This window comes from Brienomyrus brachyistius, unplaced genomic scaffold (genome assembly GCF_023856365.1).
Source record: "Brienomyrus brachyistius isolate T26 unplaced genomic scaffold, BBRACH_0.4 scaffold27, whole genome shotgun sequence".
NCBI classification, from domain to species: Eukaryota; Metazoa; Chordata; class Actinopteri; order Osteoglossiformes; family Mormyridae; genus Brienomyrus; species Brienomyrus brachyistius.
In genome coordinates, this window is record NW_026042306.1 from 5,242,742 (window position 1) to 5,360,717 (window position 117,976).

The 117,976-nt window shown below is 43.0% G+C and overlaps 8 protein-coding genes and 2 long non-coding RNA genes across 12 annotated transcripts; 6 read left to right on the forward strand and 4 right to left on the reverse strand.

The window, feature by feature from the left end:
* Window positions 1-2,358: 2,358 nt before the first annotated feature.
* On the reverse strand, window positions 2,359-5,843 carry LOC125720985 (basic proline-rich protein-like). The gene is made up of 3 exons (XM_048996912.1): window positions 5,318-5,843; window positions 4,657-4,761; window positions 2,359-3,549 (listed from the first exon to the last, which is right to left on the reverse strand). The coding sequence occupies exons 1-3, from the start codon at window positions 5,355-5,357 to the stop codon at window positions 3,122-3,124; spliced, it is 573 nt and encodes a 190-aa protein (XP_048852869.1). The 5' UTR covers window positions 5,358-5,843; the 3' UTR covers window positions 2,359-3,121.
* A 4,988-nt stretch (window positions 5,844-10,831) lies between these two features.
* On the forward strand, window positions 10,832-13,701 carry LOC125720844 (kelch-like protein 10). Its single transcript, XM_048996706.1, has 5 exons — window positions 10,832-10,938; window positions 11,313-11,924; window positions 12,529-12,615; window positions 13,297-13,461; window positions 13,672-13,701. The coding sequence occupies exons 2-5, from the start codon at window positions 11,319-11,321 to the stop codon at window positions 13,699-13,701; spliced, it is 888 nt and encodes a 295-aa protein (XP_048852663.1). The 5' UTR covers window positions 10,832-10,938; window positions 11,313-11,318.
* Window positions 13,702-17,175: 3,474 nt separating this feature from the next.
* On the forward strand, window positions 17,176-19,330 carry LOC125720995 (uncharacterized). Its single transcript, XR_007385638.1, has 4 exons — window positions 17,176-17,219; window positions 17,738-17,887; window positions 18,523-18,883; window positions 18,971-19,330. It is a non-coding gene; the product is annotated as an uncharacterized LOC125720995 (long non-coding RNA).
* A 483-nt stretch (window positions 19,331-19,813) lies between these two features.
* On the reverse strand, window positions 19,814-21,699 carry LOC125720845 (general transcription factor II-I repeat domain-containing protein 2-like). The gene is made up of 3 exons (XM_048996707.1): window positions 20,765-21,699; window positions 19,972-20,263; window positions 19,814-19,835 (listed from the first exon to the last, which is right to left on the reverse strand). The coding sequence occupies exons 1-3, from the start codon at window positions 21,648-21,650 to the stop codon at window positions 19,814-19,816; spliced, it is 1,200 nt and encodes a 399-aa protein (XP_048852664.1). The 5' UTR covers window positions 21,651-21,699.
* A 5,145-nt stretch (window positions 21,700-26,844) lies between these two features.
* Window positions 26,845-28,049, reverse strand: LOC125721003 (uncharacterized). The gene is made up of 2 exons (XR_007385646.1): window positions 27,890-28,049; window positions 26,845-26,907 (listed from the first exon to the last, which is right to left on the reverse strand). It is a non-coding gene; the product is annotated as an uncharacterized LOC125721003 (long non-coding RNA).
* A 5,264-nt stretch (window positions 28,050-33,313) lies between these two features.
* Window positions 33,314-37,403, forward strand: LOC125720971 (kelch-like protein 10). 2 transcript variants are annotated; one of them, XR_007385632.1, is made up of 6 exons: window positions 33,314-33,476; window positions 34,005-34,494; window positions 34,874-35,485; window positions 36,006-36,155; window positions 36,792-37,152; window positions 37,240-37,403. XR_007385632.1 is itself a non-coding variant. In XM_048996890.1 (5 exons), exons 1-5 carry the CDS (start codon window positions 33,316-33,318, stop codon window positions 37,095-37,097), a joined length of 1,719 nt encoding a protein of 572 aa, XP_048852847.1. In that variant the 5' UTR covers window positions 33,314-33,315; the 3' UTR covers window positions 37,098-37,403. The 2 variants fall into 2 exon arrangements, 1 of the variants encoding a protein (XP_048852847.1); XM_048996890.1 differs by having other exon boundaries at window positions 36,792-37,403.
* Window positions 37,404-43,296: 5,893 nt separating this feature from the next.
* On the forward strand, window positions 43,297-59,125 carry LOC125720846 (kelch-like protein 10). Its single transcript, XM_048996708.1, has 7 exons — window positions 43,297-43,332; window positions 43,415-43,624; window positions 52,567-53,178; window positions 53,783-53,869; window positions 54,551-54,715; window positions 58,015-58,473; window positions 59,105-59,125. Exons 1-7 carry the CDS (start codon window positions 43,297-43,299, stop codon window positions 59,123-59,125), a joined length of 1,590 nt encoding a protein of 529 aa, XP_048852665.1.
* A 584-nt stretch (window positions 59,126-59,709) lies between these two features.
* Window positions 59,710-113,988, reverse strand: LOC125720847 (general transcription factor II-I repeat domain-containing protein 2-like). Its single transcript, XM_048996710.1, has 2 exons — window positions 113,782-113,988; window positions 59,710-61,707 (listed from the first exon to the last, which is right to left on the reverse strand). The coding sequence occupies exon 2, from the start codon at window positions 60,871-60,873 to the stop codon at window positions 59,710-59,712; it is 1,164 nt and encodes a 387-aa protein (XP_048852667.1). The 5' UTR covers window positions 60,874-61,707; window positions 113,782-113,988.
* On the forward strand, window positions 72,126-110,240 carry LOC125720973 (kelch-like protein 10). 2 transcript variants are annotated; one of them, XM_048996891.1, is made up of 6 exons: window positions 72,126-72,338; window positions 72,855-73,344; window positions 107,518-108,129; window positions 108,648-108,797; window positions 109,433-109,532; window positions 109,881-110,240. In XM_048996891.1, the coding sequence occupies exons 1-6, from the start codon at window positions 72,178-72,180 to the stop codon at window positions 109,967-109,969; spliced, it is 1,602 nt and encodes a 533-aa protein (XP_048852848.1). In that variant the 5' UTR covers window positions 72,126-72,177; the 3' UTR covers window positions 109,970-110,240. The 2 variants fall into 2 exon arrangements, with proteins under 2 accessions (XP_048852848.1, XP_048852849.1); XM_048996892.1 differs by lacking the exon at window positions 109,433-109,532.
* On the forward strand, window positions 95,978-97,332 carry LOC125720987 (kelch-like protein 10). Its single transcript, XM_048996914.1, has 2 exons — window positions 95,978-96,366; window positions 96,984-97,332. The coding sequence occupies exons 1-2, from the start codon at window positions 96,310-96,312 to the stop codon at window positions 97,317-97,319; spliced, it is 393 nt and encodes a 130-aa protein (XP_048852871.1). The 5' UTR covers window positions 95,978-96,309; the 3' UTR covers window positions 97,320-97,332.
* Window positions 113,989-117,976: the final 3,988 nt, after the last annotated feature.

Genomic DNA, 117,976 nt, shown 5'->3' on the forward strand with positions numbered 1-117,976 from the left:
GGCCGTGGGCACCTTGTAGGATGTCTTTATTAAAATAACTAAGACCTTATTCTTTAAAGTTTTTAATGTGTATTTGCAGCATGGTGCTAAATGCAGCTTACTGGTTCCTATTAAATATAATTAAATAATCATGTACACCTTCTTTAAATATAATTAAATAATCATGTACACCTTCTTTAAAATAACAAGACTATATCCTAAATTCTTACACCCCTGCCTGATTCCACAGTTCCTACCCCACACTTATGTGCCCCCCCCTCCCACCCTTCCATGACTTGTGAGATAAGAAAAGCAGACTTCTGCCTGCCTGGTCGGTCATTTCTAGCTGCTATTTAGGTTCTTCCTCAAATCCTGTTGCGTAAATGACTTATATTCCACTCATATTAATTTAAATCAAAACAATCCTTATACATTTTAATAAAAAACGTGAACTATATATGTTTGGTGTTTTTTGATTGAGCAAACTCTTTTGTGTTTTTGTGTGCGTGTCCGATACAACTGTAGTTTGTATCAACTTTTTTTTAGTTTGACCTCCGGGGTGTGTGTTTGTCCGCATGCGCGTGAATAAACATTTACTGAAAAACGTATTTATTAAAATAACTAAGACTTTATTCTGTCAAAGTTTTAAAAAATGTGTTTTGATGCATGTCACTAAATGCTGCTTAATAGTACCTAACCGGGGCTGCTCCCCCAGAGACAGTTGCTAGTCCATTTATTCTTTTAAAGACTACTGATTCCAATTTGGTGCCATATGCTTTTATCTTGTAGGCCGTAGGATAGCTCCGTTTCTACCAGCTATAGGCCATGGTACGTCTGGGCTATTATGCTTAAATTCTTTATTAATTAGCGTTGGCTATGTGCTTTATAACACTGCTGATTCAGGTCTCTTGTAGATTTTCTCTTGACCGGTCAGCGCAGTCTCTCTCTCTTGTACATAGAAAAAACAGAGAATACCTATTATTAGAATGTTATTTTTAATTTAATTTAATTTAATTTAATTAATTAGCATTTTTATCACGCGAATAAAAGAAATAATATACTCACCGGGTAAGGCCTGGATGAACCTCTTTGGCTGGCAGGAAGGGTAAGACCTCGAAGATACTTGTGCCTCTGCCCTAGGAGGAATAGGCCCCCCCCCCCCGCTCGCCGCAATACAATTTAATTATCTCTGTCACCCCATATCTGCACGGTCATGTATGACAAACAAAACTATAAACAGAATTTACTGGCGGGGAAATTGTCAGACTTGATGTATGACCAGGTGGTACGGCCTTGATGATGCTACTCGTGCCTGTGTAAGAAAATTATCTGTAATTTGGGACGTATGTGAAAACAAAACTTTAAACAGAATTTACTGGAGGGCAAAAGTGTCAGACTCGATGTATGGCCCGCGTGGCCGGGTAGGGGGGCGCCTCGATGGCCAGGTGGCACGGCCCTGCAGAATTTACTAGCGGACAAATTGACAGACTCGATGTATGTCTCGACTTATGACCTTTACAAATTGGCGCCATACGCCGATGTGATACAAACGCTCGCGTGAGGAAAAAACACACGGTCAAAACTAGCGCCGAGCGTTTTTATTGGACGATAGACCCTGCACCTCCTCCTCTCATTCTTTGCTCCAACTTTACCATTTTATCCCACAGTCTCTCACAGTTTCTCTCAGACTCGCGCAGCAGCACGCCTCTCAGCTCTCCCGCATCGCTCTCTCCGAGGATTATCCAAAGCCGTGCGGACCTTTCCGCGCTACCGCACCAGTATGTGAATAAGTCCTTTGCTGATTCTCCGAACCCCGGGGACCTTACCACGCTACCGCACACCGTACGCTCGCGCTCCATCAGGTAACCCAGCCACGCTCACTCCCGCCCGCGCCCCACAAAATAATAATAATAATAACTTATTCAAATAACACACGCTCATAAGCACTCTCATCAATATCATTTTTAAAATAATACACACTCATAAGCACTCTCCTCAATATCATTTTAAAATAATAAACATTTAAAATAAGCATTTAAAATAATAAATAATTAAATCCAAATACCATTGCAGCACTAACACAACCAACCCAGGCCCCCTAAGCCACAATCATTTAAAATAATAAATAAATAATTAAATACAAATACCATTGCAGCAGTTACACAACCAACCCCCGGGGAAGAAGAAGACAAAAAAAAATATTTAAATAAATAATTAAATCCACATGCTATTGCGTCAGTTACACAACCAAGCTCAACCCACTACAACATAAGCTCCGCCCACTGAACTTTTGAACGTGACCTTTGACCCGACCTGTCATTTTGACGAAAGCGGTATTGCATCTCTCTCTTATGTTCTCATTGACTTGTGTATATAACAATAGAATGCTCATTGAGTGAAGTCCTTATTACTGTAGCTAGAGACTGAACCTCCATTTCCATGTCCCATAAGTCTACAACCAAGGCTTCCAGGTATTACACCTGGGAGGAGAGTGTAACAAATAATGGAAAACAAAACACTGAAATGTCTTACATGAAATAAGTGTTAGCTGACACATCTGAGACTTTCTATGTAAATGGCTTCAGCTAATGTACCTTTAATGTTAGGAATTGCTCATCTCCAGAGATTCACAGAAAGCACTAAGGAACCCATGGGAATTCTCTCATTTTTGTTTCCTGTGTAGATTCGTATGGCTCGTATGGATCCGGAGTACTTTATGAAGATCGTCAAAGCCAACGATCTAGTGAAGGCCAATGCGGCGTGCAGGCCAATTATCACTGATGTATTGAAGATCATACATGATCTCGACGATAAAAGTCCACGATCTGACTTTGAAAGGTCACTGATCTGGCCGTCTGGTCGGGGTCTGGGCTGGTGCGCTTCTCGGCTGCTGCGGGGTCCAGGGTGGTCTTCCGGTTTCCTCGGCAGAGGAAAAAAATGGGGTCCACAGAGAGTATATACGGGGAGTGAGAGTGTGTGTACAGCGTTCATTTCTGTGTGTCTCTATGTTGGGTGAATGTGTAAATATTTGTTTATGTGTGCATGAGGGTGGGAACGTATGCTTGTATATGTGTGTGCCTGTTTGTCTATATGCATGTGTCAGGTTGGGTTCTAGACTCCACCTGAAATAACATCTCGGGCTCTATTCCCCCCCGCCACACTCCCTGCTGGTGGATGGGGCACCTGGCCACTGGTGCGTTGGTGGTTCTCGATGTCCAGGGCTGGGTGCTCGGGTGGGTGCTGGCTCGCCCGCGGCGATTGCCTGGCGGGATCTGGCCCTCCTGGCTCTGTCGGGCCCTTGCTGGGGGGTGGGGGGGCCCTTGGATCTCTGGGCCCAGGGCCTGGTCTGCCGTGGTGGGGCCGGCCGCCGGTGGAGCCTGCACGGTGGCTGCCGGATGGCCTCCCTCCGGAGCTCTCCTCTGCCCTTTTCTGGGTGAGGGGCTGCTATTCTCCCTGCGGTGGTCCTCCGGGGGCTCCCACGCCCTGGGGGGCCTCTGACTGTCTGGGGTCCGGGCCTCCTCCGTGTCTGCTTCATGTCCTGAGGGATGGGGCTGTGGCTCCCCACACACACTAAAAGAAAAAGAAAGGCCACTGATCCGCCCACGCCTGCCCGCTGACATCTTATTGGCCATTGGTGGCTAGAATTTCCGCAAAACCAATTGGATTGAAGCCTATGACACCCGGGCCGACCACTGGCAGTGTGTACTTAAATGGCTTTGGGTATTGTTTTGGGGGTTTTGATGGCCACAATTTCACCAACACTACGCAGATTTGACCCCGTCGCACGGACATGGTAGCACATGGCACCGATGCACTGGTGCCACTGAAATGTTAGCGTGGCCGTAATTAATGGTTCCATCTATGTAATGGGTGGCCATTTACGCTTCTCGCCTCTAATCATAATCGAGTGATATGACCAAGAAGCCAACGAATGGACTATTATCCAGCCCATGCATGAGGAGCGACAGGATGCCAGTGCCACCACCCTGAATGGAAAGGTAGGTTAATAGGAGGGCGTCTGACTGTGGTTACCCTCATTTTCCCCTTGAAATTGATTATGTTACATACTCAGTAGCTCGCTTTGTCTTCAAATGCTTGATTTCAATCCATAATTTAATATAAGTTCAGTAAACGTCAGTGTTTAGATAAAACATAAATGACCTTGCATTGTCGCTCTGCATTAGTGGCACATTGGGCAGTGCTGTGGTGTCCAGCTCTGTGTTTTTGCAATTTTTCCCACAGCCCAAGACTTGTGAGATACAATAACTGGTGTTAACGTAGGAGCTTTACCCAATTCCAGTCCTGGAGGGTCAGAATCCTAAACAATTTGCAGATTTCCCTATTCAAACAAACCTAGTGAACTTAATAATTATCTGATTAAGCTGCGGTTCACAAGGGAAATGATCACAACTAACTGTAAATTCCCTACCAATGCCCATGTGCTTCCTGTGGTAGGTTCCAGGTTCACCACCACCCTGTACCAAATAAACTTTTATGGAAGATGGATGGATTAAACATGCATTAGCTAAATGTACATTTATGCTTTCTAGATCTCCATCTCCAATCATATACAGCATAACACACATCACTTGTGAACCATCTTTCCTAGATATACATTTGTGGGGGTAACAATGGAGCTCAGACCACTTCCACTGCGGAGTGCTATGATCCACTCACGTGCGAATGGACCTTGATCGCTCCCATGCGCACTCGCTGACGTGGCCTCGGAGTAGCTGCATATCAGGGAAACATCTATGCGGTGAGTGATTCCTTTCTTGTACTCTGAAACAAAGGAGTCAAATCTCAAGATTTATCTGAGACTCATTTTTTGTCACTGCTGCTGTGTCACAGATTGTAATGCGCTTAAATCAAACAAAAGAATTCAGTGGATGAAATGACCTGCTGGGAAGGCCCATCTAAATACACATATGCTCCCTGCATATCTGGGTTATAAACGAATACGCTTAGTAAAGCTTAGATTTTTAATTATAGTTATATTCTGTAGTTCCAGACATAATTGCTCTGTTTGTTGTTTTTTTCAGTGTCTGACTACAAGTATTATTTTTAGTACTAATAAAAATAATAATAAAAGTAAAATATATGAACATAAGAAGTATTTCACTGAATTGTACAGGTTTTCTGTTGCCCAAATCCACTTTTTTCACTGCAGTTATGTTGACATGTATGTTGAACACAAACTAGTAATAAGCTTGTGTCCTATATACACAATGGGAGGTTCTGTGCAGTCTGCTATTATAGGGCGATAATTCCTTAAGAGTTCCTGACTTCCAGAAAGCTGATATTTACTTATCCGTTTGGTACCCGAGTGATCACTTACCATTGGTGTCTCCCAGGTAGGCGGTACCAACGGGGCTCATCCAGTGCGGAGTATGGAGGTTTATGACCCTGCAATTAATCAGTGGCACGCTGCACCTCCCATGAAACAACAAAGGAGCTATTTCGGCATCGCAGTGGTGGACGGCTTGCTGTTTGCAATGGGAGGCTCCGATGGCTTCAAAGTCACTGCAAAGGTGGAATGCTACAATGCAGAGAAAGGCAGCTGGTTCCGTACGCAGGACATGATTACGCCCAAGAGGAACTTCAGCTGCTGCACAGTGCCCCCCTGCATCATACAGTACGCTGCACCTCGCCCACCTGCCCCCATCTGCCTGCCTGGTGGGTAACCAGGTTACGCATCTACCGGTGTGGCTAGCATCACTGGACTTAATCAACAGAAACAGTGGACACTAACAAGAATCAGAAACATTCACCAAAATAAGGAAAATGACTCTTGAATAATGGACTGAGGGAACAGAACTTAGACCTTACAGTGGAGTCAGAGCATAGAGGTTAAGGCACTAGAACAGCTATCAAAATGCAATTATGGCAAGACAACTGCTTTCCTTTGTTATCGGATGCTGTAATGGTTTGCTCCTGTTGTGTAACATGCCACTTGTTTGCATGCATTTGTTAATTGCCTTGTTCTCTCCAACCATTTCTCTGTCTTAGAGCATCTGACAAATGAATAATACACAGAGCACAACTATAGCAGAGCTCAGCTGGGACCTCCTGCATGCTTTTACAGCAAGCAATGAGTGTGCTCTTCTAGAACAGATTTAATATCTGGCTACGGTTGTTGGGGACACATGTGTTAGATATGTGAAATGCTTTATTCATACAACTAAAGCCCTTATATTTGTATATTGTATTATATTTGTATATTTGTATAATTTGTATTATAACCAAGATGCAGCCAAAGCCCCAAAAATAAATTCTGAATATCAATCAATTAACAAAAACAATACAGAACAATGTTCTTCAACCTGATCCACAGGAACCCCCAGTCCATCCACGTTTTTGCTCCTTGCCAGACAGCTGGTGCTGGGAGAGAGCAAAAACATGGACTGCTGAGGGTCCACAAGAAACACTGATAAAACATAATATATATGCAGACCGAATGTCTATGGCACCCCCTAAAGGAGCATCATATGCGTAAAGAACTGCTTAAGGTTTCATGCCACAGCACCCTCCAGAGCATGAAAGCCAGCTTCTGCTTCTGGTTCCAACACTTAGCCAATCTACTGACCCTTCATCACCGATTGCTGAGTTGGAAACATTCAGGTGGATCAGCTGACCTGCATGCTTGCATCCAATCAGAAGCAGCAAATTTCCCTCCATTTTCCCCTTCTTTTTCTCTTATCAGCTTACAGTTATATTTCCTGTTGCTCATCTCAGTTTGTCCTAGTCAATTAATATTCTCTCATTTGTTAAGTGCTACTATTTATTGTCTTTCTGTGAGTTAAACTGAAGGTTACTTTCCCCTATAGACCGTCTCTTCCTGCTATCAGGCAATCATAGGCCAGTGGGACAGGAGGGAGGGTTCTACCCTTTTTCACTCAGGGTGACTGGAATTTTCCAAACAAACGGGCAGTTTCAGAATCCCCCATTTGTTGCGGTCTCCAGAAAAGTGTTACATATGAACCATGTGGTACAGTCTGATTAGACGAAAGCATCCCATAGAGCTGTTTCTGATCTAAATGAACAAATTCTGAATTATGACTCTTGAGCTTTGTTGATTTTAGAGTTTTCTGCCATCTGGAGTAGAAAAAAACACACATTGACTTATTGCAGACTGGTGCAGCTGCATTTCTGACTTATTAAGTCGAAATTCTGATTTTTTTTCCCTCACAATTCTTACTTTATTTCTCATTATTCTGAGTACTTCTCTAACAACCAGCAATTAGTCGGAGACATCACTTCTGCTCCAGCTTTAATGGTTCAGTGAGATTTGCATACAGCAGCAGACAGGAGCGAAGGCTACAATGGCTGTATCTGCTCTGTCCAGGCATTTTATTATTTCCAGTTGTGTGTGTGAATGGCAGCCTACATCAGAACTTGCAATTAATTATCCTGTAAATGTTAAGCTGGTTTGCAATGAAAATGGGCAATAGAACTTCTCTCTTGCCTAATAAGATGTGGTACAAGCATATCTAACATTAATGCTTCGTGCATTAGACCAGGGGCGCTGTAAAGGGGGGGTAAACGATGACGATTCTCGGGGCCCATGACTGAGAGGGGGCCCAGAGAAGCCCCCAATAAACTGTGTGGGGGGCCCTGTCAAGATTCCTTTCATGGGACCCAAAATCCTTAGCAGCGCCCCTGCATTAGACATATATAATATGATGTCTACTGTTAATGTAATAACTGCCAATAATGTGCTAATTTTCCCCCTTAATATAATAAAGGCTGATACAGTAATAACTTACCAATATCATACTAACATATTTGAATCAAAAACGTATCACATTATTACATTATAGGCTTTATTACACAAAAAAACGGGAAAATTGTTATGTTATTAGCAGTTATATTAACAGTAGTTTATAGTAGCTGCTATTAACAGCAGTGATTAGCTGCTACAGACCCTAACAATCACACAATTTCTTTTGACTGCTTATGATTTTTTGCACACTACTGTACACACACACACACACATATATGTACATATTCATATGGTTGATTGCCCACAAAACTCAACTGTGATTAATCAGCCTGTTCTCCAGACCAAAGAACAGTGAAAACCATTCTAACTTAACCTACAAGAAGCAATTCCAGAACACAAAGAAGAAGATGTGCTAGATGTCTTTATGGGGACTCTGCATTCATGTCTATGGGCAAAACCCTAATCCCAACTATGAAAACGTTATCCCCTACCCAGCCCCAACCCACAGTCGTTGCTGTTGTAGTTCTCTCCTACCATTTATATTGTCACAATGAACTATATCCTAAGATGTACAAGTAAAAAGTTTGTATATAGTATAGCATGAAAAATAATAATAAGAAGAAAACTCAGCCAGAGTGGAATTGTTTTATATAAACACTCGTGCGCTCTTGCGTTGTGTACACCCAAAATGGCGATTCCACAATAAACTGCGGCTATATCGAGTGTGATGTTAGCTGCAAAAGACGCAAGCAGATCCCAACTTCACTTTGCTACACGTGCATTGTAAAAGCAGGGCCACAAACAAAACAACACCTACGTCTCTGTACTCGATTCAAACGGAAAATGTCGCCAAATCCATTCACCATTTCACTATGTGCTAGCTAGTCATGGCGCGAGCATTAGCTGCGGACGCGAACAGCTTCAGCTTATCTTCCCACAATTCAGCTCGACTGTTTAAACTTCAGCCAAAGACAACATTCTGTGTTAAGTGAGAATTCTAACGATAAATAATAATTACTTACATCGTTCAATGGGCGCCCTCGGAATATCTGTCCTGCCGCTACTCCCATCCACTTCTAGCTTAACTCGTCCATCTGTGTGGGTGCGCAAGAACGATGGGTGCCGTGAAGCTGCAGGAAAACAAACTTAAAAACCTGCACGAAAATATATTAAACGTGGAGGAGTTAGTCGGCAGAAGTGAGGAATTACAAAAAAATAAAATAAAAAACGATTTCTCAAGAAAAGATCATAAAACAGGAAAATGGTCAATAGCTCATGGAGTGATATTGCACACTGTACCTTGATTAACATAACTGCTCTATAATACATAATCGATTATATTCAATAGTGTTCAGGATTTGGGTGAAGTGTACACAGCACAATAATCATTGGGATAATTCCACACTTGCTGCAATTTGTTTTCATGACCGTATTGGGGATATATGCGGTCCGATAAATACGTCCGCCTTGTGCTAAATGTTGACCAAAACAGACGGACCGCCCAGCCCAATTTTCAAGGACTATTCTTGTTCCAAATAATTGCCACAACGGGCCGACCAGATTTACCCCATAAAATAATGTCTTGTGGACATTTGTTGCTCAATGGCTTATGTCTAAAGTGGAAACTAGGGAATAAGATGCGAATTTAAACCTCGTTCCTGACAGACATGTAAAGGACCTTTTTTGTTTTTCATTTTTAGAAACGTAGCGGAGGAGAAAAAATATGAAAACATTTATTTATTTATTTATTTTATTTCGGGAATTCGTGATTTGACTATTCTCACATAATACAAAACTTAAATTCTAAGATAAGCACGGTATACATTTTCCAAAAGTGATGTTAAAAACATTTCACTTGTTCTTCTTGTACAGCTGATTGTGCGTAGAATACACCCCCCCCCCCCAATCCATTTCGAGTCTCAAATATAGATTTAAAAATAAACATTATGGTATCTTAGGAAACTGTGATGCAAAGTGCGGTTTTTGCGTCTTAGAATGTATGTACACGTCATTTCGAGTGATATAAAAAGGAGAGAGAGACGAGATATCCACATTTTTGAATTATGATGGCACACGACATGGAGCGAGTACTGATGTCCCCGGCGTTCGAAGTGTTTAACAAGCTTCGGCTGGCAGGACAGCTTTGTGACGTGGTCCTCATCACCGACGGTGTTCAATTCAACGCCCATAGAGTAATTCTGTGTGGCTGTAGCTCCTACTTCCAGTAAGTAGCTGTGACCCATATATGAAGATGCGAAAACAGCAAGGAGTCAGTTTTTATCTCTCGTTAGCAATGACTTCTCCTTGGCAATAAGGCTCTAGGATGACAGAAAGTTTATATTAATATACATTATATTAAATTATATTAATGTAGGTCAGTGCTGATCAGAAATATTTCTGATAAGTGTACCACCTTAACTTTTACTATATAATAATAATAATAATAATGGTATAAATATATAAAAAGGGGACCATGTCAAACAGGCAAAACAAAGTATTCCGGGGGACTTGCCCACCAGCCCAAGTAAAATATATTAAAGGGGGAGCTACTGTTGGAAAAATAAGAATTAAAGCCACCGGTTCCTAGTTCTTAGATGCCTATGAGATCATCTGTAGCAGGGGGTCCTTATCTCTGCTTAATTTCCATTTGGGGGTCCCTGGTTCAGAAGATTTAGAAAACCCCTTATTTAACTTTGCCTGCAAAACCGATATTTATTAGATGAGTCACTTCTGGATTGTGTTTCAGGGCTCTGTTCGCCAGTGACTGGAGTGATTCAGGAAAGCGGGAGTACCAACTCCCAGGCATTTCCCCAGAAACACTGAGGCAGGTCATAGAGTATGCCTACACATACTCTGTGGTCATCACAGCTGAAAATGTGGAGAACCTCCTGGCAGCTGCTGATTATCTCAGTGTCTTGGGCATCGTGCAGCGCTGCTGTGATTTCCTGCATGAGCAGCTCTGCCTCAACAACTGCATTGGCCTTCTTAAAATCGCCGATGTCTACTGCGTAAACGAGCTGCACCAGTCTGCATTCAACTTAATCTTGAAAAACTTTAAGGAGGTTGCCATCAGCTCAAATGAGTTCCCAGAACTAAGTCTTGAACAACTTTCTGACATCATCGAGCAGGATGAGCTTAATGTCAGAGAAGAGGATGTAGTGTTTGAGGCCATCCTCCGGTGGATCGAGCACGAGCCTGCCACCCGAGAGGCCCACATTTCAGTCCTATTGGCCAAGGTGAGTATAGTTATACTATGTTCTCATTGACTTGTGTATATAACAATAGAATGCTCATTGAGTGAAGTCCTTATTACTGTAGCTAGAGACTGAACCTCCATTTCCATGTCCCATAAGTCTACAACCAAGGCTTCCAGGTATTACACCTGGGAGGAGAGTGTAACAAATAATGGAAAACAAAACACTCAGATGTCTTACATTAAACAAGTGTTAGCTGACACATCTGAGACTTTCAAAGTAAATGGCTTCAGCTAAAGAAATAAAAATTTGCACTTACTGCTGTATCCTTAATGTTAGGAATTGCTCATCTCCAGAGATTCACAGAAAGCACTAAGGAACTCATGGGAATTCTCTCATTCTTGTTTCATGTGTAGATTCGGATGGCTCGTATGGATCCGGAATACTTCATGAAAATCGTCAAAGCCAACGATCTAGTGAAGGCCAATGTGGCGTGCAGGCCAATCATCACTGATGTACTGAAGGTCATCTATGATCTTCATGATGAACGTCCACGATCTGATTTTGAGAACCCACTGATCCGCCCGCGCTTGCCCTCTGACATTTTGCTGGCTGTTGGTGGATGGAACATGCGCACGACAAACTGGATTGAAGCCTATGACACCCGGGCCGACCGCTGGGTGGATATAACACAGGGGCAGGAGACTCGCCAGTCCGGCCATGGCAGTGTGTGTTTAAATGGCTTCATGTATTGTTTTGGGGGTTATGATGGCCATAATTTCACCGATGCTGTGCTCAGATTTGACCCCGTCGCACGGACATGGCAGCACATGGCCCCTATGCACTGGCGCCGCTGTTGTGTCAGTGTGGCCGTAAGTAACGGCTTCATCTATGTGATGGGTGGCCGTTTAGACGTGTCGCCTCTGAATATCGTAGAGCGATATGACCCAAATGCCAATGAGTGGACCATCATCCAGCCCATGAACGAGGAGCGACAGGATGCCAGTGCCACCACCCTGAATGGAAAGGTAGGTTAATAGGAGGGCGTCTGCCTGTGGTTACCCTCATTTTCCCCTTGAAATTGATTATGTTACATACTCAGTAGCTCGCTTTGTCTTCAAATGGTTGATTTCAATCCATAATTGTTTATTCAGTAAACGTCAGTGTTTAGATAAAACATAAATGACCTTGCATTGTCGCTCTGCATTAGTGGCACATTGGGCAGTGCTGTGGTGTCCAGCTCTGTGTTTTTGCAATTTTGCCCACAGCCCAAGACTTGTGAGATACAATAACTGGTGTTAACGTAGGAGCTTTACCCAATTCCAGTCCTGGAGGGTCAGAATCCTAAACAATTTGCAGATTTCCCTATTCAAACAAACCTAGTGAACTTAATTAGCTGATTAAGCTGCGGTTCACAAGGGAAATGATCACAACTAACTGTAAATTCCCTACCAATGCCCATGTGCTTCCTGTGGTAGGCTCCAGGTTCACCACCACCCTGTACTGAATAGACTTTTATGGAAGGTGGATGGATTAAACATCCATTAGCTAAATGTACATTTACGCTTTCTAGATCTCCATCTCCAATCATGTACAGCATAACACACATCACTTGTGAACCATCTTTCCTAGATATACATTTGTGGGGGTAGCAATGGAGCTCAGACCACTTCCACTGCGGAGTGCTATGATCCACTCACGGGCGAATGGACCTTGATCGCTCCCATGCGCACTCGCCGACGTGGCCTTGGAGTAGCGGCATATCAGGGAAACATCTATGCGGTGAGTGATTCCTTTCTTGTACTCTGAAACAAAGGAGTCAAATCTCAAGATTTATCTGAGACTCATATTTTTTGTCACTGCTGCTGTGTCACAGATTGTAATGCGCTTAAAACAAACAAAAGAATTCAGTGGATGAAATGACCTGCTGGGAAGGCCCATCTCAATACACATATGCTCCCTGCATATCTGGGTTATAAACGAATACGCTTAGTAAAGCTTAGATTTTTGATTACAGTTATATTCTGTAGTTCCAGACGTAATTGCTCTGTTTGTTTTTTTTTTCAGTGTCTGACTACAAGTATTATTTTTAGTACTAATAAAAATAATAATAAAAGCAAAATATATGATCATAAGAAGTATTTTTTTGATGGTTGACAGTTTTCGCTGAATTGTACAGGTTTTCTGTTGCCCAAATTCCCTTTTTTTCACTGCAGTTATGTTGACATGTATGTTGAACACAAATTAGTTATAAGCTTGTGTCCTATATAGACAATGGGAGGTTCTGTGCAGCCTGCTATTATAGGGCGATAATTCCTTAAGAGTTCCTGACTTCGAGAAAGCTGATATTTACTTATCTGTTTGGTACCCGAGTGATCACTTACCATTGGTGTCTCGCAGGTGGGCGGTACCAACGGGGCTCATCCAGTGCGGACTATGGAGGTCTATGACCCTGCAATTAACCAGTGGCACGCTGGGCCTCCCATGAGACAACAAAGAAGCTATTTCGGCATCGCAGTGGTGGACGGCTTGCTGTTTGCGATGGGAGGCTCCGATGGCTTCAAAGTAACTGCAAAAGTGGAATGTTTCAATGCAGTGAAAGGCAGCTGGTGCCGTGCGCAGGAAATGATTGCACCTAAGAGGAGCTTCAGCTGCTGCACAGTGCCTGCGCACCCCCGCTTCGTACAGTACGCTGCACCTCGCCCACCTGCCCCCATCTGCCTGCCTGGTGGGTAACCAGCTCATCATGTCTAACGTTAATGCTTCGTACATTAGACCTATATAACATGTGCCCTTGAGAGGTAAAGTGGGCTATCCCACAAAAACAAAGTTTTGAGAAAATGAGCTCCAAAGTTGAATTAAAAAAAAAAAAAATCAGTGTGTCTATACCCTACAATTGATATGTATCATAGGTAGCACAGATCTCAGTATATTTAAAAGATAGATAGACCCTCAATAATTAATATTGGACAGTCATTTTTGACTGACATGTGGGATAGCCCACTTTACCTCTCAAGGGCACATATGATACCTACCGTTAATGTAATAACTGCCAATAATGTGCTAATTTTCCCCCTTAATGTAATAAAGGCTGATACAATAATATCTTGCCAATACCATACTAACATATTTGAATCAAAAACACACCACATTACTACATTATATACTTTATTACACAAAAAACGGGAAAATTGTTATGTTATTAGCAGTTATAGTAACAGTAGTTTAGCTGCTACAGACAGCAGCTATTAGCTGCTATTAACAGCAGTGATTAGCTGCTACAAACCGTAACAATCGTGACATCACACAATTTCTTTTGACTGCTTATGATTTTTTGCACACTACTGTACACACACACACACACATATATATGTACATATGTATATGGTTGATTGTCCACAAAAATCAACTGTGATTAATCAGCCTGATCTCCAGACCAAAGAACTGTGAAAACCATTCTAACTTAACCTACAAGAAGCAATTCCTGAACACAAAGAAGAAGATGTGCTACGGCCCTGCTACACACACACACACACACACACATATAAGGTATCTGTATCTTTGTGGGGACTCCATACTGAGTTCCAACCCACAACACAATTAATCAGTGAGGAAATTCACAGTATTATCTCTTGTTATGTTATTTTTTTAAATTATTTATAATGTATTTAAAAGCCTATGGCAAACAGTAAGTTAATGAATTGAAATTACAGGTAACCACGTGCTCAACAAGTGGCTGGCAGGGAACAAGGGAAACGCTACAGACTGACAACAGGGGAGGACAAGAAAGACTGACAACACGTGGGACGAGATGACCAATGACACCTACTGGCCAAACAGGGAAGGGACACAGAATGGGACAGTTAAATAACACTGGGATTCCCTGAAGGGTTTGGCATTCCCTGAAGCCAAGCTGTTAATTATTGTACTCCACGCCACCTCTGGTGATTGAATTGCAATGTAATGATTATGTTGTTCTATAATCTTATTGAATAAGTGTTATAAGTTGTTAGAAGTTATTTTTGTATTCTTTTATACTTCATTTTTAACAGTGTGATTGTTGACCTGACAGCTTTGTTTGGCAGTAAAAAGCTTTAAGGGGGCAGTTTAATGGCTCTATACACAGCAATATGTATAATGGCCAAAGTGTTCTTGTTGAACATGCTTAATTTATTTTTGTATACAACGTTTAAATAAATGTCTTATTTGGAGAACAAAGGCTGGAAAAAATGTTATTTGTTGTCTGAAAACCAAAATAATTTTGAGAGCTTTGTACAATTTGTTAGCAGAATTACCTTATAGACCTAATACACTTTTGAATGCAATATAATTCTCCATGGCAGTAACCCAGCTGACTGGTGGAGCAAGTTCATTTTGTCTCTGCAAGACCTCAAAGTGAATTTGAAGATCATTGTCTCCACAAAGACTACGAAGATTTTCAGGAGATACATGGAATCCACAGTTTCTTCCATTAAACCTAGAGTGCAATCCAACAAAATGTTTCAATAATAAAATTTACATTTCAAAAAGTGGCTTCTGGTTTGTCAGATGGGCAGTGTGCATTCCATACCTACTTGTAGTCATCTAGTTCTTTTTGCAGGACACCCAGAAAGCTGAATACTGTAGCAGCAAACATTTCTGTTGGTAACAGCCATTAAAGAGATTCCTTCGTCCAAAATTGCCCCCTAGTGGTGGAATATTGCAACGCAAATAATGGAGATTTCACTTCACTGTATTTTACAGCTAACGAAAATGTAATGTGTGTGTGTATACATTTTTTGTTTCATACATTTAAATGTACATTTTTTATATAACAAACAACATTACTTTATAGTTGTTTAAAAGGCAGAAACTTCAATGTACACGAAGTCACCAATAAATTACATCTATTTATCCAACATGTTATATAATATACATACTGTGTTTGAAAACTTTTCAGTTTTACGATTTCAGGACAGATCAGCCACTCTATTAGGAACATTACGCTTTTTGGTTGCGGCTGATTATCTCAGTGTCTTGGGCATCGTGCAGCGCTGCTATGATTTCCTGCATGAGCAGCTCTGCCTCAACAACTGCATTGGCCTTCTTAAAATCGCCGATGTCTACTGCGTAAACGAGCTGCACCAGTCTGCATTCAACTTCATCTTGAAAAACTTTAAGGAGGTTGCCATCAGCTCAAACGAGTTCCCAGAACTAAGTCTTGAACAACTTTCTGACATCATACAGCAGGATGAGCTGAATGTCAGAGAAGAGGATGTGGTGTTTGACGCCATCCTCCGGTGGATCGAGCACAAGCCTGCCACCCGAGAGGCCCACATTTCAGCTCTGTTGCCCAAGGTGAGTATAGTTATACTATGTTCTCATTGACTTGTGTATATAACAATAGAATGCTCATTGAGTGAAGTCCTTATTACTGTAGCTAGAGACTGAACCTCCATTTCCATGTCCCATAAGTCTACAACCAAGGCTTCCAGGTATTACACCTGGGAGGAGAGTGTAACAAATAATGGAAAACAAAACACTCAAATGTCTTACATGAAATAAGTGTTAGCTGACACATCTGAGACTTTCAAAGTAAATGGCTTCAGCTAAAGAAATTAAAATTTGCACTTACTGCTGTATCCTTAATGTTAGGAATTGCTCATCTCCAGAGATTCACAGAAAGCACTAAGGAACTCATGGGAATTCTCTCATTCTTGTTTCATGTGTAGATTCGGATGGCTCGTATGGATCCGGAGTACTTTATGAAGATCGTCAAAGCCAACGATCTGGTGAAGGCCAATGCGGCGTGCAGGCCAATTATCACTGATGTCATGAAGGTCATCTATGATCTTCATGATGAAAGTCCACTCTCTGATTTTGAGAACCCACTGATCCGCCCGCGCTTGCCCTCTGACATTTTGCTGGCTGTTGGTGGATGGAACATGCACACGACAAACTGCATCGACGCATATGACACACGGGCCGACCGCTGGGTGGATATCACGCAGGAGGAGCAGAGCAACCTAGCTGGTCATGGCACGGTGTACCATGATGGGTTTGTGTACTGCATTGGGGGGTTTGATGGGCAAAACTTTATCGATACCGTGCGCAGATACGACCCGATCACACGAGCATGGCAGCAGATGGCCCCAATACACTGGCAGCGCTGTAATGTTAGTGTGATCGTGCTCGATGGGCTCATCTATGCCATGGGTGGCCATATTGGTTTCTGGCCCCTCGACATCGTAGAGTGCTACAACCCAAAAACCAATGAATGGACCCAGATCGAGTCCATGAATGAGAGGAGAAACGATGCCAGCGCCACCACCCTGAATGGCAAGGTAGGGTAATGGGAGGGCGTCTGACTGTTTACCCTCATTTTCCCCTTGAAATGGAGTATTTTACACAGTCATGAGTTCTCTTTCTCTTCAGATTGCTGATTTTAATCCACAATTACTATGTTCAATACATTTAAGTATTTGGATAAATGCATTATTGGTCTCCATTAGTGGCACATTGGGTAGTGCTGTGGTGTCAACTCCAAGACTTGTGAGATAGATGAAATGGTGTTCCCATGTCAGGTTTCCTTTATTCTGTTCCTGGGGGAGCAGAATCCAAAACTCTTTGCAGATTTCCCTTTTCAAACAGCCATACTAAACCTGAAAATTAGCTGATCATGGTGTGTTTGAGAAGGGAAATCTGCAAACTGTGTTCCTCCAGGAACGGGACTGGGGAACCCTGTCATACACTATGCATAGCATATACTTTTATTTTTGAGTCACAATGAACTTTATCTGTAACCTCCAAACCCCAGTCATATACAGTATAACGGTCTTCACAGTTAAATTGGTTTTCATAGATATACATCTGTGGGGGCCACAATGGAACAGAGAGCCTATCTACAGTGGAGTGCTTTGACCCCCTCACTAACGAATGGAGCTTGATCACTCCAATGAGCACTCCCCGTCACAGCCTTGGAGTCACGGCGTATAAAGGGAAGATATATGCGGTGAGTGATTCCTTTCTGTGTCAAATCTCACATTTTACCTGTAAGACTCATGGTTTTTTTGTCTTTGCTGCTGTGTCTTTCATTGTGATACATTTAAACCAAACAAAACAGTTAAATGCCAGAAATACCTGCTGCAAAGGCTTATCTTAATACACATAAAAAACATACATGCTACCCTCTTTAGCCTCCCTGCATTCATTTCTGGGTTATAAATGGATCTGCTGGGGGGTCTCTGCTACTAGCTCGGGTTGTAAAGTTTAGATTTTTAATTAATTATTTTCCCTAGTTCCAGATATAATTAGTCAGATTGTTGTTTTTTTCAGTGTCTGATTAGCTTCAAGTGTTCGTTTTAAGTAATAACAATAAAAAAGCAAAATATATTAGCATAAGGAGTCTTTTTTGAAGGCTCACAGTTTTCACCGAATCATACAAGTTTTCTGTTGCCCAAATCCATGTTTTCATTGCATATAGGTTGACTTCTGTATATAAGCTTGTGTCATCTATAGACAATGGGAGGTTCTAAGGCGCCTGCTTTCATAGGGTGAAAATTGCTTAAGAGTTCATGACTTTGGGAAAGTTGATGTTTGCCCATCCTTTTGGCAAGCAAGTGATAATGAATCTTTGGCATCTCTCAGGTGGGCGGTATCAACAGGCCTGATCACCTGCAGACCATGGAGGTCTATGACCCTACCACAAACCGCTGGCATGCTGTGGCCCCCATGTCCACACCGCGCAGTGAGTTTGGCATCGCAGTGGTGGACGACCTCCTATTTGTGATGGGCGGCCACGATGGGTTTGGGGTAACTAACAAGGTGGAGTGCTATGATGCGGGGACAGGCAGCTGGTATCGTGCGCAGGACATGAGCCGAGCCAGACAGCATTTCAGCTGCTGCGTAGTGCCTGCGCACCCCCGCATCATAGAATACGCTTCACCTCGTTAGTCCCTAATGGCCGCCAAGGAGGAGAGAAACCCATCTGCCCACAACAGCATGCCCAGTACGTAACCTCATTTACACCCCCCACCCCGAATTCTTTCCCTATAACATACATTGAGTTTATATAGACACCTCTTTTTTTCCCCAGACTCTGCTTCCTCATTGGAAGGTGTGTTGGTGGGATCGAGGTCTTTGAAGACAAAGCTGTCCGGAAGTAATTTTCCATGGCCTCGCTAAACTCCTCCCACACCTGAGTTTTTACCTCGACGACCGCCGAAGCCGCATTCCAACATTTCATCAACGCTGTCCACCAGCGGGTTGGGGGATTGCTGCCACAACAGGCCACAGCTCCAGTCAGCCGCCTCCACAATGGAGGCATGGAACAAGGCCCATTCGTACTAGTCAGTCCCCTGCGTCCTCCAGGACATGGGAGAAGCTCTGCTGGAGATGGGAGCTGAATCTTCTCCTGACATTGCATACTTAAAATAAAGTTTTCTTTTTCATATTATCTAGTTTGTGAAAGCGTCATAAATTTCCCATTTTGGATAAACGTTGTTCTCGTTTGACGGTTCTCTTCAGAAATTCCGCTGCAACCATCGGTGATTACTAATTAAGCACTAAGGCAGGGGTGCCCAAACATTTTCCCTTAGTGGGCCAAAATGAAAATCTATCAGAGGACCGCGGGCCAAATGTAATATTTTACACAAAATACAAACACTAATAGTAAAGTAAAGTAGTTTTATTTATCAAACAGTTATCTAACCTTCCTTTCTGTGTAAATAACATAAACAAAATATGACAAATAAGTCATATATAGGCATTTAGAACACGTCTAAACTTTTGTAATCACATATAGTGCAAAATGTCAAAGAGTGCATGTCCAACAGCAACACAACAACAACAGTAGGAACAATATAATTGCACCACTAGTGAGAAACATGAAGCTGTTCTTTGGCGTTTATCAGCCTATCAATATTAGGTTGCAGCTGACTCACTGAGAGGGTGAGGATGTCCTGTAGGTGTGGGTCAGTCAGAGTGCTTCTGAGCCTGGACTTGTTAAGGTTCATTACACTAAAAGTCTGTTCACAGATGTAAGTGCTGCCAAACAAAGCTAACATGACCTGTGCATGTTTCCTAATGTCTGGGTACCTTTCAGATGAGACATGTGTGTAGAAGTCTTTCAAGTGTAGTGACATGAATTTATTCTTTAGCTCAGAATCACACTGAAACTCAATTAGCTGCATCTGAATGTGATCAGGCACTGAGTCCACACTTATGGTGAAGGGTTGAGAAAACAGCTCCATGTCACCTCTACTTTCCCTAAAGTCCTCAAAGCGCAACGCAAAGTCCTGGTCCAAGTGTCTGAGAAGTGCTGCATATTCAGGCAGTCTCTGCTTCACCAGGTTGACCTCTCTCAGACTAGGGAAGTGTGCAAGGTTTCCTGGGAAGAAGTGAAAGAGCTGCTAAGTCGTCAAATAATAATAAATATTGCAACATAAATGTTGTTTTATGTACTTTGAAAGAGTTAGCCTTACAATTTTATTACAATACTTTTTAACAATACTTTTTAACTGCACAACAGTGGAATATGGATATGTTAGTAAATGCACTTACTAACATATTCCACATAATATCAATCCCAGTAACTGCACTTTTATCATGTGAGGTGCAGGTACATGCTGCCACCTTTCCTCTCCATTATCACTTGATTAAATCATAAGCATTTTTACAATCACAAAAAATATGCAAGCTCCAAAAGACAAACAAAGCGCATGTCTGCCTGTCAATCAAGTTTAAGAACCATGGACAGCGCTGTCCCTCCGCAACACAGTTAACAAGGCCGGGACTTATTTACGGCATAAAATACAGTATGATAGACATTATCACCATTAAAACTGAATGTGTATGTGTGTCTCTGTGTGTGTACAATATATTAACCAACCTGCTGACAGATGTCGACAGAGTAGCTGCAGCTTCGACCTGAAGGCCGTTATGTGGTCAAACAGCTCAGTGATGATCTGATCCTTCCCTTGAAGCTGAATATTCAGGGTGTTGAGCAGGTCAGTGATGTCCACCATAAAAGCCACGTCACAAAACCATTTTTCATCTGTGGGGACTTGAGTGTCACTGTTCTTGCTTGTCAGAAACTCCGCGATGACATGGCGCAGCTCAAAAAATCTTTTGAGGACTTTCCCGCGGCTCAGCCACCTCACCTCTTGGTGGTAAAGCACATCCTTGTATTGTGAATCAACCTCCTCTAGAAGAGCTCTGAACTGGCGGTGTGAGAGCGCTTTTGATCGTATGCAGTTTATGATTTTAATCACGTCACGCACCACGTCTCCCATACCAACTGATCTGGCACATAGTTGCTCTTGGTGCAGGATGCAGTGGTATTTTGCCACCTTACCTCCACATTGGGAAACCTTCTGGGAAATTAGTGTGGCAAGGCCTGTTTTCCTCCCAGCCATGGCAGGTGCTCCATCAGTTGTTATCCCAACCAATTTTTCCCAGCTCAGCCCGTTCGTATCCAACACTCGCTCAACGGCTGCAAACAAATCCTCACTTTTTGTTGTGCTGCGCAGTGTCTCAAATCCAGCCAGCTCCTGAGTTATTTCCATGTTTTCATTTACTCGCCGTATGAAAACCAAAAGTTGTGCAGAGTCCGAAATGTCCGTGCTTTCATCACACGCCAAAGAAAAGGCGACAAATCCAGCAGCCTTTGCTTTAAATTGCTCCTTAATGTCTAGAGACATTTCTTCAATACGACGTGTCACAGTATTTCGTGAGAGGCTGATCTGGGAGAAAGTTTTTGCCTGTGACGGGCACATGATTGTCGCAGCTATGGACAGACACTCCTTAACAAAGTCACCCGTTGAAAATGATCTCCCAGTCCGGGCAATTAGCGCAGTAATCTCAAAGCTGGCCCGCGTCGCGCTGTCCTGGGCTGTCGAGGGCCGTGTAAGAGTCCCTTGTTGCCTGTGAAGTTTAGCCAGCAGCTCCCTGGTCTTGTTCTTTCGCGCATCACCTTTGAATTGCGAAAATGCTGCGTGCTTCGTCTCATAATGACGACGAATGTTATACTAGTACAGCAACAGACTGGTTACAAATAAGGCAGACCGCTTTAGCATTTATGTCAGTGAAAAAATATTCTTCCTCCCAGCATTTTTTAAAATGTCTTTTGTCTGTGTGCCACTGACGATGCCGCTCCATGTTGATAGTGGCTTAAGCTAGCAGCCTGGTGGTGACCCGCCACAAACTGGTTTGATCCCGTATGGCGGCAACAAAGACTCATGGGACTTTTTGCAAATTGTTAAAATATGACTATTTATGAAGTGTGGAAATGTACATATGTGCACAGATATTGTCATGCCCGGCTCGTCCGCTCCTCCTGTGTGCCACGCCCCCTGATTACCCACGTGTTTTCTCCCGATTGTACCCAGCTGTATCTAGTTCATTTGCTCAGTCCTGTGTATTTCAGTCCGTGTCTTACCTGAGTCCTTCGTCCGTCATTGATGTCAGTCAGTGTCCGATGTTCCCTGTTCCCCGAAAACCTTTGATTAAATCCCCGTTTGCCCCGAATCCTGCCTGCCTGCTTCCTGATTCCCCGCTTGCCCTCACGATCGCCGCTCTGCCCGCGGTCGCCCGTGACAGATATACTCTACATTACCCTTATAGTTGCTTGTGTTTCAATTTTAGTCTTAGATATTTCAAATGTAATCAAAGCACCATGAGTGAGGACTGTATAATATATATTAGTTAGGTCAACGTACACTAAAAATAAACGCACTGATAGCTACACTGGGATTCGTGCTTTAAGAGTTTTTTAAACAAATTTTAGTACAGTAATAATTTAAATTTTTAGATATCCATTGGCGGGCCAATCTAAATAGTACGGCGGGCCAACCTTGGCCCGCGGGCCCCACTTTGGGCACCCCTGCACTAAGGTTTTTCGTAATCCATTGAAATACTGGTTTAGTGCAACCCCTTCCCCTGGGACCTACAGTAATCATAGCCGGCAACTTGAATTTGGAGAAGTGATGTTACCTCTGGACTGATTACAGTATGTACTGTACACGATATTATTATATTGTGGGTGTCAGAGTTTGCGGGTGCGGACGGGCAGGCTGGCAGGAAGGAGGCAGGGAAGGACGAAGCAGGGAGGTAGAATACGGGGAAAACTGGTGTTTTATTAGGGGAAAGACGGCTATGGGCAGAACGGGACATAACAGCACTAACATCAATGACGGACATCGGACAGGGCAAGATGTGGACTGATATAGACAAAAGACATGGTGAAACAACAAGATACAGCTGGGCATGATTGGGGAAGCACACGTGGATAATCAGGGGGCGTGGCACACACGACGATCGTACGAGCCGGGCATGACAGTGGGCCTGCGTTCATAGTGGGGTACCGTAGGGTTAAATTTTAGGACCACTACTGTTCCTAATTTACATTAATAATATTGACACCAATACATACAGTAAACTGGTTACATTTGCAGACGACACCAGGGTGGGTGGTGTAGCAGGTACTGATCTAGCAGCGGAGAGGCTACAACGGGATCTGGATTTAATTAGCGACTGGGTGGATACCTGGCAGATGGAATTTAACATAGATAAATGTAAGGTAATCCATACAGGGAGCAGAAATATAAAAGTACAGATATATTATGGGTTCCACTGAAATAAAGGTAGCTGGTTATTAGAAAGATCTCGGTGTGTATGTTGATGCTTCCATGTCAGTGTGGGGAAGCAATAAAAAAGGCCAATAGGATGTTAGGTTACAACTCTAGGTGTGTGGAGTTTAAGACAAGGGAAGAGATGCTACAATTATACATTGTTCAAAAAAAATTAAGGAACACTTTTTAATTAGAGTATAGCATCAAGTCTATTAAACATCTGAGATATTGATCTGGTCAGTTAAGTAGCGGAGGGGGTGGTTAATCAGTTTCAGCTGCTTTAATGAAATTATGAACAGGTGAACTAGAGGGGCAACAATGGGACGACCCCCAAAACAGGAATGGTTTAACAGGTGGAGGCCACTGGCATTTTCCCCTCCTCATCGTTTCTGACGGTTTTTTCACTAGTTTTGCATTTGGTGACGGTCAGTGTCACTACTAATAGCATGAGGCGATACCTGGACCCTACAGAGGTTGCACAGGTAGTCCAACTCCTCCAGGATGGCGCATCAATATGTGCCATTGCCAGAAGATTTGCTGTGTCTCCCAGCACAGTCTCAAGGGCATGGAGGACATTCCAGGAGACAGGAAGATACTTAAGGAGAGCTGGACAGGGCCGTAGAAGGTGCTAAACCCTTCAGCAGAACCGGTATTGGCTCCTTTGTGCAAGGAGGAACAGGATGAACACTGCTGAAGCCCTAGAAAATGACCTCCATCAGGCCACTGGTGTGAATGTTTCTGATTGTTTGGTCAGAGACAGACTTCATGAGGGTGGCTTGAGGGCCCAACGTCCTCTAGTGGGCCCTGTGCTCACTGCCCAGCACCATAGAGCTCGATTGGCATTTGCCATAGAATACCAGAATTTGCAGGTCTGCCACTGGCACCCTGAGCTTTTCACAGATGAGAGCAGGTTCATCCTGAGCACATACAAGGGCTGGACGCACAGGTCATGACAATTATTGTGTTATATTAGTATACTACGGGGTTAGCAAAAATATTTCTGAGCTACAGTTATTAAAGGTACCACCTTAACTTTTGGCATATAATAGCTGTGTAAAAATATTACAAAAAGTGGACCACGTCAATCAGTGGCAAAAATAATATTCCGGGGGACCTGCCCTCTAGTCTAAGTGAAAAATATTTTTAGGGAGCCACTGCTGGAAAGATAAGATTAAAGCCCTTCCTGACCCTACTTCTTAAGTACCTATGTGATCATCTGTGGCAGGGGGTCCTTAGCTCTGGTCGATATTCATTTGGGGGTCCCTGGATCAGAAGAGTTAGGAAACCCAAAATTATTAAATGAGTCCCGTTGTGGTCCTGTTTTTTATTTTTTGTATGTCTCCTGTTTAAGTTCACTGAGAGTGACAACAAACTGGAGACAAATTCCTTGTGTGATCAGCCAAAAAGCTGATTCTGACTCACATCTGGATTGTTTTCAGGGCTCTGTTCACCGGTGACTGGAAGGATTCGGGAAAGCGGGAGTACCAGTTCCCAGGCATTTCCCCAGATACGATGCAGCAGATCATGGAATACATCTACACGTACTCTGTGCTCGTCACGGCTGAGAATGTGGAGAACCTCCTGGCAGCTGCTGATCGGCTGAGTCTACTGCCTCAATGAGCTGCGCCAGTCTGCATTCGACTTCATCCTGAAAAACTTCCAGGAGGTTGCCATCACCTCAAACGAGTTCCCAGAACTCACCCTGGAACAACTTTCTGACATCATAGAGCAGGATGAGCTGAATGTCAGACAAGAGGATGCGGTGTTTGACGGCATCATCCGGTGGATCGAGCACGAGCCTGCCACCCGAGAGGCCCACATTTCAGCTCTGTTGCCCAAGGTGAGTATAGTTATACTATGTTCTCATTGACTTGTGTATATAACAATAGAATGCTCATTGAGTGAAGTCCTTATTACTGTAGCTAGAGACTGAACCCCCATTTCCATGTCCCATAAGTCTACAACCAAGGCTTCCAGGTATTACACCTGGGAGGAGAGTGTAACAAATAATGGAAAACAAAACACCGAAATGTCTTACATGAAATAAGTGTTAGCTGACACATCTGAGACTTTCTATGTAAATAGCTACAACTAATGTACCTTTAATGTTAGGAATTGCTCATCCCCCGAGATTCACAGAAAGCACTAAGGAACTCATGGGAATTCTCTCATTTTTGTTTCCTGTGTAGATTCGCATGGCTCGTATGGATCCGGAGTACTTTATGAAGATCGTCAAAGCCAACGATCTAGTGAAGGCCAATGCGGCGTGCAGGCCAATTATCACTGATGTATTGAAGATCATACATGATCTCGACGATAAAAGTCCACGATCTGACTTTGAAAGGTCACTGATCTGGCCGTCTGGTCGGGGTCTGGGCTGGTGCGCTTCTCGGCTGCTGAGGGGTCCAGGGTGGTCTTCCGGTTTCCTCGCCAGAGGAAAAAAATGGGGTCCACAGAGAGTATATACGGGGAGTGAGAGTGTGTGTACAGCGTTCATTTCTGTGTGTCTCTATGTTGGGTGAATGTGTAAATATTTGTTTATGTGTGCATGAGGGTGGGAACGTATGCTTGTATATGTGTGTGCCTGTTTGTCTATATGCATGTGTCAGGTTGGGTTCTAGACTCCACCTGAAATAACATCTCGGGCTCTATTCCCCCCCCGCCACACTCCCTGCTGGTGGATGGGGCCCCTGGCCACTGGTGCGTTGGTGGTTCTCGATGTCCAGGGCTGGGTGCTCGGGTGGGTGCTGGCTCGCCCTCGTCGGTTGCCTGGCGGGATCTGGCCCTCCTGGCTCTGTCGGGCCCTTGCTGGGGGGGCCCTTGGATCTCTGGGCCCAGGGCCTGGTCTGCCCTGGTGGGGCTGGCCGCCGGTGGAGCCTGCGGGCTCGCCGCCACGGCCCCCTGGGGCTCCTGCACTGTGGCTGCCGGATGGCCTCCCTCCGGAGCTCTCCTCTGCCCTTTTCTGGGTGAGGGGCTGCTATTCTCCCTGCGGTGGTCCTCCGGGGGCTCCCATGCCCTGGGGGGCCTCTGGCTGTCTGGGGTCCGGGCCTCCTCCGTGTCTGCTTCATGTCCTGAGGGATGGGGCTGTGGCTCCCCACACACACTACTAGACATTTACATGGAGAAACCTTTTGAACACCAGCGCGCTCACATACACAGGTGTGCACACAGGGGTACAAACAGGTACTCACAGACACACACTGTCTTGTTTGGCTGTTGCTCCTTAACATGCTCATTGTGACTCGTACAGATGTTGGTTGTTGTTTTCTCTCATCAGCAGGTATTGAAGCAGATTATCTGTGGTTTTCTTTCTTCTTTTTTTTTCTCTTTTCCCTCGCTCTCTCTCTATTTCCCTTCTTCTCCGTTTTCGTCCTTCTGTCCCCCTCTCTCTCCCTCTCCCTCTCTTGAGGAAATAAATAAAAATAAATAAATAAATAGAAATAAAGTAGTCCACCGCAGAGGGGGGGTGGTGGAGGGAATATATATAAAAAAAAGAAAGGCCACTGATCCGCCCACGCCTGCCCGCTGACATCTTATTGGCCATTGGTGGCTGGAATTTCCGCAAAACCAATTGGATTGAAGCCTATGACACCCGGGCCGACCACTGGGTCGATGTAACGCAGGGGCAGGAGACTCGCCAGTCCGGCCATGGCAGTGTGTACTTAAATGGCTTTGGGTATTGTTTTGGGGGGTTTGATGGCCACAATTTCACCAACACTACGCAGATTTGACCCCGTCGCACGGACATGGTAGCACATGGCACCGATGCACTGGTGCCACTGAAATGTTAGCGTGGCCGTAATTAATGGTTCCATCTATGTAACGGGTGGCCATTTACGCTTCTCGCCTCTAATCATAATCGAGTGATATGACCAAGAAGCCAACGAATGGACCATCATCCAGCCCATGCATGAGGAGCGACAGGATGCCAGTGCCACCACCCTGAATGGAAAGGTAGGTTAATAGGAGGGCGTCTGCCTGTGGTTACCCTCATTTTCCCCTTGAAATTGATTATGTTACATACTCAGTAGCTCGCTTTGTCTTCAAATGCTTGATTTCAATCCATAATTTAATATAAGTTCAGTAAACGTCAGTGTTTAGATAAAACATAAATGACCTTGCATTGTCGCTCTGCATTAGTGGCACATTGGGCAGTGCTGTGGTGTCCAGCTCTGTGTTTTTGCAATTTTGCCCACAGCCCAAGACTTGTGAGATACAATAACTGGTGTTAACGTAGGAGCTTTACCCAATTCCAGTCCTGGAGGGTCAGAATCCTAAACAATTTGCAGATTTCCCTATTCAAACAAACCTAGTGAACTTAATAATTATCTGATTAAGCTGCGGTTCACAAGGGAAATGATCACAACTAACTGTAAATTCCCTACCTTTGCCCATGTGCTTCCTGTGGTAGGTTCCAGGTTCACCACCACCCTGTACCGAATAAACTTTTATGGAAGATGGATGGATTAAACATGCATTAGCTAAATGTACATTTATGCTTTCTAGATCTCCATCTCCAATCATATACAGCATAACACACATCACTTGTGAACCATCTTTCCTAGATATACATTTGTGGGGGTAACAATGGAGCTCAGACCACTTCCACTGCGGAGTGCTATGATCCACTCACGGGCGAATGGACCTTGATCACTCCCATGCGCACTCGCTGACGTGGCCTCGGAGTAGCTGCATATCAGGGAAACATCTATGCGGTGAGTGATTCCTTTCTTGTACTCTGAAACAAAGGAGTCAAATCTCAAGATTTATCTGAGACTCATATTTTTTGTCACTGCTGCTGTGTCACAGATTGTAATGCGCTTAAATCAAACAAAAGAATTCAGTGGATGAAATGACCTGCTGGGAAGGCCCATCTCAATACACATATGCTCCCTGCATATCTGGGTTTTAAACGAATACGCTTAGTAAAACTTAGTAAAGCTTAGATTTTTGATTATAGTTATATTCTGTAGTTCCAGACACAATTGCTCTGTTTGTTGTTTTTTTCAGTGTCTGACTACGAGTATTATTTTTAGTACTAATAAAAATAATAATAAAAGCAAAACATATGAACATAAGAAGTATTTCACTGAATTGTACAGGTTTTCTGTTGCCCAAATCCACTTTTTTCACTGCAGTTATGTTGACATGTATGTTGAACACAAATTAGTTATAAGCTTGTGTCCTATATAGACAATGGGAGGTTCTGTGCAGCCTGCTATTATAGGGCGATAATTCCTTAAGATTTCCGGACTTCGAGAAAGCTGATATTTACTTATCCGTTTGGTATCTGAGTGATCACTTACCATTGGTGTCTCGCAGGTGGGTGGTACCAACGGGGCTCATCCAGTGCGGAGTATGGAGGTTTATGACCCTGCAATTAACCAGTGGCACGCTGGGCCTCCCATGAAACAACAAAGGAGCTATTTCGGCATCGCAGTGGTGGACGGCTTGCTGTTTGCAATGGGAGGCTCCGATGGCTTCAAAGTCACTGCAAAGGTGGAATGCTACAATGCAGAGAAAGGCAGCTGGTTCCGTACGCAGGACATGATTACACCCAAGAGGAACTTTAGCTGCTGCACAGTGCCCCCCTGCATCATACAGTACGCTGCACCTCGCCCACCTGCCCCCATCTGCCTGCCTGGTGGGTAACCAGGTTACGCATCTACCGGTGTGGCTAGCATCACTGGACTTAATCAACAGAAACAGTGGACACTAACAAGAATCAGAAACATTCACCAAAATAAGGAAAATGCCTCTTGAATAATGGACTGAGGGAACAGAACTTAGACCTTACAGTGGAGTCAGAGCATAGAGGTTAAGGCACTAGAACAGCTATCAAAATGCAATTATGGCAAGACAACTGCTTTCCTTTGTTATCGGATGCTGTAATGGTTTGCTCCTGTTGTGTAACATGCCACTTGTTTGCATGCATTTGTTAATTGCCTTGTTCTCTCCAACCATTTCTCTGTCTTAGAGCATCTGCCAAATGAATAATACACAGAGCACAACTATAGCAGAGCTCAGCTGGGACCTCCTGCATGCTTTTACAGCAAGCAATGAGTGTGCTCTTCTAGAACAGATTTAATATCTGGCTACGGTTGTTGGGGACACATGTGTTAGATATGTGAAATGCTTTATTCATACAAATAAAGCCCTTATATTTGTATTTTTATCACATGTGTTATCACATTAAATTTATGAGTAGTATCTTTATAGAATTTGTGCCGTGTGTGTGGTGTTCTCCATATTAATTCATATCTCAATTAAACATTATAACCAAGATGCAGCCAAAGCCCCAAAAATAAATTCTGAATATCAATCAATTAACAAAAACAATACAGAACAATGTTCTTCAACCTGATCCACAGGAACCCCCAGTCCATCCACGTTTTTGCTCCTTGCCAGACAGCTGGTGCTGGGAGAGAGCAAAAACATGAACTGCTGAGGGTCCACAAGAAACACTGATAAAACATAATATATATGCAGACCGAATGTCTATGGCACCCCCTAAAGGAGCATCATATGCGTAAAGAACTGCTTAAGGTTTCATGCCACAGGACCCTCCAGAGCATGAAAGCCAGCTTCTGCTTCTGGTTCCAGCACTTAGCCAATCTACTGACCCTTCATCACCGATTGCTGAGTTGGAAACATTCAGGTGGATCAGCTGACCTGCATGCTTGCATCCAATCAGAAGCAGCAAATTTCCCTCCATTTTCCCCTTCTTTTTCTCTTATCAGCTTACAGTTATATTTCCTGTTGCTCATCTCAGTTTGTCCTAGTCAATTAATATTCTCTCATTTGTTAAGTGCTACTATTTATTGTCTTTCTGTGAGTTAAACTGAAGGTTACTTTCCCCTATAGACCGTCTCTTCCTGCTATCAGGCAATCATAGGCCAGTGGGACAGGAGGGAGGGTTCTACCCTTTTTCACTCAGGGTGACTGGAATTTTCCAAACAAACGGGCAGTTTCAGAATCCCCCATTTGTTGCGGTCTCCAGAAAAGTGTTACATATGAACCATGTGGTACAGTCTGATTAGACGAAAGCATCCCATAGAGCTGTTTCTGATCTAAATGAACAAATTCTGAATTATGACTCTTGAGCTTTGTTGATTTTAGAGTTTTCTGCCATCTGGAGTAGAAAAAAAAACACACATTTATCTCAGAATTCTGACTTATTAAGTCGAAATTCTGATTTTTTTTCCCTCACAATTCTTACTTTATTTCTCATTATTCTGAGTACTTCTCTAACAACCAGCAATTAGTCGGAGACATCACTTCTGCTCCAGCTTTAATGGTTCAGTGAGATTTGCATACAGCAGCAGACAGGAGCGAAGTCTACAATGGCTGTATCTGCTCTGTCCAGGCATTTTATTATTTCCAGTTGTGTGTGTGAATGGCAGCCTACATCGGAACTTGCAATTAATTATCCTGTAAATGTTAAGCTGGTTTGCAATGAAAATGGGCAATAGAACTTCTCTCTTGCCTAATAAGTTGTGGTACAAGCATATCTAACGTTAATGCTTCGTGCATTAGACCAGGGGCGCTGTAAAGGGGGGGTAAACGATGACGATTCTCGGGGCCCATGACTGAGAGGGGGCCCAGAGAAGCCCCCAATAAACTGTGTGGGGGGCCCTGTCAAGATTCCTTTCATGGGACCCAAAATCCTTAGCAGCGCCCCTGCATTAGACATATATAATATGATGTCTACCGTTAATGTAATAACTGCCAATAATGTGCTAATTTTCCCCCTTAATATAATAAAGGCTGATACAGTAATAACTTACCAATATCATACTAACATATTTGAATCAAAAACGTATCACATTATTACATTATAGGCTTTATTACACAAAAAAAAAAACGGGAAAATTGTTATGTTATTAGCAGTTATATTAACAGTAGTTTATAGTAGCTGCTATTAACAGCAGTGATTAGCTGCTACAGACCCTAACAATCACACAATTTCTTTTGACTGCTTATGATTTTTTGCACACTACTGTACACACACACACACACACATATATGTACATATTCATATGGTTGATTGCCCACAAAACTCAACTGTGATTAATCAGCCTGTTCTCCAGACCAAAGAACAGTGAAAACCATTCTAACTTAACCTACAAGAAGCAATTCCAGAACACAAAGAAGAAGATGTGCTAGATGTCTTTATGGGGACTCTGCATTCATGTCTATGGGCAAAACCCTAATCCCAACTATGAAAACGTTATCCCCTACCCAGCCCCAACCCACAGTCGTTGCTGTTGTAGTTCTCTCCTACCATTTATATTGTCACAATGAACTATATCCTAAGATGTACAAGTAAAAAGTTTGTATATAGTATAGCATGAAAAATAATAATAAGAAGAAAACTCAGCCAGAGTGGAATTGTTTTATATAAACACTCGTGCGCTCTTGCGTTGTGTACACCAAAAATGGCGATTCCACAATAAACTGCGGCTATATCGAGTGTGATGTTAGCTGCAAAAGACGCAAGCAGATCCCAACTTCACTTTGCTACACGTGCATTGTAAAAGCAGGGCCACAAACAAAACAACACCTACGTCTCTGTACTCGATTCAAACGGAAAATGTCGCCAAATCCATTCACCATTTCACTATGTGCTAGCTAGTCATGGCGCGAGCATTAGCTGCGGACGCGAACAGCTTCAGCTTATCTTGCCACAATTCAGCTCGACTGTTTAAACTTCAGCCAAAGACAACATTCTGTGTTAAGTGAGAATTCTAACGATAAATAATAATTACTTACATCGTTCAATGGGCGCCCTCGGAATATCTGTCCTGCCGCTACTCCCATCCACTTCTAGCTTAACTCGTCCATCTGTGTGGGTGCGCAAGAACGATGGGTGCCGTGAAGCTGCAGGAAAACAAACTTAAAAACCTGCACGAAAATATATTAAACGTGGAGGAGTTAGTCGGCAGAAGTGAGGAATTACAAAAAATAAAATAAAAAACGATTTCTCAAGAAAAGATCATAAAACAGGAAAATGGTCAATAGCTCATGGAGTGATATTGCACACTGTACCTTGATTAACATAACTGCTCTATAATACATAATCGATTATATTCAATAGCGTTCAGGATTTGGGTGAAGTGTACACAGCACAATAATCATTGGGATAATTCCACACTTGCTGCAATTTGTTTTCATGACCGTATTGGGGATATATGCGGTCCGATAAATACGTCCGCCTTGTGCTAAATGTTGACCAAAACAGACGGACCGCCCAGCCCAATTTTCAAGGACTATTCTTGTTCCAAATAATTGCCACAACGGGCCGACCAGATTTACCCCATAAAATAATGTCTTGTGGACATTTGTTGCTCAATGCCTTATGTCTAAAGTGGAAACTAGGGAATAAGATGCGAACTTAAACCTCGTTCCTGACAGACATGTAAAGGACCTTTTTTGTTTTTCATTTTTAGAAACGTAGCGGAGGAGAAAAAATATGAAAACATTTATTTATTTATTTATTTTATTTCGGGAATTCGTGATTTGACTATTCTTACATAATACAAAACTTAAATTCTAAGATAAGCACGGTATACATTTTCCAAAAGTGATGTTAAAAACATTTCACTTGTTCTTCTTGTACAGCTGATTGTGCGTAGAATATACCCCCCCCCCCAATCCATTTCGAGTCTCAAATATAGATTTAAAAATAAACATTATGGTATCTTAGGAAACTGTGATGCAAAGTGCGGTTTTTGCGTCTTAGAACGTATGTATACGTCATTTCGAGTGATATAAAAAGGAGAGAGAGACGAGATATCCACATTCTTGAATTATGATGGCACACGACATGGAGCGAGTACTGATGTCCCCGGCGTTCGAAGTGTTTAACAAGCTTCGGCTGGCAGGACAGCTTTGTGACGTGGTCCTCATCACCGACGGTGTTCAATTCAACGCCCATAGAGTAATTCTGTGTGGCTGTAGCTCCTACTTCCAGTAAGTAGCTGTGACCCATATATGAAGATGCGAAAACAGCAAGGAGTCAGTTTTTATCTCTCGTTAGCAATGACTTCTCCTTGGCAATAAGGCTCTAGGATGACAGAAAGTTTATATTAATATACATTATATTAAATTATATTAATGTAGGTCAGTGCTGATCAGAAATATTTCTGATAAGTGTACCACCTTAACTTTTACTATATAATAATAATAATAATAATAATAATGGTATAAATATATAAAAAGGGGACCATGTCAAACAGGCAAAACAAAGTATTCCGGGGGACTTGCCCACCAGCCCAAGTAAAATATATTAAAGGGGGAGCTACTGTTGGAAAAATAAGAATTAAAGCCCCTGGCCCCTAGTTCTTAGATGCCTATGAGATCATCTGTAGCAGGGGGTCCTTATCTCTGCTTAATTTCCATTTGGGGGTCCCTGGTTCAGAAGATTTAGAAAACCCCTTATTTAACTTTGCCTGCAAAACCGATATTTATTAGATGAGTCACTTCTGGATTGTGTTTCAGGGCTCTGTTCGCCAGTGACTGGAATGATTCAGGAAAGCGGGAGTACCAACTCCCAGGCATTTCCCCAGAAACACTGAGGCAGGTCATAGAGTATGCCTACACGTACTCTGTGGTTATCACAGCTGAGAATGTGGAGAACCTCCTGGCAGCTGCTGATTATCTCAGTGTCTTGGGCATCGTGCAGCGCTGCTGTGATTTCCTGCATGAGCAGCTCTGCCTCAACAACTGCATTGGCCTTCTTAAAATCGCCGATGTCTACTGCGTAAACGAGCTGCACCAGTCTGCATTCAACTTTATCTTGAAAAACTTCAAGGAGGTTGCCATCAGCTCAAACGAGTTCCCAGAACTAAGTCTTGAACAACTTTCTGACATCATCGAGCAAGATGAGCTTAATGTCAGAGAAGAGGATGTGGTGTTTGACGCCATCCTCCGGTGGATCAAACACGAGCCTGCCACCCGAGAGGCCCACATTTCAGTCCTATTGCCCAAGGTGAGTATAGTTATACTATGTTCTCATTGACTTGTGTATATAACAATAGAATGCTCATTGAGTGAAGTCCTTATTACTGTAGCTAGAGACTGAACCTCCATTTCCATGTCCCATAAGTCTACAACCAAGGCTTCCAGGTATTACACCTGGGAGGAGAGTGTAACAAATAATGGAAAACAAAACACTCAGATGTCTTACATTAAACAAGTGTTAGCTGACACATCTGAGACTTTCAAAGTAAATGGCTTCAGCTAAAGAAATTAAAATTTGCACTTACTGCTGTATCCTTAATGTTAGGAATTGCTCATCTCCAGAGATTCACAGAAAGCACTAAGGAACTCATGGGAATTCTCTCATTCTCTCATTGTTTCCTGTGTAGATTCGGATGGCTCGTATGGATCCGGAATACTTCATGAAAATCGTCAAAGCCAACGATCTAGTGAAGGCCAATGTGGCGTGCAGGCCAATTATCACTGATGTACTGAAGGTCATCTATGATCTTCATGATGAAAGTCCACTCTCTGATTTTGAGAACCCACTGATCCGCCCGCGCTTGCCCTCTGACATTTTGCTGGCTGTTGGTGGATGGAACATGCGCACGACAAACTGCATTGATGCATATGACACACGGGCTGACCGCTGGGTGGATATCACGCAGGAGGAGCAGAGCAACCTAGCTGGTCATGGCACGGTGTACCATGATGGGTTTGTGTACTGCATTGGGGGGTTTGATGGGCAAAATTTCATCAATACCGTGCGCAGATACGACCCGATCACACGAGCATGGCAGCAGATGGCCCCCATGCACTGGCATCGATGTAATGTTAGTGTGGTCGTGCTCGATGGGCTCATCTACGCCATGGGTGGCCATATTGGTTTCAGGCCCCTCAACATCGTAGAGTGCTACAACCCAATAACCAATGAATGGACCCAGATCGAGCACATGAATGAGAGGAGAAACGATGCCAGCGCCACCACTCTGAATGGCAAGGTAGAGTAATGGGAGGGCGTCTGACTGTGTTTACCCTCATTTTCCCCTTGAAATTGAGTATTTTACACAGTCATGAGTTCTCTTTCTCTTCAGATTGCTGATTTTAATCCACAATTACTATGTTCAATACATTTAAGTATTTGGATAAATGCATTATTGGGCTCCATTAGTGGCACATTGGGTAGTGCTGTGGTGTCAACTCCAAGACTTGTGAGATAGATGAAATGGTGTTCCCATGTCAGGTTTCCTTTATTCTGTTACTGGGGGAGCAGAATCCAAAACTCTTTGCAGATTTCCCTTTTCAAACAGCCATACTAAACCTGAAAATTAGCTGATTATGGTGTGTTTGAGAAGGGAAATTTGCAAACTGTGTTCCTCCAGGAACGGGACTGGGGAACCCTGTCATACACTATGCATAGCACATACTTTTATTTTTGAGTCACAATGAACTTTATCTGTAACCTCCAAACCCCAGTCATATACAGTATAACGGTCTTCACAGTTAAATTGGTTTTCATAGATATACATCTGTGGGGGCCACAATGGAACAGAGAGCCTATCTACAGTGGAGTGCTTTGACCCACTCTCTAACGAATGGAGCTTGATCACTCCAATGAGCATTCCCCGTCACAGCCTTGGAGTCACGGCGTATAAAGGGAAGATATATGCGGTGAGTGATTCCTTTCTGTGTCAAATCTCACATTTTACCTGTAAGACTCATGGTTTTTTTGTCTTTGCTGCTGTGTCTTTCATTGTGATACATTTAAACCAAACAAAACAGTTAAATGCCAGAAATACCTGCTGCAAAGGCTTATCTTTATACACATAAAAAACATATATGCTACCCTCTTTAGCCTCCCTGCATTCATTTCTGGGTTATAAATGGATCTGCTGGGGGGGTCTCTGCTACTAGCTCGGGTTGTAAAGTTTAGATTTTTTATTAATTATTTTCCCTAGTTCCAGATATAATTAGTCAGATTGTTGTTTTTTTCAGTGTCTGATTAGCTTCAAGTGTTCGTTTTAAGTAATAACAATAAAAAAGCAAAATATATTAGCATAAGGAATCTTTTTTGAAGGCTCACAGTTTTCACCGAATCATAAAAGTTTTCTGTTGCCCAAATCCATGTTTTCATTGCATATAGGTTGACTTCTGTATATAAGCTTGTGTCATCTATAGACAATGGGAGGTTCTAAGGCGCCTGCTTTCATAGGGTGAAAATTGCTTAAGAGTTCATGACTTTGGGAAAGTTGATGTTTGCCCATCCTTTTGGCAAGCAAGTGATAATGAATCTTTGGCATCTCTCAGGTGGGCGGTATCAACAGGCCTGATCGCCTGCAGACCATGGAGGTCTATGACCCTACCACAAACCGCTGGCATGCTGTGGCCCCCATGTCCACACCGCGCAGTGATTTTGGCATCGCAGTGGTGGACGACCTCCTATTTGTGATGGGCGGCCACGATGGGTTTGGGGTAACTAACAAGGTGGAGTGCTATGATGCGGGGACAGGCAGCTGGTATCGTGCGCAGGACATGAGCAGAGCCAGAAACCATTTCAGCTGCTGCGTAGTGCCTGCGCACCCCCGCATCATAGAATATGCTTCACCTCGTTAGTCCCTAATGGCCGCCAAGGAGGAGAGAAACCCATCTGCCCACAACAGCATGCCCAGTACGTAACCTCATTTACACCCCCCACCCCGAATTCTTTCCCTATAACATACATTGAGTTTATATAGACACCTCTTTTTTTCCCCAGACTCTGCTTCCTCATTGGAAGGTGTGTTGGTGGGATCGAGGTCTTTGAAGACGAAGCTGTCCGGAAGTAATTTTCCATGGCCTCGCTAAACTCCTCCCACACCTGAGTTTTTACCTCGACGACCGCCGAAGCCGCATTCCAACATTTCATCAACGCTGTCCACCAGCGGGTTGGGGGATTGCTGCCACAACAGGCCACAGCTCCAGTCAGCCGCTTCCACAATGGAGGCATGGAACAAGGCCCATTCGTACTAGTCAGTCCCCTGCGTCCTCCAGGACATGGGAGAAGCTCTGCTGGAGATGGGAGCTGAATCTTCTCCTGACATTGCATACTTAAAATAAAGTTTTCTTTTTCATATTATCTAGTTTGTGAAAGCGTCATAAATTTCCCATTTTGGATAAACGTTGTTCTCGTTTGACGGTTCTCTTCAGAAATTCCGCTGCAACCATCGGTGATTACTAATTAAGCACTAAGGCAGGGGTGCCCAAACATTTTCCCTTAGTGGGCCAAAATGAAAATCTATCGGAGGACCGCGGGCCAAATGTAATATTTTACACAAAATACAAACACTAATAGTAAAGTAAAGTAGTTTTATTTATCAAACAGTTATCTAACCTTCCTTTCTGTGTAAATAACATAAACAAAATATGACAAATAAGTCATATATAGGCATTTAGAACACGTCTAAACTTTTGTAATCACATATAGTGCAAAATGTCAAAGAGTGCATGTCCAACAGCAACACAACAACAACAGTAGGAACAATATAATTGCACCACTAGTGAGAAACATGAAGCTGTTCTTTGGCGTTTATCAGCCTATCAATATTAGGTTGCAGCTGACTCACTGAGAGGGTGAGGATGTCCTGTAGGTGTGGGTCAGTCAGAGTGCTTCTGAGCCTGGACTTGTTAAGGTTCATTACACTAACAGTCTGTTCACAGATGTAAGTGCTGCCAAACAAAGCTAACATGACCTGTGCATGTTTCCTAATGTCTGGGTACCTTTCAGATGAGACATGTGTGTAGAAGTCTTTCAGGTGTAGTGACATGAATGTATTCTTTAGCTCAGAATCACACTGAAACTCAATTAGCTGCATCTGAATGTGATCAGGCACTGAGTCCACACTTATGGTGAAGGGTTGAGAAAACAGCTCCATGTCACCTCTACTTTCCCTAAAGTCCTCAAAGCGCAACGCAAAGTCCTGGTCCAAGTGTCTGAGAAGTGCTGCATATTCAGGCAGTCTCTGCTTCACCAGGTTGACCTCTCTCAGACTAGGGAAGTGTGCAAGGTTTCCTGGGAAGAAGTGAAAGAGCTGCTAAGTCGTCAAATAATAATAAATATTGCAACATAAATGTTGTTTTATGTACTTTGAAAGAGTTAGCCTTACAATTTTATTACAATACTTTTTAACAATACTTTTTAACTGCACAACAGTGGAATATGGATATGTTAGTAAATGCACTTACTAACATATTCCACATAATATCAATCCCAGTAACTGCACTTTTATCATGTGAGGTGCAGGTACATGCTGCCACCTTTCCTCTCCATTATCACTTGATTAAATCATAAGCATTTTTACAATCACAAAAAATATGCAAGCTCCAAAAGACAAACAAAGCGCATGTCTGCCTGTCAATCAAGTTTAAGAACCATGGACAGCGCTGTCCCTCCGCAACACAGTTAACAAGGCCGGGACTTATTTACGGCATAAAATACAGTATGATAGACATTATCACCATTAAAACTGAATGTGTATGTGTGTCTCTGTGTGTGTACAATGTATTAACCAACCTGCTGACAGATGTCGACAGAGTAGCTGCAGCTTCGACCTGAAGGCCATTATGTGGTCAAACAGCTCAGTGATGATCTGATCCTTCCCTTGAAGCTGAATATTCAGGGTGTTGAGCAGGTCAGTGATGTCCACCATAAAAGCCACGTCACAAAACCATTTTTCATCTGTGGGGACTTGAGTGTCACTGTTCTTGCTTGTCAGAAACTCCGCGATGACATGGCGCAGCTCAAAAAATCTTTTGAGGACTTTCCCGCGGCTCAGCCACCTCACCTCTTGGTGGTAAAGCACATCCTTGTATTGTGAATCAACCTCCTCTAGAAGAGCTCTGAACTGGCGGTGTGAGAGCGCTTTTGATCGTATGCAGTTTATGATTTTAATCACGTCACGCACCACGTCTCCCATACCAACTGATCTGGCACATAGTTGCTCTTGGTGCAGGATGCAGTGGTATTTTGCCACCTTACCTCCACATTGGGAAACCTTCTGGGAAATTAGTGTGGCAAGGCCTGTTGTCCTCCCAACCATGGCAGGTGCTGCATCAGTTGTTATCCCAACCAATTTTTCCCAGCTCAGCCCGTTCGTATCCAACACTCGCTCAACGGCTGCAAACAAATCCTCACTTTTTGTTGTGCTGCGCAGTGTCTCAAATCCAGCCAGCTCCTGAGTTATTTCCATGTTTTCATTTACTCCCCGTATGAAAACCAAAAGTTGTGCAGAGTCCGAAATGTCCGTGCTTTCATCACACGCCAAAGAAAAGGCGACAAATCCAGCAGCCTTTGCTTTAAATTGCTCCTTAATGTCTCGAGACATTTCTTCAATACGACGTGTCACAGTATTTCGTGAGAGGCTGATCTGGGAGAAAGTTTTTGCCTGTGACGGGCACATGATTGTCGCAGCTATGGACAGACACTCCTTAACAAAGTCACCCGTTGAAAATGATCTCCCTGTCCGGGCAATTAGCGCAGTAATCTCAAAGCTGGCCCGTGTCGCGCTGTCCTGGGCTGTCGAGGGCCGTGTAAGAGTCCCTTGTTGCCTGTGAAGTTTAGCCAGCAGCTCCCTGGTCTTGTTCTTTCGCGCATCACCTTTGAATTGCGAAAATGCTGCGTGCTTCGTCTCATAATGACGACGAATGTTATACTCCTTTAGTATAGCAACAGACTGGTTACAAATAAGGCAGACCGCTTTAGCATTTATGTCAGTGAAAAAATATTCTTCCTCCCAGCATTTTTTAAAATGTCTTTTGTCTGTGTGCCACTGACGATGCCGCTCCATGTTGATAGTGGCTTAAGCTAGCAGCCTGGTGGTGACCCGCCACAAACTGGTTTGATCCCGTATGGCGGCAACAAAGACTCATGGGACTTTTTGCAAATTGTTAAAATATGACTATTTATGAAGTGTGGAAATGTACATATGTGCACAGATATTGTCATGCCCGGCTCGTCCGCTCCTCCTGTGTGCCACGCCCCCTGATTACCCACGTGTTTTCTCCCGATTGTACCCAGCTGTATCTAGTTCATTTGCTCAGTCCTGTGTATTTCAGTCCGTGTCTTACCTGAGTCCTTCGTCCGTCATTGATGTCAGTCAGTGTCCGATGTTCCCTGTTCCCCGAAAACCTTTGATTAAATCCCCGTTTGCCCCGAATCCTGCCTGCCTGCTTCCTGATTCCCCGCTTGCCCTCACGATCGCCGCTCTGCCCGCGGTCGCCCGTGACAGATATACTCTACATTACCCTTATAGTTGCTTGTATTTCAATTTTAGTCTTAGATATTTCAAATGTAATCAAAGCACCATGAGTGAGGACTGTATAATATATATTAGTTAGGTCAACGTACACTAAAAATAAACGCACTGATAGCTACACTGGGATTCGTGCTTTAAGAGTTTTTGAAACAAATTTTAGTACAGTAATAATTAAAAATTTTAGATATCCATTGGCGGGCCAATCTAAATAGTACGGCGGGCCAACCTTGGCCCGCGGGCCCCACTTTGGGCACCCCTGCACTAAGGTTTTTCGTAATCCATTGAAATACTGGTTTAGTGCAACCCCTTCCCCTGGGACCTACAGTAAACATAGCCGGCAACTTGAATTTGGAGAAGTGATGTTACCTCTGGACTGATTACAGTATGTACTGTACACGATATTATTATATTGTGGGTGTCAGAGTTTGCGGGTGCGGACGGGCAGGCTGGCAGGAAGGAGGCAGGGAAGGACGAAGCAGGGAGGTAGAATACGGGGAAAACTGGGGTTTTATTAGGGGAAAGACGGCTATGGGCAGAACAGGACATAACAGCACTAACATCAATGACGGACATCGGACAGGGCAAGATGTGGACTGATATAGACAAAAGACATGGTGAAACAACAAGATACAGCTGGGCATGATTGGGGAAGCACACGTGGATAATCAGGGGGCGTGGCACACACGACGATCGTACGAGCCGGGCATGACAGTGGGCCTGCGTTCATAGTGGGGTACCGTAGGGTTAAATTTTAGGACCACTACTGTTCCTAATTTACATTAATGATATTGACACCAATACATACTGTAAACTGGTTACATTTGCAGACGACACCAGGGTGGGTGGTGTAGCAGGTACTGATCTAGCAGCGGAGAGGCTACAACGGGATCTGGATTTAATTAGCGACTGGGTGGATACCTGGCAGATGGAATTTAACATAGATAAATGTAAGGTAATCCATACAGGGAGCAGAAATATAAAAGTACAGATATATTATGGGTTCCATTGAAATAAAGGTAGCTGGTTATTAGAAAGATCTCGGTGTGTATGTTGATTCTTCCATGTCAGTGTGGGGAAGCAATAAAAAAGGCCAATAGGATGTTAGGTTACAACTCTAGGTGTGTGGAGTTTAAGACAAGGGAAGAGATGCTACAATTATACATTGTTCGAAAAAATTTAAGGAACACTTTTTAATTAGAGTATAGCATCAAGTCTATTAAACATCTGAGATATTGATCTGGTCAGTTAAGTAGCGGAGGGGGTGGTTAATCAGTTTCAGCTGCTTTGGTGTTAATGAAATTATGAACAGGTGAACTAGAGGGGCAACAATGGGACGACCCCCAAAACAGGAATGGTTTAACAGGTGGAGGCCACTGGCATTTTCCCCTCCTCATCGTTTCTGACGGTTTTTTCACTAGTTTTGCATTTGGTGACGGTCAGTGTCACTACTAATAGCATGAGGCGATACCTGGACCCTACAGAGGTTGCACAGGTAGTCCAACTCCTCCAGGATGGCGCATAAATATGTGCCATTGCCAGAAGATTTGCTGTGTCTCCCAGCACAGTCTCAAGGGCATGGAGGACATTCCAGGAGACAGGAAGATACTTAAGGAGAGCTGGACAGGGCCGTAGAAGGTGCTAAACCCTTCAGCAGAACCGGTATTGGCTCCTTTGTGCAAGGAGGAACAGGATGAACACTGCTGAAGCCCTAGAAAATGACCTCCATCAGGCCACTGGTGTGAATGTTTCTGATTGTTTGGTCAGAGACAGACTTCATGAGGGTGGCTTGAGGGCCCAACGTCCTCTAGTGGGCCCTGTGCTCACTGCCCAGCACCATAGAGCTCGATTGGCATTTGCCATAGAATACCAGAATTTGCAGGTCTGCCACTGGCACCCTGAGCTTTTCACAGATGAGAGCAGGTTCATCCTGAGCACATACAAGGGCTGGACGCACAGGTCATGACAATTATTGTGTTATATTAGTATACTACGGGGTTAGCAAAAATATTTCTGAGCTACAGTTATTAAAGGTACCACCTTAACTTTTGGCATATAATAGCTGTGTAAAAATATTACAAAAAGTGGACCACATCAATCAGTGGCAAAAATAATATTCCGGGGGACCTGCCCTCTAGTCTAAGTGAAAAATATTTTTAGGGAGCCACTGCTGGAAAGATAAGATTAAAGCCCTTCCTGACCCTACTTCTTAAGTACCTATGTGATCATCTGTGGCAGGGGGTCCTTAGCTCTGGTCGATATTCATTTGGGGGTCCCTGGATCAGAAGAGTTAGGAAACCCAAAATTATTAAATGAGTCCCGTTGTGGTCCTGTTTTTTATTTTTTGTATGTCTCCTGTTTAAGTTCACTGAGAGTGACAACAAACTGGAGACAAATTCCTTGTGTGATCAGCCAAAAAGCTGATTCTGACTGACATCTGGATTGTTTTCAGGGCTCTGTTCACCGGTGACTGGAAGGATTCGGGAAAGCGGGAGTACCAGTTCCCAGGCATTTCCCCAGATACGATGCAGCAGATAATGGAATACACCTACACGTACTCTGTGCTCGTCATGGCTGAGAATGTGGAGAACCTCCTGGCAGCTGCTGATCGGCTGAGTCTACTGCCTCAATGAGCTGCGCCAGTCTGCATTCGACTTCATCCTGAAAAACTTCCAGGAGGTTGCCATCACCTCAAACGAGTTCCCAGAACTCACCCTGGAACAACTTTCTGACATCATAGAGCAGGATGAGCTGAATGTCAGACAAGAGGATGCGGTGTTTGACGGCATCATCCGGTGGATCGAGCACGAGCCTGCCACCCGAGAGGCCCACATTTCAGTCCTATTGCCCAAGGTGAGTATAGTTATACTATGTTCTCATTGACTTGTGTATATAACAACAGAATGCTCATTGAGTGAAGTCCTTATTACTGTAGCTAGAGACTGAACCTCCATTTCCATGTCCCATAAGTCTACAACCAAGGCTTCCAGGTATTACACCTGGGAGGAGAGTGTAACAAATAATGGAAAACAAAACACTGAAATGTCTTACATGAAATAAGTGTTAGCTGACACATCTGAGACTTTCTATGTAAATGGCTTCAGCTAATGTACCTTTAATGTTAGGAATTGCTCATCTCCAGAGATTCACAGAAAGCACTAAGGAACTCATGGGAATTCTCTCATTTTTGTTTCCTGTGTAGATTCGCATGGCTCGTATGGATCCGGAGTACTTTATGAAGATCGTCAAAGCCAACGATCTAGTGAAGGCCAATGCGGCGTGCAGGCCAATTATCACTGATGTATTGAAGATCATACATGATCTCGACGATAAAAGTCCACGATCTGACTTTGAAAGGTCACTGATCTGGCCGTCTGGTCGGGGTCTGGGCTGGTGCGCTTCTCGGCTGCTGAGGGGTCCAGGGTGGTCTTCCGGTTTCCTCGCCAGAGGAAAAAAATGGGGTCCACAGAGAGTATATACGGGGAGTGAGAGTGTGTGTACAGCGTTCATTTCTGTGTGTCTCTATGTTGGGTGAATGTGTAAATATTTGTTTATGTGTGCATGAGGGTGGGAACGTATGCTTGTATATGTGTGTGCCTGTTTGTCTATATGCATGTGTCAGGTTGGGTTCTAGACTCCACCTGAAATAACATCTCGGGCTCTATTCCCCCCCGCCACACTCCCTGCTGGTGGATGGGGCACCTGGCCACTGGTGCGTTGGTGGTTCTCGATGTCCAGGGCTGGGTGCTCGGGTGGGTGCTGGCTCACCCGCGGCGATTGCCTGGCGGGATCTGGCCCTCCTGGCTCTGTCGGGCCCTTGCTGGGGGGTGGGGGGGCCCTTGGATCTCTGGGCCCAGGGCCTGGTCTGCCGTGGTGGGACCGGCCGCCGGTGGAGCCTGCACGGTGGCTGCCGGATGGCCTCCCTCCGGAGCTCTCCTCTGCCCTTTTCTGGGTGAGGGGCTGCTATTCTCCCTGCGGTGGTCCTCCGGGGGCTCCCACGCCCTGGGGGGCCTCTGACTGTCTGGGGTCCGGGCCTCCTCCGTGTCTGCTTCATGTCCTGAGGGATGGGGCTGTGGCTCCCCACACACACTAAAAGAAAAAGAAAGGCCACTGATCCGCCCACGCCTGCCCGCTGACATCTTATTGGCCATTGGTGGCTAGAATTTCCGCAAAACCAATTGGATTGAAGCCTATGACACCCGGGCCGACCACTGGCAGTGTGTACTTAAATGGCTTTGGGTATTGTTTTGGGGGTTTTGATGGCTACAATTTCACCAACACTACGCAGATTTGACCCCGTCGCACAGACATGGTAGCACATGGCACCGATGCACTGGTGCCACTGAAATGTTAGCGTGGCCGTAATTAATGGTTCCATCTATGTAATGGGTGGCCATTTACGCTTCTCGCCTCTAATCATAATCGAGTGATATGACCAAGAAGCCAACGAATGGACTATTATCCAGCCCATGCATGAGGAGCGACAGGATGCCAGTGCCACCACCCTGAATGGAAAGGTAGGTTAATAGGAGGGCGTCCGACTGTGGTTACCCTCATTTTCCCCTTGAAATTGATTATGTTACATACTCAGTAGCTCGCTTTGTCTTCAAATGCTTGATTTCAATCCATAATTTAATATAAGTTCAGTAAACGTCAGTGTTTAGATAAAACATAAATGACCTTGCATTGTCGCTCTGCATTAGTGGCACATTGGGCAGTGCTGTGGTGTCCAGCTCTGTGTTTTTGCAATTTTTCCCACAGCCCAAGACTTGTGAGATACAATAACTGGTGTTAACGTAGGAGCTTTACCCAATTCCAGTCCTGGAGGGTCAGAATCCTAAACAATTTGCAGATTTCCCTATTCAAACAAACCTAGTGAACTTAATAATTATCTGATTAAGCTGCGGTTCACAAGGGAAATGATCACAACTAACTGTAAATTCCCTACCAATGCCCATGTGCTTCCTGTGGTAGGTTCCAGGTTCACCACCACCCTGTACCAAATAAACTTTTATGGAAGATGGATGGATTAAACATGCATTAGCTAAATGTACATTTATGCTTTCTAGATCTCCATCTCCAATCATATACAGCATAACACACATCACTTGTGAACCATCTTTCCTAGATATACATTTGTGGGGGTAACAATGGAGCTCAGACCACTTCCACTGCGGAGTGCTATGATCCACTCACGTGCGAATGGACCTTGATCGCTCCCATGCGCACTCGCTGACGTGGCCTCGGAGTAGCTGCATATCAGGGAAACATCTATGCGGTGAGTGATTCCTTTCTTGTACTCTGAAACAAAGGAGTCAAATCTCAAGATTTATCTGAGACTCATTTTTTGTCACTGCTGCTGTGTCACAGATTGTAATGCGCTTAAATCAAACAAAAGAATTCAGTGGATGAAATGACCTGCTGGGAAGGCCCATCTCAATACACATATGCTCCCTGCATATCTGGGTTATAAACGAATACGCTTAGTAAAGCTTAGTAAAGCTTAGATTTTTAATTATAGTTATATTCTGTAGTTCCAGACATAATTGCTCTGTTTGTTGTTTTTTTCAGTGTCTGACTACAAGTATTATTTTTAGTACTAATAAAAATAATAATAAAAGTAAAATATATGAACATAAGAAGTATTTCACTGAATTGTACAGGTTTTCTGTTGCCCAAATCCACTTTTTTCACTGCAGTTATGTTGACATGTATGTTGAACACAAATTAGTAATAAGCTTGTGTCCTATATACACAATGGGAGGTTCTGTGCAGTCTGCTATTATAGGGCGATAATTCCTTAAGAGTTCCTGACTTCCAGAAAGCTGATATTTACTTATCCGTTTGGTACCCGAGTGATCACTTACCATTGGTGTCTCCCAGGTGGGCGGTACCAACGGGGCTCATCCAGTGCGGAGTATGGAGGTTTATGACCCTGCAATTAATCAGTGGCACGCTGCACCTCCCATGAAACAACAAAGGAGCTATTTCGGCATCGCAGTGGTGGACGGCTTGCTGTTTGCAATGGGAGGCTCCGATGGCTTCAAAGTCACTGCAAAGGTGGAATGCTACAATGCAGAGAAAGGCAGCTGGTTCCGTACGCAGGACATGATTACGCCCAAGAGGAACTTCAGCTGCTGCACAGTGCCCCCCTGCATCATACAGTACGCTGCACCTCGCCCACCTGCCCCCATCTGCCTGCCTGGTGGGTAACCAGGTTACGCATCTACCGGTGTGGCTAGCATCACTGGACTTAATCAACAGAAACAGTGGACACTAACAAGAATCAGAAACATTCACCAAAATAAGGAAAATGCCTCTTGAATAATGGACTGAGGGAACAGAACTTAGACCTTACAGTGGAGTCAGAGCATAGAGGTTAAGGCACTAGAACAGCTATCAAAATGCAATTATGGCAAGACAACTGCTTTCCTTTGTTATCGGATGCTGTAATGGTTTGCTCCTGTTGTGTAACATGCCACTTGTTTGCATGCATTTGTTAATTGCCTTGTTCTCTCCAACCATTTCTCTGTCTTAGAGCATCTGACAAATGAATAATACACAGAGCACAACTATAGCAGAGCTCAGCTGGGACCTCCTGCATGCTTTTACAGCAAGCAATGAGTGTGCTCTTCTAGAACAGATTTAATATCTGGCTACGGTTGTTGGGGACACATGTGTTAGATATGTGAAATGCTTTATTCATACAACTAAAGCCCTTATATTTGTATATTGTATTATATTTGTATATTTGTATAATTTGTATTATAACCAAGATGCAGCCAAAGCCCCAAAAATAAATTCTGAATATCAATCAATTAACAAAAACAATACAGAACAATGTTCTTCAACCTGATCCACAGGAACCCCCAGTCCATCCACGTTTTTGCTCCTTGCCAGACAGCTGGTGCTGGGAGAGAGCAAAAACATGGACTGCTGAGGGTCCACAAGAAACACTGATAAAACATAATATATATGCAGACCGAATGTCTATGGCACCCCCTAAAGGAGCATCATATGCGTAAAGAACTGCTTAAGGTTTCATGCCACAGCACCCTCCAGAGCATGAAAGCCAGCTTCTGCTTCTGGTTCCAACACTTAGCCAATCTACTGACCCTTCATCACCGATTGCTGAGTTGGAAACATTCAGGTGGATCAGCTGACCTGCATGCTTGCATCCAATCAGAAGCAGCAAATTTCCCTCCATTTTCCCCTTCTTTTTCTCTTATCAGCTTACAGTTATATTTCCTGTTGCTCATCTCAGTTTGTCCTAGTCAATTAATATTCTCTCATTTGTTAAGTGCTACTATTTATTGTCTTTCTGTGAGTTAAACTGAAGGTTACTTTCCCCTATAGACCGTCTCTTCCTGCTATCAGGCAATCATAGGCCAGTGGGACAGGAGGGAGGGTTCTACCCTTTTTCACTCAGGGTGACTGGAATTTTCCAAACAAACGGGCAGTTTCAGAATCCCCCATTTGTTGCGGTCTCCAGAAAAGTGTTACATATGAACCATGTGGTACAGTCTGATTAGACGAAAGCATCCCATAGAGCTGTTTCTGATCTAAATGAACAAATTCTGAATTATGACTCTTGAGCTTTGTTGATTTTAGAGTTTTCTGCCATCTGGAGTAGAAAAAAACACACATTGACTTATTGCAGACTGGTGCAGCTGCATTTCTGACTTATTAAGTCGAAATTCTGATTTTTTTTCCCTCACAATTCTTACTTTATTTCTCATTATTCTGAGTACTTCTCTAACAACCAGCAATTAGTCGGAGACATCACTTCTGCTCCAGCTTTAATGGTTCAGTGAGATTTGCATACAGCAGCAGACAGGAGCGAAGGCTACAATGGCTGTATCTGCTCTGTCCAGGCATTTTATTATTTCCAGTTGTGTGTGTGAATGGCAGCCTACATCGGAACTTGCAATTAATTATCCTGTAAATGTTAAGCTGGTTTGCAATGAAAATGGGCAATAGAACTTCTCTCTTGCCTAATAAGTTGTGGTACAAGCATATCTAACGTTAATGCTTCGTGCATTAGACCAGGGGCGCTGTAAAGGGGGGGTAAACGATGACGATTCTCGGGGCCCATGACTGAGAGGGGGCCCAGAGAAGCCCCCAATAAACTGTGTGGGGGGCCCTGTCAAGATTCCTTTCATGGGACCCAAAATCCTTAGCAGCGCCCCTGCATTAGACATATATAATATGATGTCTACCGTTAATGTAATAACTGCCAATAATGTGCTAATTTTCCCCCTTAATGTAATAAAGGCTGATACAGTAATAACTTACCAATATCATACTAACATATTTGAATCAAAAACGTATCACATTATTACATTATAGGCTTTATTACACAAAAAAACGGGAAAATTGTTATGTTATTAGCAGTTATATTAACAGTAGTTTATAGTAGCTGCTATTAACAGCAGTGATTAGCTGCTACAGACCCTAACAATCACACAATTTCTTTTGACTGCTTATGATTTTTTGCACACTACTGTACACACACACACACACACATATATGTACATATTCATATGGTTGATTGCCCACAAAACTCAACTGTGATTAATCAGCCTGTTCTCCAGACCAAAGAACAGTGAAAACCATTCTAACTTAACCTACAAGAAGCAATTCCAGAACACAAAGAAGAAGATGTGCTAGATGTCTTTATGGGGACTCTGCATTCATGTCTATGGGCAAAACCCTAATCCCAACTATGAAAACGTTATCCCCTACCCAGCCCCAACCCACAGTCGTTGCTGTTGTAGTTCTCTCCTACCATTTATATTGTCACAATGAACTATATCCTAAGATGTACAAGTAAAAAGTTTGTATATAGTATAGCATGAAAAATAATAATAAGAAGAAAACTCAGCCAGAGTGGAATTGTTTTATATAAACACTCGTGCGCTCTTGCGTTGTGTACACCCAAAATGGCGATTCCACAATAAACTGCGGCTATATCGAGTGTGATGTTAGCTGCAAAAGACGCAAGCAGATCCCAACTTCACTTTGCTACACGTGCATTGTAAAAGCAGGGCCACAAACAAAACAACACCTACGTCTCTGTACTCGATTCAAACGGAAAATGTCGCCAAATCCATTCACCATTTCACTATGTGCTAGCTAGTCATGGCGCGAGCATTAGCTGCGGACGCGAACAGCTTCAGCTTATCTTGCCACAATTCAGCTCGACTGTTTAAACTTCAGCCAAAGACAACATTCTGTGTTAAGTGAGAATTCTAACGATAAATAATAATTACTTACATCGTTCAATGGGCGCCCTCGGAATATCTGTCCTGCCGCTACTCCCATCCACTTCTAGCTTAACTCGTCCATCTGTGTGGGTGCGCAAGAACGATGGGTGCCGTGAAGCTGCAGGAAAACAAACTTAAAAACCTGCACGAAAATATATTAAACGTGGAGGAGTTAGTCGGCAGAAGTGAGGAATTACAAAAAAATAAAATAAAAAACGATTTCTCAAGAAAAGATCATAAAACAGGAAAATGGTCAATAGCTCATGGAGTGATATTGCACACTGTACCTTGATTAACATAACTGCTCTATAATACATAATCGATTATATTCAATAGCGTTCAGGATTTGGGTGAAGTGTACACAGCACAATAATCATTGGGATAATTCCACACTTGCTGCAATTTGTTTTCATGACCGTATTGGGGACATATGCGGTCCGATAAATACGTCCGCCTTGTGCTAAATGTTGACCAAAACAGACGGACCGCCCAGCCCAATTTTCAAGGACTATTCTTGTTCCAAATAATTGCCACAACGGGCCGACCAGATTTACCCCATAAAATAATGTCTTGTGGACATTTGTTGCTCAATGCCTTATGTCTAAAGTGGAAACTAGGGAATAAGATGCGAACTTAAACCTCGTTCCTGACAGACATGTAAAGGACCTTTTTTGTTTTTCATTTTTAGAAACGTAGCGGAGGAGAAAAAATATGAAAACATTTATTTATTTATTTATTTTATTTCGGGAATTCATGATTTGACTATTCTTACATAATACAAAACTTAAATTCTAAGATAAGCACGGTATACATTTTCCAAAAGTGATGTTAAAAACATTTCACTTGTTCTTCTTGTACAGCTGATTGTGCGTAGAATATACCCCCCCCCCCCAATCCATTTCGAGTCTCAAATATAGATTTAAAAATAAACATTATGGTATCTTAGGAAACTGTGATGCAAAGTGCGGTTTTTGCATCTTAGAATGTATGTACACGTCATTTCGAGTGATATAAAAAGGAGAGAGAGACGAGATATCCACATTTTTGAATTATGATGGCACACGACATGGAGCGAGTACTGATGTCCCCGGCGTTCGAAGTGTTTAACAAGCTTCGGCTGGCAGGACAGCTTTGTGACGTGGTCCTCATCACCGACGGTGTTCAATTCAACGCCCATAGAGTAATTCTGTGTGGCTGTAGCTCCTACTTCCAGTAAGTAGCTGTGACCCATATATGAAGATGCGAAAACAGCAAGGAGTCAGTTTTTATCTCTCGTTAGCAATGACTTCTCCTTGGCAATAAGGCTCTAGGATGACAGAAAGTTTATATTAATATACATTATATTAAATTATATTAATGTAGGTCAGTGCTGATCAGAAATATTTCTGATAAGTGTACCACCTTAACTTTTACTATATAATAATAATAATAATAATGGTATAAATATATAAAAAGGGGACCATGTCAAACAGGCAAAACAAAGTATTCCGGGGGACTTGCCCACCAGCCCAAGTAAAATATATTAAAGGGGGAGCTACTGTTGGAAAAATAAGAATTAAAACCACCGGTCCCTAGTTCAGAAGATTTAGAAAACCCCTTATTTAACTTTGCCTGCAAAACCGATATTTATTAGATGAGTCACTTCTGGATTGTGTTTCAGGGCTCTGTTCGCCAGTGACTGGAGTGATTCAGGAAAGCGGGAGTACCAACTCCCAGGCATTTCCCCAGAAACACTGAGGCAGGTCATAGAGTATGCCTACACATACTCTGTGGTCATCACAGCTGAAAATGTGGAGAACCTCCTGGCAGCTGCTGATTATCTCAGTGTCTTGGGCATCGTGCAGCGCTGCTGTGATTTCCTGCATGAGCAGCTCTGCCTCAACAACTGCATTGGCCTTCTTAAAATCGCCGATGTCTACTGCGTAAACGAGCTGCACCAGTCTGCATTCAACTTAATCTTGAAAAACTTCAAGGAGGTTGCCATCAGCTCAAATGAGTTCCCAGAACTAAGTCTTGAACAACTTTCTGACATCATCGAGCAGGATGAGCTTAATGTCAGAGAAGAGGATGTAGTGTTTGAGGCCATCCTCCGGTGGATCGAGCACGAGCCTGCCACCCGAGAGGCCCACATTTCAGTCCTATTGGCCAAGGTGAGTATAGTTATACTATGTTCTCATTGACTTGTGTATATAACAATAGAATGCTCATTGAGTGAAGTCCTTATTACTGTAGCTAGAGACTGAACCTCCATTTCCATGTCCCATAAGTCTACAACCAAGGCTTCCAGGTATTACACCTGGGAGGAGAGTGTAACAAATAATGGAAAACAAAACACTCAGATGTCTTACATTAAACAAGTGTTAGCTGACACATCTGAGACTTTCAAAGTAAATGGCTTCAGCTAAAGAAATAAAAATTTGCACTTACTGCTGTATCCTTAATGTTAGGAATTGCTCATCTCCAGAGATTCACAGAAAGCACTAAGGAACTCATGGGAATTCTCTCATTCTCTCATTGTTTCCTGTGTAGATTCGGATGGCTCGTATGGATCCGGAATACTTCATGAAAATCGTCAAAGCCAACGATCTAGTGAAGGCCAATGTGGCGTGCAGGCCAATCATCACTGATGTACTGAAGGTCATCTATGATCTTCATGATGAACGTCCACGATCTGATTTTGAGAACCCACTGATCCGCCCGCGCTTGCCCTCTGACATTTTGCTGGCTGTTGGTGGATGGAACATGCGCACGACAAACTGGATTGAAGCCTATGACACCCGGGCCGACCGCTGGGTGGATATAACACAGGGGCAGGAGACTCGCCAGTCCGGCCATGGCAGTGTGTGTTTAAATGGCTTCATGTATTGTTTTGGGGGTTATGATGGCCATAATTTCACCGATGCTGTGCTCAGATTTGACCCCGTCGCACGGACATGGCAGCACATGGCCCCTATGCACTGGCGCCGCTGTTGTGTCAGTGTGGCCGTAAGTAACGGCTTCATCTATGTGATGGGTGGCCGTTTAGACGTGTCGCCTCTGAATATCGTAGAGCGATATGACCCAAATGCCAATGAGTGGACCATCATCCAGCCCATGAACGAGGAGCGACAGGATGCCAGTGCCACCACCCTGAATGGAAAGGTAGGTTAATAGGAGGGCGTCTGCCTGTGGTTACCCTCATTTTCCCCTTGAAATTGATTATGTTACATACTCAGTAGCTCGCTTTGTCTTCAAATGGTTGATTTCAATCCATAATTGTTTATTCAGTAAACGTCAGTGTTTAGATAAAACATAAATGACCTTGCATTGTCGCTCTGCATTAGTGGCACATTGGGCAGTGCTGTGGTGTCCAGCTCTGTGTTTTTGCAATTTTGCCCACAGCCCAAGACTTGTGAGATACAATAACTGGTGTTAACGTAGGAGCTTTACCCAATTCCAGTCCTGGAGGGTCAGAATCCTAAACAATTTGCAGATTTCCCTATTCAAACAAACCTAGTGAACTTAATTAGCTGATTAAGCTGCGGTTCACAAGGGAAATGATCACAACTAACTGTAAATTCCCTACCAATGCCCATGTGCTTCCTGTGGTAGGCTCCAGGTTCACCACCACCCTGTACTGAATAGACTTTTATGGAAGGTGGATGGATTAAACATCCATTAGCTAAATGTACATTTACGCTTTCTAGATCTCCATCTCCAATCATGTACAGCATAACACACATCACTTGTGAACCATCTTTCCTAGATATACATTTGTGGGGGTAGCAATGGAGCTCAGACCACTTCCACTGCGGAGTGCTATGATCCACTCACGGGCGAATGGACCTTGATCGCTCCCATGCGCACTCGCCGACGTGGCCTTGGAGTAGCGGCATATCAGGGAAACATCTATGCGGTGAGTGATTCCTTTCTTGTACTCTGAAACAAAGGAGTCAAATCTCAAGATTTATCTGAGACTCATATTTTTTGTCACTGCTGCTGTGTCACAGATTGTAATGCGCTTAAAACAAACAAAAGAATTCAGTGGATGAAATGACCTGCTGGGAAGGCCCATCTCAATACACATATGCTCCCTGCATATCTGGGTTATAAACGAATACGCTTAGTAAAGCTTAGATTTTTGATTACAGTTATATTCTGTAGTTCCAGACGTAATTGCTCTGTTTGTTTTTTTTTTCAGTGTCTGACTACAAGTATTATTTTTAGTACTAATAAAAATAATAATAAAAGCAAAATATATGATCATAAGAAGTATTTTTTTGATGGTTGACAGTTTTCGCTGAATTGTACAGGTTTTCTGTTGCCCAAATTCCCTTTTTTTCACTGCAGTTATGTTGACATGTATGTTGAACACAAATTAGTTATAAGCTTGTGTCCTATATAGACAATGGGAGGTTCTGTGCAGCCTGCTATTATAGGGCGATAATTCCTTAAGAGTTCCTGACTTCGAGAAAGCTGATATTTACTTATCTGTTTGGTACCCGAGTGATCACTTACCATTGGTGTCTCGCAGGTGGGCGGTACCAACGGGGCTCATCCAGTGCGGACTATGGAGGTCTATGACCCTGCAATTAACCAGTGGCACGCTGGGCCTCCCATGAGACAACAAAGAAGCTATTTCGGCATCGCAGTGGTGGACGGCTTGCTGTTTGCGATGGGAGGCTCCGATGGCTTCAAAGTAACTGCAAAAGTGGAATGTTTCAATGCAGTGAAAGGCAGCTGGTGCCGTGCGCAGGAAATGATTGCACCTAAGAGGAGCTTCAGCTGCTGCACAGTGCCTGCGCACCCCCGCTTCGTACAGTACGCTGCACCTCGCCCACCTGCCCCCATCTGCCTGCCTGGTGGGTAACCAGCTTATCATGTCTAACGTTAATGCTTCGTACATTAGACCTATATAACATGTGCCCTTGAGAGGTAAAGTGGGCTATCCCACAAAAACAAAGTTTTGAGAAAATGAGCTCCAAAGTTGAATTAAAAAAAAAAAAAATCAGTGTGTCTATACCCTACAATTGATATGTATCATAGGTAGCACAGATCTCAGTATATTTAAAAGATAGATAGACCCTCAATAATTAATATTGGACAGTCATTTTTGACTGACATGTGGGATAGCCCACTTTACCTCTCAAGGGCACATATGATACCTACCGTTAATGTAATAACTGCCAATAATGTGCTAATTTTCCCCCTTAATGTAATAAAGGCTGATACAATAATATCTTGCCAATACCATACTAACATATTTGAATCAAAAACACACCACATTACTACATTATATACTTTATTACACAAAAAACGGGAAAATTGTTATGTTATTAGCAGTTATAGTAACAGTAGTTTAGCTGCTACAGACAGCAGCTATTAGCTGCTATTAACAGCAGTGATTAGCTGCTACAAACCGTAACAATCGTGACATCACACAATTTCTTTTGACTGCTTATGATTTTTTGCACACTACTGTACACACACACACACACATATATATGTACATATGTATATGGTTGATTGTCCACAAAAATCAACTGTGATTAATCAGCCTGATCTCCAGACCAAAGAACTGTGAAAACCATTCTAACTTAACCTACAAGAAGCAATTCCTGAACACAAAGAAGAAGATGTGCTACGGCCCTGCTACACACACACACACACACACACATATAAGGTATCTGTATCTTTGTGGGGACTCCATACTGAGTTCCAACCCACAACACAATTAATCAGTGAGGAAATTCATAGTATTATCTCTTGTTATGTTATTTTTTTAAATTATTTATAATGTATTTAAAAGCCTATGGCAAACAGTAAGTTAATGAATTGAAATTACAGGTAACCACGTGCTCAACAAGTGGCTGGCAGGGAACAAGGGAAACGCTACAGACTGACAACAGGGGAGGACAAGAAAGACTGACAACACGTGGGACGAGATGACCAATGACACCTACTGGCCAAACAGGGAAGGGACACAGAATGGGACAGTTAAATAACACTGGGATTCCCTGAAGGGTTTGGCATTCCCTGAAGCCAAGCTGTTAATTATTGTACTCCACGCCACCTCTGGTGATTGAATTGCAATGTAATGATTATGTTGTTCTATAATCTTATTGAATAAGTGTTATAAGTTGTTAGAAGTTATTTTTGTATTCTTTTATACTTCATTTTTAACAGTGTGATTTTTGACCTGACAGCTTTGTTTGGCAGTAAAAAGCTTTAAGGGGGCAGTTTAATGGCTCTATACACAGCAATATGTATAATGGCCAAAGTGTTCTTGTTGAACATGCTTAATTTATTTTTGTATACAACGTTTAAATAAATGTCTTATTTGGAGAACAAAGGCTGGAAAAAATGTTATTTGTTGTCTGAAAACCAAAATAATTTTGAGAGCTTTGTACAATTTGTTAGCAGAATTACCTTATAGACCTAATACACTTTTGAATGCAATATAATTCTCCATGGCAGTAACCCAGCTGACTGGTGGAGCAAGTTCATTTTGTCTCTGCAAGACCTCAAAGTGAATTTGAAGATCATTGTCTCCACAAAGACTACGAAGATTTTCAGGAGATACATGGAATCCACAGTTTCTTCCATTAAACCTAGAGTGCAATCCAACAAAATGTTTCAATAATAAAATTTACATTTCAAAAAGTGGCTTCTGGTTTGTCAGATGGGCAGTGTGCATTCCATACCTACTTGTAGTCATCTAGTTCTTTTTGCAGGACACCCAGAAAGCTGAATACTGTAGCAGCAAACATTTCTGTTGGTAACAGCCATTAAAGAGATTCCTTCGTCCAAAATTGCCCCCTAGTGGTGGAATATTGCAACGCAAATAATGGAGATTTCACTTCACTGTATTTTACAGCTAACGAAAATGTAATGTGTGTGTGTATACATTTTTTGTTTCATACATTTAAATGTACATTTTTTATATAACAAACAACATTACTTTATAGTTGTTTAAAAGGCAGAAACTTCAATGTACACGAAGTCACCAATAAATTACATCTATTTATCCAACATATTATATAATATACATACTGTGTTTGAAAACTTTTCAGTTTTACGATTTCAGGACAGATCAGCCACTCTATTAGGAACATTACGCTTTTTGGTTGCGGCTGATTATCTCAGTGTCTTGGGCATCGTGCAGCGCTGCTATGATTTCCTGCATGAGCAGCTCTGCCTCAACAACTGCATTGGCCTTCTTAAAATCGCCGATGTCTACTGCGTAAATGAGCTGCACCAGTCTGCATTCAACTTCATCTTGAAAAACTTTAAGGAGGTTGCCATCAGCTCAAACGAGTTCCCAGAACTAAGTCTTGAACAACTTTCTGACATCATACAGCAGGATGAGCTGAATGTCAGAGAAGAGGATGTGGTGTTTGACGCCATCCTCCGGTGGATCGAGCACGAGCCTGCCACCCGAGAGGCCCACATTTCAGCTCTGTTGCCCAAGGTGAGTATCGTTATACTATGTTCTCATTGACTTGTGTATATAACAATAGAATGCTCATTGAGTGAAGTCCTTATTACTGTAGCTAGAGACTGAACCTCCATTTCCATGTCCCATAAGTCTACAACCAAGGCTTCCAGGTATTACACCTGGGAGGAGAGTGTAACAAATAATGGAAAACAAAACACTCAAATGTCTTACATGAAATAAGTGTTAGCTGACACATCTGAGACTTTCAAAGTAAATGGCTTCAGCTAAAGAAATTAAAATTTGCACTTACTGCTGTATCCTTAATGTTAGGAATTGCTCATCTCCAGAGATTCACAGAAAGCACTAAGGAACTCATGGGAATTCTCTCATTCTTGTTTCATGTGTAGATTCGGATGGCTCGTATGGATCCGGAGTACTTTATGAAGATCGTCAAAGCCAACGATCTGGTGAAGGCCAATGCGGCGTGCAGGCCAATTATCACTGATGTCATGAAGGTCATCTATGATCTTCATGATGAAAGTCCACTCTCTGATTTTGAGAACCCACTGATCCGCCCGCGCTTGCCCTCTGACATTTTGCTGTCTGTTGGTGGATGGAACATGCACACGACAAACTGCATCGACGCATATGACACACGGGCCGACCGCTGGGTGGATATCACGCAGGAGGAGCAGAGCAACCTAGCTGGTCATGGCACGGTGTACCATGATGGGTTTGTGTACTGCATTGGGGGGTTTGATGGGCAAAACTTTATCGATACCGTGCGCAGATACGACCCGATCACACGAGCATGGCAGCAGATGGCCCCAATACACTGGCAGCGCTGTAATGTTAGTGTGGTCATGCTCGATGGGCTCATCTATGCCATGGGTGGCCATATTGGTTTCTGGCCCCTCGACATCGTAGAGTGCTACAACCCAAAAACCAATGAATGGACCCAGATCGAGTCCATGAATGAGAGGAGAAACGATGCCAGCGCCACCACCCTGAATGGCAAGGTAGGGTAATGGGAGGGCGTCTGACTGTTTACCCTCATTTTCCCCTTGAAATGGAGTATTTTACACAGTCATGAGTTCTCTTTCTCTTCAGATTGCTGATTTTAATCCACAATTACTATGTTCAATACATTTAAGTATTTGGATAAATGCATTATTGGTCTCCATTAGTGGCACATTGGGTAGTGCTGTGGTGTCAACTCCAAGACTTGTGAGATAGATGAAATGGTGTTCCCATGTCAGGTTTCCTTTATTCTGTTCCTGGGGGAGCAGAATCCAAAACTCTTTGCAGATTTCCCTTTTCAAACAGCCATACTAAACCTGAAAATTAGCTGATCATGGTGTGTTTGAGAAGGGAAATCTGCAAACTGTGTTCCTCCAGGAACGGGACTGGGGAACCCTGTCATACACAATGCATAGCATATACTATTATTTTTGAGTCACAATGAACTTTATCTGTAACCTCCAAACCCCAGTCATATACAGTATAACGGTCTTCACAGTTAAATTGGTTTTCATAGATATACATCTGTGGGGGCCACAATGGAACAGAGAGCCTATCTACAGTGGAGTGCTTTGACCCCCTCACTAACGAATGGAGCTTGATCACTCCAATGAGCATTCCCCGTCACAGCCTTGGAGTCACGGCGTATAAAGGGAAGATATATGCGGTGAGTGATTCCTTTCTGTGTCAAATCTCACATTTTACCTGTAAGACTCATGGTTTTTTTGTCTTTGCTGCTGTGTCTTTCATTGTGATACATTTAAACCAAACAAAACAGTTAAATGCCAGAAATACCTGCTGCAAAGGCTTATCTTAATACACATAAAAAACATACATGCTACCCTCTTTAGCCTCCCTGCATTCATTTCTGGGTTATAAATGGATCTGCTTATCACTTGATTAAATCATAAGCATTTTTACAATCACAAAAAATATGCAAGCTCCAAAAGACAAACAAAGCGCATGTCTGCCTGTCAATCAAGTTTAAGAACCATGGACAGCGCTGTCCCTCCGCAACACAGTTAACAAGGCCGGGACTTATTTACGGCATAAAATACAGTATGATAGACATTATCACCATTAAAACTGAATGTGTATGTGTGTCTCTGTGTGTGTACAATGTATTAACCAACCTGCTGACAGATGTCGACAGAGTAGCTGCAGCTTCGACCTGAAGGCCGTTATGTGGTCAAACAGCTCAGTGATGATCTGATCCTTCCCTTGAAGCTGAATATTCAGGGTGTTGAGCAGGTCAGTGATGTCCACCATAAAAGCCACGTCACAAAACCATCTGTGGGGACTTGAGTGTCACTGTTCTTGCTTGTCAGAAACTCCGCGATGACATGGCGCAGCTCAAAAAATCTTTTGAGGACTTTCCCGCGGCTCAGCCACCTCACCTCTTGGTGGTAAAGCACATCCTTGTATTGTGAATCAACCTCCTCTAGAAGAGCTCTGAACTGGCGGTGTGAGAGCGCTTTTGATCGTATGCAGTTTATGATTTTAATCACGTCACGCACCACGTCTCCCATACCAACTGATCTGGCACATAGTTGCTCTTGGTGCAGGATGCAGTGGTATTTTGCCACCTTACCTCCACATTGGGAAACCTTCTGGGAAATTAGTGTGGCAAGGCCTGTTTTCCTCCCAGCCATGGCAGGTGCTCCATCAGTTGTTATCCCAACCAATTTTTCCCAGCTCAGCCCGTTCGTATCCAACACTCGCTCAACGGCTGCAAACAAATCCTCACTTTTTGTTGTGCTGCGCAGTGTCTCAAATCCAGCCAGCTCCTGAGTTATTTCCATGTTTTCATTTACTCGCCGTATGAAAACCAAAAGTTGTGCAGAGTCCGAAATGTCCGTGCTTTCATCACACGCCAAAGAAAAGGCGACAAATCCAGCAGCCTTTGCTTTAAATTGCTCCTTAATGTCTAGAGACATTTCTTCAATACGACGTGTCACAGTATTTCGTGAGAGGCTGATCTGGGAGAAAGTTTTTGCCTGTGACGGGCACATGATTGTCGCAGCTATGGACAGACACTCCTTAACAAAGTCACCCGTTGAAAATGATCTCCCAGTCCGGGCAATTAGCGCAGTAATCTCAAAGCTGGCCCGTGTCGCGCTGTCCTGGGCTGTCGAGGGCCGTGTAAGAGTCCCTTGTTGCCTGTGAAGTTTAGCCAGCAGCTCCCTGGTCTTGTTCTTTCGCGCATCACCTTTGAATTGCGAAAATGCTGCGTGCTTCGTCTCATAATGACGACGAATGTTATACTCCTTTAGTACAGCAACAGACTGATTACAAATAAGGCAGACCGCTTTAGCATTTATGTCAGTGAAAAAATATTCTTCCTCCCAGCATTTTTTAAAATGTCTTTTGTCTGTGTGCCACTGACGATGCCGCTCCATGTTGATAGTGGCTTAAGCTAGCAGCCTGGTGGTGACCCGCCACAAACTGGTTTGATCCCGTATGGCGGCAACAAAGACTCATGGGACTTTTTGCAAATTGTTAAAATATGACTATTTATGAAGTGTGGAAATGTACATATGTGCACAGATATTGTCATGCCCGGCTCGTCCGCTCCTCCTGTGTGCCACGCCCCCTGATTACCCACGTGTTTTCTCCCGATTGTACCCAGCTGTATCTAGTTCATTTGCTCAGTCCTGTGTATTTCAGTCCGTGTCTTACCTGAGTCCTTCGTCCGTCATTCATGTCAGTCAGTGTCCGATGTTCCCTGTTCCCCGAAAACCTTTGATTAAATCCCCGTTTGCCCCGAATCCTGCCTGCCTGCTTCCTGATTCCCCGCTTGCCCTCACGATCGCCGCTCTGCCCGCGGTCGCCCGTGACAGATATACTCTACATTACCCTTATAGTTGCTTGTATTTCAATTTTAGTCTTAGATATTTCAAATGTAATCAAAGCACCATGAGTGAGGACTGTATAATATATATTAGTTAGGTCAACGTACACTAAAAATAAACGCACTGATAGCTACACTGGGATTCGTGCTTTAAGAGTTTTTTAAACAAATTTTAGTACAGTAATAATTTAAATTTTTAGATATCCATTGGCGGGCCAATCTAAATAGTACGGCGGGCCAACCTTGGCCCGCGGGCCCCACTTTGGGCACCCCTGCACTAAGGTTTTTCGTAATCCATTGAAATACTGGTTTAGTGCAACCCCTTCCCCTGGGACCTACAGTAATCATAGCCGGCAACTTGAATTTGGAGAAGTGATGTTACCTCTGGACTGATTACAGTATGTACTGTACACGATATTATTATATTGTGGGTGTCAGAGTTTGCGGGTGCGGACGGGCAGGCTGGCAGGAAGGAGGCAGGGAAGGACGAAGCAGGGAGGTAGAATACGGGGAAAACTGGGGTTTTATTAGGGGAAAGACGGCTATGGGCAGAACAGGACATAACAGCACTAACATCAATGACGGACATCGGACAGGGCAAGATGTGGACTGATATAGACAAAAGACATGGTGAAACAACAAGATACAGCTGGGCATGATTGGGGAAGCACACGTGGATAATCAGGGGGCGTGGCACACACGACGATCGTACGAGCCGGGCATGACAGTGGGCCTGCGTTCATAGTGGGGTACCGTAGGGTTAAATTTTAGGACCACTACTGTTCCTAATTTACATTAATGATATTGACACCAATACATACAGTAAACTGGTTACATTTGCAGACGACACCAGGGTGGGTGGTGTAGCAGGTACTGATCTAGCAGCGGAGAGGCTACAACGGGATCTGGATTTAATTAGCGACTGGGTGGATACCTGGCAGATGGAATTTAACATAGATAAATGTAAGGTAATCCATACAGGGAGCAGAAATATAAAAGTGCAGATATATTATGGGTTCCACTGAAATAAAGGTAGCTGGTTATTAGAAAGATCTCGGTGTGTATGTTGATGCTTCCATGTCAGTGTGGGGAAGCAATAAAAAAGGCCAATAGGATGTTAGGTTACAACTCTAGGTGTGTGGAGTTTAAGACAAGGGAAGAGATGCTACAATTATACATTGTTCAAAAAAAATTAAGGAACACTTTTTAATTAGAGTATAGCATCAAGTCTATTAAACATCTGAGATATTGATCTGGTCAGTTAAGTAGCGGAGGGGGTGGTTAATCAGTTTCAGCTGCTTTGGTGTTAATGAAATTATGAACAGGTGAACTAGAGGGGCAACAATGGGACGACCCCCAAAACAGGAATGGTTTAACAGGTGGAGGCCACTGGCATTTTCCCCTCCTCATCTTTTCTGACGGTTTTTTCACTAGTTTTGCATTTGGTGACGGTCAGTGTCACTACTAGTAGCATGAGGCGATACCTGGACCCTACAGAGGTTGCACAGGTAGTCCAACTCCTCCAGGATGGCGCATCAATATGTGCCATTGCCAGAAGATTTGCTGTGTCTCCCAGCACAGTCTCAAGGGCATGGAGGACATTCCAGGAGACAGGAAGATACTTAAGGAGAGCTGGACAGGGCCGTAGAAGGTGCTAAACCCTTCAGCAGAACCGGTATTGGCTCCTTTGTGCAAGGAGGAACAGGATGAACACTGCTGAAGCCCTAGAAAATTACCTCCATCAGGCCACTGGTGTGAATGTTTCTGATTGTTTGGTCAGAGACAGACTTCATGAGGGTGGCTTGAGGGCCCAACGTCCTCTAGTGGGCCCTGTGCTCACTGCCCAGCACCATAGAGCTCGATTGGCATTTGCCATAGAATACCAGAATTTGCAGGTCTGCCACTGGCACCCTGAGCTTTTCACAGATGAGAGCAGGTTCATCCTGAGCACATACAAGGGCTGGACGCACAGGTCATGACAATTATTGTGTTATATTAGTATACTACGGGGTTAGCAAAAATATTTCTGAGCTACAGTTATTAAAGGTACCACCTTAACTTTTGGCATATAATAGCTGTGTAAAAATATTACAAAAAGTGGACCACGTCAATCAGTGGCAAAAATAATATTCCGGGGGACCTGCCCTCTAGTCTAAGTGAAAAATATTTTTAGGGAGCCACTGCTGGAAAGATAAGATTAAAGCCCTTCCTGACCCTACTTCTTAAGTACCTATGTGATCATCTGTGGCAGGGGGTCCTTAGCTCTGGTCGATATTCATTTGGGGGTCCCTGGATCAGAAGAGTTAGGAAACCCAAAATTATTAAATGAGTCCCGTTGTGGTCCTGTTTTTTATTTTTTGTATGTCTCCTGTTTAAGTTCACTGAGAGTGACAACAAACTGGAGACAAATTCCTTGTGTGATCAGCCAAAAAGCTGATTCTGACTCACATCTGGATTGTTTTCAGGGCTCTGTTCACCGGTGACTGGAAGGATTCGGGAAAGCGGGAGTACCAGTTCCCAGGCATTTCCGCAGATACGATGCAGCAGATCATGGAATACACCTACACGTACTCTGTGCTCGTCACGGCTGAGAATGTGGAGAACCTCCTGGCAGCTGCTGATCGGCTGAGTCTACTGCCTCAATGAGCTGCGCCAGTCTGCATTCGACTTCATCCTGAAAAACTTCCAGGAGGTTGCCATCACCTCAAACGAGTTCCCAGAACTCACCCTGGAACAACTTTCTTACATCATAGAGCAGGATGAGCTGAATGTCAGACAAGAGGATGCGGTGTTTGACGGCATCATCCGGTGGATCGAGCACGAGCCTGCCACCCGAGAGGCCCACATTTCAGCTCTGTTGCCCAAGGTGAGTATAGTTATACTATGTTCTCATTGACTTGTGTATATAACAATAGAATGCTCATTGAGTGAAGTCCTTATTACTGTAGCTAGAGACTGAACCCCCATTTCCATGTCCCATAAGTCTACAACCAAGGCTTCCAGGTATTACACCTGGGAGGAGAGTGTAACAAATAATGGAAAACAAAACACCGAAATGTCTTACATGAAATAAGTGTTAGCTGACACATCTGAGACTTTCTATGTAAATGGCTTCAGCTAATGTACCTTTAATGTTAGGAATTGCTCATCTCCAGAGATTCACAGAAAGCACTAAGGAACTCATGGGAATTCTCTCATTTTTGTTTCCTGTGTAGATTCGCATGGCTCGTATGGATCCGGAGTACTTTATGAAGATCGTCAAAGCCAACGATCTAGTGAAGGCCAATGCGGCGTGCAGGCCAATTATCACTGATGTGTTGAAGATCATACATGATCTCGACGATAAAAGTCCACGATCTGACTTTGAAAGGTCACTGATCTGGCCGTCTGGTCGGGGTCTGGGCTGGTGCGCTTCTCGGCTGCTGCGGGGTCCAGGGTGGTCTTCCGGTTTCCTCGCCAGAGGAAAAAAATGGGGTCCACAGAGAGTATATACGGGGAGTGAGAGTGTGTGTACAGCGTTCATTTCTGTGTGTCTCTATGTTGGGTGAATGTGTAAATATTTGTTTATGTGTGCATGAGGGTGGGAACGTATGCTTGTATATGTGTGTGCCTGTTTGTCTATATGCATGTGTCAGGTTGGGTTCTAGACTCCACCTGAAATAACATCTCGGGCTCTATTCCCCCCCCCGCCACACTCCCTGCTGGTGGATGGGGCCCCTGGCCACTGGTGCGTTGGTGGTTCTCGATGTCCAGGGCTGGGTGCTCGGGTGGGTGCTGGCTCGCCCTCGGCGGTTGCCTGGCGAGATCTGGCCCTCCTGGCTCTGTCGGGCCCTTGCTGGGGGGGCCCTTGGATCTCTGGGCCCAGGGCCTGGTCTGCCCTGGTGGGGCTGGCCGCCGGTGGAGCCTGCGGGCTCGCCGCCACGGCCCCCTGGGGCTCCTGCACTGTGGCTGCCGGATGGCCTCCCTCCGGAGCTCTCCTCTGCCCTTTTCTGGGTGAGGGGCTGCTATTCTCCCTGCGGTGGTCCTCCGGGGGCTCCCATGCCCTGGGGGGCCTCTGGCTGTCTGGGGTCCGGGCCTCCTCCGTGTCTGCTTCATGTCCTGAGGGATGGGGCTGTGGCTCCCCACACACACTACTAGACATTTACATGGAGAAACCTTTTGAACACCAGCGCGCTCACATACACAGGTGTGCACACAGGGGTACAAACAGGTACTCACAGACACACACTGTCTTGTTTGGCTGTTGCTCCTTAACATGCTCATTGTGACTCGTACAGATGTTGGTTGTTGTTTTCTCTCATCAGCAGGTATTGAAGCAGATTATCTGTGGTTTTCTTTCTTCTTTTTTTTTCTCTTTTCCCTCGCTCTCTCTCTATTTCCCTTCTTCTCCGTTTTCGTCCTTCTGTCCCCCTCTCTCTCCCTCTCCCTCTCTTGAGGAAATAAATAAAAATAAATAAATAAATAAATAGAAATAAAGTAGTCCTCCGCAGAGGGGGGGTGGTGGAGGGAATATATATATAAAAAAAGAAAGGCCACTGATCCGCCCACGCCTGCCCGCTGACATCTTATTGGCCATTGGTGGCTGGAATTTCCGCAAAACCAATTGGATTGAAGCCTATGACACCCGGGCCGACCACTGGGTCGATGTAATGCAGGGGCAGGAGACTCGCCAGTCCGGCCATGGCAGTGTGTACTTAAATGGCTTTGGGTATTGTTTTGGGGGGTTTGATGGCCACAATTTCACCAACACTACGCAGATTTGACCCCGTCGCACGGACATGGTAGCACATGGCACCGATGCACTGGTGCCACTGAAATGTTAGCGTGGCCGTAATTAATGGTTCCATCTATGTAACGGGTGGCCATTTACGCTTCTCGCCTCTAATCATAATCGAGTGATATGACCAAGAAGCCAACGAATGGACCATCATCCAGCCCATGCATGAGGAGCGACAGGATGCCAGTGCCACCACCCTGAATGGAAAGGTAGGTTAATAGGAGGGCGTCTGACTGTGGTTACCCTCATTTTCCCCTTGAAATTGATTATGTTACATACTCAGTAGCTCGCTTTGTCTTCAAATGGTTGATTTCAATCCATAATTTAATATAAGTTCAGTAAACGTCAGTGTTTAGATAAAACATAAATGACCTTGCATTGTTGCTCTGCATTAGTGGCACATTGGGCAGTGCTGTGGTGTCCAGCTCTGTGTTTTTGCAATTTTGCCCACAGCCCAAGACTTGTGAGATACAATAACTGGTGTTAACGTAGGAGCTTTACCCAATTCCAGTCCTGGAGGGTCAGAATCCTAAACAATTTGCAGATTTCCCTATTCAAACAAACCTAGTGAACTTAATAATTATCTGATTAAGCTGCGGTTCACAAGGGAAATGATCACAACTAACTGTAAATTCCCTACCTTTGCCCATGTGCTTCCTGTGGTAGGTTCCAGGTTCACCACCACCCTGTACCGAATAAACTTTTATGGAAGATGGATGGATTAAACATGCATTAGCTAAATGTACATTTACGCTTTCTAGATCTCCATCTCCAATCATATACAGCATAACACACATCACTTGTGAACCATCTTTCCTAGATATACATTTGTGGGGGTAACAATGGAGCTCAGACCACTTCCACTGCGGAGTGCTATGATCCACTCACGGGCGAATGGACCTTGATCACTCCCATGCGCACTCGCTGACGTGGCCTCGGAGTAGCTGCATATCAGGGAAACATCTATGCGGTGAGTGATTCCTTTCTTGTACTCTGAAACAAAGGAGTCAAATCTCAAGATTTATCTGAGACTCATTTTTTGTCACTGCTGCTGTGTCACAGATTGTAATGCGCTTAAATCAAACAAAAGAATTCAGTGGATGAAATGACCTGCTGGGAAGGCCCATCTCAATACACATATGCTCCCTGCATATCTGGGTTTTAAACGAATACGCTTAGTAAAACTTAGTAAAGCTTAGATTTTTGATTATAGTTATATTCTGTAGTTCCAGACACAATTGCTCTGTTTGTTGTTTTTTTCAGTGTCTGAATACAAGTATTATTTTTAGTACTAATAAAAATAATAATAAAAGCAAAACATATGAACATAAGAAGTATTTCACTGAATTGTACAGGTTTTCTGTTGCCCAAATCCACTTTTTTCACTGCAGTTATGTTGACATGTATGTTGAACACAAATTAGTTATAAGCTTGTGTCCTATATAGACAATGGGAGGTTCTGTGCAGCCTGCTATTATAGGGCGATAATTCCTTAAGATTTCCGGACTTCGAGAAAGCTGATATTTACTTATCCGTTTGGTATCCGAGTGATCACTTACCATTGGTGTCTCGCAGGTGGGTGGTACCAACGGGGCTCATCCAGTGCGGAGTATGGAGGTTTATGACCCTGCAATTAACCAGTGGCACGCTGGGCCTCCCATGAAACAACAAAGGAGCTATTTCGGCATCGCAGTGGTGGACGGCTTGCTGTTTGCAATGGGAGGCTCCGATGGCTTCAAAGTCACTGCAAAGGTGGAATGCTACAATGCAGAGAAAGGCAGCTGGTTCCGTACGCAGGACATGATTACACCCAAGAGGAACTTCAGCTGCTGCACAGTGCCCCCCTGCATCATACAGTACGCTGCACCTCGCCCACCTGCCCCCATCTGCCTGCCTGGTGGGTAACCAGGTTACGCATCTACCGGTGTGGCTAGCATCACTGGACTTAATCAACAGAAACAGTGGACACTAACAAGAATCAGAAACATTCACCAAAATAAGGAAAATGCCTCTTGAATAATGGACTGAGGGAACAGAACTTAGACCTTACAGTGGAGTCAGAGCATAGAGGTTAAGGCACTAGAACAGCTATCAAAATGCAATTATGGCAAGACAACTGCTTTCCTTTGTTATCGGATGCTGTAATGGTTTGCTCCTGTTGTGTAACATGCCACTTGTTTGCATGCATTTGTTAATTGCCTTGTTCTCTCCAACCATTTCTCTGTCTTAGAGCATCTGCCAAATGAATAATACACAGAGCACAACTATAGCAGAGCTCAGCTGGGACCTCCTGCATGCTTTTACAGCAAGCAATGAGTGTGCTCTTCTAGAACAGATTTAATATCTGGCTACGGTTGTTGGGGACACATGTGTTAGATATGTGAAATGCTTTATTCATACAAATAAAGCCCTTATATTTGTATTTTTATCACATGTGTTATCACATTAAATTTATGAGTAGTATCTTTATAGAATTTGTGCCGTGTGTGTGGTGTTCTCCATATTAATTCATATCTCAATTAAACATTATAACCAAGATGCAGCCAAAGCCCCAAAAATAAATTCTGAATATCAATCAATTAACAAAAACAATACAGAACAATGTTCTTCAACCTGATCCACAGGAACCCCCAGTCCATCCACGTTTTTGCTCCTTGCCAGACAGCTGGTGCTGGGAGAGAGCAAAAACATGGACTGCTGAGGGTCCACAAGAAACACTGATAAAACATAATATATATGCAGACCGAATGTCTATGGCACCCCCTAAAGGAGCATCATATGCGTAAAGAACTGCTTAAGGTTTCATGCCACAGGACCCTCCAGAGCATGAAAGCCAGCTTCTGCTTCTGGTTCCAGCACTTAGCCAATCTACTGACCCTTCATCACCGATTGCTGAGTTGGAAACATTCAGGTGGATCAGCTGACCTGCATGCTTGCATCCAATCAGAAGCAGCAAATTTCCCTCCATTTTCCCCTTCTTTTTCTCTTATCAGCTTACAGTTATATTTCCTGTTGCTCATCTCAGTTTGTCCTAGTCAATTAATATTCTCTCATTTGTTAAGTGCTACTATTTATTGTCTTTCTGTGAGTTAAACTGAAGGTTACTTTCCCCTATAGACCGTCTCTTCCTGCTATCAGGCAATCATAGGCCAGTGGGACAGGAGGGAGGGTTCTACCCTTTTTCACTCAGGGTGACTGGAATTTTCCAAACAAACGGGCAGTTTCAGAATCCCCCATTTGTTGCGGTCTCCAGAAAAGTGTTACATATGAACCATGTGGTACAGTCTGATTAGACGAAAGCATCCCATAGAGCTGTTTCTGATCTAAATGAACAAATTCTGAATTATGACTCTTGAGCTTTGTTGATTTTAGAGTTTTCTGCCATCTGGAGTAGAAAAAAAAACACACATTTATCTCAGAATTCTGACTTATTAAGTCGAAATTCTGTTTTTTTTTCCCTCACAATTCTTACTTTATTTCTCATTATTCTGAGTACTTCTCTAACAACCAGCAATTAGTCGGAGACATCACTTCTGCTCCAGCTTTAATGGTTCAGTGAGATTTGCATACAGCAGCAGACAGGAGCGAAGGCTACAATGGCTGTATCTGCTCTGTCCAGGCATTTTATTATTTCCAGTTGTGTGTGTGAATGGCAGCCTACATCGGAACTTGCAATTAATTATCCTGTAAATGTTAAGCTGGTTTGCAATGAAAATGGGCAATAGAACTTCTCTCTTGCCTAATAAGTTGTAGTACAAGCATATCTAACGTTAATGCTTCGTGCATTAGACCAGGGGCGCTGTAAAGGGGGGGTAAACGATGACGATTCTCGGGGCCCATGACTGAGAGGGGGCCCAGAGAAGCCCCCAATAAACTGTGTGGGGGGCCCTGTCAAGATTCCTTTCATGGGACCCAAAATCCTTAGCAGCGCCCCTGCATTAGACATATATAATATGATGTCTACCGTTAATGTAATAACTGCCAATAATGTGCTAATTTTCCCCCTTAATATAATAAAGGCTGATACAGTAATAACTTACCAATATCATATTAACATATTTGAATCAAAAACGTATCACATTATTACATTATAGGCTTTATTACACAAAAAATGGGAAAATTGTTATGTTATTAGCAGTTATATTAACAGTAGTTTATAGTAGCTGCTATTAACAGCAGTGATTAGCTGCTACAGACCCTAACAATCACACAATTTCTTTTGACTGCTTATGATTTTTTGCACACTACTGTACACACACACACACACACATATATGTACATATTCATATGGTTGATTGCCCACAAAACTCAACTGTGATTAATCAGCCTGTTCTCCAGACCAAAGAACAGTGAAAACCATTCTAACTTAACCTACAAGAAGCAATTCCAGAACACAAAGAAGAAGATGTGCTAGATGTCTTTATGGGGACTCTGCATTCATGTCTATGGGCAAAACCCTAATCCCAACTATGAAAACGTTATCCCGTACCCAGCCCCAACCCACAGTCGTTGCTGTTGTAGTTCTCTCCTACCATTTATATTGTCACAATGAACTATATCCTAAGATGTACAAGTAAAAAGTTTGTATATAGTATAGCATGAAAAATAATAATAATAAGAAAACTCAGCCAGAGTGGAATTGTTTTATATAAACACTCGTGCGCTCTTGCGTTGTGTACACCCAAAATGGCGATTCCACAATAAACTGCGGCTATATCGAGTGTGATGTTAGCTGCAAAAAACGCAAGCAGATCCCAACTTCACTTTGCTACACGTGCATTGTAAAAGCAGGGCCACAAACAAAACAACACCTACGTCTCTGTACTCGATTCAAACGGAAAATGTCGCCAAATCCATTCACCATTTCACTATGTGCTAGCTAGTCATGGCGCGAGCATTAGCTGCGGACGCGAACAGCTTCAGCTTATCTTCCCACAATTCAGCTCGACTGTTTAAACTTCAGCCAAAGACAACATTCTGTGTTAAGTGAGAATTCTAACGATAAATAATAATTACTTACATCGTTCAATGGACGCCCTCGGAATATCTGTCCTGCCACTACTCCCATCCACTTCTAGCTTAACTCGTCCATCTGTGTGGGTGCGCAAGAACGATGGGTGCCGTGAAGCTGCAGGAAAACAAACTTAAAAACCTGCACGAAAATATATTAAACGTGGAGGAGTTAGTCGGCAGAAGTGAGGAATTACAAAAAATAAAATAAAAAACGATTTCTCAAGAAAAGATCATAAAACAGGAAAATGGTCAATAGCTCATGGAGTGATATTGCACACTGTACCTTGATTAACATAACTGCTCTATAATACATAATCGATTATATTCAATAGCGTTCAGGATTTGGGTGAAGTGTACACAGCACAATAATCATTGTGATAATTCCACACTTGCTGCAATTTGTTTTCATGACCGTATTGGGGATATATGCGGTCCGATAAATACGTCCGCCTTGTGCTAAATGTTGACCAAAACAGACGGACCGCCCAGCCCAATTTTCAAGGACTATTCTTGTTCCAAATAATTGCCACAACGGGCCGACCAGATTTAGCCCATAAAATAATGTCCTGTGGACATTTGTTGCTCAATGACTTATGTCTAAAGTGGAAACTAGGGAATAAGATGCGAACTTAAACCTCGTTCCTGACAGACATGTAAAGGACCTTTTTTGTTTTTCATTTTTAGAAACGTAGCGGAGGAGAAAAAATATGAAAACATTTATTTATTTATTTATTTATTTATTTATTTAATTTCGGGAATTCGTGCTTTGACTATTCTTACATAATACAAAACTTAAATTCTATGATAAGCACGGTATACATTTTCCAAAAGTGATGTTAAAAACATTTCACTTGTTCTTCTTGTACAGCTGATTGTGCGTAGAATATACCCCCCCCCCCCCCCAATCCATTTCGAGTCTCAAATATAGATTTAAAAATAAACATTACGGTATCTTAGGAAACTGTGATGCAAAGTGCGGTTTTTGCGTCTTAGAACGTATGTATACGTCATTTCGAGTGATATAAAAAAGAGAGAGAGACGAGATATCCACATTCTTGAATTATGATGGCACACGACATGGAGCGAGTACTGATGTCCCCGGCGTTCGAAGTGTTTAACAAGCTTCGGCTGGCAGGACAGCTTTGTGACGTGGTCCTCATCACCGACGGTGTTCAATTCAACGCCCATACAGTAATTCTGTGTGGCTGTAGCTCCTACTTCCAGTAAGTAGCTGTGACCCATATATGAAGATGCGAAAACAGCAAGGAGTCAGTTTTTATCTCTCGTTAGCAATGACTTCTCCTTGGCAATAAGGCTCTAGGATGACAGAAAGTTTATATTAATATACATTATATTAAATTATATTAATGTAGGTCAGAGCTGATCAGAAATATTTCTGATAAGTGTACCACCTTAACTTTTACTATATAATAATAATAATGGTATAAATATATAAAAAGGGGACCATGTCAAACAGGCAAAACAAAGTATTCCGGGGGACTTGCCCACCAGCCCAAGTAAAATATATTAAAGGGGGAGCTACTGTTGGAAAAATAAGAATTAAAGCCACCGGTCCCTAGTTCTTAGATGCCTATGAGATCATCTGTAGCAGGGGGTCCTTATCTCTGCTTAATTTCCATTTGGGGGTCCCTGGTTCAGAAGATTTAGAAAACCCCTTATTTAACTTTGCCTGCAAAACCGATATTTATTAGATGAGTCACTTCTGGATTGTGTTTCAGGGCTCTGTTCGCCAGTGACTGGAATGATTCAGGAAAGCGGGAGTACCAACTCCCAGGCATTTCCCCAGAAACACTGAGGCAGGTCATAGAGTATGCCTACACGTACTCTGTGGTCATCACAGCTGACAATGTGGAGAACCTCCTGGCAGCTGCTGATTATCTCAGTGTCTTGGGCATCGTGCAGCGCTGCTGTGATTTCCTGCATGAGCAGCTCTGCCTCAACAACTGCATTGGCCTTCTTAAAATCGCCGATGTCTACTGCGTAAACGAGCTGCACCATTCTGCATTCAACTTTATCTTGAAAAACTTCAAGGAGGTTGCCATCAGCTCAAACGAGTTCCCAGAACTAAGTCTTGAACAACTTTCTGACATCATCGAGCAGGATGAGCTTAATGTCAGAGAAGAGGATGTGGTGTTTGAGGCCATCCTCCGGTGGATCGAGCACAAGCCTGCCACCCGAGAGGCCCACATTTCAGTCCTATTGGCCAAGGTGAGTATAGTTATACTATGTTCTCATTGACTTGTGTATATAACAATAGAATGCTCATTGAGTGAAGTCCTTATTACTGTAGCTAGAGACTGAACCTCCATTTCCATGTCCCATAAGTCTACAACCAAGGCTTCCAGGTATTCCACCTGGGAGGAGAGTGTAACAAATAATGGAAAACAAAACACTCAGATGTCTTACATTAAACAAGTGTTAGCTGACACATCTGAGACTTTCAAAGTAAATGGCTTCAGCTAAAGAAATTAAAATTTGCACTTACTGCTGTATCCTTAATGTTAGGAATTGCTCATCTCCAGAGATTCACAGAAAGCACTAAGGAACTCATGGGAATTCTCTCATTCTCTCATTGTTTCCTGTGTAGATTCGGATGGCTCGTATGGATCCGGAGTACTTTATGAAGATCGTCAAAGCCAACGATCTAGTGAAGGCCAATGCGGCGTGCAGGCCAATTATCAGTGATGTATTGAAGATCATACATGATCTCGACGATAAAAGTCCACGATCTGACTTTGAAAGGTCACTGATCTGGCCGTCTGGTCGGGGTCTGGGCTGGTGCGCTTCTCGGCTGCTGCGGGGTCCAGGGTGGTCTTCCGGTTTCCTCGCCAGAGGAAAAAAATGGGGTCCACAGAGAGTATATACGGGGAGTGAGAGCGTGTGTACAGCGTTCATTTCTGTGTGTCTCTATGTTGGGTGAATGTGTAAATATTTGTTTATGTGTGCATGAGGGTGGGAACGTATGCTTGTATATGTGTGTGCCTGTTTGTCTATACGCATGTGTCAGGTTGGGTTCTAGACTCCACCTGAAATAACATCTCGGGCTCTATTCCCCCCCGCCACACTCCCCGCTGGTGGATGGGGCCCCTGGCCGCTGGTGCGTTGGTGGTTCTCGATGCCCAGGACTGGGTGCTCGGGTGGGTGCTGGCTCACCCTCAGCGGTTGCCTGGCGGGATCTGGCCCTCCTGGCTCTGTCGGGCCCTTGCTCCTTAACATGCTCATTGTGACTCGTACAGATGTTGGTTGTTGTTTTCTCTCATCAGCAGGTATTGAAGCAGATTATCTGTGGTTTTCTTTCTTCTTTTTTTTTTCTCTTTTCCCTCGCTCTCTCTCTATTTCCCTTCTTCTCCGTTTTCGTCCTTCTGTCCCCCTCTCTCTCCCTCTCCCTCTCTTGAGGAAATAAATAAAAATAAATAAATAAATAGAAATAAAGTAGTCCTTCGCAGAGGGGGGGTGGTGGAGGGAATATATATATAAAAAAAAAAGAAAGGCCACTGATCCGCCCACGCCTGCCCGCTGACATCTTATTGGCCATTGGTGGCTGGAATTTCCGCAAAACCAATTGGATTGAAGCCTATGACACCCGGGCCGACCACTGGGTCGATGTAACGCAGGGGCAGGAGACTCGCCAGTCCGGCCATGGCAGTGTGTATTTAAATGGCTTTGGGTATTGTTTTGGGGGGTTTGATGGCCACAATTTCACCAACACTACGCAGATTTGACCCCGTCGCACGGACATGGTAGCACATGGCACCGATGCACTGGTGCCACTGAAATGTTAGCGTGGCCGTAATTAATGGTTCCATCTATGTAACGGGTGGCCATTTACGCTTCTCGCCTCTAATCATAATCGAGTGATATGACCAAGAAGCCAACGAATGGACCATCATCCAGCCCATGCATGAGGAGCGACAGGATGCCAATGCCAGGTTGATTTCAATCCATAATTTAATATAAGTTCAGTAAACGTCAGTGTTTAGATAAAACATAAATGACCTTGCATTGTTGCTCTGCATTAGTGGCACATTGGGCAGTGCTGTGGTGTCCAGCTCTGTGTTTTTGCAATTTTGCCCACAGCCCAAGACTTGTGAGATACAATAACTGGTGTTAACGTAGGAGCTTTACCCAATTCCAGTCCTGGAGGGTCAGAATCCTAAACAATTTGCAGATTTCCCTATTCAAACAAACCTAGTGAACTTAATAATTATCTGATTAAGCTGCGGTTCACAAGGGAAATGATCACAACTAACTGTAAATTCCCTACCAATGCCCATGTGCTTCCTGTGGTAGGCTCCAGGTTCACCACCACCCTGTACCGAATAAACTTTTATGGAAGATGGATGGATTAAACATGCATTAGCTAAATGTACATTTATGCTTTCTAGATCTCCATCTCCAATCATATACAGCATAACACACATCACTTGTGAACCATCTTTCCTAGATATACATTTGTGGGGGTAACAATGGAGCTCAGACCACTTCCACTGCGGAGTGCTATGATCCACTCACGGGCGAATGGACCTTGATCGCTCCCATGCGCACTCGCCGACGTGGCCTCGGAGTAGCTGCATATCAGGGAAACATCTATGCGGTGAGTGATTCCTTTCTTGTACTCTGAAACAAAGGAGTCAAATCTCAAGATTTATCTGAGACTCATATTTTTTGTCACTGCTGCTGTGTCACAGATTGTAATGCGCTTAAATCAAACAAAAGAATTCAGTGGATGAAATGACCTGCTGGGAAGGCCCATCTCAATACACATATGCTCCCTGCATATCTGGGTTATAAACGAATACGCTTAGTAAAGCTTAGATTTTTGATTATAGTTATATTCTGTAGTTCCAGACATAATTGCTCTGTTTGTTGTTTTTTTCAGTGTCTGACTACAAGTATTATTTTTAGTACTAATAAAAATAATAATAAAAGCAAAATATATGAACAAAAGAAGTATTTCACTGAATTGTACAGGTTTTCTGTTGCCCAAATCCACTTTTTTCACTGCAGTTATGTTGACATGTATGTTGAACACAAATTAGTTATAAGCTTGTGTCCTATATAGACAATGGGAGGTTCTGTGCAGTCTGCTATTATAGGGCGATAATTCCTTAAGAGTTCCTGAATTTGAGAAAGCTGATATTTACTTATCCGTTTGACACCCGAGTGATCACTTACCATTGGTGTCTCCCAGGTGGGCGGTACCAACGGGGCTCATCCAGTGCGGAGTATGGAGGTTTATGACCCTGCAATTAACCAGTGGCACGCTGCGCCTCCCATGAAACAACAAAGGAGCTATTTCGGCATCACAGTGGTGGACGGCTTGCTGTTTGCAATGGGAGGCTCCGATGGCTTCAAAGTCACTGCAAAGGTGGAATGCTACAATGCAGAGAAAGGCAGCTGGTTCCGTACGCAGGACATGATTACACCCAAGAGGAACTTCAGCTGCTGCACAGTGCCCCCCTGCATCATACAGTACGCTGCACCTCGCCCACCTGCCCCCATCTGCCTGCCTGGTGGGTAACCAGGTTACGCATCTACCGGTGTGGCTAGCATCACTGGACTTAATTAACAGAAACAGTGGACACTAACAAGAATCAGAAACATTCACCAAAATAAGGAAAATGCCTCTTGAATAATGGACTGAGGGAACAGAACTTAGACCTTACAGTGGAGTCAGAGCATAGAGGTTAAGGCACTAGAACAGCTATCAAAATGCAATTATGGCAAGACAACTGCTTTCCTTTGTTATCGGATGCTGTAATGGTTTGCTCCTATTGTGTAACATGCCACTTGTTTGCATGCATTTGTTAATTGCCTTGTTCTCTCCAACCATTTCTCTGTCTTAGAGCATCTGACAAATGAATAATACACAGAGCACAACTATAGCAGAGCTCAGCTGGGACCTCCTGCATGCTTTTACAGCAAGCAATGAGTGTGCTCTTCTAGAACAGATTTAATATCTGGCTACGGTTGTTGGGGACACATGTGTTAGATATGTGAAATGCTTTATTCATACAAATAATGCCCTTATATTTGTATTTTTATCACATGTGTTATCACATTAAATTTATGAGTAGTATCTTCATAGAATTTGTGCCGTGTGTGTGGTGTTCTCCATATTAATTCATATCTCAATTAAACATTATAACCAAGATGCAGCCAAAGCCCCAAAAATAAATTCTGAATATCAATCAATTAACAAAAACAATACAGAACAATGTTCTTCAACCTGATCCACAGGAACCCCTAGTCCATCCAAGTTTTTGCTCCTTGCCAGACAGCTGGTGCTGGGAGAGAGCAAAATCATGGACTGTCTGAGTGTCCACAAGAAACACTGATAAAACATAATATATATGCAGACCGAATGTCTATGGCACCCCCTAAAGGAGCATCATATGCGTAAAGAACTGCTTAAGGTTTCATGCCACAGGACCCTCCAGAGCATGAAAGCCAGCTTCTGCTTCTGGTTCCAACACTTAGCCAATCTACTGACCCTTCATCACCGATTGCTGAGTTGGAAACATTCAGGTGGATCAGCTGACCTGCATGCTTGCATCCAATCAGAAGCAGCAAATTTCCCTCCATTTTCCCCTTCTTTTTCTCTTATCAGCTTACAGTTATATTTCCTGTTGCTCATCTCAGTTTGTCCTAGTCAATTAATATTCTCTCATTTGTTAAGTGCTACTATTTATTGTCTTTCTGTGAGTTAAACTGAAGGTTACTTTCCCCTATAGACCGTCTCTTCCTGCTATCAGGCAATCATAGGCCAGTGGGACAGGAGGGAGGGTTCTACCCTTTTTCACTCAGGGTGACTGGAATTTTCCAAACAAACGGGCAGTTTCAGAATCCCCCATTTGTTGCGGTCTCCAGAAAAGTGTTACATATGAACCATGTGGTACAGTCTGATTAGACGAAAGCATCCCATAGAGCTGTTTCTGATCTAAATGAACAAATTCTGAATTATGACTCTTGAGCTTTGTTGATTTTAGAGTTTTCTGCCATCTGGAGTAGAAAAAAAAACACACATTTATCTCAGAATTCTGACTTATTAAGTCGAAATTCTGTTTTTTTTTCCCTCACAATTCTTACTTTATTTCTCATTATTCTGAGTACTTCTCTAACAACCAGCAATTAGTCGGAGACATCACTTCTGCTCCAGCTTTAATGGTTCAGTGAGATTTGCATACAGCAGCAGACAGGAGCGAAGGCTACAATGGCTGTATCTGCTCTGTCCAGGCATTTTATTATTTCCAGTTGTGTGTGTGAATGGCAGCCTACATCGGAACTTGCAATTAATTATCCTGTAAATGTTAAGCTGGTTTGCAATGAAAATGGGCAATAGAACTTCTCTCTTGCCTAATAAGTTGTGGTACAAGCATATCTAACGTTAATGCTTCGTGCATTAGACCAGGGGCGCTGTAAAGGGGGGGTAAACGATGACGATTCTCGGGGCCCATGACTGAGAGGGGGCCCAGAGAAGCCCCCAATAAACTGTGTGGGGGGCCCTGTCAAGATTCCTTTCATGGGACCCAAAATCCTTAGCAGCGCCCCTGCATTAGACATATATAATATGATGTCTACCGTTAATGTAATAACTGCCAATAATGTGCTAATTTTCCCCCTTAATGTAATAAAGGCTGATACAGTAATAACTTACCAATATCATACTAACATATTTGAATCAAAAACGTATCACATTATTACATTATAGGCTTTATTACACAAAAAAACGGGAAAATTGTTATGTTATTAGCAGTTATATTAACAGTAGTTTATAGTAGCTGCTATTAACAGCAGTGATTAGCTGCTACAGACCCTAACAATCACACAATTTCTTTTGACTGCTTATGATTTTTTGCACACTACTGTACACACACACACACACATATATGTACATATTCATATGGTTGATTGCCCACAAAACTCAACTGTGATTAATCAGCCTGTTCTCCAGACCAAAGAACAGTGAAAACCATTCTAACTTAACCTACAAGAAGCAATTCCAGAACACAAAGAAGAAGATGTGCTAGATGTCTTTATGGGGACTCTGCATTCATGTCTATGGGCAAAACCCTAATCCCAACTATGAAAACGTTATCCCCTACCCAGCCCCAACCCACAGTCGTTGCTGTTGTAGTTCTCTCCTACCATTTATATTGTCACAATGAACTATATCCTAAGATGTACAAGTAAAAAGTTTGTATATAGTATAGCATGAAAAATAATAAGAAGAAAACTCAGCCAGAGTGGAATTGTTTTATATAAACACTCGTGCGCTCTTGCGTTGTGTACACCCAAAATGGCGATTCCACAATAAACTGCGGCTATATCGAGTGTGATGTTAGCTGCAAAAGACGCAAGCAGATCCCAACTTCACTTTGCTACACGTGCCAGAGTGGAATTGTTTTATATAAACACTCGTGCGCTCTTGCGTTGTGTACACCCAAAATGGCGATTCCACAATAAACTGCGGCTATATCGAGTGTGATGTTAGCTGCAAAAGACGCAAGCAGATCCCAACTTCACTTTGCTACACGTGCATTGTAAAAGCAGGGCCACAAACAAAACAACGCCTACGTCTCTGTGTTCAATTCAAACGGAAAATGTCGCCAAATCCATTCACCATTTCACTATATGCTAGCTAGTCATGGCGCGAGCATTAGCTGCGGACGCGAACAGCTTCAGCTTATCTTCCCACAATTCAGCTCGACTGTTTAAACTTCAGCCAAAGACAACATTCTGTGTTAAGTGAGAGTTCTAACGATAAATAATAATTACTTACATCGTTCAATGGGCGCCCTCGGAATATCTGTCCTGCCACTACTCCCATCCACTTCTAGCTTAACTCGTCCATCTGTGTGGGTGCGCAAGAACGATGGGTGCCGTGAAGCTGCAGGAAAATAAACTTAAAAACCTGCACGAAAATATATTAAACGTGGAGGAGTTAGTCGGCAGAAGTGAGGAATTACAAAAAATAAAATAAAAAACGATTTCTCAAGAAAAGATCATAAAACAGGAAAATGGTCAATAGCTCATGGAGTGATATTGCACACTGTACCTTGATTAACATAACTGCTCTATAATACATAATCGATTATATTCAATATCGTTCAGGATTTGGGTAAATTGTACACAGCACAATAATCATTGTGATAATTCCACACTTGCTGCAATTTGTTTTCATGACCGTATTGGGGATATATGCGGTCCGATAAATACGTCCGCCTTGTGCTAAATGTTGACCAAAACAGACGGACCGCCCAGCCCAATTTTCAAGGACTATTCTTGTTCCAAATAATTGCCACAACGGGCCGACCAGATTTAGCCCATAAAATAATGTCCTGTGGACATTTGTTGCTCAATGACTTATGTCTAAAGTGGAAACTAGGGAATAAGATGCGAACTTAAACCTCGTTCCTGACAGACATGTAAAGGACCTTTTTTGTTTTTCATTTTTAGAAACGTAGCGGAGGAGAAAAAATATGAAAACATTTATTTATTTATTTATTTTATTTCGGGAATTTGTGATTTGACTATTCTTACATAATACAAAACTTAAATTCTAAGATAAGCACGGTATACATTTTCCAAAAGTGATGTTAAAAACATTTCACTTGTTCTTCTTGTACAGCTGATTGTGCGTAGAATATACCCCCCCCCCCCCCCCCCGCCATTTCGAGTCTCAAATATAGATTTAAAAATAAACATTACGGTATCTTAGGAAACTGTGACGCAAAGTGCGGTTTTTGCGTCTTAGAACGTATGTACACGTCATTTCGAGTGATATAAAAAGGAGAGAGAGACGAGATATCCACATTTTTGAATTATGATGGCACACGACATGGAGCGAGTACTGATGTCCCCGGCATTCGAAGTGTTTAACAAGCTTCGGCTGGCAGGACAGCTTTGTGACGTGGTCCTCATCACCGACGGTGTTCAATTCAACGCCCATAGAGTAATTCTGTGTGGCTGTAGCTCCTACTTCCAGTAAGTAACTGTGACCCATATATGAAGATGCGAAAACAGCAAGGAGTCAGTTTTTATCTCTCGTTAGCAATGACTTCTCCTTGGCAATAAGGCTCTAGGATGACAGAAAGTTTATATTAATATACATTATATTAAATTATATTAATGTAGGTCAGTGCTGATCATGAAATATTTCTGATAAGTGTACCACCTTAACTTTTACTATATAATAATAATAATAATAATAATGGTATAAATATATAAAAAGGGGACCATGTCAAACAGGCAAAACAAAGTATTCCGGGGGACTTGCCCACCAGCCCAAGTAAAATATATTAAAGGGGGAGCTACTGTTGGAAAAATAAGAATTAAAGCCCCAGGCCCCTAGTTCTTAAATGCCTATGAGATCATCTGTAGCAGGGGGTCCTTATCTCTGCTTAATTTCCATTCGGGGGTCCCTGGTTCAGAAGATTTAGAAAACCCCTTATTTAACTTTGCCTGCAAAACCGATATTTATTAGATGAGTCACTTCTGGATTGTGTTTCAGGGCTCTGTTCACCAGTGACTGGAGTGATTCAGGAAAGCGGGAGTACCAACTCCCAGGCATTTCCCCAGAAACACTGAGGCAGGTCATAGAGTATGCCTACACATACTCTGTGGTCATCACAGCTGAGAATGTGGAGAACCTCCTGGCAGCTGCTGATTATCTCAGTGTCTTGGGCATCGTGCAGCGCTGCTGTGATTTCCTGCATGAGCAGCTCTGCCTCAACAACTGCATTGGCCTTCTTAAAATCGCCGATGTCTACTGCGTAAACGAGCTGCACCAGTCTGCATTCAACTTAATCTTGAAAAACTTCAAGGAGGTTGCCATCAGCTCAAATGAGTTCCCAGAACTAAGTCTTGAACAACTTTCTGACATCATCGAGCAGGATGAGCTTAATGTCAGAGAAGAGGATGTAGTGTTTGAGGCCATCCTCCGGTGGATCAAACACGAGCCTGCCACCCGAGAGGCCCACATTTCAGTCCTATTGGCCAAGGTGAGTATAGTTATACTATGTTTTCATTGACTTGTGTATATAACAATAGAATGCTCATTGAGTGAAGTCCTTATTACTGTAGCTAAAGACTGAACCTCCATTTCCATGTCCCATAAGTGTACAACCAAGGCTTCCAGGTATTACACCTAGGAGGAGAGTGTAACAAATAATGGAAAACAAAACACTCAGATGTCTTACATTAAACAAGTGTTAGCTGACACATCTGAGACTTTCAAAGTAAATGGCTTCAGCTAAAGAAAAAAAAATTTGCACTTACTGCTGTATCCTTAATGTTAGGAATTGCTCATCTCCAGAGATTCACAGAAAGCACTAAGGAACTCATGGGAATTCTCTCATTCTCTCATTGTTTCCTGTGTAGATTCGGATGGCTCGTATGGATCCGGAATACTTCATGAAAATCGTCAAAGCCAACGATCTAGTGAAGGCCAATGTGGCGTGCAGGCCAATCATCACTGATGTACTGAAGGTCATCTATGATCTTCATGATGAAAGTCCACTCTCTGATTTTGAGAACCCACTGATCCGCCCGCGCTTGCCCTCTGACATTTTGCTGGCTGTTGGTGGATGGAACATGCACACGACAAACTGCATCGATGCATATGACACACGGGCCGACCGCTGGGTGGATATAACACAGGGGCAGGAGACTCGCCAGTCCGGCCATGGCAGTGTGTGTTTAAATGGCTTCATGTATTGTTTTGGGGGTTATGATGGCCATAATTTCACCGATGCTGTGCTCAGATTTGACCCCGTCGCACGGACATGGCAGCACATGGCCCCTATGCACTGGCGCCGCTGTTGTGTCAGTGTGGCCGTAAGTAACGGCTTCATCTATGTGATGGGTGGCCGTTTAGACGTGTCGCCTCTGAATATCGTAGAGCGATATGACCCAAATGCCAATGAGTGGACCATCATCCAGCCCATGAACGAGGAGCGACAGGGTGCCAGTGCCACCACCCTGAATGGAAAGGTAGGTTAATAGGAGGGCGTCTGCCTGTGGTTACCCTCATTTTCCCCTTGAAATTGATTATGTTACATACTCAGTAGCTCGCTTTGTCTTCAAATGGTTGATTTCAATCCATAATTGTTTATTCAGTAAACGTCAGTGTTTAGATAAAACATAAATGACCTTGCATTGTCGCTCTGCATTAGTGGCACATTGGGCAGTGCTGTGGTGTCCAGCTCTGTGTTTTTGCAATTTTGCCCACAGCCCAAGACTTGTGAGATACAATAACTGGTGTTAACGTAGGAGCTTTACCCAATTCCAGTCCTGGAGGGTCAGAATCCTAAACAATTTGCAGATTTCCCTATTCAAACAAACCTAGTGAACTTAATTAGCTGATTAAGCTGCGGTTCACAAGGGAAATGATCACAACTAACTGTAAATTCCCTACCAATGCCCATGTGCTTCCTGTGGTAGGTTCCAGGTTCACCACCACCCTGTACTGAATAGACTTTTATGGAAGGTGGATGGATTAAACATCCATTAGCTAAATGTACATTTACGCTTTCTAGATCTCCATCTCCAAACATGTACAGCATAACACACATCACTTGTGAACCATCTTTCCTACATATACATTTGTGGGGGTAGCAATGGAGCTCAGACCACTTCCACTGCGGAGTGCTATGATCCACTCACGGGCGAATGGACCTTGATCGCTCCCATGCGCACTCGCCAACGTGGCCTTGGAGTAGCGGCATATCAGGGAAACATCTATGCGGTGAGTGATTCCTTTCTTGTACTCTGAAACAAAGGAGTCAAATCTCAAGATTTATCTGAGACTCATTTTTTGTCACTGCTGCTGTGTCACAGATTGTAATGCGCTTAAATCAAACAAAAGAATTCAGTGGATGAAATGACCTGCTGGGAAGGCCCATCTCAATACACATATGCTCCCTGCATATCTGGGTTATAAACGAATACACTTAGTAAAGCTTAGATTTTTGATTACAGTTATATTCTGTAGTTCCAGACGTAATTGCTCTGTTTGTTTTTTTTTTCAGTGTCTGACTACAAGTATTATTTTTAGTACTAATAAAAATAATAATAAAAGCAAAATATATGATCATAAGAAGTATTTTTTTGATGGTTGACAGTTTTCGCTGAATTGTACAGGTTTTCTGTTGCCCAAATTCCCTTTTTTTCCACTGCAGTTATGTTGACATGTATGTTGAACACAAATTAGTTATAAGCTTGTGTCCTATATAGACAATGGGAGGTTCTGTGCAGCCTGCTATTATAGGGCGATAATTCCTTAAGAGTTCCTGACTTCGAGAAAGCTGATATTTACTTATCCGTTTGGTACCCGAGTGATCACTTACCATTGGTGTCTCGCAGGTGGGCGGTACCAACGGGGCTCATCCAGTGCGGACTATGGAGGTCTATGACCCTGCAATTAACCAGTGGCACGCTGGGCCTCCCATGAGACAACAAAGAAGCTATTTCGGCATCGCAGTGGTGGACGGCTTGCTGTTTGCGATGGGAGGCTCCGATGGCTTCAAAGTAACTGCAAAAGTGGAATGTTTCAATGCAGTGAAAGGCAGCTGGTGCCGTGCGCAGGAAATGATTGCACCTAAGAGGAGCTTCAGCTGCTGCACAGTGCCTGCGCACCCCCGCTTCGTACAGTACGCTGCACCTCGCCCACCTGCCCCCATCTGCCTGCCTGGTGGGTAACCAGCTTATCATGTCTAACGTTAATGCTTCGTACATTAGACCTATATAACATGTGCCCTTGAGAGGTAAAGTGGGCTATCCCACAAAAACAAAGTTTTGAGAAAATGAGCTCCAAAGTTGAATTAAAAAAAAAAAAAATCAGTGTGTCTATACCCTACAATTGATATGTATCATAGGTAGCACAGATCTCAGTATATTTAAAAGATAGATAGACCCTCAATAATTAATATTGGACAGTCATTTTTGACTGACATGTGGGATAGCCCACTTTACCTCTCAAGGGCACATATGATACCTACCGTTAATGTAATAACTGCCAATAATGTGCTAATTTTCCCCCTTAATGTAATAAAGGCTGATACAATAATATCTTGCCAATACCATACTAACATATTTGAATCAAAAACACACCACATTACTACATTATATACTTTATTACACAAAAAACGGGAAAATTGTTATGTTATTAGCAGTTATATTAACAGTAGTTTAGCTGCTACAGACAGCAGCTATTAGCTGCTATTAACAGCAGTGATTAGCTGCTACAAACCGTAACAATCGTGACATCACACAATTTCTTTTGACTGCTTATGATTTTTTGCACACTACTGTACACACACACACACATATATATGTACATATGTATATGGTTGATTGTCCACAAAAATCAACTGTGATTAATCAGCCTGATCTCCAGACCAAAGAACTGTGAAAACCATTCTAACTTAACCTACAAGAAGCAATTCCTGAACACAAAGAAGAAGATGTGCTACGGCCCTGCTACACACACACACACACACACACATATAAGGTATCTGTATCTTTGTGGGGACTCCATACTGAGTTCCAACCCACAACACAATTAATCAGTGAGGAAATTCATAGTATTATCTCTTGTTATGTTATTTTTTTAAATTATTTATAATGTATTTAAAAACCTATGGCAAACAGTAAGTTAATGAATTGAAATTACAGGTAACCACGTGCTCAACAAGTGGTTGGCAGGGAACAAGGGAAACGCTACAGACTGACAACAGGGGAGGACAAGAAAGACTGACAACACGTGGGACGAGATGACCAATGACACCTACTGGCCAAACAGGGAAGGGACACAGAATGGGACAGTTAAATAACACTGGGATTCCCTGAAGGGTTTGGCATTCCCTGAAGCCAAGCTGTTAATTATTGTACTCCACGCCACCTCTGGTGATTGAATTGCAATGCAATGATTATGTTGTTCTATAATCTTATTGAATAAGTGTTATAAGTTGTTAGAAGTTATTTTTGTATTCTTTTATACTTCATTTTTAACAGTGTGATTTTTGACCTGACAGCTTTGTTTGGCAGTAAAAAGCTTTAAGGGGGCAGTTTAATGGCTCTATACACAGCAATATGTATAATGGCCAAAGTGTTCTTATTGAACATGCTTAATTTATTTTTGTATACAACGTTTAAATAAATGTCTTATTTGGAGAACAAAGGCTGGAAAAATGTTATTTGTTGTCTGAAAACCAAAATAATTTTGAGAGCTTTGTACAATTTGTTAGCAGAATTACCTTATAGACCTAATACACTTTTGAATGCAATATAATTCTCCATGGCAGTAACCCAGCTGACTGGTGGAGCAAGTTCATTTTGTCTCTGCAAGACCTCAAAGTGAATTTGAAGATCATTGTCTCCACAAAGACTATGAAGATTTTCAGGAGATACATGGAATCCACAGTTTCTTCCATTAAACCTAGAGTGCAATCCAACAAAATGTTTCAATAATAAAATTTACATTTCAAAAAGTGGCTTCTGGTTTGTCAGATGGGCAGTGTGCATTCCATACCTACTTGTAGTCATCTAGTTCTTTTTGCAGGACACCCAGAAAGCTGAATACTGTAGCAGCAAACATTTCTGTTGGTAACAGCCATTAAAGAGATTCCTTCGTCCAAAATTGCCCCCTAGTGGTGGAATATTGCAACGCAAATAATGGAGATTTCACTTCACTGTATTTTACAGCTAACGAAAATGTAATGTGTGTGTGTATACATTTTTTGTTTCATACATTTAAATGTACATTTTTTATATAACAAACAACATTACTTTATAGTTGTTTAAAAGGCAGAAACTTCAATGTACACGAAGTCACCAATAAATTACATCTATTTATCCAACATGTTATATAATATACATACTGTGTTTGAAAACTTTTCAGTTTTACGATTTCAGGACAGATCAGCCACTCTATTAGGAACATTACGCTTTTTGGTTGCGGGTGTTAGCTTTGCTGCTGCTATTACAGTTTTTACCCATTGCTTGAACACTATAGACACATGCTTAAACCAAAGTAACGTAACTTGAAGTTGTTGTTACTATACCTTAAACAAAGTGCAACCATACCTTAAATAAAAGTTCTGGTTAGCACTTTAGTTGCAATTCTGCAACACACTCACTCCTTTCTACAACACACTTACTCCTGCACACTACACACTATGTCATACATAAGACACTTCATTCAAAAATGAAATCTCAGGGTACCAGTGGGAAAACACATCTATTCAAAATACAAAACACATTGGGCAATTGAAAATACTTAGACACACACCTGAAAATGCTTACTTACAAAATGGAACACCAATCAGCCAGCTACAAATACACCTCACTTAAGCCATTTTGAGAAGTTTGCAAGCATGGAAGCAGGGAGAGCTAGAGGCAGAGGTAGAGGAAGAGGAAGACAGGCAGAGAGAGAGAGGAGGAAGTGGTCGAAGAGGCTATGCAAGGACCATTATTTCTGATGACATAAGAGCAACTTTGGTGGACCATGTAATAAACCATGGCCTGACTATGAGGGAAGCTGGGCAGAGAGTCCACCCTAATCTAAGCCGTTTCACAGTTTCATCCATAATAAGGACATTCCGACTGGAAAACAGGTATGTCTTCAACTCTCTACTCTACTCAGACTGTATCTAGAGTATTTACAATACTGTACCATATCACATTGCCGTATCACATGTACTGTATTTCAGGGTGACTAATGCTCCTTTTTGAAGAAAAGTAGTAGTTTTGTGAAACATACGATGATAACGTGTTGAGATGTTTCAGTACTGTGTATGGTATACACAGTAAAGTACAGTATATACAGTACTGTAAAAAAGAAGCAAACCAATAACAATTTGTGGTTGCATTTTTCTACAGAATGGCTAGAAGACCTACTGGGGGTGGACGGCAGCGCCTGTTCACACAACAGCAGGAACTTGCCATTGTGAACCTAGTGAGAGCAAACAATGCAATCCGTCTCCACCAGCTACAGCAACAAATACTTGAAGATAGGCAGGTATTCAACAACATAAATCGAGTAAGCATTACCACTATCAGACGCATCCTGGTAAAGCACAACATGACCATGAAGCAACTGTACAGGGTCCCAATTGAGAGGAACAGTGTCAGGGTCAAAGGACTTCGACATGAATATGTACAGGTAAGTGTAACAGTCCTTTACATTTACAATACAGAATGGGTGCAGTCCAGTAACAGCTGAATATGTACCATTTGATCAGTACCACATAGATATATTCGGAAAGCTACACAGGTACCTGTGTGGTGGGGTGGGGCGGTTCTGTATGTGTAGTAGTGTAGTTGTGTGTTTTGAGTAATGCCATCTACAATATGTATTTTTTGTTGCAGAGAATCTTGGACGTGGATGGAGCTGCTCAGCCTCATGAATTTATTTACGTTGACGAGGCTGGATTCAACCTTAGCAAAAGTAGACGACGGGGACATAATATACTTGGCCAAAGGACGATTGTGCACGTCCCGGGGCAGTGCGGGGGAAATATCACATTGTGTGCCGCCATAAGCCTCCGAGGGCTACTGTACCATCATTCCAAACTGGGTCCATATAATGCGCAACACATAATCACATTTCTAGATGCACTTCATGATGCAGTTGTACAGGACAGACCAGAGCAGCCCAGGTTTGTTGTTGTCTGGGATAATGTCAGTTTCCATCGGGCTGCTATCGTCCAGAACTGGTTCACCAACCATGATCAATTTGAAGTTGTGTATTTGCCCCCTTACTCGCCATTTCTCAACCCTATAGAAGAGTTTTTTTCTGCTTGGAGATGGCGCGTATATGACCGCCAACCACATGCCCGCATGCCTCTTCTGCAGGCAATGGAACAGGCCTGCGGAGATATTGAGGTAAGGTCAATCCATGGATGGATTCGGCACACAAGGGGATATTTTCCCCGATGCTTAGCAAGAGCAGACATTGCTTGTGATGTTGATGAGATTCTGTGGCCAGACCCCAACAGACGGCAGGATCCATAAGTGCAAATGTGGAATGCTACAATGCAGAGAAAGGCAGCTGGTTCCGTACGCAGGACATGATTACACCCAAGAGGAACTTCAGCTGCTGCACAGTGCCCCCCTGCATCATACAGTACGCTGCACCTCGCCCACCTGCCCCCATCTGCCTGCCTGGTGGGTAACCAGGTTACGCATCTACCGGTGTGGCTAGCATCACTGGACTTAATCAACAGAAACAGTGGACACTAACAAGAATCAGAAACATTCACCAAAATAAGGAAAATGCCTCTTGAATAATGGACTGAGGGAACAGAACTTAGACCTTACAGTGGAGTCAGAGCATAGAGGTTAAGGCACTAGAACAGCTATCAAAATGCAATTATGGCAAGACAACTGCTTTCCTTTGTTATCGGATGCTGTAATGGTTTGCTCCTGTTGTGTAACATGCCACTTGTTTGCATGCATTTGTTAATTGCCTTGTTCTCTCCAACCATTTCTCTGTCTTAGAGCATCTGCCAAATGAATAATACACAGAGCACAACTATAGCAGAGCTCAGCTGGGACCTCCTGCATGCTTTTACAGCAAGCAATGAGTGTGCTCTTCTAGAACAGATTTAATATCTGGCTACGGTTGTTGGGGACACATGTGTTAGATATGTGAAATGCTTTATTCATACAAATAAAGCCCTTATATTTGTATTTTTATCACATGTGTTATCACATTAAATTTATGAGTAGTATCTTCATAGAATTTGTGCCGTGCGTGTGGTGTTCTCCATATTAATTCATATCTCAATTAAACATTATAACCAGGATGCAGCCAAAGCCCCAAAAATAAATTCTGAATATCAGTCATTTAACAAAAACAATACAGAACAATGTTTTTCAACCTGATCCACAGGAACCCCCAGTCCATCCACGTTTTTGCTCCTTGCCAGACAGCTGGTGCTGGGAGAGAGCAAAAACATGGACTGCTGAGGGTCCACAAGAAACACTGATAAAACATAATATATATGCAGACCGAATGTCTATGGCACCCCCTAAAGGAGCATCATATGCGTAAAGAACTGCTTAAGGTTTCATGCCACAGGACCCTCCAGAGCATGAAAGCCAGCTTCTGCTTCTGGTTCCAGCACTTAGCCAATCTACTGACCCTTCATCACCGATTGCTGAGTTGGAAACATTCAGGTGGATCAGCTGACCTGCATGCTTGCATCCAATCAGAAGCAGCAAATTTCCCTCCATTTTCCCCTTCTTTTTCTCTTATCAGCTTACAGTTATATTTCCTGTTGCTCATCTCAGTTTGTCCTAGTCAATTAATATTCTCTCATTTGTTAAGTGCTACTATTTATTGTCTTTCTGTGAGTTAAACTGAAGGGTATTTTCCCTTATAGACCGTCTCTTCCTGCTATCAGGCAATCATAGGCCAGTGGGACAGGAGGGAGGGTTCTACCCTTTTTCACTCAGGGTGACTGGAATTTTCCAAACAAACGGGCAGTTTCAGAATCCCCCATTTGTTGCGGTCTCCAGAAAAGTGTTACATATGAACCATGTGGTACAGTCTGATTAGACGAAAGCATCCCATAGAGCTGTTTCTGATCTAAATGAACAAATTCTGAATTATGACTCTTGAGCTTTGTTGATTTTAGAGTTTTCTGCCATCTGGAGTAGAAAAAAAAACACACATTTATCTCAGAATTCTGACTTATTAAGTCGAAATTCTGATTTTTTTTCCCTCACAATTCTTACTTTATTTCTCATTATTCTGAGTACTTCTCTAACAACCAGCAATTAGTCGGAGACATCACTTCTGCTCCAGCTTTAATGGTTCAGTGAGATTTGCATACAGCAGCAGACAGGAGCGAAGGCTACAATGGCTGTATCTGCTCTGTCCAGGCATTTTATTATTTCCAGTTGTGTGTGTGAATGGCAGCCTACATCGGAACTTGCAATTAATTATCCTGTAAATGTTAAGCTGGTTTGCAATGAAAATGGGCAATAGAACTTCTCTCTTGCCTAATAAGTTGTGGTACAAGCATATCTAACGTTAATGCTTCGTGCATTAGACCAGGGGCGCTGTAAAGGGGGGGTAAACGATGACGATTCTCGGGGCCCATGACTGAGAGGGGGCCCAGAGAAGCCCCCAATAAACTGTGTGGGGGGCCCTGTCAAGATTCCTTTCATGGGACCCAAAATCCTTAGCAGCGCCCCTGCATTAGACATATATAATATGATGTCTACCGTTAATGTAATAACTGCCAATAATGTGCTAATTTTCCCCCTTAATGTAATAAAGGCTGATACAGTAATAACTTACCAATATCATACTAACATATTTGAATCAAAAACGTATCACATTATTACATTATAGGCTTTATTACACAAAAAAACGGGAAAATTGTTATGTTATTAGCAGTTATATTAACAGTAGTTTATAGTAGCTGCTATTAACAGCAGTGATTAGCTGCTACAGACCCTAACAATCACACAATTTCTTTTGACTGCTTATGATTTTTTGCACACTACTGTACACACACACACACACATATATGTACATATTCATATGGTTGATTGCCCACAAAACTCAACTGTGATTAATCAGCCTGTTCTCCAGACCAAAGAACAGTGAAAACCATTCTAACTTAACCTACAAGAAGCAATTCCAGAACACAAAGAAGAAGATGTGCTAGATGTCTTTATGGGGACTCTGCATTCATGTCTATGGGCAAAACCCTAATCCCAACTATGAAAACGTTATCCCCTACCCAGCCCCAACCCACAGTCGTTGCTGTTGTAGTTCTCTCCTACCATTTATATTGTCACAATGAACTATATCCTAAGATGTACAAGTAAAAAGTTTGTATATAGTATAGCATGAAAAATAATAAGAAGAAAACTCAGCCAGAGTGGAATTGTTTTATATAAACACTCGTGCGCTCTTGCGTTGTGTACACCCAAAATGGCGATTCCACAATAAACTGCGGCTATATCGAGTGTGATGTTAGCTGCAAAAGACGCAAGCAGATCCCAACTTCACTTTGCTACACGTGCATTGTAAAAGCAGGGCCACAAACAAAACAACACCTACGTCTCTGTACTCAATTCCAACGGAAAATGTCGCCAAATCCATTCACCATTTCACTATGTGCTAGCTAGTCATGGCGCGAGCATTAGCTGCGGACGCGAACAGCTTCAGCTTATCTTCCCACAATTCAGCTCGACTGTTTAAACTTCAGCCAAAGACAACATTCTGTGTTAAGTGAGAATTCTAACGATAAATAATAATTACTTACATCGTTTAATGGGTGCCCTCGGAATATCTGTCCTGCCACTACTCCCATCCACTTCTAGCTTAACTCGTCCATCTGTGTGGGTGCGCAAGAACGATGGGTGCCGTGAAGCTGCAGGAAAACAAACTTAAAAACCTGCACGAAAATATATTAAACGTGGAGGAGTTAGTCGGCAGAAGTGAGGAATTACAAAAAATAAAATAAAAAACGATTTCTCAAGAAAAGATCATAAAACAGGAAAATGGTCAATAGCTCATGGAGTGATATTGCACACTGTACCTTGATTAACATAACTGCTCTATAATACATAATCGATTATATTCAATAGCGTTCAGGATTTGGGTGAAGTGTACACAGCACAATAATCATTGTGATAATTCCACACTTGCTGCAATTTGTTTTCATGACCGTATTGGGGATATATGCGGTCCGATAAATACGTCCGCCTTGTGCTAAATGTTGACCAAAACAGACGGACCGCCCAGCCCAATTTTCAAGGACTATTCTTGTTCCAAATAATTGCCACAACGGGCCGACCAGATTTAGCCCATAAAATAATGTCTTGTGGACATTTGTTGCTCAATGGCTTATGTCTAAAGTGGAAACTAGGGAATAAGATGCGAACTTAAACCTCGTTCCTGACAGACATGTAAAGGACCTTTTTTGTTTTTCATTTTTAGAAACGTAGCGGAGGAGAAAAAATATGAAAACATTTATTTATTTATTTTATTTCGGGAATTCGTGATTTGACTATTCTTACATAATACAAAACTTAAATTCTAAGATAAGCACGGTATACATTTTCCAAAAGTGATGTTAAAAACATTTCACTTGTTCTTCTTGTACAGCTGATTGTGCGTAGAATATACCCCCCCCCCCCCCAATCCATTTCGAGTCTCAAATATACATTTAAAAATAAACATTACGGTATCTTAGGAAACTGTGACGCAAAGTGCGGTTTTTGCGTCTTAGAACGTATGTACACGTCATTTCGAGTGATATAAAAAGGAGAGAGAGACGAGATATCCACATTTTTGAATTATGATGGCACACGACATGGAGCGAGTACTGATGTCCCCGGCGTTCGAAGTGTTTAACAAGCTTCGGCTGGCAGGACAGCTTTGTGACGTGGTCCTCATCACCGACGGTGTTCAATTCAACGCCCATAGAGTAATTCTGTGTGGCTGTAGCTCCTACTTCCAGTAAGTAGCGGTGACCCATATATGAAGATGCGAAAACAGCAAGGAGTCAGTTTTTATCTCTCGTTAGCAATGACTTCTCCTTGGCAATAAGGCTCTAGGATGACAGAAAGTTTATATTAATATACATTATATTAAATTATATTAATGTAGGTCAGTGCTGATCAGAAATATTTCTGATAAGTGTACCACCTTAACTTTTACTATATAATAATAATAATAATAATAATAATAATAATGGTATAAATATATAAAAAGGGGACCATGTCAAACAGGCAAAACAAAGTATTCCGGGGGACTTGCCCACCAGCCCAAGTAAAATATATTAAAGGGGGAGCTACTGTTGGAAAAATAAGAATTAAAGCCACCGGTCCCTAGTTCTTAGATGCCTATGAGATCATCTGTAGCAGGGGGTCCTTATCTCTGCTTAATTTCCATTTGGGGGTCCCTGGTTCAGAAGATTTAGAAAACCCCTTATTTAACTTTGCCTGCAAAACCGATATTTATTAGATGAGTCACTTCTGGATTGTGTTTCAGGGCTCTGTTCGCCAGTGACTGGAATGATTCAGGAAAGCGGGAGTACCAACTCCCAGGCATTTCCCCAGAAACACTGAGGCAGGTCATAGAGTATGCCTACACGTACTCTGTGGTCATCACAGCTGACAATGTGGAGAACCTCCTGGCAGCTGCTGATTATCTCAGTGTCTTGGGCATCGTACAGCGCTGCTATGATTTCCTGCATGAGCAGCTCTGCCTCAACAACTGCATTGGCCTTCTTAAAATCGCCGATGTCTACTGCGTAAACGAGCTGCACCAGTCTGCATTCAACTTCATCTTGAAAAACTTTAAGGAGGTTGCCATCAGCTCAAATGAGTTCCCAGAACTAAGTCTTGAACAACTTTCTGACATCATCGAGCAGGATGAGCTTAATGTCAGAGAAGAGGATGTAGTGTTTGAGGCCATCCTCCGGTGGATCGAGCACGAGCCTGCCACCCGAGAGGCCCACATTTCAGTCCTATTGGCCAAGGTGAGTATAGTTATACTATGTTCTCATTGACTTGTGTATATAACAATAGAATGCTCATTGAGTGAAGTCCTTATTACTGTAGCTAGAGACTGAACCTCCATTTCCATGTCCCATAAGTCTACAACCAAGGCTTCCAGGTATTACACCTGGGAGGAGAGTGTAACAAATAATGGAAAACAAAACACCGAAATGTCTTACATGAAATAAGTGTTAGCTGACATATCTGAGACTTTCTATGTAAATGGCTTCAGCTAATGTACCTTTAATGTTAGGAATTGCTCATCTCCAGAGATTCACAGAAAGCACTAAGGAACTCATGGGAATTCTCTCATTCTCTCATTGTTTCCTGTGTAGATTCGGATGGCTCGTATGGATCCGGAATACTTCATGAAAATCGTCAAAGCCAACGATCTAGTGAAGGCCAATGTGGCGTGCAGGCCAATCATCACTGATGTACTGAAGGTCATCTATGATCTTCATGATGAAAGTCCACTCTCTGATTTTGAGAACCCACTGATCCGCCCGCGCTTGCCCTCTGACATTTTGCTGGCTGTTGGTGGATGGAACATGCACACGACAAACTGCATCGATGCATATGACACACGGGCCGACCGCTGGGTGGATATAACACAGGGGCAGGAGACTCGCCAGTCCGGCCATGGCAGTGTGTGTTTAAATGGCTTCATGTATTGTTTTGGGGGTTATGATGGCCATAATTTCACCGATGCTGTGCTCAGATTTGACCCCGTCGCACGGACATGGCAGCACATGGCCCCTATGCACTGGCGCCGCTGTTGTGTCAGTGTGGCCGTAAGTAACGGCTTCATCTATGTGATGGGTGGCCGTTTAGACGTGTCGCCTCTGAATATCGTAGAGCGATATGACCCAAATGCCAATGAGTGGACCATCATCCAGCCCATGAACGAGGAGCGACAGGATGCCAGTGCCACCACCCTGAATGGAAAGGTAGGTTAATAGGAGGGCGTCTGCCTGTGGTTACCCTCATTTTCCCCTTGAAATTGATTATGTTACATACTCAGTAGCTCGCTTTGTCTTCAAATGGTTGATTTCAATCCATAATTGTTTATTCAGTAAACGTCAGTGTTTAGATAAAACATAAATGACCTTGCATTGTCGCTCTGCATTAGTGGCACATTGGGCAGTGCTGTGGTGTCCAGCTCTGTGTTTTTGCAATTTTGCCCACAGCCCAAGACTTGTGAGATACAATAACTGGTGTTAACGTAGGAGCTTTACCCAATTCCAGTCCTGGAGGGTCAGAATCCTAAACAATTTGCAGATTTCCCTATTCAAACAAACCTAGTGAACTTAATTAGCTGATTAAGCTGCGGTTCACAAGGGAAATGATCACAACTAACTGTAAATTCCCTACCAATGCCCATGTGCTTCCTGTGGTAGGCTCCAGGTTCACCACCACCCTGTACTGAATAGACTTTTATGGAAGGTGGATGGATTAAACATCCATTAGCTAAATGTACATTTACGCTTTCTAGATCTCCATCTCCAATCATGTACAGCATAACACACATCACTTGTGAACCATCTTTCCTAGATATACATTTGTGGGGGTAGCAATGGAGCTCAGACCACTTCCACTGCGGAGTGCTATGATCCACTCACGGGCGAATGGACCTTGATCGCTCCCATGCGCACTCGCCGACGTGGCCTTGGAGTAGCGGCATATCAGGGAAACATCTATGCGGTGAGTGATTCCTTTCTTGTACTCTGAAACAAAGGAGTCAAATCTCAAGATTTATCTGAGACTCATTTTTTGTCACTGCTGCTGTGTCACAGATTGTAATGCGCTTAAATCAAACAAAAGAATTCAGTGGATGAAATGACCTGCTGGGAAGGCCCATCTCAATACATATATGCTCCCTGCATATCTGGGTTATAAACGAATACGCTTAGTAAAGCTTAGATTTTTGATTACAGTTATATTCTGTAGTTCCAGACGTAATTGCTCTGTTTGTTTTTTTTTTCAGTGTCTGACTACAAGTATTATTTTTAGTACTAATAAAAATAATAATAAAAGCAAAATATATGATCATAAGAAGTATTTTTTTGATGGTTGACAGTTTTCGCTGAATTGTACAGGTTTTCTGTTGCCCAAATTCCCTTTTTTTCCACTGCAGTTATGTTGACATGTATGTTGAACACAAATTAGTTATAAGCTTGTGTCCTATATAGACAATGGGAGGTTCTGTGCAGCCTGCTATTATAGGGCGATAATTCCTTAAGAGTTCCTGACTTCGAGAAAGCTGATATTTACTTATCTGTTTGGTACCCGAGTGATCACTTACCATTGGTGTCTCGCAGGTGGGCGGTACCAACGGGGCTCATCCAGTGCGGACTATGGAGGTCTATGACCCTGCAATTAACCAGTGGCACGCTGGGCCTCCCATGAGACAACAAAGAAGCTATTTCGGCATCGCAGTGGTGGACGGCTTGCTGTTTGCGATGGGAGGCTCCGATGGCTTCAAAGTAACTGCAAAAGTGGAATGTTTCAATGCAGTGAAAGGCAGCTGGTGCCGTGCGCAGGAAATGATTGCACCTAAGAGGAGCTTCAGCTGCTGCACAGTGCCTGCGCACCCCCGCTTCGTACAGTACGCTGCACCTCGCCCACCTGCCCCCATCTGCCTGCCTGGTGGGTAACCAGCTTATCATGTCTAACGTTAATGCTTCGTACATTAGACCTATATAACATGTGCCCTTGAGAGGTAAAGTGGGCTATCCCACAAAAACAAAGTTTTGAGAAAATGAGCTCCAAAGTTGAATTAAAAAAAAAAAAAATCAGTGTGTCTATACCCTACAATTGATATGTATCATAGGTAGCACAGATCTCAGTATATTTAAAAGATAGATAGACCCTCAATAATTAATATTGGACAGTCATTTTTGACTGACATGTGGGATAGCCCACTTTACCTCTCAAGGGCACATATGATACCTACCGTTAATGTAATAACTGCCAATAATGTGCTAATTTTCCCCCTTAATGTAATAAAGGCTGATACAATAATATCTTGCCAATACCATACTAACATATTTGAATCAAAAACACACCACATTACTACATTATATACTTTATTACACAAAAAACGGGAAAATTGTTATGTTATTAGCAGTTATATTAACAGTAGTTTAGCTGCTACAGACAGCAGCTATTAGCTGCTATTAACAGCAGTGATTAGCTGCTACAAACCGTAACAATCGTGACATCACACAATTTCTTTTGACTGCTTATGATTTTTTGCACACTACTGTACACACACACACACATATATATGTACATATGTATATGGTTGATTGTCCACAAAAATCAACTGTGATTAATCAGCCTGATCTCCAGACCAAAGAACTGTGAAAACCATTCTAACTTAACCTACAAGAAGCAATTCCTGAACACAAAGAAGAAGATGTGCTACGGCCCTGCTACACACACACACACACACACACATATAAGGTATCTGTATCTTTGTGGGGACTCCATACTGAGTTCCAACCCACAACACAATTAATCAGTGAGGAAATTCATAGTATTATCTCTTGTTATGTTATTTTTTTAAATTATTTATAATGTATTTAAAAGCCTATGGCAAACAGTAAGTTAATGAATTGAAATTACAGGTAACCACGTGCTCAACAAGTGGTTGGCAGGGAACAAGGGAAACGCTACAGACTGACAACAGGGGAGGACAAGAAAGACTGACAACACGTGGGACGAGATGACCAATGACACCTACTGGCCAAACAGGGAAGGGACACAGAATGGGACAGTTAAATAACACTGGGATTCCCTGAAGGGTTTGGCATTCCCTGAAGCCAAGCTGTTAATTATTGTACTCCACGCCACCTCTGGTGATTGAATTGCAATGCAATGATTATGTTGTTCTATAATCTTATTGAATAAGTGTTATAAGTTGTTAGAAGTTATTTTTGTATTCTTTTATACTTCATTTTTAACAGTGTGATTTTTGACCTGACAGCTTTGTTTGGCAGTAAAAAGCTTTAAGGGGGCAGTTTAATGGCTCTATACACAGCAATATGTATAATGGCCAAAGTGTTCTTATTGAACATGCTTAATTTATTTTTGTATACAACGTTTAAATAAATGTCTTATTTGGAGAACAAAGGCTGGAAAAATGTTATTTGTTGTCTGAAAACCAAAATAATTTTGAGAGCTTTGTACAATTTGTTAGCAGAATTACCTTATAGACCTAATACACTTTTGAATGCAATATAATTCTCCATGGCAGTAACCCAGCTGACTGGTGGAGCAAGTTCATTTTGTCTCTGCAAGACCTCAAAGTGAATTTGAAGATCATTGTCTCCACAAAGACTATGAAGATTTTCAGGAGATACATGGAATCCACAGTTTCTTCCATTAAACCTAGAGTGCAATCCAACAAAATGTTTCAATAATAAAATTTACATTTCAAAAAGTGGCTTCTGGTTTGTCAGATGGGCAGTGTGCATTCCATACCTACTTGTAGTCATCTAGTTCTTTTTGCAGGACACCCAGAAAGCTGAATACTGTAGCAGCAAACATTTCTGTTGGTAACAGCCATTAAAGAGATTCCTTCGTCCAAAATTGCCCCCTAGTGGTGGAATATTGCAACGCAAATAATGGAGATTTCACTTCACTGTATTTTACAGCTAACGAAAATGTAATGTGTGTGTGTATACATTTTTTGTTTCATACATTTAAATGTACATTTTTTATATAACAAACAACATTACTTTATAGTTGTTTAAAAGGCAGAAACTTCAATGTACACGAAGTCACCAATAAATTACATCTATTTATCCAACATGTTATATAATATACATACTGTGTTTGAAAACTTTTCAGTTTTACGATTTCAGGACAGATCAGCCACTCTATTAGGAACATTACGCTTTTTGGTTGCGGGTGTTAGCTTTGCTGCTGCTATTACAGTTTTTACCCATTGCTTGAACACTATAGACACATGCTTAAACCAAAGTAACGTAACTTGAAGTTGTTGTTACTATACCTTAAACAAAGTGCAACCATACCTTAAATAAAAGTTCTGGTTAGCACTTTAGTTGCAATTCTGCAACACACTCACTCCTTTCTACAACACACTTACTCCTGCACACTACACACTATGTCATACATAAGACACTTCATTCAAAAATGAAATCTCAGGGTACCAGTGGGAAAACACATCTATTCAAAATACAAAACACATTGGGCAATTGAAAATACTTAGACACACACCTGAAAATGCTTACTTACAAAATGGAACACCAATCAGCCAGCTACAAATACACCTCACTTAAGCCATTTTGAGAAGTTTGCAAGCATGGAAGCAGGGAGAGCTAGAGGCAGAGGTAGAGGAAGAGGAAGACAGGCAGAGAGAGAGAGGAGGAAGTGGTCGAAGAGGCTATGCAAGGACCATTATTTCTGATGACATAAGAGCAACTTTGGTGGACCATGTAATAAACCATGGCCTGACTATGAGGGAAGCTGGGCAGAGAGTCCACCCTAATCTAAGCCGTTTCACAGTTTCATCCATAATAAGGACATTCCGACTGGAAAACAGGTATGTCTTCAACTCTCTACTCTACTCAGACTGTATCTAGAGTATTTACAATACTGTACCATATCACATTGCCGTATCACATGTACTGTATTTCAGGGTGACTAATGCTCCTTTTTGAAGAAAAGTAGTAGTTTTGTGAAACATACGATGATAACGTGTTGAGATGTTTCAGTACTGTGTATGGTATACACAGTAAAGTACAGTATATACAGTACTGTAAAAAAGAAGCAAACCAATAACAATTTGTGGTTGCATTTTTCTACAGAATGGCTAGAAGACCTACTGGGGGTGGACGGCAGCGCCTGTTCACACAACAGCAGGAACTTGCCATTGTGAACCTAGTGAGAGCAAACAATGCAATCCGTCTCCACCAGCTACAGCAACAAATACTTGAAGATAGGCAGGTATTCAACAACATAAATCGAGTAAGCATTACCACTATCAGACGCATCCTGGTAAAGCACAACATGACCATGAAGCAACTGTACAGGGTCCCAATTGAGAGGAACAGTGTCAGGGTCAAAGGACTTCGACATGAATATGTACAGGTAAGTGTAACAGTCCTTTACATTTACAATACAGAATGGGTGCAGTCCAGTAACAGCTGAATATGTACCATTTGATCAGTACCACATAGATATATTCGGAAAGCTACACAGGTACCTGTGTGGTGGGGTGGGGCGGTTCTGTATGTGTAGTAGTGTAGTTGTGTGTTTTGAGTAATGCCATCTACAATATGTATTTTTTGTTGCAGAGAATCTTGGACGTGGATGGAGCTGCTCAGCCTCATGAATTTATTTACGTTGACGAGGCTGGATTCAACCTTAGCAAAAGTAGACGACGGGGACATAATATACTTGGCCAAAGGACGATTGTGCACGTCCCGGGGCAGTGCGGGGGAAATATCACATTGTGTGCCGCCATAAGCCTCCGAGGGCTACTGTACCATCATTCCAAACTGGGTCCATATAATGCGCAACACATAATCACATTTCTAGATGCACTTCATGATGCAGTTGTACAGGACAGACCAGAGCAGCCCAGGTTTGTTGTTGTCTGGGATAATGTCAGTTTCCATCGGGCTGCTATCGTCCAGAACTGGTTCACCAACCATGATCAATTTGAAGTTGTGTATTTGCCCCCTTACTCGCCATTTCTCAACCCTATAGAAGAGTTTTTTTCTGCTTGGAGATGGCGCGTATATGACCGCCAACCACATGCCCGCATGCCTCTTCTGCAGGCAATGGAACAGGCCTGCGGAGATATTGAGGTAAGGTCAATCCATGGATGGATTCGGCACACAAGGGGATATTTTCCCCGATGCTTAGCAAGAGCAGACATTGCTTGTGATGTTGATGAGATTCTGTGGCCAGACCCCAACAGACGGCAGGATCCATAAGTGCAAATGTGGAATGCTACAATGCAGAGAAAGGCAGCTGGTTCCGTACGCAGGACATGATTACACCCAAGAGGAACTTCAGCTGCTGCACAGTGCCCCCCTGCATCATACAGTACGCTGCACCTCGCCCACCTGCCCCCATCTGCCTGCCTGGTGGGTAACCAGGTTACGCATCTACCGGTGTGGCTAGCATCACTGGACTTAATCAACAGAAACAGTGGACACTAACAAGAATCAGAAACATTCACCAAAATAAGGAAAATGCCTCTTGAATAATGGACTGAGGGAACAGAACTTAGACCTTACAGTGGAGTCAGAGCATAGAGGTTAAGGCACTAGAACAGCTATCAAAATGCAATTATGGCAAGACAACTGCTTTCCTTTGTTATCGGATGCTGTAATGGTTTGCTCCTGTTGTGTAACATGCCACTTGTTTGCATGCATTTGTTAATTGCCTTGTTCTCTCCAACCATTTCTCTGTCTTAGAGCATCTGCCAAATGAATAATACACAGAGCACAACTATAGCAGAGCTCAGCTGGGACCTCCTGCATGCTTTTACAGCAAGCAATGAGTGTGCTCTTCTAGAACAGATTTAATATCTGGCTACGGTTGTTGGGGACACATGTGTTAGATATGTGAAATGCTTTATTCATACAAATAAAGCCCTTATATTTGTATTTTTATCACATGTGTTATCACATTAAATTTATGAGTAGTATCTTCATAGAATTTGTGCCGTGCGTGTGGTGTTCTCCATATTAATTCATATCTCAATTAAACATTATAACCAGGATGCAGCCAAAGCCCCAAAAATAAATTCTGAATATCAGTCATTTAACAAAAACAATACAGAACAATGTTTTTCAACCTGATCCACAGGAACCCCCAGTCCATCCACGTTTTTGCTCCTTGCCAGACAGCTGGTGCTGGGAGAGAGCAAAAACATGGACTGCTGAGGGTCCACAAGAAACACTGATAAAACATAATATATATGCAGACCGAATGTCTATGGCACCCCCTAAAGGAGCATCATATGCGTAAAGAACTGCTTAAGGTTTCATGCCACAGGACCCTCCAGAGCATGAAAGCCAGCTTCTGCTTCTGGTTCCAGCACTTAGCCAATCTACTGACCCTTCATCACCGATTGCTGAGTTGGAAACATTCAGGTGGATCAGCTGACCTGCATGCTTGCATCCAATCAGAAGCAGCAAATTTCCCTCCATTTTCCCCTTCACCTTCTTTTTCTCTTATCAGCTTACAGTTATATTTCCTGTTGCTCATCTCAGTTTGTCCTAGTCAATTAATATTCTCTCATTTGTTAAGTGCTACTATTTATTGTCTTTCTGTGAGTTAAACTGAAGGTTACTTTCCCCTATAGACCGTCTCTTCCTGCTATCAGGCAATCATAGGCCAGTGGGACAGGAGGGAGGGTTCTACCCTTTTTCACTCAGGGTGACTGGAATTTTCCAAACAAACGGGCAGTTTCAGAATCCCCCATTTGTTGCGGTCTCCAGAAAAGTGTTACATATGAACCATGTGGTACAGTCTGATTAGACGAAAGCATCCCATAGAGCTGTTTCTGATCTAAATGAACAAATTCTGAATTATGACTCTTGAGCTTTGTTGATTTTAGAGTTTTCTGCCATCTGGAGTAGAAAAAAACACACATTGACTTATTGCAGACTGGTGCAGCTGCATTTCTGACTTATTAAGTCGAAATTCTGATTTTTTTTCCCTCACAATTCTTACTTTATTTCTCATTATTCTGAGTACTTCTCTAACAACCAGCAATTAGTCGGAGACATCACTTCTGCTCCAGCTTTAATGGTTCAGTGAGATTTGCATACAGCAGCAGACAGGAGCGAAGGCTACAATGGCTGTATCTGCTCTGTCCAGGCATTTTATTATTTCCAGTTGTGTGTGTGAATGGCAGCCTACATCGGAACTTGCAATTAATTATCCTGTAAATGTTAAGCTGGTTTGCAATGAAAATGGGCAATAGAACTTCTCTCTTGCCTAATAAGTTGTGGTACAAGCATATCTAACGTTAATGCTTCGTGCATTAGACCAGGGGCGCTGTAAAGGGGGGGTAAACGATGACGATTCTCGGGGCCCATGATTGAGAGGGGGCCCAGAGAAGCCCCCAATAAACTGTGTGGGGGGCCCTGTCAAGATTCCTTTCATGGGACCCAAAATCCTTAGCAGCGCCCCTGCATTAGACATATATAATATGATGTCTACCGTTAATGTAATAACTGCCAATAATGTGCTAATTTTCCCCCTTAATGTAATAAAGGCTGATACAGTAATAACTTACCAATATCATACTAACATATTTGAATCAAAAACGTATCACATTATTACATTATAGGCTTTATTACACAAAAAAACGGGAAAATTGTTATGTTATTAGCAGTTATATTAACAGTAGTTTATAGTAGCTGCTATTAACAGCAGTGATTAGCTGCTACAGACCCTAACAATCACACAATTTCTTTTGACTGCTTATGATTTTTTGCACACTACTGTACACACACACACACACACATATATGTACATATTCATATGGTTGATTGCCCACAAAACTCAACTGTGATTAATCAGCCTGTTCTCCAGACCAAAGAACAGTGAAAACCATTCTAACTTAACCTACAAGAAGCAATTCCAGAACACAAAGAAGAAGATGTGCTAGATGTCTTTATGGGGACTCTGCATTCATGTCTATGGGCAAAACCCTAATCCCAACTATGAAAACGTTATCCCCAACCCAGCCCCAACCCACAGTCGTTGCTGTTGTAGTTCTCTCCTACCATTTATATTGTCACAATGAACTATATCCTAAGATGTACAAGTAAAAAGTTTGTATATAGTATAGCATGAAAAATAATAAGAAGAAAACTCAGCCAGAGTGGAATTGTTTTATATAAACACTCGTGCGCTCTTGCGTTGTGTACACCCAAAATGGCGATTCCACAATAAACTGCGGCTATATCGAGTGTGATGTTAGCTGCAAAAGACGCAAGCAGATCCCAACTTCACTTTGCTACACGTGCATTGTAAAAGCAGGGCCACAAACAAAACAACACCTACGTCTCTGTACTCAATTCCAACGGAAAATGTCGCCAAATCCATTCACCATTTCACTATGTGCTAGCTAGTCATGGCGCGAGCATTAGCTGCGGACGCGAACAGCTTCAGCTTATCTTCCCACAATTCAGCTCGACTGTTTAAACTTCAGCCAAAGACAACATTCTGTGTTAAGTGAGAATTCTAACGATAAATAATAATTACTTACATCGTTTAATGGGTGCCCTCGGAATATCTGTCCTGCCACTACTCCCATCCACTTCTAGCTTAACTCGTCCATCTGTGTGGGTGCGCAAGAACGATGGGTGCCGTGAAGCTGCAGGAAAACAAACTTAAAAACCTGCACGAAAATATATTAAACGTGGAGGAGTTAGTCGGCAGAAGTGAGGAATTACAAAAAATAAAATAAAAAACGATTTCTCAAGAAAAGATCATAAAACAGGAAAATGGTCAATAGCTCATGGAGTGATATTGCACACTGTACCTTGATTAACATAACTGCTCTATAATACATAATCGATTATATTCAATAGCGTTCAGGATTTGGGTGAAGTGTACACAGCACAATAATCATTGTGATAATTCCACACTTGCTGCAATTTGTTTTCATGACCGTATTGGGGATATATGCGGTCCGATAAATACGTCCGCCTTGTGCTAAATGTTGACCAAAACAGACGGACCGCCCAGCCCAATTTTCAAGGACTATTCTTGTTCCAAATAATTGCCACAACGGGCCGACCAGATTTAGCCCATAAAATAATGTCTTGTGGACATTTGTTGCTCAATGGCTTATGTCTAAAGTGGAAACTAGGGAATAAGATGCGAACTTAAACCTCGTTCCTGACAGACATGTAAAGGACCTTTTTTGTTTTTCATTTTTAGAAACGTAGCGGAGGAGAAAAAATATGAAAACATTTATTTATTTATTTTATTTCGGGAATTCGTGATTTGACTATTCTTACATAATACAAAACTTAAATTCTAAGATAAGCACGGTATACATTTTCCAAAAGTGATGTTAAAAACATTTCACTTGTTCTTCTTGTACAGCTGATTGTGCGTAGAATATACCCCCCCCCCCCCCAATCCATTTCGAGTCTCAAATATACATTTAAAAATAAACATTACGGTATCTTAGGAAACTGTGACGCAAAGTGCGGTTTTTGCGTCTTAGAACGTATGTACACGTCATTTCGAGTGATATAAAAAGGAGAGAGAGACGAGATATCCACATTTTTGAATTATGATGGCACACGACATGGAGCGAGTACTGATGTCCCCGGCGTTCGAAGTGTTTAACAAGCTTCGGCTGGCAGGACAGCTTTGTGACGTGGTCCTCATCACCGACGGTGTTCAATTCAACGCCCATAGAGTAATTCTGTGTGGCTGTAGCTCCTACTTCCAGTAAGTAGCGGTGACCCATATATGAAGATGCGAAAACAGCAAGGAGTCAGTTTTTATCTCTCGTTAGCAATGACTTCTCCTTGGCAATAAGGCTCTAGGATGACAGAAAGTTTATATTAATATACATTATATTAAATTATATTAATGTAGGTCAGTGCTGATCAGAAATATTTCTGATAAGTGTACCACCTTAACTTTTACTATATAATAATAATAATAATAATAATAATGGTATAAATATATAAAAAGGGGACCATGTCAAACAGGCAAAACAAAGTATTCCGGGGGACTTGCCCACCAGCCCAAGTAAAATATATTAAAGGGGGAGCTACTGTTGGAAAAATAAGAATTAAAGCCACCGGTCCCTAGTTCTTAGATGCCTATGAGATCATCTGTAGCAGGGGGTCCTTATCTCTGCTTAATTTCCATTTGGGGGTCCCTGGTTCAGAAGATTTAGAAAACCCCTTATTTAACTTTGCCTGCAAAACCGATATTTATTAGATGAGTCACTTCTGGATTGTGTTTCAGGGCTCTGTTCGCCAGTGACTGGAATGATTCAGGAAAGCGGGAGTACCAACTCCCAGGCATTTCCCCAGAAACACTGAGGCAGGTCATAGAGTATGCCTACACGTACTCTGTGGTCATCACAGCTGACAATGTGGAGAACCTCCTGGCAGCTGCTGATTATCTCAGTGTCTTGGGCATCGTACAGCGCTGCTATGATTTCCTGCATAAGCAGCTCTGCCTCAACAACTGCATTGGCCTTCTTAAAATCGCCGATGTCTACTGCGTAAACGAGCTGCACCAGTCTGCATTCAACTTCATCTTGAAAAACTTTAAGGAGGTTGCCATCAGCTCAAACGAGTTCCCAGAACTAAGTCTTGAACAACTTTCTGACATCATAGAGCAGGATGAGCTGAATGTCAGAGAAGAGGATGTGGTGTTTGACGCCATCCTCCGGTGGATCGAGCACGAGCCTGCCACCCGAGAGGCCCACATTTCAGTCCTATTGCCCAAGGTGAGTATAGTTATACTATGTTCTCATTGACTTGTGTATATAACAATAGAATGCTCATTGAGTGAAGTCCTTATTACTGTAGCTAGAGACTGAACCTCCATTTCCATGTCCCATAAGTCTACAACCAAGGCTTCCAGGTATTACACCTGGGAGAGTGTAACAAATAATGGAAAACAAAACACTCAAATGTCTTACATGAAATAAGTGTTAGCTGACACATCTGAGACTTTCAAAGTAAATGGCTTCAGCTAAAGAAATTAAAATTTGCACTTACTGCTGTATCCTTAATGTTAGGAATTGCTCATCTCCAGAGATTCACAGAAAGCACTAAGGAACTCATGGGAATTCTCTCATTCTTGTTTCATGTGTAGATTCGGATGGCTCGTATGGATCCGGAGTACTTTATGAAGATCGTCAAAGCCAACGATCTGGTGAAGGCCAATGCGGCGTGCAGGCCAATTATCACTGATGTCATGAAGGTCATCTATGATCTTCATGATGAAAGTCCATTCTCTGATTTTGAGAACCCACTGATCCGCCCGCGCTTGCCTTCTGAAATTTTGCTGGCTGTTGGTGGATGGAACATGCACACGACAAACTGCATCGACGCATATGACACACGGGCCGACCGCTGGGTGGATATCACGCAGGAGGAGCAGAGCAACCTAGCTGGTCATGGCACGGTGTACCATGATGGGTTTGTGTACTGCATTGGGGGGTTTGATGGGCAAAACTTTATCGATACTGTGCGCAGATACGACCCGATCACACGAGCATGGCAGCAGATGGCCCCAATACACTGGCAGCGCTGTAATGTTAGTGTGGTCGTGCTCGATGGGCTCAGCTATGCCATGGGTGGCCATATTGGTTTCTGGCCCCTCGACATCGTAGAGTGCTACAACCCAAAAACCAATGAATGGACCCAGCTCGAGTCCATGAATGAGAGGAGAAACGATGCCAGCGCCACCACCCTGAATGGCAAGGTAGGGTAATGGGAGGGCGTCTGACTGTTTACCCTCATTTTCCCCTTGAAATGGAGTATTTTACACAGTCATGAGTTCTCTTTCTCTTCAGATTGCTGATTTTAATCAACAATTACTATGTTCAATACATTTAAGTATTTGGATAAATGCATTATTGGTCTCCATTAGTGGCACATTGGGTAGTGCTGTGGTGTCAACTCCAAGACTTGTGAGATAGATGAAATGGTGTTCCCATGTCAGGTTTCCTTTATTCTGTTCCTGGGGGAGCAGAATCCAAAACTCTTTGCAGATTTCCCTTTTCAAACAGCCATACTAAACCTGAAAATTAGCTGATTATGGTGTGTTTGAGAAGGGAAATTTGCAAACTGTGTTCCTCCAGGAACGGGACTGGGGAACCCTGTCATACACTATGCATAGCATATACTTTTATTTTTGAGTCACAATGAACTTTATCTGTAACCTCCAAACCCCAGTCATATACAGTATAACGGTCTTCACAGTTAAATTGGTTTTCATAGATATACATCTGTGGGGGCCACAATGGAACAGAGAGCCTATCTACAGTGGAGTGCTTTGACCCCCTCACAAACGAATGGAGCTTGATCACTCCAATGAGCACTCCCCGTCACAGCCTTGGAGTCACGGCGTATAAAGGGAAGATATATGCGGTGAGTGATTCCTTTCTGTGTCAAATCTCACATTTTACCTGTAAGACTCATGGTTTTTTTGTCTTTGCTGCTGTGTCTTTCATTGTGATACATTTAAACCAAACAAAACAGTTAAATGCCAGAAATACCTGCTGCAAAGGCTTATCTTAATACACATAAAAAACATACATGCTACCCTCTTTAGCCTCCCTGCATTCATTTCTGGGTTATAAATGGATCTGCTGGGGGGTCTCTGCTACTAGCTCGGGTTGTAAAGTTTAGATTTTTTATTAATTATTTTCCCTAGTTCCAGATATAATTAGTCAGATTGTTGTTTTTTTCAGTGTCTGATTAGCTTCAAGTGTTCGTTTTAACTAATAACAATAAAAAAGCAAAATATATTAGCATAAGGAGTCTTTTTTGAAGGCTCACAGTTTTCACCGAATGATACAAGTTTTCTGTTGCCCAAATCCATGTTTTCATTGCATATAGGTTGACTTCTGTATATAAGCTTGTGTCATCTATAGACAATGGGAGGTTCTAAGGCGCCTGCTTTCATAGGGTGAAAATTGCTTAAGAGTTCATGACTTTGGGAAAGTTGATGTTTGCCCATCCTTTTGGCAAGCAAGTGATAATGAATCTTTGGCATCTCTCAGGTGGGCGGTATCAACAGGCCTGATCACCTGCAGACCATGGAGGTCTATGACCCTACCACAAACCGCTGGCATGCTGTGGCCCCCATGTCCACACCGCGCAGTGAGTTTGGCATCGCAGTGGTGGACGACCTCCTATTTGTGATGGGCGGCCACGATGGGTTTGGGGTAACTAACAAGGTGGAGTGCTATGATGCGGGGACAGGCAGCTGGTATCGTGCGCAGGACATGAGCAGAGCCAGACAGCATTTCAGCTGCTGCGTAGTGCCTGCGCACCCCCGCATCATAGAATACGCATCACCTCGTTAGTCCCTAATGGCCGCCAAGGAGGAGAGAAACCCATCTGCCCACAACAGCATGCCCAGTACGTAACCTCATTTAAACCCCCCACCCCGAATTCTTTCCCTATAACATACATTGAGTTTATATAGACACCTCTTTTTTTCCCCAGACTCTACTTCCTCATTGGAAGGTGTGTTGGTGGGATCGAGGTCTTTGAAGACGAAGCTGTCCGGAAGTAATTTTCCATGGCCTCGCTAAACTCCTCCCACACCTGAGTTTTTACCTCGACGACCGCCGAAGCCGCATTCCAACATACCATCAACGCTGTCCACCAGCGGGTTCGGGGATTGCTGCCACAACAGGCCACAGCTCCAGTCAGCCGCCTCCACAATGGAGGCATGGAACAAGGCCCATTCGTACTAGTCAGTCCCCTGCGTCCTCCAGGACATGGGAGAAGCTCTGCTGGAGATGGGAGCTGAATCTTCTCCTGACATTGCATACTTAAAATAAAGTTTTCTTTTTCATATTATCTAGTTTGTGAAAGCGTCATAAATTTCCCATTTTGGATAAACGTTGTTCTCGTTTGACGGTTCTCTTCAGAAATTCCGCTGCAACCATCGGTGATTACTAATTAAGCACTAAGGCAGGGGTGCGCAAACATTTTCCCTTAGTGGGCCAAAATGAAAATCTATCGGAGGACCGCGGGCCAAATGTAATATTTTACACAAAATACAAACACTAATAGTAAAGTAAAGTAGTTTTATTTATCAAACAGTTATCTAACCTTCCTTTCTGTGTAAATAACATAAACAAAATATGACAAATAAGTCATATATAGGCATTTAGAACACGTCTAAACTTTTGTAATCACATATAGTGCAAAATGTCAAAGAGTGCATGTCCAACAGCAACACAACAACAACAGTAGGAACAATATAATTGCACCACTAGTGAGAAACATGAAGCTGTTCTTTGGCGTTTATCAGCCTATCAATATTAGGTTGCAGCTGACTCACTGAGAGGGTGAGGATGTCCTGTAGGTGTGGGTCAGTCAGAGTGCTTCTGAGCCTAGACTTGTTAAGGTTCATTACACTAAAAGTCTGTTCACAGATGTAAGTGCTGCCAAACAAAGCTAACATGACCTGTGCATGTTTCCTAATGTCTGGGTACCTTTCAGATGAGACATGTGTGTAGAAGTCTTTCAGGTGTAGTGACATGAATTTATTCTTTAGCTCAGAATCACACTGAAACTCAATTAGCTGCATCTGAATGTGATCAGGCACTGAGTCCACACTTATGGTGAAGGGTTGAGAAAACAGCTCCATGTCACCTCTACTTTCCCTAAAGTCCTCAAAGCGCAACGCAAAGTCCTGGTCCAAGTGTCTGAGATGTGCTGCATATTCAGGCAGTCTCTGCTTCACCAGGTTGACCTCTCTCAGACTAGGGAAGTGTGCAAGGTTTCCTGGGAAGAAGTGAAAGAGCTGCTAAGTCGTCAAATAATAATAAATATTGCAACATAAATGTTGTTTTATGTACTTTGAAAGAGTTAGCCTTACAATTTTATTACAATACTTTTTAACAATACTTTTTAACTGCACAACAGTGGAATATGGATATGTTAGTAAATGCACTTACTAACATATTCCACATAATATCAATCCCAGTAACTGCACTTTTATCATGTGAGGTGCAGGTACATGCTGCCACCTTTCCTCTCCATTATCACTTGATTAAATCATAAGCATTTTTACAATCACAAAAAATATGCAAGCTCCAAAAGACAAACAAAGCGCATGTCTGCCTGTCAATCAAGTTTAAGAACCATGGACAGCGCTGTCCCTCCGCAACACAGTTAACAAGGCCGGGACTTATTTACGGCATAAAATACAGTATGATAGACATTATCACCATTAAAACTGAATGTGTATGTGTGTCTCTGTGTGTGTACAATGTATTAACCAACCTGCTGACAGATGTCGACAGAGTAGCTGCAGCTTCGACCTGAAGGCCGTTATGTGGTCAAACAGCTCAGTGATGATCTGATCCTTCCCTTGAAGCTGAATATTCAGGGTGTTGAGCAGGTCAGTGATGTCCACCATAAAAGCCACGTCACAAAACCATTTTTCATCTGTGGGGACTTGAGTGTCACTGTTCTTGCTTGTCAGAAACTCCGCGATGACATGGCGCAGCTCAAAAAATCTTTTGAGGACTTTCCCGCGGCTCAGCCACCTCACCTCTTGGTGGTAAAGCACATCCTTGTATTGTGAATCAACCTCCTCTAGAAGAGCTCTGAACTGGCGGTGTGAGAGCGCTTTTGATCGTATGCAGTTTATGATTTTAATCACGTCACGCACCACGTCTCCCATACCAACTGATCTGGCACATAGTTGCTCTTGGTGCAGGATGCAGTGGTATTTTGCCACCTTACCTCCACATTGGGAAACCTTCTGGGAAATTAGTGTGGCAAGGCCTGTTGTCCTCCCAACCATGGCAGGTGCTCCATCAGTTGTTATCCCAACCAATTTTTCCCAGCTCAGCCCGTTCGTATCCAACACTCGCTCAACGGCTGCAAACAAATCCTCACTTTTTGTTGTGCTGCGCAGTGTCTCAAATCCAGCCAGCTCCTGAGTTATTTCCATGTTTTCATTTACTCGCCGTATGAAAACCAAAAGTTGTGCAGAGTCCGAAATGTCCGTGCTTTCATCACACGCCAAAGAAAAGGCGACAAATCCAGCAGCCTTTGCTTTAAATTGCTCCTTAATGTCTAGAGACATTTCTTCAATACGACGTGTCACAGTATTTCGTGAGAGGCTGATCTGGGAGAAAGTTTTTGCCTGTGACGGGCACATGATTGTCGCAGCTATGGACAGACACTCCTTAACAAAGTCACCCGTTGAAAATGATCTCCCAGCCCGGGCAATTAGCGCAGTAATCTCAAAGCTGGCCCGTGTCGCGCTGTCCTGGGCTGTCGAGGGCCGTGTAAGAGTCCCTTGTTGCCTGTGAAGTTTAGCCAGCAGCTCCCTGGTCTTGTTCTTTCGCGCATCACCTTTGAATTGCGAAAATGCTGCGTGCTTCGTCTCATAATGACGACGAATGTTATACTCCTTTAGTACAGCAACAGACTGGTTACAAATAAGGCAGACCGCTTTAGCATTTATGTCAGTGAAAAAATATTCTTCCTCCCAGCATTTTTTAAAATGTCTTTTGTCTGTGTGCCACTGACGATGCCGCTCCATGTTGATAGTGGCTTAAGCTAGCAGCCTGGTGGTGACCCGCCACAAACTGGTTTGATCCCGTATGGCGGCAACAAAGACTCATGGGACTTTTTGCAAATTGTTAAAATATGACTATTTATGAAGTGTGAAAATGTACATATGTGCACAGATATTGTCATGCCCGGCTTGTCCGCTCCTCCTGTGTGCCACGCCTCCTGATTACCCACGTGTTTTCTCCCGATTGTACCCAGCTGTATCTAGTTCATTTGCTCAGTCCTGTGTATTTCAGTCCGTGTCTTACCTGAGTCCTTCGTCCGTCATTGATGTCAGTCAGTGTCCGATGTTCCCTGCTCCCCGAAAACCTTTGATTAAATCCCCGTTTGCCCCGAATCCTGCCTGCCTGCTTCCTGATTCCCCGCTTGCCCTCACGATCGCCGCTCTGCCCGCGGTCGCCCGTGACAGATATACTCTACATTACCCTTATAGTTGCTTGTATTTCAATTTTAGTCTTAGATATTTCAAATGTAATCAAAGCACCATGAGTGAGGACTGTATAATATATATTAGTTAGGTCAACGTACACTAAAAATAACCGCACTGATAGCTACACTGGGATTCGTGCTTTAAGAGTTTTTGAAACAAATTTTAGTACAGTAATAATTTAAAATTTTAGATATCCATTGGCGGGCCAATCTAAATAGTACGGCGGGCCAACCTTGGCCCGCGGGCCCCACTTTGGGCACCCTTGCACTAAGGTTTTTCGTAATCCATTGAAATACTGGTTTAGTGCAACCCCTTCCCCTGGGACCTACAGTAATCATAGCCGGCAACTTGAATTTGGAGAAGTGATATTACCTCTGGACTGATTACAGTATGTACTGTACACGATATTATTATATTGCGGGTGTCAGAGTTTGCGGGTGCGGACGGGCAGGCTGGCAGGAAGGAGGCAGGGAAGGACGAAGCAGGGAGGTAGAATACGGGGAAAACTGGGGTTTTATTAGGGGAAAGACGGCTATGGGCAGAACGGGACATAACAGCACTAACATCAATGACGGACATCGGACAGGGCAAGATGTGGACTGATATAGACAAAAGACATGGTGAAACAACAAGATACAGATGGGCATGATTGGGGAAGCACACGTGGATAATCAGGGGGCGTGGCACACACGACGATCGTACGAGCCGGGCATGACAGTGGGCCTGCGTTTATAGTGGGGTACCGTAGGGTTAAATTTTAGGACCACTACTGTTCCTAATTTACATTAATGATACTGACACCAATACATACAGTAAACTGGTTACATTTGCAGACGACACCAGGGTGGGTGGTGTAGCAGGTACTGATCTAGCAGCGGAGAGGCTACAACGGGATCTGGATTTAATTAGCGACTGGGTGGATACCTGGCAGATGGAATTTAACATAGATAAATGTAAGGTAATCCATACAGGGAGCAGAAATATAAAAGTACAGATATATTATGGGTTCCACTGAAATAAAGGTAGCTGGTTATTAGAAAGATCTCGGTGTGTATGTTGATGCTTCCATGTCAGTGTGGGGAAGCAATAAAAAAGGCCAATAGGATGCTAGGTTACAACTCTAGGTGTGTGGAGTTTAAGACAAGGGAAGAGATGCTACAATTATACATTGTTCAAAAAAATTTAAGGAACACTTTTTAATTAGAGTATAGCATCAAGTCTATTAAACATCTGAGATATTGATCTGGTCAGTTAAGTAGCGGAGGGGGTGGTTAATCAGTTTCAGCTGCTTTGGTGTTAATGAAATTATGAACAGGTGAACTAGAGGGGCAACAATGGGACGACCCCTAAAACAGGAATGGTTTAACAGGTGGAGGCCACTGGCATTTTCCCCTCCTCATCTTTTCTGACGGTTTTTTCACTAGTTTTGCATTTGGTGACGGTCAGTGTCACTACTAGTAGCATGAGGCGATACCTGGACCCTACAGAGGTTGCACAGGTAGTCCAACTCCTCCAGGATGGCGCATCAATATGTGCCATTGCCAGAAGATTTGTTGTGTCTCCCAGCACAGTCTCAAGGGCATGGAGGAGATTCCAGGAGACAGGAAGATACTTAAGGAGAGCTGGACAGGGCCGTAGAAGGTCCTTAACCCATCAGCAGAACCGGTATTGGCTCCTTTGTGCAAGGATGAACAGGATGAACACTGCTGAAGCCCTAGAAAATGACCTCCATCAGGCCACTGGTGTGAATGTTTCTGATTGTTTGGTCACAGACAGACTTCATGAGGGTGGCTTGAGGGCCCAACGTCCTCTAGTGGGCCCTGTGCTCACTGCCCAGCACCATAGAGCTCGATTGGCATTTGCCATAGAATACCAGAATTTGCAGGTCTGCCACTGGCACCCTGAGCTTTTCACAGATGAGAGCAGGTTCATCCTGAGCACATACAAGGGTTGGACGCACAGGTTATGACAATTATTGTGTTATATTAGTATACTACGGGGTTAGCAAAAATATTTCTGAGCTACAGTTATTAAAGGTACCACCTTAACTTTTGGCATATAATAGCTGTGTAAAAATATTACAAAAAGTGGACCACGTCAATCAGTGGCAAAAATAATATTCCGGGGGACCTGCCCTCTAGTCTAAGTGAAAAATATTTTTAGGGAGCCACTGCTGGAAAGATAAGATTAAAGCCCTTCCTGACCCTACTTCTTAAGTACCTATGTGATCATCTGTGGCAGGGGGTCCTTAGCTCTGGTCGATATTCATTTGGGGGTCCCTGGATCAGAAGAGTTAGGAAACCCAAAATTATTAAATGAGTCCCGTTGTGGTCCTGTTTTTTATTTTTTGTATGTCTCCTGTTTAAGTTCACTGAGAGTGACAACAAACTGGAGACAAATTCCTTGTGTGATCAGCCAAAAAGCTGATTCTGACTCACATCTGGATTGTTTTCAGGGCTCTGTTCACCGGTGACTGGAAGGATTCGGGAAAGCGGGAGTACCAGTTCCCAGGCATTTCCCCAGATACGATGCAGCAGATCATGGAATACACCTACACGTACTCTGTGCTCGTCACGGCTGAGAATGTGGAGAACCTCCTGGCAGCTGCTGATCGGCTGAGTATCCTGGGCATCATACAGCGCTGCAGTGACTTTCTGCATGAGCAGCTCTGCCTCGACAACTGTGTTGGGCTTCTGAAGATCGGAGATGTCTACTGCCTCTATGAGCTGCGCCAGTCTGCATTCGACTTCATCCTGAAAAACTTCAAGGAGGTTGCCATCACCTCAAACGAATTCCCAGAACTCACCCTGGAACAACTTTCTGACATCATAGAGCAGGATGAGCTGAATGTCAGAGAAGAGGATGCGGTGTTTGACGACATCATCCGGTGGATCGAGCACGAGCCTGCCACCCGAGAGGCCCACATTTCAGCTCTGTTGCCCAAGGTGAGTATAGTTATACTATGTTCTCATTGACTTGTGTATATAACAATAGAATGCTCATTGAGTGAAGTCCTTATTACTGTAGCTAGAGACTGAACCTCCATTTCCATGTCCCATAAGTCTACAACCAAGGCTTCCAGGTATTACACCTGGGAGGAGAGTGTAAGAAATAATGGAAAACAAAACACTGAAATGTCTTACATGAAATAAGTGTTAGCTGACACATCTGAGACTTTCTATGTAAATGGCTTCAGCTAATGTACCTTTAATGTTAGGAATTGCTCATCTCCAGAGATTCACAGAAAGCACTAAGGAACTCATGAGAATTCTCTCATTTTTGTTTCCTGTGTAGATTCGCATGGCTCGTATGGATCCGGAGTACTTTATGAAGATCGTCAAAGCCAACGATCTAGTGAAGGCCAATGCGGCGTGCAGGCCAATTATCACTGATGTATTGAAGATCATACATGATCTCGACGATAAAAGTCCACGATCTGACTTTGAAAGGTCACTGATCTGGCCGTCTGGTCGGGGTCTGGGCTGGTGCGCTTCCCGGCTGCTGCGGGGTCCAGGGTGGTCTTCCGGTTTCCTCGGCAGAGGAAAAAAATGGGGTCCACAGAGAGTATATACGGGGAGTGAGAGTGTGTGTACAGCGTTCATTTCTGTGTGTCTCTATGTTGGGTGAATGTGTAAATATTTGTTTATGTGTGCATGAGGGTGGGAACGTATGCTTGTATATGTGTGTGCCTGTTTGTCTATATGCATGTGTCAGGTTGGGTTCTAGACTCCACCTGAAATAACATCTCGGGCTCTATTCCCCCCCGCCACACTCCCTGCTGGTGGATGGGGCACCTGGCCACTGGTGCGTTGGTGGTTCTCGATGTCCAGGGCTGGGTGCTCGGGTGGGTGCTGGCTCGCCCTCGGCGGTTGCCTGGCGGGATCTGGCCCTCCTGGCTCTGTCGGGCCCTTGCTGGGGGGGCCCTTGGATCTCTGGGCCCAGGGCCTGGTCTGCCCTGGTGGGGCTGGCCGCTGGTGTAGCCTGCGGGCTCGCCGCCACGGCCCCCTGGGGCTCCTGCACTGTGGCTGCCGGATGGCCTCCCTCCGGAGCTCTCCTCTGCCCTTTTCTGGGTGAGGGATGCTATTCTCCCTGCGGTGGTCCTCCGGGGGCTCCCATGCCCTGGGGGGCCTCTGGCTGTCTGGGGTCCGGGCCTCCTCCGTGTCTGCTTCATGTCCTGAGGGATGGGGCTGTGGCTCCCCATACATACTACTAGACATTTACATGGAGAGACCTTTTGAACACCAGCGCGCTCACATACACAGGTGTGCACACAGGGGTACAAACAGGTACTTACAGACACACACTGTCTTGTTTGGCTGTTGCTCCTTAACATGCTCATTGTGACTCGTACAGATGTTGGTTGTTGTTTTCTCTCATCAGCAGGTATTGAAGCAGATTATCTGTGGTTTTCTTTCTTCTTTTTTTTTTCTCTTTTCCCTCGCTCTCTCTCTATTTCCCTTCTTCTCCGTTTTCGTCCTTCTGTCCCCCTCTCTCTCCCTCTCCCTCTCTTGAGGAAATAAATAAAAATAAATAAATAAATAGAAATAAAGTAGACCTCCGCAGAGGG

Excerpts from the sequence above, each read along its gene's own strand:
- LOC125720846 (XM_048996708.1), top strand. The coding sequence starts at position 43,297 with ATGCAGCAGATAATGGAATACACCTACACGTACTCT. Across the intron at positions 53,179-53,782 it reads CCACCACCCTGAATGGAAAG|ATATACATTTGTGGGGGTAG; the intron begins GTAGGTTAATAG and ends CATCTTTCCTAG. Across the intron at positions 58,474-59,104 it reads CCACCACCCTGAATGGCAAG|CCTTGGAGTCACGGCGTATA; the intron begins GTAGGGTAATGG and ends TCCCCGTCACAG.
- LOC125720973 (XM_048996891.1), top strand. The coding sequence starts at position 72,178 with ATGATGGCACACGACATGGAGCGAGTACTGATGTCCCCGGCGTTCGAA. Across the intron at positions 72,339-72,854 it reads GGCTGTAGCTCCTACTTCCA|GGCTCTGTTCGCCAGTGACT; the intron begins GTAAGTAGCTGT and ends ATTGTGTTTCAG. Across the intron at positions 108,130-108,647 it reads CCACCACCCTGAATGGCAAG|ATATACATCTGTGGGGGCCA; the intron begins GTAGGGTAATGG and ends TGGTTTTCATAG.
- LOC125720985 (XM_048996912.1), bottom strand. The coding sequence starts at position 5,357 with ATGAGCCCCGTTGGTACCGCCTACCTGGGAGACACCAATG. Across the intron at positions 4,762-5,317 it reads CTACCTGGGAGACACCAATG|AGTACAAGAAAGGAATCACT; the intron begins GTAAGTGATCAC and ends CCTTTGTTTCAG. Across the intron at positions 3,550-4,656 it reads CGATCAAGGTCCATTCGCAC|TGTGTGTGGGGAGCCACAGC; the intron begins GTGAGTGGATCA and ends TTTTTCTTTTAG.
- LOC125720987 (XM_048996914.1), top strand. The coding sequence starts at position 96,310 with ATGCGCACTCGCCGACGTGGCCTTGGAGTAGCGGCATATCAGGGAAAC. Across the intron at positions 96,367-96,983 it reads ATCAGGGAAACATCTATGCG|GTGGGCGGTACCAACGGGGC; the intron begins GTGAGTGATTCC and ends GGTGTCTCGCAG.
- LOC125720971 (XM_048996890.1), top strand. The coding sequence starts at position 33,316 with ATGATGGCACACGACATGGAGCGAGTACTGATGTCCCCGGCGTTCGAA. Across the intron at positions 33,477-34,004 it reads GGCTGTAGCTCCTACTTCCA|GGCTCTGTTCGCCAGTGACT; the intron begins GTAAGTAGCTGT and ends ATTGTGTTTCAG. Across the intron at positions 34,495-34,873 it reads TTTCAGTCCTATTGCCCAAG|ATTCGGATGGCTCGTATGGA; the intron begins GTGAGTATAGTT and ends TTTCCTGTGTAG.
- LOC125720844 (XM_048996706.1), top strand. The coding sequence starts at position 11,319 with ATGGCTCGTATGGATCCGGAATACTTCATGAAAATCGTCAAAGCCAAC. Across the intron at positions 11,925-12,528 it reads CCACCACCCTGAATGGAAAG|ATATACATTTGTGGGGGTAG; the intron begins GTAGGTTAATAG and ends CATCTTTCCTAG. Across the intron at positions 13,462-13,671 it reads GAGGCTCCGATGGCTTCAAA|ACCTATATAACATGTGCCCT; the intron begins GTAACTGCAAAA and ends TTCGTACATTAG.
- LOC125720847 (XM_048996710.1), bottom strand. The coding sequence starts at position 60,873 with ATGGAGCGGCATCGTCAGTGGCACACAGACAAAAGACATTTTAAAAAA.
- LOC125720845 (XM_048996707.1), bottom strand. The coding sequence starts at position 21,650 with ATGTGCCCGTCACAGGCAAAAACTTTCTCCCAGATCAGCCTCTCACGA. Across the intron at positions 20,264-20,764 it reads CTGTCGACATCTGTCAGCAG|GAAACCTTGCACACTTCCCT; the intron begins GTTGGTTAATAT and ends ACTTCTTCCCAG. Across the intron at positions 19,836-19,971 it reads ACACATGTCTCATCTGAAAG|GACATCCTCACCCTCTCAGT; the intron begins GTACCCAGACAT and ends CCACACCTACAG.